Genomic DNA, 144,179 nt, shown 5'->3' with positions numbered 1-144,179 from the left:
ATGCACCAATAGCCAATCCGATTGATAGCGCACGGTACTCACGCTGCATCTGATTAAACATAATGTGTTTCCTGGAGGCATTTTTCGAAAATCAATTTAGCAGTTAAAAAAAAAAATTGCATACATGTTACATGGTACATTCATGTTGTATGTTGTTATTTAGTTCATGAATTACGTTACCTTAAGTTAGCTTTGAGAAATGGTAATGATAATGGTTATATTTCATTTGAACATGCATCAGATTACAATTGAATGCATCACATAATCAGTTCACAGTTCCACATGTCCAAAAGGAGTAGGAAGAAGCAAAGCTTATTAAATCCTACCCCTCCATCTGGTACTTTTACAATCAGTAACTGTTACATTTGTTCACTTCCTGCTTTCCATAATACAGTTTAAGTTTTTTTTTTTTTTTTTTAATAATGTACCTCGTACCGAAGTACTTCGAAGCGTGTGTCGAGTAATCGAGTGGGCACTTCCGCAAAGCGTGTACCGAGGCTTGATTCATTGGGGGGATTCATTCCTGGGGCCCCTGTTGAGTGTGTGTGAGGTTTTCCCTGTTTTTTTTTTTTTTCGCAGAAAAGTGCATTAGCAGCAAGTTGAAAAAAAATGAAAAAACGAAATACGTTACTTTTTAGTCAAAAATTGACGCCCTACAATTTTGCCATTTTTGTGTGCTCCTGGGGCCTTGGTGGAGTGTGTGTGAGGTTTCCCGTTTTTTTTTTTTTTTTTTTTTTTTAGCAGAAAAGTGCATTAGAAGCAAGTTGAAAAAAAAAGAAAAAAAAAACATTACTTTTTTTTGTCAAAAATTGACACCCTAAAATTTTGCCATTTGTTCACTTCCTGCTTTCCTAATATAATTTCAGTTTTTACTTTATTTTATTAATTTTTTATCATTTTTTAATATTTTTATTTTTTTTATATTTAGTCATGTACTGAAGTACGAGGTGATATGACCATACAATTATACAAAAATACTCAAGGCTACGGTAAATATATAAACAACAGTTTGGAAAAGGAGCAAGCCCAGAAGACCCCAAAGAACCAGGGAAAAAATAACAAAAAGTAAGAGCACAAAAAAAAATAGGAAAGTGACCAAAAGACTAGGAAACGAGACTTAGCATAGACGCTACTAGCAAGCAAACAAGGAAGTAGTGGACTCCATAAACAACTCTGGTCAACACGGGGGATCCATGAGGAATAACTCTTGTATCTTCCTGGTCTGAATGCATTGCTTATGAATCATCTTATTGTTAAATGTGAGCTCCGTTTTAATTGAAAGAAGGAAGTGTCCAAATTAAAGAGTTCTGAGATCCTGACACAAGTTGATAACAAGACAAAGTGAGCTCTTTCATGGCTGCCTCTTAAAGATAAGGTGAGAAGTACCGTCATCCAGGAGATACTTGGAGTCCAACCGCTGCTCGTTTGCATTGACAGGCGGAACAAGATGAGGCGCCTCGGGCATCTGTTCAGGATGCCTCCCGCAGGAGGCGTTCAGGGCACATACGACCGGTAGGACTCACCGAGTCTATACTCAATTCTCAAGGCTCAGCTTTACAGCAATAACATTGCATAATAAAGTTTGTCTATGGGAGAGAATGCGGCATTCAGGCAATTCTATTTAGTGGGTGGGGGGCAGGGGAGGGGGGGGGGGTGCAAGCAAATACACAATCAGCCCTTGCAGCTATGTCTTTGGGGCTGTTGTAATTAGCTGCTTAATGTTTATTTTCTGTATCAGTGTTTTCGGCAAGCACCTTTTTGTCAGTAAATGGTGCGGAGAATATTATATATATTTGTTTATGACAGGGGTGGGCAAACTACGGCCCGGGGGCCACATCCGGCCCGCCAAGTGTTTGAATACGGCCCATTGGAAACATAGTCAAGGAAGTGCCTTTTTATTACGGATAAAATCCGATTTACGCATATACCGGATATAAATCCGATATATGCCTAAAACGGACATTTTCCGGTAACGGATTTCGCTTATATCGGACAAAACCAGTGGGAACAATTGAATCCGATATATCCGAGGTTTACTGTACCTCTGGTAAAGTAAGTGTAAACGATAAAAACGGAATTAAATGGAATTTGGGAAGACAATAAAAGATTTCACAGAGCCCTAAATTTGGACCCGTGAAAGACTCGAGATTTGCCCGTCGAAATCCTTTTCTTAGAAATACCATCTGGTCCTACAGTGTCTGCCGAGAAAAAAAATTCTGGCCCTCGGACAAATGTAATTGAGGACCCTTCCGATCAGGAACGCTCATAGTCCACAACACAAAACGACTTAGCAATACATAAGAGTTAATTGTAAGCAATGCATTTTGAACTTTGCATGTTTCCATCTGCCAAATGCTTTTAGATGAGCGAAGGATTTCCCCTGAAGCTACGGGGATAGAATCAGTGCATAACTGTGTGCCAGTCCATGGCAGGCACAGAAGTGATGCTCATGTATGTGTGCAGAGGCCCAACTTGCCTCATCAAGATTCCGAGGAGGCTTCAAGGAGGAATACATTATCAAAGTGTGATAGACTCTAAACCCCTCTTCATACATAATAAATTATTCACAGCTCTGCAAACTCAACTCAAAGTCAATGAGTGTGTCAATGCAGTCACCATAGTGCTTACACACACTTCATTAGGCTGGCGTGAATGCAAGCAAACACACAGAAAATACACAAACAAGGAAATGCAGACATTTAGGAAAAATGGAGGTAATGTCCCCAAAATGTGTCCTATATAGCTTTGTTAGTGATGTCAAGGAAACATTTAGGAGTGATTGTCATCTGACTATCTCAACTTCTCCAAAAGTTTTTTTTTTGTTTTTTTTGCCATTTTAAGTCAATTTACCAGTAGCATGGAGGATACAGTAGATCGCCACTTTTTGGGAGTTTCAATGCAGGACCATCAGGGAACGCCAACAATCCGGGATTGATTGAAATGGCCATGAAAATGTCTATTTTTGCCCCCCCCCCAAAAAAAAAACCCCATCCTGCTAGCTTGACATTGATGTTCTTGTCCGGTTTCAGATCAACATTTGCAATAAAAGTGACTGTTACCATTATTCGATTCGATTCAGCTCTATAACCTTAATTAAAAAAAAAAATAAAAAATGAATGAAAATAAAAAATAAATAAATAAATACAAATACAAAATAATAAAAAAAATATAAAACAATTATATTACAAAGGCAGGAAGTGAACAAATGTAACAGTTATTGATTGTAAAAGTAGTATATTTGCAGTAGCCTTGAGTATTTTTGTATAATTGTATGGTCATATCACCTCGTACTTCAGTACCTGAAAAAAATAAATAATATTAATAAAAAAAAAAAATATATATATAAAATTATAAAAATTAGTAAAATAAAGTTAAAAAGACAAATTATATTAGGAAAGCAGGAAGTGAACAAATGTAACAGTTACTGATTGTAAAAGTAGTATATTTGCCATAGCCTTGAGTATTTTTGTATAATTGTATAGTCATATCACCTCGTACTTCAGTACCTGAAAAAAATAAATAATAATTTAAAAAAATAGATAATAAGAATTAGTAAAATAAAGTTAAAAAGACAAATTATATTAGGAAAGCAGGAAGTGAACAAATGTAACAGTTACTGGTTGTAAAAGTAGTATATTTGCCTTAGCCTTGAGTATTTTTGTATAATTGTATGGTCATATCACCTCATACTTCAGTATGTGAAAAAAAATTATATATAAAAAAATAAGAAAAATTAATAAAACAAAGTTTAAAAAATGAAATTATATTAGGAAAGCAGGAAGCGAACTGATTGTAAAAATACCAGATGGAGGGGTAGGATTTAATAAGCTTTGCTTTTTCCTACTCCTTTTGGATCACCCATTTATTGTTATGTACAGTATTCAATTAAATATTATAATATTTAGATATAACATGGGTGGCTAGACAAATATAAACATAATCCTGCCAGTCAACTTGAAGTCATTAGCATTGCTCGTCTTCTTTCCCAGCTCTTATCGAGTCCTTTTGTCAGACGGAATCAAACTTCCTTGCGTCCAATATGCAGAGAGCCTAACATTTCATTGTTGTAATGCGAGCAAATCCCATCGAAAAAGCAATCAGTAGGAAATTATTCAGGCATTTTAATTGCCTTCCTTGGGGATGTGACACAGTGCAGCCACATGCCTTCTCGGTGTTTCCAAAAATGTGACATTTCCTCACAACCTGCAGGGAAATGTCAGCCCTTGCATGACTGTGCTGCTTCACATACTTTTCAAAGTGACACACTGAGCAGCGTGTTTTAGGCAAATTGCGACAGTGCCATTTCTGACAGAAGGGCCGGTACGAAAAAGTCACAAAAATATGCAACAAAAACAACAACGGGGATACCTGCAGTCAGGGAAAATGTAGGTAAGGATTTTGTGAGATTGCCTTCTTACAAAAGATATGAATACTACAGCATTTTAAGGGTACATTTATTTTAAATGAGACACAATGATTAAATAAGACCCTCAAACAATACAAGCAGTTGATGTTTGCTAAATACAAGGATGAAGAGTCTTGAACCAGTCATGATGTGCTATATATATCACTATATTGACACTTACTATGGTACCCATTATGTCATTGGATGCTCATATCACCTTGTACTTCGGTACAAGACAACCCCCCCCCCCCCCCCCCCAAAAAAAAAAAAAATTAAAACAAAAAACACTTAAACTATATTAGGAAAGCAGGAAGTGAACAAATGTAACAGTTACTGATTGTAAAAGTACCACATGGAGGAGTAGGATTTAATAAGCTTTTGCCAGCAGGTAATTCCCAAATAAATGTATGTGTGTATATGTTGTATGTTATGTATACAGTATACACACAGTAGTGTGAAAAAGTTTTTTGCATGTTTTTCCACAAATATTTTAGATAAAATTTGAAGATTGGTCAATGACAACACAACATGCAGTTTTAAATAAAAAATAAAGTAAAAAAAAAAGAAAAAAATATATTAGGAAAGCAGGAAGTGAACAAATGTAACAGTAGGATTTAATAAGCTTTGCTTCTTCCTACTCCTTTTGGACATGTGGAACTGTGAACTGATTATGTGATGCATTCAATTGTAATCTGACGCATGTTCAAATGAATTAAAACCATTACCATTACAATGTAAATAAATAAAAAGTTATAAATACATTAGTATTTGATTGAGGTACCATAAAAATCACATTCTGTTAATATGTAACAGGGTGAAAGTACAAATTCAGCAGGGGATCAAATACTTATTTCCCCTCTTCTGTATAAGCAGATGCAAATGTGTAACATGTCCTATTATCCAGTTCTGGGCACTAGCTTTGTTGATTTAATGAGTCTAAGCAGTCTGGTTAGCACATGTGACAGTGTTGACAAGGACGAAGGCTGGGGATGCCATCCTGATTGAGTGACAAGAACAGACTGCAAGCTTTAATGGGGGGGGGGGGGGGGGTATATTATGCTCGTTTTTTACCCTTTGTATTGAGTTGTGGACTCCTGTATAGCAGCACACAATATTTCTATCATCCTTTTGGTCATGACTGCCCACGACATTGTACTGTGTGTGTTGAAATCCATAGTCTGCCGTTAACAACACTGCATCGTATCACTGGAGCTATCCATGGTGCTCAATAGACATTGCTGTGTCGTGTTAATTGAGCTATCCTTGGTGCTGACACTGATAACGTTGTACTGTATTGGAGGTGGGTTTCACGGCGCACTAACACTAGTGGTTAGTGTGCAGACCTCACAGCTAGGAGACGAGAGTTCAATTCCACCTCGGCCATCTCTGTGTGGAGTTTGCATGTTCTCCCCGTGTGCGGGTTTTCTCCGGGTACTCCGGTTTCCTCCCACATTCCAAAAACATGCTAGGTTAATTAGCGACTCCAAATTGTCCATAGGTATGAATGTGAGTGTGAATGGTTGTTTGTCTATATGTGCCCTGTGATTGGCTGGCCACCAGTCGAGCAAAAAGACAGCTATGATAGGCTCCAGCACCCCCGCTACCCTTGTGAGGAAAAGCAGTAGAAAACCTTCCAAAAAAGGTGACATCCCAATGAATGAGTTCTCCTCCTATTTTGTGTGGAAGTGGTAACTTTTTGGCTTCTTATTTTGTCTTTCCCCACCCGTTTTCTCCGGGTACTCCGGTTTCCTCCCACATTCCAAAAACATGCTAGGTTAAACGGCGACTCCAAATTGTCCATAGGTATGAATGTGAGTGTGAATGGTTGTTTGTCTATATGTGCCCTGTGATTGGCTGGCCATCAGTCTAGGGTGTACCCCGCCTCTCGCCTGAAGACAGCTGGGATAGGCTCCAGCACCCCTCATGACCTTTGTGAGGATAAGCGGTAGAAAATGAATGAATGAGTTATCCTCCTATTTTGTGTGGAAGTGGTAACTTTTTGGCTTCTTATTTTGTTTTTCCCCACTCTCGGCCATCTCTGTGTGGAGTTTGCATGTTCTCCCCGTGCATGCGTGGGTTTTCTCCGGGTACTCCGGTTTCCTCCCACATTCCAAAAAGCATGCTAGGTTAATTAGCGACTCCAAATTGTCCATAGGTATGAATGTGAGTGTGAATGGTTGTTTGTCTATATGTGCCCTGTGAGGATAAGCAGTAGAAAATTAATGTATGAATGAACCACTAATAATTAACAGCTGGGATAGGCTCCAGCACATCCTCGACCCTCGTGAGGATAAGCGGTAGAAAATGAATGAATGAATGTATTTGAGGTATCCGTGGAACTGTAGCTAAAACTCCTGTAAGTATTACATGATCTGGAGCTATCCAAGGTCCTGAAGCTGACAATACTATTGTAGTACTGGATTTGTTTGCCGTAGCATAGCCTCATCAACGGTAGCAATGGTCCTTTTTTGCTTTTCGTTATTTATCTTTGTTTATTCTTGAGTTTTGTCACACCCGTGTGCACTTTTCACCATAAATTACAAACTCACACTAAGTCTGCAACACTTGCTAACAACCTGCCAAGATTTTCTCCGTTAGTCACAGGTGTTTGACGTGCTCGCAGGTTAAAATTGGAGATAATGACTTATGTTACAACTCCTCTCCAGAGTCTTCAGAAATGACAAAACCCAGGATTGGTGACAAAAATCCTCTCCAGCCAGCAGGTGTTTGAGAACAAAACCCCTTTGTACGCAGATCCTTGACTTGCTGCCATCTGTAGAGGGATGTTTGGCTAAGAGATCAGTCAGAGACGGGGGAAATAAGCCAGTTGATGAAATTTAGCAGGCACGAGGTCTGAAATAATGGCAGCACTTGACTTGAGTGGCACTATCAATCAGTGGGAAAAGATGTGAGTAAAGCACGGAGAAAGCCTGCCAACATGAGGGATGTGTTAGCGGGTTGTGTGTGGATGGTTTATAATACACTCTATTTTTATGTCTGTCTGGCAATGATGAACAATACTACTGTATCTCTCTAGTGAGCATTAACTATATCGTTTTCTAAAATAATAACAATTATAAGCGCAAATAAAAAAAAAAACAGTGTTTATGTAGCAATAATACAATCATTTTTGGGTGCCTCAGTCCGAAAGAACTTGAGCAAAGCACCAATGATGTAGTACCATCGCCGGAAACGGTAATGTGTTTAATTAAGTTAAAACTTAAGTCAGATTTCAATAAATCAGTTAACTACGAAAACGAGCCCATACAGTTACTGAGTCAGTACATACTTTCCACCACGAGATGGCACTGTTTCCCCATTGACGTTTACACCCGTCTACCAAACACAATGGTTAAAAAAGTAAACAGTAAACAGTAAACCTCGGATATATCGGATTCAATTGTTCCCACTGGTTTTGTCCGATATAAGCGAAATCCGTTATATGCGTATACCGGAAAATGTCCGTTTTACGCATATATCGGATTTATATCCGGTATATGCGTAAATCGGATTTTATCCGTTATAAAAAGGCACTTCCTTGACTATGTTTCCAATGTACCTGGACGCGCAGGCAACGCTGCAAATGACGTCGTATAGCGGCCTGTCACGATTCGGCGAATCGGAGCGCCACGATGTGGCCATCCGATATATGCGAGGGAAATTGAATGGAAATGCATTGGAACGGGACTGGAGATTTTGTCCGAAATAGGCGAAATCCGTTATAAAAAAATCCGATATATGCAATGAATTTTTATTGGAAATGCATTACAGAAAAATCGGTTCTTTTTTATCTGTCCGTTGTGAGCGAATTCCCGATATATCCGAGTCCGATATATCCGAGGTTTACTGTAGTACCATCGCCGGAAACGGTAATGTGTTTAATTAAGTTAAAACTTAAGTCAGATTTCAATAAATCAGTTATCTACGAAAACGAGCCCATACAGTTACTGAGGCAGTTCATACTTTCCACCATGAGATGGCACTGTTTCCCCATTGACGTTTACACCCGTTTACCAAACACAATGGTTAAAAAAAACACTCATAAATAAAAGTATATTGCATTTGAAAAGTTATGCATGCGTTTTTTATGATATATTTTGTTACATTTGTTGTTAATTTGTTCTCGATAAAGTTTTGACACACATATTATTGTTTATGTGCCTTGTATTATAGAAAGGTAAGGAAAATTGGTCCCAAATACGCCCATTTGCGGCCATTGTGACACCTCACCCGGCCGACATCTTAAATAAGTAGTACAGAAATACTTGAACCTAAGTTGACATACTGACAAAATATGCCACATGTTGTCTGTGGAAGGGAAAAAAAAAGCAATCCTGGCATGATGAACGTTCCACCTGTTCTTGTCCTTTATTAAAGATTCAACATTCATGACAGCTAATCAGCATTCTTCCAGAAGATTTTCTTCATATGGTGTTTTGATTATGTTATGATGGCAATTCACCAAACGTTACACAAGTGAAGATGGAGCCTCTTAGGTATTCCCGACTGGAAGGTGGCTTACTTACAGGCCGGAACCAGCTGGATGGTAAATAATGAAGAAGTAAGTGAAAGCACTCACTTTATGAAAGTGCTGTTTATCAAGCTGCTGTCCCGTGAGACTGACAGACATGCAGGGTGAATCCTCCTGCTGTCGCTGTGAAATAGCACATTCCAAGTCCTGGATGTCTTTCCGGATTCATTCTCCATTCATTCCACGGATCCTGCTAGATTCCCAATCAAGGTTCGGTTACAGTTCATGCAAAGGGAATTTAAAGAGAGTCCGTTTTATTCAATATTTGGCAAGGTTCTCGCCTCAAGCTCCTCCGTGTGGATTTACAAATTCTAATTTATACAAATCAAAAACCTGCTCAAATGTCGCTCAAAGCAAATCATAGAAGAGTGAGCAAATACAAATCATTTCTATTCTTTTTTATTATTGTTATTTTTAATAATTTATTGTATTCATTTATTATTTTTGTTGTATTATTATTATTATTTATTCTCAATTTATTTTACTTCCCCTGCTTCCGTGGCTGGAGGACGCCAGATTGTTCCATGCCACTAAGTAAGAGTACTGTCTTCCATCATCATCAACCTCCATTAATGTATTTTATCATAGTTTGGTATACTTCATCCTGCGTGTTGAGGTAACGCCTCTTTTTCCTCATCTTCCTGTTGGCCTTGTTGTGGGAGTGGCATGGAGATAATGTAGGTGTAAAAAAAAAAAAATGTAAAAAATATATATACATATATATATAAAAAAGAAAATATATATTTAACAAATCATGCTAATTAACCCTTGCATTATGTTACGGGTCAATTTGACCCGTAACATAATACAAGGGTTAATTATTCATATTAATACTCTGTACGTGAGTCCAGCTGTGTATTTTTATCTCAAAATGTCCTAAAAATATCCCAATAGCATTGAAACTGAAACCAAAAGTTACTGTTTCCCGGTTCCGTTGCCTGTCTATGACATCATCAGCAGTTGGCTATGTAGTTCTTTGCTAACGAACACAGTTATGCCACAAGTCTGTCATTTTTATTATTAATCACGGCTGCCAAGAAAACCAAAATGGAGCCAAAGAAAGTAGCATTTTGATCAAGGAACACGTTTGAATTCCAAAAATAACGAAATAAGGAGAAATAAGTTAAAGTAAATTTACATGAATTTTCCAATTGTTAGCTTTCTGGAACGGATTAATTGGATTAATTATTCGGTCCGAGTCCAACCTTTTCTGTGTAAGTATCCTTGCACAATATGAAAAATGAATTCCAATAAAATGAACAACTATCTAATACACAACATTCACAAGCGATGTCGCCAGTGCACACAAACGTCTTTTAAAACGTTGAATAAATCCAACTGCAATCTTGGACTCGAAGCCTGGTAGATACGAGCAGCTCAAAACGTAGTTTGAGCCCAGCAAGGCCGACGGAATGTTGCTCTCTAAGTGCAAGTATAAGTCTATTTTGATACATTCCACGTCTCCACTGTCCTTCTTGCCTCCCACTCGTTCCGCCTTGTGTTTCCTCTGCAGATTCCCTGTGAGTTTCCAAAGCCAGGACACCCATGCAGCCGCTTGGCAATTAGTGTCATTCTTAAGCACAGCAGCTGCAGCAGGAAGATGGCGGATCGTAAACCGGGTCCTCCCGTGCACCGCCTTGTTCCTGTTGCTCACTTTTACTACCTCCTTTCGACAATATGGTTTGTATTTTGTATTTTTCATCTCAGCCGTCTTATGCAACTTAGCTGATCCTTTTACTTCTTCTTTTTTTTTTTTTTTTTTACCTCTGCTGTGCTGTTAGTCATTCGGTCTTGCCCCGTCGCTTTTTGTTTGGCAAAGCATTACTCTTCTCTTTGTTTATTTGCACTTTGTGTTTGGATGTTGCCGCCGAGTGAGGTATTAATAAAATACTCGCCAGCATCGCCTAGCGATGGGAAATACCACATTTTCTTTTATATGATATGATACCAATTACTTAGTCCTAATAAAACATAACAGCAAATAACTGAAATGTATATTTTTCATAACATATTTGTTCCAGTTAAAATCTCCGTTTAGGCATTTCTTGGGTATTTGGTCAGGAAAAGTACAAATTCAGCGATTTTTGCGTTAAAAAAATGTTAAAAATTATTGTAATAATACATAGAATAAATGTACACTCCCCTGCAGGTGTACCAAAACTTTTGGAGGGTAGCGTATAATACAGTTCAATGGGAATTTGGATTTTTCTTGGTAATGGTAATGGTTTAATTTCATTTGAACATGCATCAGATTACAATTGAATGCATCACATAATCAGTTCACAGTTCCACATGTCCAAAAGGAGTAGGAAGAAGCAAAGCTTATTAAATCCTACCTCTCCATCTGGTACTTTTACAATCAGTAACTGTTACATTTGTTCACTTCCTGCTTTCCTAATATAGTTTACGTTTTTTTATTTTTATTTTTTCAATTTTATTTTTGTCACGTACTGAAGTACGAGGTGATATGAGCATCCAATGACATAGTACACATTTGAACATTTGTTCACTTCCTGCTTTCCATCATACAGTTTAAGGTTTTTTTTTGTATTTTCTTGTATTTTTTTGTATTTTTTTTGTTTGTTTGTTTGTTATTTTTATTTTTTGTTTTTTTTTGGTATTTTTTTTTGTTGTATTTTTTGTTGTATTTTTATTTATTTTTTGTCATGTACCGAAGTACGAGGTGATATGACCATACAATGACATAATGAGTACCATAGTAACTGTCAATATAGTGATATATATAGCACTTCATGACTTTTATTAGCTATTAGTATTTTTTATATTTTATTACTGTACGTCACTGTTGTGTAGTCGACTCCAGCGTAGCGTCCCCGCCCCTCTGGTCAGTTGTCACATGAGATGAATGGATCGTTTCAATTTTACATGACTGTTGTGTTGCAGTACATATTAATAGATAATAATTGGATATTCACATGAGTATTGATATACAGTAGCGACAGCACCAAATCCATATGCACGTTACTTGGCGTCCCTCTGTCTGTGCATCGGAGGTACAAGACAAAAACTGTCACACATTCATGATTTAAACATCATTGAAAGACATTTCTTTAATAATAAAATGCCTCTTATTATTATCTACGCATTTTTTTAAATGTTATTTTTGTATTTCCTGTTTGTTTCAAATAGTGCACATGTGTCAACAGAAGGCCGAAACAGGTTTTCTTTCCAACCAGTTTCTCCAGCAGGTGATTTCATTGACAGCTCCTTCTTTCAAACCAAAGGAGGCCTAATCATTGAAATCACCTGCTTTAGTGAGCGGCTGGAAAAAAAACCCGTAGTGTCGTGACACACGGCCCTCCATTGCATGATTTTGATACCCCTGGCTGGGAGCGCAGCAACGACGCAGGTGAATCCAACCTGCAATTAGTCTGATTCATAAACCCTGCATCCACACTAAGGAGGGGACGGATTATTCAGAGTTACCACTACTTCCTTATGTCCTCGTTCCTTGCCCTGAACGCCCTTCCTATTATTCTTCATGTGTTTTGTATTTGGACGTATTGTATTCCTACAGGAACTGTGCACAGCCGCTAAGTCTTGTATTCAGTTTAAGCCAAATAGAACCATGCGTCCTAAATGCCCTACTATATGCCCTTGTGTGACCTTGGCTGCACCCTGCCACCCTTTATGGGTGTAAAGTGGAAATAATTGGCTTGCTTGTCCGTGAGAGGTCAGTGAAATGGGGAATGAAAATGAGAGAGCGCTATCTGGGAAAGGTCATAGTGAGAAGGGGGGTTGGGGACGGGGGGTTTGGAATGACAGAAAGTGGAATATTTAAGAGCAACGGAGTGTGGCTTGCTCCAGGAGAGGGGTGGGAGACATGGCTGGATGGACAAAGAGGTGAAAGCAATCACTCTCACACCTCCGTCAGGGCCATCATTTGATGTCTTCATCAGGACGTCACTGTCATTGCACATGAAACACCTTTTGAACACCTCCAAACATAATGTAGCATGTTTCATTAATGGGGGCCAGGATTTTTGGAGGTCAAAACGGTCAGTACCGGTTTCTGGGGTCTTATTATGTCTATGATGTACGATAACACGAATTGGGAATATGGCTCTAATATTTGAAAAACATATTTAGGTCGTGAACAGGTTTTCTATGCTCTAAGTAGGAAATATTTCATTTATTACTTATCACGATTGGGTCTGGACTCAATTAACCGTAATAAACGAGGGTAAAAGAGATGTGGGGGGGGGGGGGGGAAATTATTATATTTTTGATCCACGACATATTTCTGTCTTATTTTCTCTTATCGCAATTTTATTGGATGATACAAGTGTAATTGTGACTATAATGGTTTTATTTCATTAATTCATTTATTTTCTACCGCTTATCCTCATGAGGGTCGCGGGGGTGCTGGAGCCTATCCCGGTCCAGGGTATACTCTGGACTGGGCGCCAGCCAATCACAGGGCATACCTGTGGCATTCATACCTATGGACAATTTGGAGTCGCTAATTAACCTAGCATGTTTTTGGAATGTGGGAGGAAACCGGAGTACCCGGAGAAAACCCACGCATGCACGGGGAGAACATGCAAACTCCACACAGAGATGGCCGAGGGTGGAATTGAACTCGGGTCTCCTAGCTGTGAGGCCTGCGTGCAGTTTTTATCACTCTCCTAATAATCTTAAACATTAGAAGGTCATAAAAGGTTTTCTATTCTCTAGCTATGAAAATAATCTATTTACAAATAAGAAATCCTACTTCATAAAAATTCACTTATCACTGTCAGGTCTGGCAGTCATTAATTGTGATAAATGAGGGATTATCAAGTATGTATGAATATGTGGGGGAAAAAAGGCCTATTTTTGTAGAAGAAAAGAATGATGCCGCTTAGTAGGGTCGCAGGTATGCTGGAGCCTATCCCAAGATGTGGGGTACACCCTGGCCTGCTCATAACTAATCACATTCATACCTATGGATGATTTTGGATAGGATGGAGTGACTCTTTATTAAATTTCATTCATTCATTTTCTGCTGCTTTTTCCTCAAGTGTCGGGGGGGGGGGGGGGGTGCTGGGGGAGAACACGGGGAGAACATGCAAACTCCACACAGAGATGGCCGAGGGTGGGGAAAGACAAAATAAGAAGCCAAAAAGTTACCACTTCCACACAAAATAGGAGGAGAACTCATTCATTCATTCATTTTCTACCGCTTATCCTCATGAGGGTCGCAGGGGTGCTGGAGCCTATCCTAGCTGTCTTCGGGCAAGAGGCGGGGTACACCCTGGACTGGTCGCCAGCCAATCACAGGGCACATATAGACAAACAACCATTCACACTCACATTCATACCTATGGACAATTTGGAGTCGCTAATTAACCTAGCATGTTTTTGGAATGTGGGAGGAAACCGGAGTACCCGGAGAAAACCCACGCATGCACGGGGAGAACATGCAAACTCCACACAGAGATGGGTGGAATTGAACCCTGGTCTCCTAGCTGTGAGGTCTGCGCGCTAACCACTAGACCGCCCACTTTATTAAATATATGAACCAAATATGCAGATTTTTGTAGAAGTGTAGGGATGTTATTTCATGTCTTGATGGCTATAATAATGTTAAAAGATAGAATATTAGAAGATCATAAACATGTTTTGTATGCTCTAATGTTGAAAAGATTCCATTCATAAATGAGGAATCCTACTTCACTAATTCACTTATCACAGACGAAAAAAAAACAAAAAAACGAGGAAGTTCATTTTGTAAAATTGACACAGACCTGCACAAGCTTGTCGTAAATATATAAACATAAACTATTTTAACAACACAACAGGAAGTGGTCCATGACCCACTTTTTGGTCGTAGCCTCCCAGTTAAGAATGACCGCTGTCGACCATAACAAAGGCTTCAAAAAGGGGGGGGATTATATGCTATTTAGTAAAAAGCTCCTTGATGTCCTGGGTCATTGGCTGTATTTGCTCTTCCTCACTGGGTGCTGAAAGCAGTTGTAGCAGTCACTTTCCTCCGCTGCACCAGCCTCATATTAGCATGAAAACAATCAGAATGGAAATTTCCTGTTGCTTTGTTCGGTGTGAAAGAGTTTAATCTAACATGCCCATAGGGCCTTTACACTAATAGAACAATGAAAGGGCGCCGATGTGGCTGTCGAGGTCTGAGGGGACGCGTACATTTATCATCAACCTCCACGCTGTTGACCTTGGCCGTGGCGGGAAGCTTTTTCTATCGCGAGGAAAGGAAGGAAATCAATCAATCAAGCAGCGGTCATTAGCAATAATGCCGATAAAAGACATCTAAGTAAGCATATGATTGGCAGCTTTTGATATTCATTCATTCATTCATTTTCTACCGCTTTTCCCTCACGAGGGTCGCGGGGGTGCTGGAGCCTATCCCAGCTGTCTTCGGGCGAGAGGCGGGGTACACCCTGGACTGGTCGCCAGCCAATCACAGGGCACATATAGACAAACAACCATTCACACTCACATTCATACCTATGGACAATTTGGAGTCGCTAATTAACCTAGCATGTTTTTGGAATGTGGGAGGAAACCGGAGTACCCGGAGAAAACCCACGCATGCACGGGGAGAACATGCAAACTCCACACAGAGATGGCCGAGGGTGGGGAAAGACAAAATAAGAAGCCAAAAAGTTACCACTTCCACAAAAAATAGGAGGAGAACTCATTCATTCATTCATTTTCTACCGCTTATCCTCATGAGGGTCGCCGAGGGTGGAATTGAACCCTGGTCTCCTAGCTGTGAGGTCTGTGCGCTAACCACTAGACCGCCGTGCCGCCCGTAGCTTTTGATATGTACTACAAAATAACACAATTCCAAACTAAAAAAAAAGCGCACCCGCTGAGACTGCTGTGTTGTCTGTGTTGCTATGGTAACTGTTCATTAACACAATATCACATGAAAGTTACCCATAACTGATTTTTTTTTTACAGAAACAGAAGACAATTCAAATCACTTAAAGGCGCTTCTCGGTTCCAAATGATACTTTTTCCACCTCCAAAGTTTCAGAAAACCACCAGCAGATAGTAGTACTATATGTTACCAATAGTGCTTGAACAGATGGTACACAACGTGCCTACAGTATTCTGTCTAGGGAATACCTGCTGTTGGTACCAAAATAGATAAGAGAGTTCTTTGGTAGAATTTCTTCAAATTTACATGCATGGACACAAATCAATAAAACCCGAAGAGACAGCTTCTAGAAAAATTAATGCTAAAATATTGATATAGGACAGTGGTTATCAATTGTTTTGCACCCCCCCACTATTTATCTGGGCTGTACAGGCTGAACTTGAAACCGACGGAATGCAGCATAATGGAAGGCAGTGAAGCATACGCGCGTATTCAAGAGTCAAATTGCATGCATGTCGAGTGGAACAGATTCATACGTGTTGGCAGCTCTGCAATAATATTGAAAATCCCCCCCTGCCTCTCACGCCCCACCCAGGGAGGGGGCTGCCCAACTATTTGAGAAGCACTGATATAGGTTGATATCTTCCTCTGGTGAGAAACAGATACGATGAGGGTCTAACCCACATGCGAAAATACCAAATTTGAATCAGGTGATAAGCATGTGGAGGACTTGTTTTGGAACCTCTATTCAGAAGTACGTTTGTATATTAGTGCACAAAACATTTTTATAAATACTTAAACTTGCTGATAAAGTTAATCTTGCTGATAGTTAGTATAGTTAATCTTCAAACAGCTAAAATAATGCATAAGGCTAAAAATAACCAATTAGCTAAAAATGTCATCCAATACTTCTCTACAAGAGAGGAGAAATATGATCTCAGGGAAGAAGTACATTTGAAACACTTCTATGCTAGGACTACGTTAAAAAGCCATAGCATTTCAGTATGTGGAATCAAACTATGGAATGGATTGAGTAAGGACCTCAAACAATGCACAACGATGAGCCAATTCAAGAAACAATACAAGCAGTTGATGTTTGCTAAATACAAGGATGAAGAGTCTTGAACCAGTCATGATGTGCTATATATATCACTATATTGACACTTACTATGGTACCCATTATGTCATTGGATGATTTTGGATAGGATGGAGTGACTCTTTATTAAATTTCATTCATTCATTTTCTGCTGCTTTTTCCTCAAGTGTCGGGGGGGGGGGGGGGGGTGCTGGGGGAGAACACGGGGAGAACATGCAAACTCCACACAGAGATGGCCGAGGGTGGGGAAAGACAAAATAAGAAGCCAAAAGGATGAAGAGTCTTGAACCAGTCATGATGTGCTATATATATCACTATATTGACACTTACTATGGTACCCATTATGTCATTGAACCCTTAAACTGTATTATAGAAAGCAGGAAGTGAACAAATGTAACAGTTACTGATTGTAAAAGTACCAAATGGACGGGTAGGATTTAATAAGCTTTGCTTCTTCCGACTCCTTTTGGACATGTGGAACTGTGAACTGATTATGTGATGCATTCAATTGTAATCTGATGCATGTTCAAATGAAATCAAACCATTACCATAACCATAAATGTAATAACAATTTTCCTGACCTCATCACAATTCCGAGCTACACGAAATCGGCTTGAAAATGGGGGATGGCAGTCCCTGCGGTCTCTTGAATACACACATGCCTGTTGCATGGACACATATATACATATATATCATATTTTCCGGACTGTAAGTCCCATTTTTTTCATAGGTTGGCTGTTCCTGTGACTTATACTCCAGAGCGACTTATAAATGAAAAAAGTGTTTATGTTACATAAACAGTGGACACCTTTTCTGTTCATGTTTATTTTTTGTGTAGCTGAATAAGCATTGTGTTAGCATATCTTACACCTATTCAGCCTGTTCTCTATTCTTTTATTGTTACAACTTGCCTTCCAAGAGGATGTAATTTCGGTTTTGGTCAAGTAGTTAAAAATGGAAATGGAAAATAAATTACCCGCAAAAAAATGCAACCTATACTCCAGTGCGACTTATGTATGTTTTTTTTTTTTGACCTAATTATACATTTTTTACCTTGTGCGACTACGGAGCGACTCATAGTCCAGAAAATACGGTATATATTCTTAGAGAAAATATCATCGTATTCTCATCGTATGGGGCGCCAAGAAAAAGTGTTCATGAGAAGGCAGTCAACAAAAAAAAGTGCATTTTGGTTTTTGCAGTTTATCAGCCAAGACTCACTGAACAAGCAGCTCAGCGTTGCCAGATGGGAAATGACAAATTATTGTACCAGAAATTTTATATTTCTCATACTATGAGGAAAATCATCATACATAATCAATTTTACGATACTCTGGGCCGTATTCCACAGTAAAAAAAAATACCACAAAACATTTATAGTATCGTTTTAAAACCCAATTTTACCTTTTTAAATACACAAACAAACAACACAAAAGTTGGCACAACAGTACCCCCCACCTGTAGGTAAAGAGTCACATGAAACGATGCACAACATCAGGATGCATCCTGTTTTATTTGCTAATAGCCATGTATTAAAGTGCTCAATTTATTATACCTTATAGCATTTTTGAAATTATTAATCATGCAGGGGATGAAATTATGGTACACATCCAATAATTATTGGACACTGATGCAGTTTGACTTGCTCTTATACTTGGATAATGGCTCAGGGTTTAAGAGGTGAAAAGTAATGTTACCCAAGACTGACAATCAAACAACAATTATGTGAAAAATATCTGTATATGTACGTATATGTGTGTATATCCCTTGTATTATGTTATGGGTCAATTTGACCCATTTCAGTTTTTGTGTTGACCAAAGTACTGGTTATCCTTTCTTTTTCTTCATGAAATTTTGTGACTTTTCCTCATCTAGGGTCATTAACACAAATACTGAAACGGGTCAAATTGACCCATAACATAATACAAGGTTAACTAGCATGATTTGTTGACAAATCATGCTAGTTAGCCTTGTATTATGTTACGGGTCAATTTGATTTGATTTGTTAACAAGGGTTAACAAATCATGCTAGTTAACCTTGTATTATGTTACGGGTCAATTTGACCCGTTTCAGTTTTTGTGTTTTTGGTTAACTAGCATGATTTGTTAACCCTTGTATTATGTTACGGGTCAATTTGACCCGTTTCAGTTTTTGTGTTAATGACCCTAGATGAGGAAAAGTCACAAAAACTGAAACGGGTCAAATTGACTCGTAACATAATACAAGGTTAACTAGCATGATTTGTTAACCCTTGTATTATGTTACGGGTCAATTTGACCCGTTTCAGTTTTTGTGTTGACCAAAGTACTGGTTATCCTTTCTTTTTCTTCATGAAATTTTGTGACTTTTCCTCATCCAGGGTCATTAACACAAAAACTGAAACGGGTCAAATTGACCCGTGACATAATACAAGGTTAACTAGCATGATTTGTTGACCCGTAACATAATGCAAGGTTAACTAGCATGATTTGTTGACCCGTAACATAATACAAGGTTAACTAGCATGATTTGTTAACCCTTGTATTATGTTACGGGTCAATTTGACCCGTTTCAGTTTTTGTGTTGACCAAAGTACTGGTTATCCTTTCTTTTTCTTCATGAAATTTTGTGACTTTTCCTCATCCAGGGTCATTAACACAAAAACTGAAACGGGTCAAATTGACCCGTGACATAATACAAGGTTAACTAGCATGATTTGTTGACCCGTAACATAATGCAAGGTTAACTAGCATGATTTGTTGACCCGTAACATAATACAAGGTTAACTAGCATGATTTGTTAACCCTTGTATTATGTTACGGGTCAATTTGACCCGTTTCAGTTTTTGTGTTGACCAAAGTACTGGTTATCCTTTCTTTTTCTTCATGAAATTTTGTGACTTTTCCTCATCTAGGGTCATTAACACAAAAACTGAAACGGGTCAAATTGACCCGTAACATAATACAAGGTTAACTAGCATGATTTGTTAACCCTTGTATTATGTTACGGGTCAAATTGACCCGTAACATAATGCAAGGGTTAATATTGTCAAAACCGTATCCTTAACCCGTAGACCTCATCCTGAATCCCCAATACCAACCCCTAACCCTTTCAACAGGAGTCCAACAAGTTGAACCACCATTAGGTGGTCACACAAGACTATCTCACAGATGTCCACACAGGGTTTTTATGGCAAAAGGATTTACTTAGCCTTGCTCCTTCATGTATTTTTTAATCTTTCCTTGCATTAGCATATGGTGAGCAGCTCCGAGTGATTTCAAATTGAGGCTTTTAAAGGATAGATGCGCTCGCGTTTCCTCTTAACAGGAGCAAAAATCTTCATTGCACGTGTCGTCCTCCTCCCTTTGCAAATCCAAGCTCAAATATGAGTGATTTTCAGCAACGGAAGGTCATACTGTTTCACTTCCCTGACACAATTAAATAAGAACGGACGAGTTACCATGAAAAGAAATAACCCACGTACCAATTTCCGTAAGATAAAATCACCTCCTGCTTCTTTTCAAGTATACTGAACTAAATGGCAAACTTAATATGGAGTAAAACGGTTAAGACAACGATATCTTCAAGAGGAGAACGTTATGGAAGTAAGAGTGCAAGGAAGAGGAATCCTTTGCCCTAAATGATCATGAACTCACTAATCCGTTCATTTTTGGATGAGACAGGATTTATGCAGGCTCATTTGAAGCAGTGGCTTTATAGAGACTCTTGCATAAATTATGAATAAATGCACAATGGAGGTAGATGTGGCATAGAAATGCTAGCTGATGAATGAACAAATGAATATTATTCTATTATATTATTAAGTTACCACTTCCACACAAAATAGGAGGAGAACTCATTCATTCATTCATTTTCTACCGCTTATCCTCATGAGGTTCGCGGGGGTGCTGGAGCCTATCCCAGCTGTCTTCGGGCAAGAGGCGGGGTACACCCTGGACTGGTCGCCAGCCAATCACAGGGCGCATATAGACAAACAACCATTCACACTCACATTCATACCTATGGACAATTTGGAGTCGCTAATTAACCTAGCATGTTTTTGGAATGTGGGAGGAAACCGGAGTACCCGGAGAAAACCCACGCATGCACGGGGAGAACATGCAAACTCCACACAGAGATGCCCGAGGGTGGGGAAAGACAAAATAAGAAGCCAAAAAGTTACCACTTCCACACAAAATAGGAGGAGAACTCATTAATTCATTCATTTTCTACCGCTTATCCTCATGAGGGTCGCGGGGGGGGGTGCTGGAGCCTATCCCAGCTGTCTTCGGGCATGAGGCGGGGTACACCCTGGACTGGTCGTCAGCCAATCACAGGGCACATATAGACAAACAACCATTCACACTCACATTCATACCTACGTATGGACAATTTGGAGTCGCCAATTAACCTAGCATGTTTTTTGGAATGTGGGAGGAAACCGGAGTACCCGGAGAAAACCCACGCATGCACGGGGAGAGCATGCAAACTCCACACAAAGATGGCCGAGGGTGGGGAAAGACAAAATAAGAAGCCAAAAAGTTACCACTTCCACACAAAATAGGAGGAGAACTCATTAATTCATTCATTTTCTACCGCTTATCCTCATGAGGGTCGCGCGGGGGGGTGCTGGAGCCTATCCCAGCTGTCTTCGGGCATGAGGCGGGGTACACCCTGGACTGGTCGTCAGCCAATCACAGGGCACATATAGACAAACAACCATTCACACTCACATTCATACCTACGTATGGACAATTTGGAGTCGCCAATTAACCTAGCATGTTTTTTGGAATGTGGGAGGAAACCGGAGTACCCGGAGAAAACCCACGCATGCACGGGGAGAGCATGCAAACTCCACACAAAGATGGCCGAGGGTGGGGAAAGACAAAATAAGAAGCCAAAAAGTTACCACTTCCACACAAAATAGGAGGAGAACTCATTCATTCATTCATTCATTTTCTATTCATTCACATTCATACCTATGGACAATTTGGCCGAGGGTGGGATTGAACCCTGCTCTCCTAGCTGTGAGGTCTGTGCACTAACCACTAGACCGCCGTGCCGCCTATTTATTATTATATATTGTATAATTATTATATAATAATGAATATTATTATAAGTACATCCTTTCTGCTCGACATGCTAGTGTAATACCAGTTATTGTTAAATATGGTACATGCTAGAAATGAAAACAAATTAAACTAATAAAAAAGATATAAGTGGACAAAAAGAGTTTTTAATTTAACCGTGTCACATATATACTTTTTATGTTTTTTTCTAACTTTACATACACGACTTAAACACTACATTTTCAGCAATCCCTGCACGTTATTTCCATTTTCCCCGTCACGGCACCCTACACTGACGGCAAGGGAAAGTAGCGAAGGGGTGATGGTGAAGGACGTGAGAAGTATTGGTGCTGAAAAGCATTTTCGATACTCCTGAATGTCATCAGCACAACTCAACGATTTAGTTTGCCACCCAGCCCCGCTTATTTCTGCACTATGGGAGTCGCTAGTCAACACTGCAAAAGAAGATGGCTGCAGATCGCTGTCACATTAAAATCGGCCAAGCTGTGTCCAAATTCCAAATACAAACACATGTATTTGTTATGCCACCAGTTAAGCAGTACAGATATTATTTATTATTTTGTAGCTTTTGTAGCTTAAATGGGTTTCTATTTTTGTTCTAAATGATGAACCCTAACACTAAACCATGCATCAATTTGGGTCACAGAGCAGCACCGCCACCTCCGGTATTTATCACCCATCAATCTCAGGGTTAAAAAAAAAAAAAGCATACTTTTTTGGGAAATAGACAGAAGTAAACGGGAACAGTGAAGTGCTCTGCGGAATGATGGGAATGCACCATGAAGTGTTTGAGGATCTGCAGCTTTATCGGGATCTTCACTATAATTCAATGGGCTCTTCCTTCACACAAAGGAAAGATTTATATTGCAATCATGCCAACAAACAAACAAATGGTAAGTAAGATTTAAAAAAAAACAAAAAAAGTAAATCCCCACATGCAACTAAGACTTTGGCATCAGTTGGTGAAAGAAACTAGGGCTGTTTTCATAGTCGAATCTGATTCATTCAATTTTGTCCATTTTTTTTGCAATTGCTTATTACAGACTGTCTTCAAGTGCAAGCGAGGATCGAACCATCAACATTGGACCCGCTCTACCCCCTGAGGCACTGCCGCCCCTATGGCTACTATAGTTTATATATCTACTATTGTAGTTTTATTAATTATTAATTAATTACTCTAACAGTGGATAGCCTGTGCTCCATCCATTTCCTATGCTGCTTATCCTCACTAGGGTCTGGACTGGTCGCCAGCCAATCGCAAACAACCATTCACACTCATACCTATGGACAATTGTTGCCAATTAAGCTAACATGCATATTTTTGGAATGTGGGAGGAAACCGGAGTACTCAGAGAAAAACTGCCAACATGTTAACCACTTTCCAACGTGAGGCTGCTACTGGCTGGCTCACCATATTTTATGTGAGTCATACTGTGGTATATAGCACATTTTCATTTGTTGTTGACATGGACACTTTCCACCGTGAGGCTGCTCCTGGCTGGCTCACCATATTTTATGTGAGTCATACTGTGGTATATGGCACATTTTGAAGTGTTGGTGACATGGACACTTTCCACCGTGAGGCTGCTCCTGGCTGGCTCACCATATTTTATGTGAGTCATACTGTGGTATATAGCACATTTCTATGTGTTGGTGACATGGAAATTTTCCACGGTGTGGCTGCTCCTGGCTGGCTCACCATATTTTATGTGAGTCATACTGTGGTATATAGCACATTTTTATGTGTTGGTGACATGGACACTTTCCACCGTGAGGCAGCTCCTGGCTGGCTCACCATATTTTATGTGATTCATATTGTGGTATATGGCACATTTTTATGTGTTGGTGACATGGACACTTTCCACCATGGGGCTGCTCCTGGCTGGCTCACCATATTTTATGTCAGTCATACTGTGGTATATGGCACATTTTTATGTGTTGGTGAGATGGACACTTTCCACTGTGAAGCAGCTCCTGGCTGGCTCACCATATTTTATGTGAGTCATACTGTGGTATATAGCACATTTTTATGTGTTGGTGACATGGACACTTTCCACCGTGAGGCTGCTCCTGGCTGGCTCACCATATTTTATGTGAGTCATACTCTGGTATATAGCACATTTTCATGTGTTGGTGACATGGACACTTTCCACCGTGCGGCTGCTCCTGGCTGGTTCACCATATTTTATGAGTCATATTGTGGTATATAGCACATTTTCAAGTGTTGGTGACATGGATTATTATGTGTTCATTCCAAAGAGAGATCAAAATATGGGATTTCCTTGTCGGGTCATTCTGTAGGCTTCCTCTGACATGATCAGCAGTGGACAGAATCAAACATGTTTAGTATACCGAGCCACTGCTGACCCACACAACATTGTGCAGCGCCTCTGCAGGGCCTGGCAGATGCAAGCGTCGCCCATTTGGCATGGCACATATGTTGTGTCTCTCTAAGGCCATCTGGACATCAACATTTACAGTCTGCTCTTTCTGTTCCATCACTTTCCCCCCCACTGCCTGCCCCCCTCCCCCCGCCTACTTCCTCCTTTCATCCCTCAGACTAACACATTCTTACGTTTCCTCCTTGTCACACAATGTGTACTCTCCCCGTGCCTCTTTAGTACATGACACAAACAATACAAGGGACCGTGACAGAGAGAGAGCACGAGAGAAAGAGAGGGGGAGGGGGAAGCTGATGTTAAACTCCGGCTCATCCGTGACCCTGAAAAACAAAGGCGTACAATTTTTTGGACTATAATCTTGGAGAATAGTATTCTAATAATAATCGTATTTAAATTGATAAATAAATCCAAGATAATGGGCAGCACGGCGGTCTGGTGGTTAGTGCGCAGACATCACAGCTAGGAGACCAGGGTTCGGTCCCCGCCCTCGGCCATCTCTGTGTGGAGTTTGCATGTTCTCCCCGTGCATGCGTGGGTTTTCTCCGGGTACTCCGGTTTCCTCCCACATTCCAAAAACATGCTAGGTTAATTGGCCACTCCAAATTGTCCATAGGTATGAATGTGAGTGTGAATGGTTGTTTGTCTATATGTGCCCTGTGATTGGCTGGCGACCAGTCCAGGGTGTACCCCGCCTCTCGCCCGAAGACAGCTGGGATAGGCTCCAGCACCCCCCGTGACCCTCGTGAGGAAAAAGCGGTAGAAAATGAATGAATGAAATCCAAGATAACAGTCAATCACCCTCGCTTTGGAGCACCATACAAGATTTCACTTGGTGGTGTAAGGACGATTGCAACAAATGGGAGGGAACGGTCCTCTAGACCAGTGTTTTTCAACCTTTTTTGAGCCACGGCACGTTTTTTTTTTACATTGGAAAAATCTTGTGGCACACCACTAACCAAAAATGTTCCAAAATGTCACCACGACCTCACACGTGCATCAATAAGTCTATGGGAGGAACAAGGTAGGTGTTGCCACACGGACCAATATTACATTGCTCTGCCAGTCTTTACACCACAGACACTCCACAGTAGCCACGTTTTTACATCACCACTTTTTCTCTTTCCGAATGACCTTTCGGGAAACAATGGTATCCATAGAAAGGAATATTCCAATCTCTTGTCTACATGCGCCGTGAAAATCCAACAGAATAGTCAATAAGGCATGCCCAGTAAAACGTAAACACCAACATCACGTGATATCGGCTTCCCAAAGTTTTTCTTTCACTTGTTGGAATAACTCCGTATTGACAGTTTTTCGTCTGTCCAGTCTTGAAATTTAGTTTGAATCAAAAACAAACTTTGCTTAGTCCAATGCCGATTGCTGGCCTCCATTTTTAAAAGTGAAGAACGTCTGGATCTGCGTGTTACGTCATATCTCATCATGCGCTGAAAGAACGCACCCGGGATAAATTTAAATTTAAACAGGAAAAGATCAAATTCAATCTTGCTAATATTTTATAATTAAACTCAGGACATGTTTTATATAGATATATATTTTCTTTTTTAATAAAACTACACTTGTGAATGGCGTATAGAAGGGTTTAGATTCTGTTCCGCAGATGGCGCTAATGCACACGAAAGCTGCTTGCCAACCGCCAATAAACAACAACAGAAGAAGAAAAACACAACGAAGAAGAAATTTCCATTTGAGCGGGTACAAGATACCTGAATCGGATTGGTTAAAGGAATATTCCAATATTCCTGTTCAATTCTTTCCGTTTGGGTCCATATATTCATGGCTATTGACATAATATTTGCAAATGATGATTAATAAATGTTAATTATAAAAAGTGATATTGGATAATTCCTCAAGGTTTCTCAAGGTACACTAGTGTGCCGCGGCACAGTGGTTGAAAATCACTGCTCTAGACCTCCTTAGACGTGTGCAACCTAGTCTATGGGAACAGACTGGGGAACATCTTTTTTTTGTTCTAGCAATGAATGGATAAACATGTACACACAAAAGACAAAGGACCTCCTAAACCTTCCCATTATTACAGCAGAATTGTCTTCTATTTTCACTTCTCATGGGTATAATTACCAGATTTTGCAATACCGAAGAATAGCTTTATGCATATTTGATGTGCTATTCTATATGTCTTAATTATCAAAAGACATCTAATGTAGGTTAGGGTTTAACATTGCTGCCAGGTCCAAATATCAAAACACCAGGGAAAGAAGTGGAATCCATCCTGCGGCACTGCACTGCATCTGCCAACGAGTCCCTGGTGGTTGACTTTAAGGCTGCATATTACACAATACAACACATTTAATACTCAATGATATCACTGCATATTATATGATATAACAGGTTTAATAAGTGAAAAAAACAATGTTCCAGCATAATACACAATATTACAGGTTTAAAAAAAATGAAAAAAGTTGAATAGCCCATCTATCCATTTTATTTCGTTTATTGAGTGTTGGTTTGCCAGAAGCTCAGACTTCCATCTCCCTAGCTACTTCATCCAGTTCCTCCCGGGGAATCCTGAGGCATTCCCAGGCTGGTTGAGAGACATAGTCTCTCCGATTTGTCCTGGATCTCTCCTGAGGCCTCTTTCCATTCAGAGGAGCCCTGAACACCTCCCCAGGGGAGGCATCCGGTGGCCTGAGCCACTTCATCTGGCTTCTCTAAATATGGAAGAGTAGCTGTACTCCGATCTCCGAAGAAGAGCCCGGCCACCCGACGGAGGAAACTCATTTTTACCTACAATCTTTCCTATTGTAAACGCCACACCTGTTGATCTTGCAATCCAATTTTTCACTCACAAAGGAAGAAGTCCTCCATCCAAAGATGCGGGCAGCATCTAACCCTGACCTGGACCTGACCGTCAACCTAGCGAGCTCGCTATCTGCCGCCAGTGAGGTAGAGTGACAGCCAGGCAAGGTGTGTAAACAAAGATGCCAGAAAGTGGAAATGCAATGAAACTGAAAGGCGAATCATCACACAGGCTGGCATGGATTGGTTTAGCCCAGGGGTGGGCAAACTACGGCCCGGGGGCCACATGCGGCCCACCAAATGTTTGAATCCGGCCCGCCAATTGTTTTTTAGTATTTCAACTTTTAACATACCAGCTGGCAACATGACTTTCAAGTCGGATGTCTTATTCAGTAAAAAAAAAAAAAAAAAATCGTAGTTTGATGTATCTGATGTTTAAAGTGCTCCTGAAAAAAGGAGAAATGAAAACATATAGCTGATATTATATAAAATTAGACAATTAATTCAAGGCGTAAAATTATAAGCGTAAAAATTCTTAAAATTCTTAAAATTCTTAAAATTCTTAAAATTCTTAAAATTCTTAAAATTCTTAAAATTCTTAAAATTCTTAAAATTCTTAAAATTCTTAAAATTATAAGCGTAAAATCATCTGTGTTAAATATATGTTCTGGCCCCCCACACAATTTTGTTAACTCAATGCGGCCCATGAGTCAAAAAGTTTGCCCACCCCTGGTTTAGCCTGTGATAAGTCATCGTTTGACTCCGCATTTTACAGACTATTTTCCATTCTCATGGTAATAAGGGACAAAGTGTATCTGTTGTCAACCCAATATGCATGACTATATTAAAATAAATACTACAATGTCTTCAATTTTAGTCACAATATACGACAGTCTGTGATTGGATTGTGCCCTTTTTTTGCAGCCATACTACTCATCGAGTTGTCGCAGGGGGATGCTGGAGCCTATGCCACTGTTTTGCACCCATTGCAAAAATAAATGTGTCGCACAGGAAATGAGTTGACACATCATTCTCTGCCGTGTCACATGAATAAGAATTGTTTTGTGTGATAATAATACGCAGTGAACACAGTTGGACTCACGCTGTGTATTCAAAACATAACAAGACTTGAAGCAAACTTTTGGCAGAAATATTCGATAGAAACTAAAAAAAAAACACGCTCACTGGGGTGTACGCGACAAAGGAGACACAAGATATTTATCTCGACCATGTGTGATACCAATTATCATGTTGCTTTAAACCTTAGTTTCTGTGTTCTTTTACATTAAATTACATTGCAAGTCCACTGCAAGTGTTTTTTTTTTTTTTTTAACAAATCATGCTAGTTAACCCTTGCATTATGTTACCGGTCAATTCTCCTACTCGTAACATAATACAAGGGTTAACAAATCATGCTAGTTAACCTTGTTAACCTTAACTGAAACGGGTCAAATTGACCCGTAACATAAAACAAGGGTTAACAAATCATGCTAGTTAACCTTGTATTATGTTACGGGTCAAATTGACCCGTTTCAGTTTTTGTGTTAATGACCCTAGATGAGAAAAAGTCACAAAATTTCATGAAGAAAAAGAAAGGATAACCAGTACTTTGGTCAACACAAAAACTGAAACGGGTCAAATTGACCCGTAACATAATACAAGGGTTAACAAATCATGCTAGTTAACCTTGTTAACCTTAACTGAAATGGGTCAAATTGACCCGCAACATAATACAAGGTTAACTAGCATGATTTGTTAACTAGCATGATTTGTTAACCCTTGTATTATGTTACGGGTCAAATTGACCCGTAACATAATGCAAGGGTTAACTAGCATGATTTGTTAAATGGAAAAAAAAGTGTTTGTGAAGAGGGAAAAACTTTACCTAAATAGTTCTTAACTCTTATATTATGTTGCGGGTCAATTTGACCCGTTTCAGTTAAGGTTAACAAGGTTAACTAGCATGATTTGTTAACCCTTGTATTATGTTGCAGGTCAAATTGACCCGTAACATAATGCAAGGGTTAACTAGCATGATTTGTTAACAAATCATGCTAGTTAACCTTGTATTATGTTACGGGTCAATTTGACCCGTTTCAGTGTTTGTGTTGACCAAAGTACTGGTTATCCTTTCTTTTTCTTCATGAAATTTTGTGACTTTTCCTCATCTAGGGTCATGAACACAAAAACTGAAACGGGTCAAATTGACCCGTAACATAATGCAAGGGTTAACTAGCATGATTTGTTAAATGGAAAAAAAAAGTGTTTGTGAAGAGGGAAAAACTTTAACTAAATAGTTCTTAACCCTTGTATTATGTTGCGGGTCAATTTGACCCGTTTCAGTTAAGGTTAACAAGGTTAACTAGCATGATTTGTTAACCCTTGTATTGTATTATGTTACGGGTCAAATTGACCCGTAACATAATACAAGGTTAACTAGCATGGTTTGTTAACCCTTGTATTATGTTACGGGTCAATTTGACCCGTTTCAGTTTTTGTGTTGACCAAAGTACTGGTTATCCTTTTTTTTTTCTTCATGAAATTTTGTGACTTTTCCTCATCTAGGGTCATTAACACAAAAACTGAAACGGATCAAATTGACCCGTAACATAATGCAAGGGTTAACTAGCATGAGCATGATTTGTTAACCCTTGTATTATGCTGCGGGTCAATTTGACCCGTTTCAGTTAAGGTTAACAAGGTTAACTAGCATGATTTGTTAACCCTTGTATAATGTTGCGGGTCAAATTGACCCGTAACATAATGCAAGGGTTAACTAGCATGATTTGTTAAATCATGCTAGCAAGGGTTAACTAGCATGATTTGTTAAATCATGCTAGTTAACCCTTGCATTATGTTACGGGTCAATTTGACCTGTTTCAGTTTTTGTGTTAATGACCCTAGATGAGGAAAAGTCACAAAATTTTATGAAGAAAAAGAAAGGATAACCAGTACTTTGGTCAACACAAAAACTGAAATGGGTCTAATTGACCCGTAACATAATACAAGGGTTAACTAGCATGATTTGTTAATTTGTATGCCTCCCTGACACACCTTGCCTTTCATCCAGACCGGATGGATGACAAATTGAAAACTCCAATTTTTTTTTATTATTATTGTGTATCCATTTATTGTATCTTTTCCTTTCATGTGCCCTGGCGACTATCCACATGCCATGAGGGGCTTTACGCCATAGTTGTTTTAGCAAACTGTCATCTAATCCACATAATCCTTGTTGCTTGTTGTGCCTTCTGACAGCAGGACCAGAAAAGGCATTTGCTTCTTAAAACAAAGGGCCTGATTACAGATTGTCATCTTAGAAAAAAATGACAAATCCACGTCTTATAAAGTGAGTGACAGTAAAAAAAAAATGGAAGCAGTAGCCAGGATATGAAGCTAATTTCAGAGTGGCAAACTAATCCTGTTTTCCTTTTCCTTCTATCTGTGGTGCCACACAACTGACACTTCACAGCTGTGCAAACAAAGTGAAGAGGACAGCTGAGGTGAGACCTGGACCAGGATTGTCTGTCTGCTCCTTTGACAAAACTCTACGTATCGAGGTAAGGGATTACTCCTTCGACACTTTTTCCTATTTCCACTTGTTATATTATTACATATTTTTTTCTGCTCCCGGAGGCGAAACCTCCACTCCAAACCTCATACAAGCAAGGATGCTTAGCGTTGATAAGACAACCAATGCCTTATCAGGAGAGATAAGAGCTAAAAGTATGGGGGGGAAGATTGGACCATTAATTACAACATTGATTCCACTAAACTCAGCTCCAGAGACCTGGGTCAACACTCCCTTGTCTGGGATTAACCCCTTCTTATTCTGATTTTTTGGTGGCTAAAACGGCTACAAATGTTGTATCCAACGTAAGCGGTGCCTTTGGAGTAGAGGCGTGGCCTTGGGTTCTTTTGAAAGATAACAACTTGGATGTTTATCACCAACAGTCAAAATGTGTCTAAGGTGTACTGACATTGACGAATAGGAGTTTTAATACACTGAAAAGAAGGTTAGTCTGTGTTTTTTCATCGTAACTGGTTTGGTGCTATCAACTGGAAAACACAATGGGAATTTTTGGAATGTGGGAGGAAACGTGAGTACCCGGAGAAAACCCACGAATGCACGGGGAGAACATGCAAACTCCATACAAAGATGGCCGAGGGTGGGGAAAGACAAAATAAGAAGCCAAAAAGTTACCACTTCCACACAAAATAGGAGGAGACCGCTTATCCTCACAAGTATTGCGGGGGTGCTGGAGCCTATCCCAGAGAGGCGGGGTACACCCTGGACTGGTGGCCAGCCAATCACAGTGCACATATAGACAAACAACCATTCACACTCACATTCATACCTATGGACAATTTGGAGTCGCTAATTAACCTAGCATGTTTTTGGAATGTGGGAAGAAACCGGAATACCCGGAGAAAACCCACGCATGCACGGGGAGAACATGCAAACTCCATACAAAGATGGCCAAGGGTGGGAAAAGACAAAATAAGAAGCCAAAAAGTTACCACTTCCACACAAAATATGAGGAGAACTCATTCATTCATTCATTTTCTACCGCTTATCCCCATGAGGGTCGCGGGGGGTGCTGGAGCCTATCCCAGCTGTCTTCGGGCAAGAGGTGGGGTACACCCTGGACTGGTGGCCAGCCAATCACAGGGCACATATAGACAAACAACCATTCACACTCACATTAATACCTATGGACAATTTGGAGTCGCTAATTAACCTAGCATGTTTTTGGAATGTGGGAGGAAACCGGAGTACCACTTCCACACATAGTAACATGCGAACCACTTTTCCATCGTGTGGCTGCTCCTGGCTGGCTCACCATATTTTATGTGAGTCATACTGTGGTATATAGCACATTTTCAAGTGTTGGTGGGATTGAACCCTGGTCTCCTAGCTGTGGGTCTGCGTGCTAACCACTCGACCTCCGTGCAGCCAAGATGCAACATGTTATAGTTAATTCAAATGCACAGGCACAGAGCAACCCTCCGCTCTGAGCATCAACGATACCATCTGACATGTGGTATTACCTATTCTTAAACAGATCATAGCGATGCTAAGCGGTATTGATGGAAATCAATTCGGTGTGCCCACCCTTGACCCCCGCATTCCCTCATGATTTTGTGTGTCCTCAGCCCTGTTTTACGGCGTGGTTCTTCTGTCATCACTCTTAAAAAGGTGGCAGGTACAACTGCAGCCGCCACTGTGCCGTTCTCAGCTTTCAATGTGTGAAATGTGTCCAATGTCAAAGTCCCTTTTGGAGATGATTGCTTTGTTTATGAAGCCCGCTGTAGTGGTTAGCATTCTAGACGCCCGAGTTTTGAATCTAGTAAGCACCATCGGTATTCGTCACGGCAAAAAGCCAAAACAAAGTTGCTTCATGATGAAGGACTCAAATTTCTGAGCTGTTAAAACGGTTTAAAATTTGACACAGCCTATTTGGCAACAAGGTTTACAATTCTATTATTGTGTTCGTGGGGCTGAGGGGTGGAAAAAAACAGACCATTTTGGAAATCCAAGGATATACAGATGGAATAGGTGCAGATTCCGGAAGATCTACAAAGCTTTCTGTCCGGATTATTGTGGCCAGAAATATTTCAATATTGAACAAAGTAAAATTTGTTGTCAATCAGAAATCACTCCAAACTCTTTATTGCTCTCTGGTTCTACCATATCTTACTTATTGTGTGGAAATATGGGGTAATAACTCGCTAAATGTACTGCAAAAAAGGTCAGTAAGGATAATTCAAAATGCCACCTACAGAGGACATACTAACTCCTTATTTCTAAAATCACAAATACTTCAACTTGCTGATATAGTTCATCTTCAAACAGCTAAAATAATGCATAAGGCTAAAAATAACCAATTAGCTAAAAATGTAATCCACGCATATCCACACTTATATGCGAGGACTACGTTAAAAAGCCATAGCATTTCAGTATGTGGACTCAAACTATGTACAAATTAAAATTAAAATTAAAATTAAAATTAAAATTAAAATTAAAATTAAAATTAAAATTAAAATTAAAATTAAAATTAAAATTAAAATTAAAATTAAAATTAAAATTAAAATTAAAATTAAAATTCATTCATTCATTCATTTTCTACCGCTTTTCCTCACGAGGGTCGCGGGGGGTGCTGGAGCCTATCCCAGCTGTCTTCGGGCGAGAGGCGGGGTACACCCTGGACTGGTCGCCAGCCAATCACAGGGCTAAAATTAAAATTAAAATTAAAATTAAAATTAAAATTAAAATTAAAATTAAAATTAAAATTAAAATTAAAATTAAAATTAAAATTAAAATTAAAATTAAAATTAAATTAAAATTAAAATTAAAATTAAAATTAAAATTAAAATTAAAATTAAAATTAAAATTTAATTTAATTTAATTTAATTTAATTTAATTTAATTTAATTTAATTTTAATTTTAATTTTAATTAAATTAAAATTAAAATTAAAATTAAAATTAAAATTAAAATTAAAATTAAAATTAAAATTAAAATTAAAATTTAATTTAATTTAATTTAATTTAATTTAATTTAATTTAATTTAATTTTAATTTTAATTTTAATTTTAATTTTAATTTTAATTTTAATTTTAATTTTAATTTTAATTTTAAATTAAATTAAATTAAATTAAATTAAATTAAAAAAACAAACTTAAATTATATTAGGAAAGCAGGAAGTGAACAAATGTAACAGTTACTGATTGTAAAAGTACCAGATGGAGGGGTAGGATTTAATAAGCTTTGCTTCTTCCTACTCCTTTTGGACATGTGGAACTGTGAACTGATTATATAATCTGATCATTACCATATATACACACCTACACCTGTTCCATCTCCCGCGCGACCTGCGAGTCAAAAACTTCGCCCGACACTCGCTTACATCCTTTGGCGCTAAAGTCATTTCTTTCAAAAGCGATACAAGAGAAGCAATTGAAGGACAAAGTACCTGCTTTGGTTTCTAAAATAGCACAAAAGCAGCACAAACATATTTCTTCTCCGTGTATGTCACATTCATTAGCGTCAGCAATGTTTATCAGTTATCAGCTACTTTTAATTGGTCCTTGGCTGACAGCCATCCACTCGGTGTTTCATGTTCAACATTTCACCTGGAATCTTTTTAAAACATGGCTTAGTTTAACATTAGTTAAGTGTCTTCACTGAGTTGCCACCAGTAGACAGCTTTTATGAATGTCTCCTGAAGGACATAAGGAAAACAAGTTGGCACGCAGAAATGAAACCCAGCCAGTTCTTGAGTGCTGGGAGGATCTCGGTGTCGTTCTCGTGGGAAGAGAATTATAGGACATGATAATATAGCGGGCATCATCCAGGTGAGAGTTATACTTAGAAGAACCCTTTAATTCTTCATCCAATTCCACTTAAGTGACCATATTTTGTTGTTAGAATGTTGTATTTTTGTGTTAAACCAGGGGTGGGCAAACTTTTTGACTCGCGGGCCGCATTGATATAACAAAATTTCCGGGGGGGGCAGACTATATATTTTACACGTAACAGTCCACCTGGTATTATTGTATCTGTAAAATTGTCATGCAATATGCTATTATTATTTATTATTTTATATTTATATTTAAATATTTTAAAAATAATAAAATATTATAATAATTAAAATAAAATAAAAAATAATTATTATTATATTATTATTACGTAAAATATGCAAATATAACAATATTATTATATATAATTAATACAATAATTAGCATTAATATAATAAATATAATAATCATAATAGTTATAATAATAATATAATAATTATTATTTTATTTTTTATTATTTAATTTATTATTATTTAATTATTATGTGCTTGTGTCTCTTTTTTCAGGAGCACTTTGTAAACAACAGACCATGTCAAACAACGAAATTGATACAACCATCAAAAGGTTGGCTCAGGCCATGATGCCAGGTTGTATGTTGAGTTTAAATTAAATACTTTTGAAAGATTGGGCGGGCCGTATTCAAACACTTGGCGGGCCGGATGTGGACCCCCGGGCCGTAGTTTGCCCACCCCTGTGTTAAACTATGTTATTTCAGTTTCAGATAATAAGGTTTGCAGATTAGGAAGTGAGCCCTGAAAGAACTTTGGATGTCTCTGAGAGCTTTTGTGATGTCACAGTGAGTCTTATGAGTCAGACTAACTTCCTGTAAAGCAGTAAATAAAGTTCATCACGTTCATGTCACGACCGATTTGGCCGACCTGAATGACTTTTCTACGACTCCACCTTGACGTTCACTCAGGAAAGTCTTCAGTCAGAACTCTCACTTCCAAAAAAAAAACAAAAAAAAACAGCCCAGGCGATTCAAAAGACCATATTCCAAAAAAAAAGAGGACGGTTTTCCAGAACGCTGCTGTGTGGCTGCATCATCGATGCTCAAAGCAGCGTGTCAGAAGGGAATTAAAATTTGGAAATGCACTCTCATCCTTTTCCCGTGCGTCCATCGCTACCAACCTGAAGGCTTCCTTTTTCATCCATTCAAGCTCCTCCAGTGATGGTCCGCAGCAAATGTCCTCATTCTGTCACTGACGGAGAAGGGAGGTGGAAGGGGATGAAAACATGGAAAGATGGAACATTACACTTCATCTTAAAGGAGACACCTGTGCATTTGGACTGGATAATAAAAATACAAACCACGTGAAGGATTTTGTCACATCTGCATGGGATGCTGTGTTTGCTATGAAACCGTCAGTTGGGTTCAGAGCTGTACTGATATCCCACATGGTACACATGGTACACATTCAAAGTGTGGAATAGGAAGTGTTTTTGGCGTCTCCTTGGTAAACAACAGTGCAGTGCAGCCTTTGGCTGGCAATAGTGCCAAAGAGAAGCGAGAATCTTTGGTTAGTCTCCTGTTTGGGAACAGTTGGCCTTCTTTTATTGTCTAAATGTATGGTGCATTATATGTTGCAAATGCAAATTCATTGTGTGGTCATATCTCGTACTTCGGTAGGTGACAATATATATATATATATATATATATATATATATATATATATATATATATATATATATATATATATATATATATATATATATAAAATAACAGTCCATAAAAAAATAACAATAAAATAAATTTAAAAAACTTAAATTGTATTAGGAAAAATACAAAAAAAATTACAAAAAATTACAAAAAACAACTAAAATTATATTAGAAAGACAGGAAGTGAACAAATGTAACAGTTACTGATTGTAAAAGTACCAAATGTATGGTGCATTATATGGTGCAAATGCAGTATGTCATTGTATGGTCATATCATCTCGTACTTCGGTAAGTGACAATATATATATAATAAAAAATAACAGTTCATAAAAAATAACAATAAAATAAATTTAAAAAACTTAAATTATATTAGGAAAAATACAAAAAAAAATTACAAAAAATTACAAAAAACAACTAAAATTATATTAGAAAGGCAGGAAGTGAACAAATGTAACGGTTACTGATTGTAAAAGTACCAAATGTATGGTGCATTATATGGTGCAAATGCATTATGTCATTGTATGGTCATATCATCTCGTACTTTGGTAAGTGACAATATATAATATGACAATATATGTGACAATATATATAATAAAAAATAACAGTTCATAAAAAATAACAATAAAATAAATTTTAAAAACTTAAATTATATTAGGAAAAATACAAAAAAAAATTAAAAACAATTACAAAAAACAACTAAAATTATATTAGAAAGGCAGGAAGTGAACAAATGCAACAGTTACTGATTGTAAAAGTACCAAATGTATGGTGCATTATATGGTGCAAATGCAGTATGTCATTGTATGGTCATATCATCTCGTACTTCGGTAAGTGACAATATATATATAATAAAAAATAACAGTTCATAAAAAATAACAATAAAATAAATTAAAAAAACTTTTAAAAAATTATATTAGGAAAAATACAAAAAATTACAAAAAACAACTAAAATTATATTAGGAAAGCAGGAAGTGAACAAATGTAACAGTTACTGATTGTAAAAGTACCAGATGGAGGGGTAGGATTTAATAAGCTTTGCTTCTTCCTACTCCTTTTGGACATGTGGAACTGTGAACTGATTATGTGATGCATTCAATTGTAATCTGATGCATGTTCAAATGAAATTAAACCATTACCATTACCATAACCCTCCACTTCTCTCTTCAATTGCCATTGTTCACTCGCCACACAATACAGTTTTAAGCTCTAAATATGCACATTTAATGATTTTAATAAACACGTTTAATGTATCAAATGTGAAACTACTCAATTGCTAACGAATATTAATGAATGATGATCCATGAAAACATGGAAACAACTGATTATGTGATGCATTCAATTGTAATCTGATGCATGTTCAAATGAAAAAAAAAAACTGTGTATCAACAACCTGAAAACCAAGGTACGCACTGAACCGTGACGATGGCATACCATGACACACATACTTCATACACAAGCTACATTGTAGAGTGTATACAGTAGTCCCTACGGATGATCGCTGTTTTGTGGTTTACTATGGCCCATTATTAGTTAACTAAAAAACATTGAAAGACAAGTTATGTGTCGGTAATGACACAAAACATTGATGAGACATGACATTACATCATACTACAAACAAAGTCCTCCACTTATGTGTGGAAGTGGTACGTTTTGAACTTCTTATGGTGTCTTTCTTCTTTACTCCATGTGAAACCCTTTCTGAAGTTTCGAATTAATACATTGGAGGCTAACTAGTCAACTCATTACTACAATGATTCCTGTAGTCTGGGCTTTCATGTCGACATGGCTCCAATGATGGAAAGTTCTGAAAACATGTTTTCTATGATAATATTCAATTTCATAACATTGAATTCTTTAAGAGACCAGAGCACACAGACTGAAAATGCAGCTGTAGAAATCGTATTTTTAAGCACCAATTAGTCCTGATTAATAAATAATCTAATTAGTGCAATAGAATTATGTATCACCATGCACATGAAGTCATATTTTTCCCAATGACTATACAAAAAAAAATGACATGATGATGTATGAGTACAATATTTGTTTTGCTTTTGTAGCACTGCCGTCTCAACAGCTACTCCTCATATAATACCAACTGTGTGTGTGTGTGTGTGTGTGTGTGTGTGTGTGGTTAGGATTGTTTCTGACTGTAATGTTTGCTGAATATAGATCGCGTTAAAGGTCTACATATCATAAATCTATCCCGTGCGCCCCTACTGCACACAAACGAGCCACCTGTACCCTCGATGGAAAACACACAAACAGTGTCGATATTTGTACTTCAGTACTACACAAACAGTTACTGCGCACACTGACTACAGATACTATCAGTACTGAAGTGTACGCACGCATGACACTTGACTACTATTGGTTACTGTAGTTAGTGCATTAATAGGCTGTGTACTATGTGTACTGACATGCTGCCTCTATGACTCATTCATGGCAGCGTTGCAGGTCCAGTGAGTAGAACATGATGAATGGTTATGATGACTCCGCTGTAGGAGACCTTTAATTAATCCTGGGAGAATCGGTACGTCTGGTAGTTCCTTTTGGCAAAGCACAGTCAGGTTTTTCTCTTGGTTCTGCAGTGGCGACCTCACTCTTTTGTTTCTGTTGTGACACTGGAAGACATGACGGCAGCAAAACAGCAGCCATTTCAGTACAAAAAATATTACTACAATTGTTGTGAGTGTGGGAATGTAATATAAATGCATGCACACGTGTGCACACACACATTCTGTTGAATGTTTATTGATTCATTCATTCCGTTTTTTCCTCACGGGGAGAACATGCAAACTCCACACAGAGATAGCCGAGGGTGGGGAAAGACAAAATAAGAAGCCAAAAAGTTACCACTTCCACACAAAATAGGAGGAGAACTCATTCATTCATTCATTTTCTACCGCTTTTTCTCCCGAGTGTCGCGGGGGGTGCTGGAGCCTATCCCAGCTGTCTTTGGGCGAGAGGCGGAGTACACCCTGGACTGGTGGCCAGCCAATCACAGGGCACATATAGACAAACAACCATTCACACTCACATTCATATCTATGGACAATTTGGAGTTCGCTAATTAACCTAGCATGTTTTTGGAATGTGGGAGGAAATCGGAGTACCCGGAGAAAACCCACGCATACACGGGGAGAACATGCAAACTCCACACAGAGATGGCCGAGGGTGGGGAAAGACAAAATAAGAAGCCAAAAAGTTACCACTTCCACACAAAATAGGAGGAGAACTCATTCATTCATTCATTTTCTACCGCTTATCCTCATGAGGGTCGCGGGGGTGCTGGAGCCTATCCCAGCTGTCTTCGGGCAAGAGGCGGGGTACACCCTGGACTGGTGGCCAGCCAATCACAGGGCACATATAGACAAACAACCATTCACACTCACATTCATACCTATGGACAATTTGGAGTCGCCAATTAACCTAGCATGGTTTTGGAATGGGGCGGCACGGCGGTCGAGTGGTTAGCGCACAGACCTCACAGCTAGGAGACCAGGGTTCAATTCCACCCTCGGCCATCTCTGTGTAGAGTTTGCATGTTCTCCCCGTGCATGCGTGGGTTTTCTCCGGGTACTCCGGTTTCCTACCACATTCCAAAAACATGCTAGGTTAATTAGCGACTCCAAATTGTCCATAGGTATGAATGTGAGTGTGAATGGTTGTTTGTCTATATGTGCCCTGTGATTGGCTGGCCACCAGTCCAGGGTGTACCCCGCCTCTTGCCCGAAGACAGCTGGGATAGGCTCCAGCACCCCCGCGACCCTCATGAGGATAAGCGGTAGAAAATGAATGAATGAATGAGTTCTCCTCCTATTTTGTGTGGAAGTGGTAACTTTTTGGCTTCTTATTTTGTCTTTCCCCACCCTCGGCCATCTCTGTGTGGAGTTTGCATGTTCTCCCCGTGTATGCGTGGGTTTTCTCCGGGTACTCCGATTTCCTCCCACATTCCAAAAACATGCTAGGTTAATTAGCGAACTCCAAATTGTCCATAGATATGAATGTGAGTGTGAATGGTTGTTTGTCTATATATGCCCTGTGATTGGCTGGCGACCAGGAAGAACATGCAAACTCCACACAGTGATGGCCGAGGATGGAATTGAACCCTTGTTGTGAGGTCTGCACGCTAACCACTCGACCACCGTGCAGCCTGTTGCAAATGTGCAAACTGAAAATAGATAATTGTGGTATTTTTGCAAAGTAATGTTTATTTTCAATTTAAACAACCATTTAGATGTTTTTTAAAGAGACCTGAGCCGGACCGTCAAAGAAGCTCACTTCAGGGTCGATTTATGTTCCCGCCCACACCTGAGCTTTGGGTCAACCCAAAATTGCGTACATTGGCAGGTTTGAAATCCCAACATAAAAATCCATTTCCATGTTGAGTATGTTATTCTGTCGACTACTCCATGGTGTAGAATCGCTATTCGCATACGTTCAAGCAGTCTTTGTTATTCCGCAGGCCATCTTTCATTGCCTCTCAGTGACCCATTCTTCTCACTTGCAACCATCAACTGGGGATTGATTTCTTCTATATTCTCCAGCTACTGCTTTAATGCCCATGATGTATACTCATTTAAGCCAAGCCTTCAAGAAGTAGCTTTTTAATCTTCTCTCTGGGCAAGCCCAAATGGCTCACAAAGCAAAGGTTTTTATCAGGCTATTTCTGGAATCTTTGCAGGGAATGGACAACAATTAGCATCTAAACAGGAACATTATGCAGCAAAATACAGAGTGCCCATTAAGCTGGCCTTTTTTGAGGATGAGTTGTTTTCCTGCATGTTTGAAGTAAACATTTAAACTTAATGACTATGCAAGTAAAGGTTCAAACTCTGGACATTATTATGAAAATATTGTGTCAATGGTTTGTCTATATGTGCTCTACCATTGGCTGGAAACCAGTTCAGGGTGTACTCTACCTGTCGCTCAGAGTCAGCTGGGGTAGGCTCCAGTATCCCCCAATGATTGAATGAATGTATTTATTACAGTTATTAATAATAATAATAATAATATGTCAAAAATAATCATTTTAGGTCCGTATCAAAGTCTTTTTGTCATTGGTTGGTGGGTAACCCATCTACTATAACTGTTCGTTCATTTTCTACCGCTTCTCCTCACTAGGGTCACGGGGGTATGCTGGAGCCTATCCCAGGACTGGACTGGTCGCCAGCCAACCACAGGGCAGAGAAACGCCACACAGAGATGGCCGAGGGTGGGGAAAGACAAAATAAGAAGCCAAAAAGTTACCACTTCCACACAAAATAGGAGGAGAACTCATTCATTCATTCATTTTCTCCCGCTTATCCTGGGTGCCTATCCCAGCTGTCTTCGAGCAAGAGTAGTCGCCAGCCAATCACAGGGCACATATAGACAAACAACCATTCACACTCACATTCATACCTATGGACAATTTGGAGTCACCAATTAACCTAGCATGTTTTTGGAATGTGGGAGGAAACCGGAGTACCCGGAGAAAACCCACGCCTGCACGGGGAGAACATGCAAACTCCACACAGAGATAGCTGAGGGTGGGGAAAAACAAAATAAGAAGCCAAAAAGTTACCACTTCCACACAAAATAGGAGAACTCATTCATTCATTCATTCATTCATTTTCTACCGCTTATCCTCACAAGGGTCGCTGGGGTGCTGGAGCCTATCCCAGCTGTCTTTAGGCGAGAGGCGGGGTCCACCCTGGAGTTGTCACCAGCCAATCACAGGACACATATAGACAAACAACCATTCACACTCACATTCATACCTATGGACAATTTGGAGTCGCCAATTAACCTAGCATGTTTTTGGAATGTGGGAGGAAACCCTCGTATGCACGAGGAGAACATGCAAACAGGAATTGAACCCTGGTCTCTGAGCTGTGAGGTCTTCACGCTAACCACTCGTACACCGTGCAGCCTCTACTATAACTGAATTATTATTATTGTTTGTCTTGTCTCGAAGACAATATGGACCTTAAATGTGGCCTATAAATATATGAAGGACAACAATGTTGTAATGCAATATTTTCTATTGGGAAAAAAAAACAAAAAAAAAAAACACAACCCCCAAATGACAGTATCTCTCCATAAGCTAAAAGTAAAAGTGGCAGCAGCACTATGCTGACCAAGTTAAAATGAGTTTTGCCAAGAGGACATGTCAGCCAAGACTCCTTTGAAGACTGAGAGCTGTGATTTAGTGGTGAACTTTCAAAGGACTGCTACTCTTCCAGGCGGCACTGGTAATAAGGATGATATGAAGGAGCACTGCAGGGAGGAGCAGAGGCCACTGTCTGGGCACCGGACCTCTGTGCTCACCGTTATATGACAGACGAGGAAATAGCATTACATATGTCCCCTGGAACAGCCGCACTTTCTGGGGACGTCTCCAGTGAATGGAACACACATGGAACAAACATGGTGGTATACTTTCAGAGGATATTGCTCAAATTTTATGATGAGTTGAACCGTCTTGTTTTTATAAAATAGTATGTGTGTATTGCAGTCAGACATTGACTCCTTTGGAATTTTTCATCTGTTATCTGTTAAGAATAATTCAGTTTTGTTTTTTTTTAGTAAGTGAAAAACATTTCACTTACTATTTTTTTGTATATGAAGTAATGCACCCTATTGTTCTCCAGTGAATGTTCTAATACTATTGTTCTAAATCGCTTTCTGGCAAGCCTACAGTATAATTGTATGTCTTGGCAGTAAAATTAATTTATTCATTCAGTAGAACATCTTTAATTACTTGTTGCTCTCCAGCTGTTGCTGCTGAAAAACAAACAAAAAACCTAAACAAACAGGCTGGCTTTTTCTGTCTATGAAGTACCCTCCCCTTAAGTACTGCAGCACCACCTATATGATATTTCTGTGTACACAACGGAATACATTATACAGGTCGTAGAAAGTCACAAGGCTCTATTTTTGTAGACCAGACTTTGAAATTTTCCTGAGCAGCGCAGTCTGGCGCAGCACGGCGCACCCACGCCCCCATCTCTACCATCGGCGCAAATGGCAAAGAGCAAACCACCCTGTGCACCTTGCAATGTGCTATGAAATTAGAGTCCATGGTGTATCATAAATGTTTCTGCGTTTATGTATGATTCCACTCGGTGCGTTCGCTGAGTACACTGAGGGTGGGTATTGTGTTTCGTCCGTAAATGTGGAAATTCAGCACATCGAAAATGTTGATAAACCAATAGTACCCAATGACATACCCATTATGTCATTGTATGGTCATATCACCTAAAAATACAAAAAACAAAAAATAAATAACAATAAAAAAACTTACTATTTGGAAAGCAGGAAGTGAACAAATGTAACAGTTACTGATTGTAAAAGTACCAGATGGAGGGGTAGGATTTAATAAGCTTTGCTTCTTCCTACTCCTTTTGGACATGTGGAACTGTGAACTGATTATGTGATGCATTCAATTGTAATCTGATGCATGTTCAAATGAAATAAAACCATTACCATTACCATAGGAATGGAACATAACATTTATAATGCAGTTCAATGGACAAATAACATTATCATCATTATCATCATTATCATCTTTACATCATTATCATCATTATCATCATTATTATCATTATTATCATTATTATCATTATCATCTTTACATCATTATCATTATCATCATTATCATCATTATCATCATTATCATCATTATCATCTTTACATCATTATCATTATCATCATTATCATCATTATCATCATTATCATCATTATCATCATTATCATCATTATATCAATATCATCATTATCATCATTATCATCATTATCATCATTATCATCATTATATCAATATCATCATTATCATCATTATCATCTTTATATCATTATCATCATTATCATCATTATCATCATTATCATCTTTATTATCATTATCATCATTATCATCATTATCATCTTTATATCATTATCATCATTATCATCATTATCATCATTATCATCTTTATTATCATTATCATCATTATCATCATTATCATCATTATCATCTTTATATCATTATCATCATTATCATCATTATCATCATTATCATCATTATCATCTTTATCATCATTATCATCATCATCATCAAGCAGGCCCTGTGATTGGCTGGCCACCAGTCCAGGGTGTACCCCGCCTCTCGCCCGAAGACAGCTGGGATAGGCTCCAGCACCCCCGCGACCGTCGTATCATCATTATCATCATTATCATCATTATCATCATTAGCATCATTAGCATCATTAGCATCATTATCATCTTTATATCATTATCATCATTATCATCATTATCATCTTTATCATCATTATCATCATTATCATCATTATCATCATTATCATCATTATCATCATTATCATCTTTATCATCATTATCATCATTATTATCAATATCATCTGCTACATTACCCCTAGTCAGCTGGGATAGGCTCCAGCATCCCCCTATTTGGGAAATTAAATGCAGAATTGGCCCACCAGTTCTTTGTATTCATTGAGTTTTCGTGATGAAGAAACTGAAGAAACAAGGTTTGGCTCATTAAATTTTTCCATGAATGTGCGTCATGAATGAGCTGAACATTTTGATGTTGGAATGGTTTGCAGCCGTTCAAATATGTATATGGGAGCAATTAGCGAAGAAAAATAAGAAGTTGAGGAATACATTTTAGATATGTGAATGTTTCTCAATAAAAGTAAGTTTCCCAACACGGTTCAAAAATACATAAACCATGACCAACTGAATGCCCTTTGATTTGTTACAAATCAGAAATAACTCTCAGGCTTCTCTGGTTTGACAAAGAAAAAAAAACAGATGAAAAAGAAAGAAATAAAGAAAGAAGGATACATTTTTGTTCACTCAGGTACAACACATCCCCATCTCACATTTTCAACCAATGACTGTTCAAGGCTATAAACAAACCTTTCAACTGAGCTTCCTTCCTTTAAACATCTAAATCCTTCAATAATAAAGATAGAGCTGCAAGGCATTTGTTGTCCTCAAAGGCCTGCCTCGCCCTGAGCCCCTTCCGAGCATCACAGCTCCTCGAGTCAATCTCTGCTTTCAGCACCAGACACTCTGACTGTTCCCAAAACCTGAAGCAAATCTGTTCCCAAAGGAGTTGCATTTTGAAATATGTATACAGGCACAATGCATATTTTGCATATTGCATATTTTCTTGTTGAGTAGAAATGGTTAATGTAGGACACACCCATTCAGTGAACTCGTATTTTTCTGTACTACAGAAATGGAACATCCCAGTTTCTTATCAAAGGGCTGCTGACACTCTTCAGAGAAACCAATACCATGAAGATCTGTAGACATGTTTTTCGCTTTTTCCGAATGGAATTTTTCCGAAAACAATGGTATACATGGAAAGGAATATTCCAATCTCTTGTCTACATGCGCCGCTATAATCCAACAGAATAGTGAATGGGGCATTAGCAGTACTGTCCTGGAACTGGTTCAGGTTACCACACAGGTATTTGAACCCCTGCGTTGAACAGTCCTGATTTGTATGGTATATGTATGGTATATGTATGGTATATTTATGGTATATGTATGGTATATGTATGGTATATATATGGTATATGTATGGTATATTTATGGTATATGTATGGTATATGTATGGTATATTTATGGTATATGTATGGTATATTTATGGTATATGTATGGTATATGTATGGTATATTTATGGTATATGTATGGTATATGTATGGTATATTTATGGTATATGTATGGTATATGTATGGTATATTTATGGTATATGTATGGTATATGTATGGTATATGTATGGTATATTTATGGTATATGTATGGTATATTTATGGTATATGTATGGTATATGTATGGTATATTTATGGTATATATATGGTATATGTATGGTATATGTATGGCATATGTATGGCATATGTATGGCATATGTATGGTACATTTATGGTACATGTCTGGTACATGTATGGTACATGTATGGTATATGTATGGTATATTTATGGTATATGTATGGTATATGTATGGCATATGTATGCCATATGTATGATATATGTATGGTACATTTATGGTACATGTATGGTACATGTATGGTATATGTATGGTATATTTATGGTACATGTATGGTACATGTATGGTATATGTATGTTATATGTATGGTATATGTATGGTATATGTACGGTATATGTATGGTATATTTATGGTATATGTATGGCATATGTATGGCATATGTATGGTTTATGTATGGCACATGTATGGTGCATTTATGGTACATTTATGGTACATGTATGGTACTTGTATGGTACATGTCTGGTATATTTATGGTACATGTATGGTATATGTATGGTATATGTATGGTATATGTATGGTATATGTATGGTATATTTATGGTATATGTATGGTATATATGTATGGTATATGTATGGTATATGGTTGAGTAGTTCACATGTTTCACCTGGGTTGCACACATCTCAGGAGGGATGTTGAGCGGAATATAAAATATCCCTAAAGCAAAATGATTCCACCTCCATGTTTGACAGTAGAGCTCCTGGTGTTGGACTCATATTGATTTCTCTTCCTCCAAACACGTTGGGTCCACTTGATGCATGACTTCAACTTAGGAGTCATGTGACCACATCTCCCAAGCCTTGTATGAATCTTTTATTTGTTTTCATGTGAAACGTTGAAACGGGGTCTCTGCATGTGTCTAATTGTGGAGTTGGGACATTCCAGGCACTGCAGGATCTGAAGTCCTTACATCAAAGTGTCTTACGGTTGCTTTGCTGGCTGACCGTGCTCCCGACTCCCTTGACATCATCAACCAGCTCCTCTATTGTCATTGTAGACTCGACTTTATCACAATTATACTTCATCAATGATTGCACCAATAGTGGTCTCTTTCTCTTGTAGTCCATCCCAGTCTTGTGCAGGTCTACAATCTTGTTAATACTCTTGTAGTCCATTCCAGCGTTGCGCTTTTAGTCCAGTCCAATCTTGTGCAGGTCTACAATCCTGTTGATTGTCTTGTAGTCCATTCCAGTCTTGTGCAGGTCTACAATATTTTTGATTCTCTTGTAGTCCATTCCAGTCTTGTGCAGGTCTACAATCTTGTTAATACTCTTGTAGTCCATTCCAGCTTTGCGCTTTTAGTCCATTCCAATCTTGTGCAGGTCTACAATATTTTTAATGGTCATGTAGTCCATTCCAGTCCTGTGCAGGTCTACAATCTTGTGGATTTTCCCGTAGTCCATTCCAGTCTTGTGCAGGTCTACAGTCTTGTTAATACTCTTATAGTCCATTCCAGCTTTGCACTTTTAGTCCATTCCAATCTTGTGCAGGTCTACAATATTTTTGATGGTCATGTAGTCCATTCCAGTCTTGTATAGGTATACAAACATTTTGATGATATCGTAGTCCATTTCAGGTTTATGCAGGTCTACAATCATGTTGATGGTCTTGCAGTCCATTCCAGTTTTATGCATGTCTACAATCATAATGATGACCTTGTAGTCCAGTCCAGTCAGGGGCCAGCTCTTTGGTCTTGCCCATGGTGATGAAGTTGAAGAATGGAAGACAATGTTTGTGTGACAGGTGTTTTTTGTCCGCATAATGAGCTGAGATTAAGAGTATTTTCTTAAAGGTACAGGACCCTTTCAGTGTTTTCCGTGTTTGGTAAGGGGTCAAATACTTTCAAATACTTCCATCAGCTGTACATTAAATTTAAACTTACATTTAAACTGCATATGAGTATTAAAATGCTGTTCATCAGACTAATGATCTAAGTATTAACCATGATTTGTTTGAATCGCCGCTGTGATTCTCATTTGCCTTTTTTTGTTCCATTTTGTCACGTGCAGAGAGTCACTGTAATTAATAGTCACAATGTTTTATGAACTGGTTTTAGTCCAAGATTTATGAGTGGAGTACTTATTCTCAGCATGAACTTCTGCATAAATCCAAATCAGTAGCCGAAGAAATGAAAGCAATCATCTTTAAGTTTATGAGTTATGAGTTTCAGCATTCATCTACACCCCGGTCTTCAATCCATGCCTGCAGAAAAGAACCAAGGCAACCCAAATGGAGTTTTAATGTTTGCGCTATAATTAGATTAAATCAAGTCGAAGTGTAGCGTCTTGCCTTAGGTGACTCGTTAATGTGTGCAGAATTATATTTTAAAGCAATTACCAGCTCTGCCATTTAATCTGGAGCAGGATTTGCATAATGTTCTCTTTTTAAATATGTATATTAATGAATATCGTATGACTACAGAGGAAAGTGCATTAGTATACATTTAACCATCACCCACAGGCCCCTGCTCTCCTGCCATCACTACCACACACACGTGCACACACACAGACATGTTTGACGCATCCATTGTCCTTTGTTGTCCCAGTTAACTAAATAACAGGACCCAACAATACAATGCATATGAAGGAACATAATATATTACACATGATAAGAGAAAATAAGTTATAATAATAAGTAATGGTTCTGCCTTCATGTACATCAGTGAGTACATCCCCCTGTTGTTGCCTGTCCTGCCAAAGCCAACAGTGACCCCCCCGGGGGTTCATGTGTCACCGCTGTCCAGCATCTCCCCAGGCCTCCAACTTCCACAGAGCAGAGACTTCCCTTCCCCGGACAGCTCGGCAGGCAACAGGTTGCCAGCACCTGCAAAGGCAGCTGGTTGTCCGAGCCGCCATCTGCCAGGCGGTCCACACACAGGCCTGAGACAACACCACTGTTGATCAGGTACCGTATCAAACACATTAGTTCTACAGCCTTCACAGCACCTTTTTACATAAGGCGGAGATTATGTGGAAACATGCAACATATTGTATTATTTGTTCATTCATTCATTCATTTTATACCGCTTATCCTCACGAGGGTCACGGCGGGTGCTGGAGCCTATCCCAACTGTCTTCGGGGGAGAGGCGGGGGACACCCTGGACTGGTCGCCAGCCAATCACAAGGCACATATAGACAAATAACCATTCACACTCACATTCATACCTATGGACAATTTGGAGTCGCTAATTAACCTAGCATGTTTTTGGAATATGGGAGGAAACCCACGTATTGTAGAAATCCCCCCCCTGAGGACTCTAAATGGGTTTCAAACGGAGGATAAGTGAATCTTAAAGAACCAAATCATAAAACAAGAACCTGACAACAATACCTAATACAGACATCCGGGCTTATCTGCAGTCCCTGTATGCCTACAAGTAAGCGGGTCTTTTTATCGCGCAGCTGCAAAAAAGCACCCTTCCTTTCCCTACCCGGCCTTTTATACACTCAAGATTGTGTAAGAGGCTGGAGTCCTGGACCAATCAGCTTTCGCCTTGCTTGAACCGCTTCTTTCATGGTGTTTCTGCTTTCGTTTGTTCGCAGGGGCATCAAGGCATCTGGAAAATTCTGCTTTCCCTTTGTTGCAAAGCAAGCTGTCATATGTGTACCCGATGTTTCCACCTTAACTGTTAGTTGTCACCGGAGTACCCGGAGAAAACCCACGCATGCACGGGGGAAAACATGCAAATTTCTCCCAGAGATGGCCGAGGGTGGGATTGAACTCGGGTCTCCTAGCTGCGTGCTAACCACTATACTGCCGTGCAGCTCTTGTGGAAATTCAGCACATTGAAAATGTTGATAAACCAATAGGAATGGAACATAATATTTATAACACAGTTCAATGCAGAATGGATGGCTGAGGGTGGGATTGAACTGCACGCTAACCACTCGTCCACCGTGCAGCCAGGTTGAGAAACAAATAAAAAGTCAAGGTATTCAAGTAACCTGAGCCAATTGTTAAAGGGGAACTGCGTTTTTTTTAAAATTATTAATTCTGTGCATTCTAGCATAAGAAAATGAGTTAATATAAGCTAACAATGTACATATTTTGATGCTAAAGCCCTCAAAAAACGCCAACAATGCCCTCATTTACATACCAGATTTATTCATTAACCAAGCCAGTTGTATTGTTATTTTCGATTTTCAGTCAAATTATGTTCGTTACTTCAATTCAAAGTACATTTGCGCTACACAATGAAGTTTCAAGAATACACGTACCACGAAGAATGTGACACTATGTCTAATATTTACTATCACTTTACTTCTTATGGGTTAACATAAAATGTCAGAGGTTGTATTCGGTCATGCGGCAATTAGAGAAATATGTCCCCTCCACTTAATTGATGGAACACGTAATGTGTGTTTGATTTATTTAGCTACTGACCTCTTACAGAGTCACACTCTCTGTTTTAATGATCTTAATTGATCCTGAAGATGTCACAATTCCGTTCCCTCCGCTGTCGCTGCAGGTTTAATAACTTTATGCACTGACATTTACATCGGTGAAGCCATTGTTTCAATAACTGGTCCCTATAGCATTGAAATGTTACACATCAATGGCTTTATTCCGTTTGATTACACTCTAAAGCGTCTAAAGTCAAGCAGCTTGACGATATAAAAGTGCTTCCAGTGCTCGGTGACAACAGTATGAGACTAAAGTAAGCGTGAAGAGAAGCATTTCACACCAAGTCAAATGACTGAGGCTCCCGATTATAGGATGTTTTTTGCGAGGTAAAACGGGACTGCTTTGAATAGCTGTACGACATGGAAAAGCATCATTTCTATTGTTTCCACATCTGTGTGATATGCCAGTGGAATTCCTTGATTATCATCGCATAACATATGCATGAATGTGAATATGTAAGACGAGAGAAATGGGCCAGTTGTAATGAGGCCATTTCATTTTCTGTTGTCTACACGTCTTTGTGATTTGCCACCAAAATGCTTTAGATTATCATCACATTAAGTATGCATGCGCGTGAGCATGTGTGAGAAGAGAAATTGGCCGGCTGGAACGAGGCAAACTGGGTCGAGACATAAAAACGAGCAAACGGGGAAATAATGCAGCAAAGTCTCCAAATTGATAGCATGTTCACGGGTTATGAAAATGAAAAATACATGAAAGCAAATAACGTGCTCTGTTTTGCATTTTCTTAGGACAAGCCAGAGATATTATGAGCAACATTTGGATAGAATGTCAACACTGGGGAAAGACAAAGATATGTATATATATATATGTGTGTGTGTGTATATTTTTATTTTTATTTTTACTTATTTTTTTATTTTTACTTATTTTTTCATTTTTATTTTATTTTTATGTATTTTTTTATTTCTTTTTATGTATATATAAAGATATATACAAAGACTACATGAAATGCCTAAAAGTACTATTTTTATTTTTATTTTTATTTTTATTTTTATTTTTATTTTTATTTTTATTTTTATTTTTATTTTTATTTTTATTTTTATTTTTATTTTTATTTATTTTTACTTATTTTTTAATTTTAATTTTAATTTTAATTTTAATTTTAATCATTTATGTATTTTTTATTTATTTTTATGTATATATAAAGATATATACAAAGACTACATGAAATGCCTAAAAGTACTATTTTTATTTTTATTTTTATTTGTACTTAATTTTAATTTTAATTTTAATTTTAATTTTAATTTTAATTTTAATTTTAATTTTAATTTTAATTTTAATTTTAATTTTAATTTTAATTTTAATTTTAATTTTAATTTTAATTTTTATTTTTTATGTATTTTTTATTTATTTTATGTATATATAAAGATATATACAAAGACTACATGAAATGCCTAAAAGTACTGTTTTTCGCAGTACAATATCATACTGTAGATACTGATGTATGACCTTAAGTGATTTGGTTATTATTACCAAGAAAACTATGTAAACGTCCAGATATACGTGCTTAAATCAAAATTAATTACTGGGCCTTTTTAACATTGTAAAATTAATCTCAAAATTAATCCACATTGTCACTGTTATTAATCTGATTAAAACATTTAATCGTTTAACTGGTTTTTAACAGGTTTTTTTCCAGTTGTAAATGACCTAGAAACAAAACAAGACCTACAAACAACAAATTGTCGACAAGTCCAGAAGACCAGAAGCTAATGTGGGTCTTTTCAGGGAAATTCACACAACACTGTTTGTGTCTTTATTTGAGGGACTAAAGTTGAATCATTGTGGTGATTACCATTTCATAGACTCCTTTGAAAGTGTTTTTTTTTTATCCTTTGATAGGTTCCCAGGGCTGCCGTGTGGCCCTAATTGAACTGTCTGCAGATTCGAGCTGAGCAATATTAGCTTTGAAGAGATCCCACTCTGCATCTTTTTGATGTTTCGTTTCATCAAGCCGTACAGGGACGATCCTTAAATGCTGGGAATGACAAGATTCAAACTTCACTTCAACCTGCTGCTTTATTTCTATGGTAAATGACTGCAACAATTGTGGAAGGTGGAACATCGCCCAAAGGGTGTTTTGACAAAGTACCCCCTGCTGTGTCATTTGACATAACATGTATAGTGTGCTGTCATACGTGGCGTTCACTACATTTCCAGGTTGAATGCTTTTATTTTCTTGAAGACAACATGCTATCTTTGTAGCGGCTGGTGGTCCCCTTCAGTGGGGACTTGATCGACCAGAATTGTTACAAAAATAATGATAATAATAACATATAATGTGAATTACCTTAGCGTGCAGAACTCACAGATAGGAGACCCGAGTTCAATCCCACCCGCAGCCATCTCTGTGTGGAGTTTGCATGTTCTCCCTGTGCATAATGAAGCTAAATTTTGCTAGCTAAAGATAAAAGCTAAAACAAACACATAGTCTCACAAATACAGACAAAATATACTTATACACGCACCCACACAAAAAAGGACTAACAATTAAGGTGGAAACATCGGGTACGCAACAAAGGAAAAGCAGAATGTTCCAGATGCCTTGATGCCCCTGCGAAAAAACGAAATCATAAACACCATGAAAGAAGCGGTTCAAGCAAGGGCAGTTGGCAAAAGCTGATTGGTCCAGGACTCCAGTCTCTTACACAATCTTGAGTGTATAAAAGGCCGGGCAGGGAAAGGAAGGGTGCTTTTTTTGCAGCTGTGCTGTAATAAGACCCGCTTACTTGTAGGCATACAGGGACTGCAGATAAGCCCAGACGTCTGTATTAGGTATTGTTGTCAGGTTCTCATTTTATGATTTGGTTCTTTAAGATTCCCTTATCCTCTGTTCGAAACCCACTTAGAGTACTCAGGGGGAGGATTTCTACAATACATGGGTATTGTAGGGTATCTGGGTACTCCGGTTTCCTCCCACATTCCAAAAACATGCTAGGTTAATTGATGACTCCAAATTGTCCATAGGTACGAATGTGAGTGTGAATGGTTGTTTGTCTATATGTGCCCTGTGATTCGCTGGCGACCAGTCCAGGGTGTACCCCGCCTCTCGTCTGAAGACAGCTGGGATAGGCTCCAGCACCCCTGCGACTCTCGTGAGGATAAGCGGTAGAAAATAAATGAATGAATGAGTTCTCCTTTTTTGTGTGGAAGTGGTAACTTTTTGGTTTTATTTTGTCTTTCCCCACCCTCGGCCATCTCTGGAGTTTGCATGTCCGGGTACTCTGGTTTCCTCCCACATTCCAAAAACATGCTAGGTTAATTGGCGACTCCAAATTGTCCATAGGTATGAATGTGAGTGTGAATGGTTGTTTGTCTATATGTGCCCTGTGATTGGCTGGCGACCAGTCCAGGGTGTACCCCGCCTCTCGCCCGAAGACAGCTGGGATAGGCTCCAGCACCCTGCGACCCTCGTGAGGATAAACAGTAGAATATGAATGAATGAATTAAATACCTTGTGTACAAATGGTGTACGAATGGTGCATTATATATAATACATGACAAAAAACCTAAAAACTTCCAATAAAACACATGGACTCATTAGATATTTTAGCAGCCCCAAAACGTAACTATTCGGAAAGGAACTCTTCACCGCCAGTAAACAAACTATTGGTGTTGATTGGCAAAAAGTTGTATTTTTGTTTCAAATGTCCACACAACATTATAGTTTATTCAGGTGCTCCCTGGCAAAGATCAGTGGTTCCTTTTTTTTTGTCTTTTTTCAGCAATGGGGTCGCCCATAGAGTCCAGCTTACTTTAGTGTCTGGCACAACGTGTGAGTTGAAACCATTAGCCTAGATTGTTCCAGGTCAGCTTGCAGGCCTTTGGATGTTTTAAGTGGTGTTTTTTTCCACAGTTCGCAACAAACTTCAAAGACCTCTGTCATTGATTTTCTTTCTTCCATGCTTTTGAAAACTTCTTCATAACATTACGCACTGTTGAAACAGGGATACCAAGACCCTTGGAGATGGCCTTATATACTTTAGATGTCTGGGTTTGCTAATAATAGCGCCTGTGAGGTCTTGAGACAAGCTCTTTGGTCTTTTTTCCATTGACAAAGGAACAGAGAATGACACGACGGGCACCATTGAGTCAAAATAGGGTTTTCAATACCACATTATGTACTTTTTCTACAATTGGTTTATTTGAAATTGTTATTTTATCACTTACTGTTCTGTATCAAACCTCAGTTGTCTACAGCCCAAATTACTTTCAGTAGATTCATTCTTTTCAGCAGATATTCTACGTTATATAGTTACATTTCATGGGAAATGGTGACCAGGACTGTATTATAATTTATGGTTGATTATAATAATAATAATAATAATACATTTTATTTGTATAGCGCTTTTCAAAATACAGTAAACCTCGGATATATCGGATTCAATTGTTCCCACTGGTTTTGTCCGATATAAGCGAAATCTGTTATATGCGTATACCGGAAAATGTCAGTTTTACGCATATATCGGATTTATATCCGGTATATTAAATCGGATTTTATCCGTTATAAAAAGGCACTTCCTTGACTATGTTTCCAATGTACCTGGACTGGGCAATGAAAAGAGACGTAAGGTAATGAGAATTTAACTTTATTGGACTCTGAGCATAACAAATTGTTAATTAAGCTAGGCCCTGTTACGCCCGTCAGGCCTACGTTATTTCCAATAGTGAGGTTAAGATCTCATTCACTGCTGTGCTAGTATTATTGACGTCACTCACTTTTAGCCGTCCGATATATGCGAGGGAAATTTAATGGAAATGCATTGGAACGGGACTGGAGATTTTGTCCGAAATAGGCGAAATCCGTTATAAAAAATCCGATATATGCAATGAATTTTTATTGGAAATGCATTACAGAAAAATCTGTCCGTTGTGAGCGAATTTCCGATATATCCGAGTCCGATATATCCGAGGTTTACTGTAGTAGTCCAAATGTATGCATATTTTCTGCTTTTTCAATTATAAAAATGTCTAAATGAACTAAAATGCAACTATAAGGCATTCAGAAGATGCATTCAAAGACATTGTGATGATATGTGCAATTCTACATGGTTCACTAGGTGTCTTTAATGATACAATGATAAGGCAAAAGTGACCCCAGCCTGATAGACGTTCAATATTGTACAATAAATTCCCAGTGAAGCAGCCTCAAACATTCCCATATTTAACCTTCGCATGAGAAAGTAGCGATGACGGCCAGTAGGCGCAGGTGGATTCAGTCACTCATACCGACGCTTGCACAACAGCTTCACCAGCCTGGACTCAGGAAGCTCCTCATTTGGCCAGAATGTTCTGTCTAGCTTCGACATTCATAGCTTGGGCCTGCCTGCGGCATCTGTCCTTGTGCCATTGGGCAGTTACATTCCCATGGTGCTGGACAGATGGTGCAGACAAATACAAGACACGACAGCCAACACCAGGAGACTACATTGGATGGTGGGGATAGTCTGGAATCTAAGATGGAGATTGTGAAGGGCAAACAAAGAAAGGAATGGTCTGAGTCGCAACTGTACAAAGCGAGGCAACAAGAGGAATAGAAGGGATACAAAATTTCAGTCATTTGCCTGCCAGGTGAGTCTCTTTTTTTCCCCATTTCAAACAGAATTGCACCACTTGAAAATAACTGGATTTGTTATGTTTTTTTGGCCCGTTGACATGTTTCAGGGTTTCTTCTTTCTCCATTTTTACTACATGGCCATGAAACACAACTTGACAATCATTCCGACTGGGAGGACTCAAATGCACAACACAAGTCTAAGGGATGATGTAAAAAATAGCACTTGTAAAAGACCAAGGCTGAAAATTTTGCAAATGCATGAAAGGAAAATTTCCAAATACACAAAAAGATCAGATACACAGAGAACACGACCGTACCAGAACACGAGGACAGTGGTTTTTAGTTGGTTTGGCTCCGAGACCCACCATCACCCCAAACCAGTAGAAGTGCAAATTGCAGACATTATTCAATTACATTATTCAATTATTCAATTACAATACAGGTGTATGCTGGAGCCTATCCCAGCTGACTTCGGGTGAGAGGCGGGCTACACCCTGGATTGGTTGCCAGCCAATCACAGGGCACATATAGAAAAACAACCATTCACACTCACATTCATACCTATGTGCAATTTGGAGTCGCCAATTAACCTAGCATGTTTTTGGAATGTGGGAGGAAACCGGAGTACCCGGAGAAAAAAACACACGCATGCATGGGGAGAACATGCAAACTCCACACAAAGATGGCCGAGGGTGGGGAAAGACAAAATAAGGAACCAAAAAGTTACCACTTCCACACAAAATAGGATAACTCATTAATTCATTCATTTTCTACCCGCACGGGGAGAACATGCAAACTCCACACAAAGATGGCCGAGGGTGGGGAAAGACAAAATAAGGAACCAAAAAGTTACCACTTCCACACAAAATAGGAGGAGAACTCATTCATTCATTCATTTTCTACCCGCACGGGGAGAACATGCAAACTCCACACAAAGATGGCCGAGGGTGGGGAAAGACAAAATAAGGAACCAAAAAGTTACCACTTCCACACAAAATAGGAGGAGAACTCATTCATTCATTTTCTACCCGCACGGGGAGAACATGCAAACTCCACACAAAGATGGCCGAGGGTGGGGAAAGGCAAAATAAGGAACCAAAAAGTTACCACTTCCACACAAAATAGGAGGAGAACTCATTCATTCATTCATTTTCTACCCGCACGGGGAGAACATGCAAACTCCACACAAAGATGGCCGAGGGTGGGGAAAGACAAAATAAGGAACCAAAAAGTTACCACTTCCACACAAAATAGGAGAACTCATTCATTCATTCATTTTCTACCCGCACGGGGAGAACATGCAAACTCCACACAAAGATGGCCGAGGGTGGGGAAAGACAAAATAAGGAACCAAAAAGTTACCACTTTCACACAAAATAGGAGGAGAACTCATTCATTCATTTTCTACCCGCACGGGGAGAACATGCAAACTCCACACAAAGATGGCCGAGGGTGGGGAAAGACAAAATAAGGAACCAAAAAGTTACCACTTCCACACAAAATAAGAGAACTCATTCATTCATTCATTTTCTACCCGCACGGGGAGAACATGCAAACTCCACACAAAGATGGCCGAGGGTGGGGAAAGACAAACTAAGGAGCCAAAAAGTTACCACTTCCACACAAAATAGGAGGAGAACTCATTCATTCATTCATTTTCTACCCGCACGGGGAGAACATGCAAATTCCACACAAAGATGGCCGAGGGTGGGGAAAGACAGAATAAGGAACCAAAAAGTTACCACTTCCACACAAAATAGGAGAACTCATTAATTCATTAATTTTCTACCCGCACGGGGAGAACATGCAAATTCCACACAGAGATGGCCGAAGGTGGAATTAAACCCTGGTCTCCTAGCTGTGAGGTCTGCGTGCTAACCACTCGACCGCCGTGCAGCCCAATAATAATAATAATAATAATCATTCACATTGCAAGCAAATAGCACAGATAAGACAAGTGCAAGGTGCATTCACGTACATCGGGTCATTACAGTAGTTTCCAAGATGCACTGAAAATGTTTCTGTGACCCAAAACCAATCACTGCACTCGGTCAAAGTCATGAACCTCAAAAGAAATTGCACAAGTAGGAGAGAGGGAACACATAGAGAAGCAGAAACATAGAAGTAGCATTATGAAGGGCCAGCGGTCATCCCAATGAAAGCTACGGAAGTGGATGACCTACTGGAGAAGCAGCTTAGCCATCTTTGACAGATGGCAGCTTTGAAAGGGTGATGAAGTGGACAAATGTCAAGAGGCAGTCGATGACATTGAGAAAAAGGAGCCTTATCTTATAGCACGGGAGGGGGGGGGGGGTTCTGAAATGTAAAACAAAGAAAAGCTCTGCACAAATTCATACGAATATTTCACTTCAATCCAAAATGACAGAACAACAAACTTCTCACAATTTGCATGCATCAGAGTTACAAATACACATCTTAATCAACTGTTGTTTGTTGTAGTCATAGTTATTTTCATAACTATGATATAAATCAAATTTGTAACATTATTATAATGCCTAAACAACCTGGAGCTCAATGCCCTAAAAACTGGAAATGGTTGTAGACAACAGGTCCCGCTTCCTGGGTACCATCATCTCCCAGGACCTCAAGTGGGAGCCGAACATCAGCTCCCTCATCAAGAAGGCTCAGCAGAGGATGCACTGAAGAAATTCAGCCTGCCAAAGACAATGATGGTGCACTTCTACACCTCCATCATTGAGTCCATCCTAACCTCCTCCATCACCATGTGGTACGCTGCTGCCACTGCTAAGGACAAAGGCAGGCTGCAGCGTGTCATTCGGTCTGCAGAGAAGGTGATTGGCTGCAATCTCCCGTCCCTCCAGGATCTGTACGCCTCGAGGCGTGCAGAAAGGATTGTGGCCGATCCCTCTCACCCCGGACATAGACTCTTTGAGACGCTCCCCTCTGGCAGGAGGCTGCAGACCATCAGGACCAGAACCTCACGCCACAAGAACAGTTTCTTCCCGTCGGCTGTCAGCCTCATCAACAAGGCCCGGAACCCCACCTGACCTTCACACCCGACCTCTGCCTCATCCTGCCACTTTCACTATATGCATTACATTAACGCCCAGTTTGGAATTTTAGGAAAAACAATCAGACTGCACTTCCGGAATAACAAACAAAAAAAGAATGTGTACATATATTTATACTGTTTATTTTGTATATTTCGTATTTTCATTCTTTTTTAATAGATGTGTCTGCACCTACTATACCAAAACAAATTACTAGTATGTGTTTGATCATACCTGGCAATAAACCTTTTCTGATTCTGATTCTGATTCTGATTCTGCGTTATAGCAAATTGTTGGCCTGACTGGTTGGCAAAACATCTACAATTTTAGAACTGAAGAATATTTTTTTAAATCGGGCTTGTATATTCGGCTCTAAACCTTTACAATACTTCGACGCCTACGCATCTTGCCGTATTGAACATCCCCCCCCCCAGCTAAACGGACTCCCTTGAGTTTACATATTTGCAACCCAGCAAGAGTATGAGGTATGTCCATATTGAGTATGGACATGGACAAAATATGGGCAGTGGACAGGTGTCCTGTAGGTGTCACAGATTCAGTTTTTCAGGTGGAGGTTGGACTCCATCGAGGTTGCCAGGTGAGGACACCAACCAACCAAAGTACCACAGTCATAAGACGATACATCAGTTCTCCCTTTTTCCCCCCTCAAAAGTTGAACTTTAACAGTAAGACTGCTGTGTAGAAGTACCAAAAACACAGTTGGCTCCTACTGAAGTTCTTACCTTACCGATAGAGTGGGATGAGAAGTGAAGATGAGAGGAAGTGGGACGATGAGGGGCAGGCAGGATGGGGAGGAGAAGTGTGGGAGGAGGTGGCCTCTGGCTGTGATTTACAAGGAGAATCTAACATTGTATTGATTTGTTCCTTTCTCATTCCGTACTTTTCGTGCTAGTGTTTGACGCAGTGTAAAAAGTTGATGGAAGCTGCTGTGGACTGGAAGGAATACAGTTTGTACGCCATTTGAATACCCACATATAATGTTGACAAAACCATTAACATCACCCAGACCTGACTGGATATGTTTATGAAAACATATCCATTATGAATTAATTATTTTTAATTAATTATTTATGCAATTTTTAACTGGTATCATTTTTGCTAGCATTTAATAAGCATTTAATAATAAAAACACTAATACTGGATTCGATTTTATAAAGGTACCCAAAGCGCTACAAAAATATTTTTTTTTCAGTATGGAACCTTTAGTGTACACAGTTCTCGTAAGGTACACATTAAAAGTGACACACATTCATTCATTCATTCATTTTCTACCGCTTTTCCTCACAAGGGTCGCGGGGGTGCTGGAGCCTATCCCAGCTGTCTTCAGGCGTGAGGCGGGGTACACCCTGGACTCGTCGCCAGCCAATCACAGGCTAGCATTTAATAAGTAATAATAAAAACAGTAATACTGGATTCGATTTTATAAAGGTACCCAAAGCGCTACACAAATATTTTTTTTTTCAGTATGCAACCTTTAGCGTACACAATTCTCACAAGGTACACATTAAAAGTGACACACATTCATTCATTTTCTACCGCTTTTCCTCACAAGGGTCGCGGGGGGTGCTGGAGCCTATCCCAGCTGTCTTCAGGCGTGAGGCGGGGTGCACCCTGGACTGGTCGCCAGCCAATCACAGGCTAGCATTTAATAATTAATAATAAAAAACAGTAATACTGGATTCGATTTTATAAAGGTACCCAAAGCGCTACAAAAATAATTTTTTTCAGTATGGAACCTTTAGTGTACACAGTTCTCACAAAGTACACATTAAAAGTGACACACATTCATTCATTTTCTACCGCTTTTCCTCACAAGGGTCGCGGGGGTGCTGGAGCCTATCCCAGCTGTCTTCGGGCGTGAGGCGGGGTACACCCTGGACTGTTCACCAGCCAATCACAAGCTAGCATTTAATAAGTAATAATAAAAACAGTAATACTGGATTCGATTTTATAAAGGTACCCAAAGCACTACAAAAATATTTTTTTTCAGTATGGAACCTTTAGTGTACACAGTTCTCGTAAGGTACACATTAAAAGTGACACACATTCATTCATTCTCTACCGCTTTTCCTCACAAGGGTCGCGGGGGTGCTGGAGCCTATCCCAGCTGTCTTCAGGCGTGAGGCGGGGTGCACCCTGGACTGGTCGCCAGCCAATCACAGGCTAGCATTTAATAATTAATAATAAAAAACAGTAATACTGGATTCGATTTTATAAAGGTACCCAAAGCGCTACAAAAATAATTTTTTTCAGTATGGAACCTTTAGTGTACACAGTTCTCACAAAGTACACATTAAAAGTGACACACATTCATTCATTTTCTACCGCTTTTCCTCACAGGGGTCTCAGGGGGTGCTGGAGCCTATCCCAGCTGTCTTCAGGTGTGAGGCGGGGTACACCCTGGACTCGTCGCCAGCCAATCACAGGCTAGCATTTAAGTAATAATAAAAACAGTAATACTGGATTTGATTTTATAAAGGTACACAAAGCGCTACAAAAATATTTTTATTCAGTATGGAACCTTTAGCATACACAGTTCTCACAAGGTACACATTAAAAGTGACACACATCTGCTCGGTAAACAAATACAGGTACCAAAATCCTACTGAACACACAACAAAAGGGTTCAAATAAGTCACTGGATCACTGTTGATGCCTGATTCTGATACACGAGTTTGAAATCTGTCAAAGCAACTTGACGTTACAAGTACAGGCAGGGGTCATAATCTTACATGAAGTAAATGTGCTTTGAAATTCAACTTTGTGCAGTACGGTTAGGAAACCTGAAAACAGGATTATATCTGCTTCTTGGCTACAGGGAGAACCGGCATCCACGTTTGTCAGGATTAGTTCTCTTTCATCATTTACTGTGCTACTGACTGTAATTATCTGTGATTACAGTGACAACCACAAGCAAGAACATCATTACACCAAATCTCATCATTTTCAATGTTGACAATTTTTGAGGGGAGGTCTACTATAAATAGCTAATGGACAGTATGGTTTCATATATGATATATCGATGATCAAATACAGGGATGAAACCTAAGGTGATGCCACCTCTATTGTGGATTCCTGGCTTGGTGCCCTAACGTCTGAGTTCACACTGAGTTGTCTTACGGCGCCTGCCAGTTTCAGCATGTTGTCAATAATAGAAAGTTACAGAAACATTTATCATACACCATGAGTGTCTTGTAGAAATCCTCCCCTTGAGGACTCTAAGTGGGTTTCAATAGTGGATAAGTGAATCTTAAAGAACCAAATCATAGAATGAGAACCAGATTGTTTATTCCTGACAACAATACCTATGCAGTCCCTGTATGCCTACAAGTAAGCGGGTCTAATTACAGCGCAGCTGCAAAAAAGCACCCTTCCTTTCCCTGCCCGGCCTTTTATGCACTCAAGATTGTGTAAGAGGATGGAGTCCTGGACCAATCAACGTTAGTCCTTTTTTGTGTGGGTGCGTGTATAAGTATCTTACTTTTGTCTGTAATTGTGAGACTATGAGTTTGATTTAGCTTTTATCTTTAGCTAGCAAAATTGAGCAAATACCTTCAGTCTATAGCCTGTGTATTGTTTGTAATGTGAATGTTCATTCATACCGATGGACAAATAACCTAGCGTCCATGTTTTTGTTTTTCCATTTAATATACCATATCCTGACAACAATACCTAATACAGATGTCCGGGCTGATCTGCAGTCCCTGTATGCCTACAAGTAAACGGGTCTTATTACAGCGCAGCTGCAAAAAAGCACCCTTCCTTTCCCTGTCCGGCCTTTTATACACTCAAGATTGTGTAAGAGGCTGGAGTCCTGGACCAATCAGCTTTCGCTACCGCCCATTCTTGAACCACTTCTTTCATGGTGTTTCTGCTTTCTGCGTTTTGCGGCTGCTAACATATCTACTGAGTCGATGTGTTTTATTGGAAGTTTTTAGGTTTTTTGTCATGTATTATATATAATGCACCATTCGTACACAAGGTATTTCCTTCATTCATTCATATTCTACTGTTTATCCTCACAAGGGTCGCGGGGTGCTGGAGCCTATCCCAGCTGTCTTCAGACGAGAGGCGGGGTACAACCTGGACTGGTCGCCAGCCAATCACAGGGCACATATAGACAAACAACCATTCACACTCACTCATTCATACCAATGGACAATTTGGAGTCGCCAATTAACCTAGCATGTTTTTGGAATGTGGGAGGAAACCGGAGTTCCCGGACATGCAAACTCCACACAGAGATGGGGTGGGGAAAGACAAAATAAGAAACCAAAAAGTTACGACTTCCACACAAAATAGGAGGAGAACTCATTCATTCATTCATTTTCTACCCCTTATCCTCACGAGCGTCGCAAGGGTGCTGGAGCCTATTCCAGCTGTCTTCAGACGAGAGACGGGGTACAACCTGGACTGGTTGCCAGCCAATCACAGGGCACATATAGACAAACAACCATTCACACTCACATTCATACCTATGGACAATTTGGAGTCGTCAATTAACCTAGCATGTTTTTGGAATGTGGGAGGAAACCGGAGTACCCGGAGAAAACCCATGTATTGTAGAAATCCTCCCCCTGAGGACTCTAAGTGGGTTTCGAACAGAGGATAAGGGAATCTTAATCTTACAAATTTCCCCACTGAGGGACGAATAAAGGCATATCTTAAAGAACCAAATCATAGAATGAGTACCAGATTCACACTCAAGATTGTGTAAGAGGCTGGAGTCCTGGACCAATCAGCTTTCGCTACTGCCCTTGCTTGAACCGCTTTTTTCATGGTGTTTCTGCTTTCGTTTGTTTGCAGGGGCATCAAGGCATCCGGAAAATTCTGCTTTCCCTTTGTTGCAAAGCAAGCTGTCATATGCGTACCCGATGTTTCCACCTTAACTGTTAGTTGTCACCGGAGTACCCGGAGAAAACCCACGCATGCACGGGGAAAACATGCAAATTTCCCCCAGAGATAGCCGAGGGTGGGATTGAACTCGGGTCTCCTAGCTGCGCACTAACCACTAGACTGCCGTGCAGCCCTTGTGGAAATTCAGCACATTGAAAATGTTGATAAACCAATAGGAATGGAACATAATATTTATAATACAATTCAATGGAGAATGGATGGCTGAGGGTGGGATTGAACTGCACGCTAACCACTCGACCGCCGTGCAGCCAGGTTGAGGAACATTCAAATAAAAAGTCAAGATATTCAAGTAACCTAAGCCAATTGTTAAAGGGGAACTGCGTTTTTTTTTTAATTAATTCTGTGCATTCTAGCATGAGAAAATGAGTTAACATAAGCTAGCTAACAATGTACAACATGGGAAGTACATATTTTGACGCCAAAGCCCTCAAAAAACGCCGACAATGCCCTCATTTACATACCAAGCCACAGTTGTATTGTTATTTTTGATTTTCAGTCAAATTATGTTTTTTACTTCAATTGCGCTACACAATGAAGTTTCAAGAATTTTTTTTTGACCTTATACTCCAGAGCGACTTATAGTCCAGAAAATACGGTATATACTATATTACATGTATCTAGTATTTCCAGACTATATGCACACCCCGTTTTGTAGCACACGCTGTACAAGTGTTGCAGGTAGAACAATTAGCATGCGGCAACAGCTAATCGGTGGGCCTCTTGCGATAATTGTTGTAATTTCCATATTAATATGGCTTAAGTTCGTCTGCAGAAGAGCACCCAGCCTGCGCCTTTTTGCATGCAGATGTCATCAAAGTGAAAAAATAAAGATCAAAGACAAGAGAAATCCCATTTGTTCCGCTCACCGTGTAATGCCAAGGTTTTAGGAGAGTCTGCCCGCATGATTTGGAGGCTGCGAAAGAAGAAGAGCTGAATGTTGAGATGCGTCTGGCACAGATGGCAGCAGCTGATATCAAGCCAGTTAGATTGGGAACACACTCTTTACTGGCTTGCCGTTACTGCTGGCAACGTCTTTATATTCTCCATTTTATCTTCTTTATCCGTTATTTTATCTGCTATAGAAATACCAACGGCATCCAATTACTCAGAAATAATCACACAGACCGAGGTAGTACATCACCAATGGTGACAGGATACCATACTTTTCCATACTCTAAGCATTTCACAAGTAAATAATATACACTGAGTATACATACACCCTGGACTGGTCGCAAGCCAATCACAGGGCACATGTAGTCAAACAACCATTCACACTCAGCCCCACTGGTGGACATATCCTCTCCATAAGATAAAGCGGAGAATGTGTAAACAGCTTCTTGAACCCAGAGCCTCACAGATGACATCTGTTTATTAATAAAATGCGGAGGAAATGAGTGCCGTGCATTGTTTCCTTTCACCCCCCCACTGTCACTATCAAAGAGGAAATTGGGAAAGTAAAGTGTCAAATCTTTTTGTGGAGTCGGATGCAAATGAGACGTCAACGATTCAGAAAGTTAATGAGATTTTGAGTAACTCCTACTTACAACTTGCATGTTTGTAGGGCAGATGTGTGGACTTTGGGTTACGCGACTCGACACATTCACAATTTTGATGACTTGACTTGACTTTATCATTAAAGACTCTCAACTTCCCTTGAACTTTGAAATAAATGATTCAGGAATTTACTTGACTTGGATTTTTGTATTGTCACAAAAAAATCTATCCGCAAAAATCTATACTCAAGATTCAAGACTTGAGGCTAGCAAAACACTTGACTTGCTCCCACCTCTGGTGTATAGTAATACCTCATTTATCGTGGTTAATTGGTTCCAGAGGGCTGCACGGTGGACGAGTGGTTAGCACGCAGGTCTCACAGCTAGGAGACCGCAGTTCAATTCCACTCTCAGCTATCTCTGTGTGGAGTCTGCATTTTCTCCAGGTACTCCGGTTTCCTCCCACATTCCAAAAACATGCTAGGTTAATTAGTGACTCCAAATTGTCCATAGGTATGAATGTGAGTGTGAATGGTTGTTTGTCTATATGTGCCCTGTGATTGGCTGGCGACCAGTCCAGGGTGTACCCCGCCTCACACCCGAAGACAGCTGGGATAGGCTCCAGCATCCCCCTTCGACCCTCATGAGGAGAAGCGGTAGAAAATGAATGAATGAGTTCTCCTCTTATTTTGTGTGGAAGTGGTAACTTTTTGGCTTCTTATTTTGTCTTTCCCCACCCTCGGCCATCTCTGTGTGGAGTTTGCATGTTCTCCCCGTGCATGCGTGGGTTTTCTCCGGGTACTCCGGTTTCCTCCCACATTCTAAAAAAACATGCTAGGTTAATTAGCGACTCCAAATTGTCCATAGGTATGATTGTGAGTGTGAATGGTTGTTTGTCTATATGTGCCCTGTGATTGGCTGGCGACCAGTCCAGGGTGTACCCGCCTCTTGCCCGAAGACAGCTGGGATAGGCTCCAGCATCCCTCTTCGACCCTTGTGAGAAGTGGTAGAAAATGAATTAATGAGTTGTCCTCCTATTTTGTGTGGAAGTGGTAACTTTTTGGCTTCTTATTTTGTCTTTCCCCACCCTCGGCCATCTCTGTGTGGAGTTTGCATGTTCTCCCCGTGCATGCGTGGGTTTTCTCCGGGTACTCCGGTTTCCTCCCACATTCCAAAAACATGCTAGGTTAATTAGCGACTCCAAATTGTCCATAGGTATGAATGTGAGTGTGAATGGTTGTTTGTCTATATGTGCCCTGTGATTGGCTGGCGACCAGTCCAGGGTGTACCCCGCCTCTCGCCCGAAAATGAATGAATGAATGTTATTATAATTGTGCCTGTCATTCAAATAAATTTTATATTTTTGGGGTATGTGGTTTAATGTTCCACATAGAACGATTACCAATCTCTACAGGTGTGTTTGCGTAATACTCAGCTGTTGAATCCAGGGACCCAACTAGACGTGGCAGGGACATGACTTTATAAGAGCGCCTCTGCTCGCCCGGACCCTGGAGTTGAGCATGCTGTTTTGTGCATGGCCTGGAGCTTTGCAATCTGTTCTACTGTTTAATATATCAATAAAAAATCAGTGTTTTTGCCCCCCCCCACTGTGCACGACTCTGGCGTGCCAAGCACAGAGCAAACCTCTCCCGTCCCTCAGAGAGGCCAGTGATTCAAATAGCAACGAGGTGTAGACATTCAGCGCTCTTGATATTTACACGCTAATCAGTTCATTCGTCTCGTTGAGTGGCGGGCTGTAAAAGCAGACGGCAAGTAATTCTCCCAAGTGAATAATCAATGATATGAAAGGGAACATCAGTATTGCTGTTGGCAATGATCACTCTTTCTTGTGATGCTTCTCCAAAATGAATTACCGCACAAAAACAGTCAAGTGATGCCAAAGCAGCTTTGTGAAATTAGGCAGGAACACTGAATGTTTCTCACAGTTTTCCCAGCATGTGAGCTTCAGATTTCACATCATTGAATTGAAATTAGTCCCAAGTAATAAATTCCAAGCTATTAAATACAATAGCTCTTGTTTTAATAATATTAATAATAAATTAAATACCTTTTTATGTAATGCTTGTCATCAGAAACTGAACAGACGCAAACAAACGCAGTGGCTGACTTTGAACCTCATTAATTAAATAAACTGAACATTTTACAGCACAAAAAACCTGTTTATGACTTTCTAAATGCAATTTATTATTATTATTATTCATTCATTCATTTTCTACCTAAGCTAAAAAGTTACCACTTCCACACAAAATAGGAGGAGAATTCATTCATTTTTCATTTTCTACTGCTTTTCCTCACGAGGGTCACAACGGTGCTGGAGCCTATCCCAGCTGTCTTCGGGCGAGAGGCGGGGTACACCCTGAACTGGTCGCCTGCCAATCACAGGGCACATATAGACAAACAACCATTCACACTCACATTCACACCTATGGACAATTTGGAGTCGCCAATTAACCTAGCATGTTTTTGGAATGTGGGAGGAAACCGGAGTACCCGGAGAAAACCCACGCATGCACGGGGAGAACATGCAAACTCCACACAGAGATGGCCGAGGGTGGAATTGAACCCTGGTCTCCTAGCTGTGAGGTCTGCGTGCTAATTATTTGTCCATATCACACTGTGCAACATCAATGTGCAAGCTATGAAATTGCTGCAAGGACATAATACATACATAGCGCATACAAACTTACTAAGAAAGTGTTTCAAACAGAGTGGGAAAGAAGGACAAAGAAGCAAAAACCTACCACTTCCACATGGAAAGGGAGGGATGCTGTTTTTAAACTCAATCCTGTCAGACATGCTATGGATGACTCCATGCAGTGTTCAGGTAATGGAATCCAAGGCAGTGGTTCGCAAACTTTTTACAGTCGTGTACCCCATCAGGCATTTGTAACCCCCCGTTTTTTATGCTAAAAAACATTTTTTTCTTAATTAACTTGAGGTAGACAACATGATTAATTGGTTAAATAACTCTACAGTCATTCTGGGTCAAAAATCTGCATTATGCATGGTTACTGCATTTTGTCCTTTACATCAAAATCAACATATTTCCTAATGAATCATTTAGCAAACCCCATATTGACCTGGAATTGGATCGGTCCAGCAAAATGAAATCAACCTGGAGAACCTCATTGTTAAAATGTCAAACGTTGGAAATACTACAGAATACTTTCCCGACAATGGAAAAGAAGTGTTCCAAACAGAGTGGGAAAGAAGCAAAAAACCAAAAACCTACCACTTCCACATGGAAAGGGAGGAATGCTGTTTTTAAACTCAACCCTGTCAGACATGCTATGCATGACTCCATGCAGTGTTCAGGTAATGGAATACAAGGCAGTGGTTCGCAAACTTTTTACAGTCGTGTACCCCGTCAGGCATTTGTAACCCCCCCGTTTTTTATCCTAAAAAACTGAATTTTTTTTCTCAATTAACTTGAGGTAAACAACATGATTAATTGGTTAAATAACTCTACAGTCATTCTGGGTCAAAAATCTGCATTATGCATGGTTACTGCATTTTGTCCTTTACATCAAAATCAACATAATCCCTAATGAATCATTTAGCAACCCCATATTGACCTCGAATTGGATCGGTCCAGCAAAATGAAATCAACCTGGAGAACCTCATTGTTAAAATGTCAAACGTTGGAAATACCGCGGAATACTTTCCCGACAATGACTGATTATGTGTGCTTGTGGCCTACTTTCAAGGCATCGTGCGTTGGTGTTCATCATCCCAAATGTGGAGAGAGTCCTTGGGGAAAAAACAGTCTCTCTGTGGGAAGATGAAAACATTGGAATCCTTATGGATCCTGAACAGAAAAGTCTCTGAGAGGCATGCATGGACAGATCAAGAGGTGAGACGTTTACAAACATCCTGGACAAGAGTGTCATATTCATTTTGCGTCCTTAATGGTTTATTTGAACCGTTATTTTTCTCCTAAAATAATATTTTTGATAATCAGGACAATTGGGAAGTCCATGGAAGAAGATTTACTGATGTTGGGGTACTTTTGGAAACTTCTAAACTTTGGCTGGTTGGCATACAAGTGGGGATATACCGCATAGTTCAGGGGTGGGCAAACTACGGCCCGGGGGCCACATCCGGCCCGCCAAGTGTTTGAATACGGCCCGCCCAATCTTTCCAAAGTATTTCATTTAAACTCAACATACAACCTGGCATCATGGCCTGAGCCAACCTTTTGATGGTTTTATCAATTTCGTTTTTTGACATGGTCTGTTGTTTACAAAGTGCTCCTGAAAAAAGGGACACAAGCACATAATAATAATAATAATTATTATTATTATTTAGATTATTAGATTATTATAATTATTATAATTATTATAATTATTATAATTATTATAATTATTATAATTATTATAATTATTATAATTATTATATTAATGCTAATTATTATATTAATTATATATAATATTATTGTTATATTTGCATATTTTACATAATAATAATATAATAATTATTATTTAAATTTTATTGTAATTATTATAATATTTTATTATTTTTAAAATATTTAAATATAAATAAAAATAATAAATAATAATAGCAGATTGCATGACAATTTTACAGATACAATAATACCAGGTGGACTGTTACGTGTAAAATATATAGTCTGCCCCCCCCCCCCCCCCCCCGTAAATTTTGTCATATCAATGCGGCCCGCGAGTCAAAAAGTTTGCCCACCCCTGGCATAGTTAGTTAACTTAGTTCTCAGTTTTATATAATACATTATACATATTATTCCCTCCAACCCAAAGGTTACTGTGTTTTTTCGAGGTAGGGCCACTTTGTGCATATAACTCCACAATGCTTCTCTCACATTATTTACAAGTTAGTGTTGGGAAAATGCCAAATCTCTGCAAATATTTGAGGACACGGAGCACAGCTCACCCAAAATGCTATTTTCGGTGACAGGCAAGTTAAAACCATAAGCAGTTGTGTGCTTGATCTCTGTCATTTTTCAAGACCGGGCATAAAGATTTTAGTTTGTAGCTGAATATTTCATGTAAGGGTGGCGAGGAGCTTGGGCCATCTGGCTCATTCGGTGCCTTTCTTCCATTTACTGAGGGAAGAGGTGGCGTGCTGGGACAGAAGAAGAATGTTGAGTCCAGAGTTTTCCATACGAGAATGCCTCACCGTAACGCACCCATAGGTGAATATTTTATGTCCAACCTCAATCACAGCAACAAGAGACCTGAAGGTTTGTTTACACATCTGTTCACATTGCTTCTATCCAGGTTGATCTTAATACTGACTTTCAGTTCAAAGAGAATACAAAGACTTCCCACTGGTCGACTGTACAGCCTGCTCGGAAAAAGTCATATTTTCCCCTTTTTTTGCTTGCAAGAAAATTGCCTTGAAAAGCAAGCCAAATGCATGAAAGATTTGTATGCTCTTCTGAATGATGAATGAATGAATAGATTTACATTTATTTATTTCCAAGCTCACCAGAAGGTGATCAGACTTTTACAACAAAGTATCAGAATGTTTCCTGGTGAAGAGGTGAAGGTGAACTGAATTGAAAAAGAATTTTGAGTGACATTTATTACATTTATTGAGATCTGTTTAGCATGGGCACTTAGATCAACAATACTATCTACACCAAAGGCTGGACGGGACACACAAAAAAATTAAAAAATTAAAAAATTAAAAAATTAAAAAATTAAAAAATTAAAAAATTAAAAAATTAAAAAATTAAAAAAATAAAAAAAATTAAATTTTTAAAATTTTAAAATTTTAAAATTAAAAAATTAAAAAATTAAAAAATTTAAAAATTTAAAAATTTAAAAATTTAAAAATTTAAAAATTTAAAAATTTAAAATTGAATAAATAATAAAAAGACCCCCCCTCCCAGGTAAGTTGTAGCTTACACCTTTCCTGACAGAGCAAATCTGTTTAGCATGAAAGGGCATTTAGATCAACAATACTATCTGCTCCTATAGTGGCTAGAGAGAAATGTGAGAAAATGTCTGAAAAAAGGGTAGAAAGTGTATGTGGAGGGGTTTTACTGTGTGAAAACATAATTTCAGATATGGAGGTGCTGAGTCTCATCCCATATGCTTCAAACATTGAACGGCAAAGGTCACCCAAAGACCACCAAACTGGACCCACTAGAAAATCTGTCTATAAAAATAATGACCTGAAGCAGTCACTCCAGTGAATAAGTCAAAGAAAACATGATGCAACGAATTGAAATGATCCACGTGAGATAGCGAAGACCTTTGTGTAGGCCTGAACCAGGAGAGAAGACTGGAAGTAGAATAAAAGAGGACATGCTGGCCTCCATTGTATCCATATTCTGAATTGGAGTCAGTCCAGCTCTGTGGGGACCAGAAGACACCATTTATGTCGGAGGAAATCAGTGATTTCTCCTGACAGAAAAAAGAATAAAAGGCTTTCTTTGTGTGTGAATATAGAAATAGGGCAATACAGTGCTCAGGTCCTCGGAGACACTTTAATTATGAATAGAAAATGAGAGCCAAAGAGCACAGAGGATGCCTTTTTTTTTGGTCTGTTCCTCTCACTGAAGTCTGTGACACAAGGTTTTGATTGGAAATGAAAGTGACATCCTTTGCGATGTCTGAATGAAGTGGAGGACGCAATGTTTCCAGCAAGCAAAGACCACCTGCTGAATGTGACGTTTTATACTCACTCAGGGCAAATCAAGTCTTTGTTGCAGGTCACTAGATGGAATGTCACTGGGAGAACTCATTTATGTTCACTGTTGGATATTTTTGTAAGAGAGTACAACACAGCAGGATGCAATTGAAGAGTTTTTTTTTATGTTGTTGTTTTGCTTTTAGTTGCAGAAGCAACAACAAAAACATTGAGCTATTGGACAGCTAATTATGGGACAACAAATGTTACGTGTAGACGAGCCAAAGATAAGACTCCATTAAAATGCAGTGCCAATGTTACCCCTGCCATTATATTGGTGGTGGGGGGTCTTTTTATTTTTTATATATTTTTTTATTTTATTTTTTATTTTTAAAAATGTAAAAATGTAAAAATTAAAAATTTAAAAATTTAAAAATTTAAAAATTTAAAAATTTAAAAATTTAAAAATTTAAAAATTTTTTAATTTTTAAATTTTTAATTAAAAAAAATAATGAAGTGACAAACACATAGTTGAAGCTTCTTTGTCGACCTGACGCTGTTCAAATGTACTGCAGCGTTTTTGTATCCTTGTTAAAACATATTGCTCCTGTTGTTGTATTTTCCCATATTTGTCTATGTAGTGGCAATGTGGCAAAGTGGCTGCGACATCAACATAGACATCATGTTTTGCTATGGGTTATTTCTTGAATTAAATATTTGTCAGCTAAAATCTCTGCTTTCTTTTGGAAGTGCCAGTATTTTGATAAAGCAGGCGAGACTCACTGCAACATGCCAGAATCACCACAGAGTCAAACCGCTGATTGACAGGCGACGGAGCTGACAATTACATGAAATAGGAAGTTAATAGGATCGTAACATTTTGTCATAAATATACATTAAGAACAGGCTGCACGGCGATCGAGTGGTTAGTGCGCAGACCTCACAGCTAGGAGACCCGAGTTCAATCCCACTTTCGGCCATCTCTGTGTGGATTATTCATTCTTCATAGCGCGCAGACCTCACAGCTCGGAGACGCGAGACAAATTGAGTTCTCCTCCTATTTTGTGTGGAAGTGGTAACTTTTTTGCTGCTTATTTTGTCTTTCCCCAGCCTTGGCCATCTCTGTGTGGAGTTGGCATGTTCTCCCCGTGCGACCCTCGTAAGGATAAGCTTTAGAAAATGAATTAATTAGTTCTCCTCCTATTTTGTGTGGAAGTGGTAACTTTTTTGCTGCTTATTTTGTCTTTCCCCACCCTCTGCCATCTCTGTGTGGAGTTGGCATGTTCTGCCCGTGCGAACCTCGTAAGGATAAGCGTTAGAAAATGAATGAATGAGTTCTCCTCCTATTTTGTGTGGAAGTGGTAACTTTTTGACTTGTTATTTTGTCTTTCCCCACTCTTGGCCATCTCTGTGTGGAGTTTGCATGTTCTCCCCATGCATGCGTGGGTTTTCTCCAGGTACTCCAGTTTCCTCCCACATTCCAAAAACATGCTAGGTTAATTAGCGACTCCAAATTGTCCATAGGTATGAATGTGAGTGTGAATGGTTGTTTGTCTATATGTGCCCTGTGATTGGCTGGCGGCCAGTCCAGGGTGTGCCTCTTGCCCGAAGACAGCTGGGATAGGCTCCAGCACCCCCTGCGACCCTCTGACTTGACAAGACACACATTATATTATCTGCTAACCATAAAATGGACAGAAATTGAGGCAAAATTTGGTCATAAATTTTGAACGTAAACCGAAAGAAACGCGCTAACCACGGTTCCACTGTTACTTGCCATACTGGTATTAGAAAAAATTGCAAAAATCATAGGCAAACTGTGGTGGTTTGACTATTTGTTGTGTATTATGTTGTATAGGCTCACGCAAATAGGTTACAAAGCACAGCCAATTCCAACATGTTTTCTTGCAAAACCCAAATGATTCATACAGACATAAATCAATGGACTTTTCATTGCATCGGACAGATTATGAAACATAATGATGGTATTGAAAGTGGAGAACTGATCGGGGGGAAAGTGAATGTGAAGTTATTAGGGGAGAATGCAGAAGTAAATATTGTGTCGCAGCAGGAATAGGAGATGATTCATTCTATAAACCGGAACTTCATCTTCTTTCCGCCATATCGGCTTTCATTATGCATGCTTGTCCCTGAAGACCTCACACACACACGCGCACGCACACACCAGTTGACTGATGCGCACTGTAATAAAATGTTGCAGCTGTGTAAAATGTCAGGCTGGCCTTTTCTCAGTTATGCTGTTTGAATCAATCCAAATGTTATACCCTTTCTCCGCTCACCACAAAGAAAAGGAGAGTAGGAATAAACGGGGAACACGCAGGAAGGACACGACTGAAGTCAGGGGAGGAAAAAAAAAAGGTGGGCCAGTCTTTGGCAGAATTTGTTAGAGGGACACCAGAAGGCACAATGATTGACCTTTGGTTTGGACGGCGAATCAGATTAGAGTGAAGCTATCAAACCCAATAAATAATTAGAAAAATATTATATTTCATTATAAGGTTGTGGGGGGTGCTGGAGCCTATCCCAGCTGTCTTCGGGCGAGAGGCGGGGTACACCCTGGACTGGTCGCCAGCCAATCACAGGGCACATATAGACAAACAACCATTCACACTCACATTCATACCTACGGACAATTTGGAGTCGCTAATTAACCTAGCATGTTTTTGGAATGTGGGAGGAAACCGGAGTACCCGGAGAAAACCCACGCCTGCACGGGGAGAACATGCAAACTCCACACAGAGATGGCCGAGGGTGGGGAAAGACAAAATGAGAAGCCAAAAAGTTACCACTTCCACACAAAATAGGAGGAGAACTCATTAATTTATTAATTTTCTACTGCTTATCCTCATGAGGGTCGCAGGGGTGCTGGAGCCTATCCCAGCTGTCTTCTGTCGAGAGGTGGGGTAACCCTGGACTGGTCGCCAGCCAATCACAGGGCACATATAGACAAACAACCATTCACACTCACATTCATACCTATGGACAATTTGGAGTCGCCAATTAACCTAGCATGTTTTTGGAATGTGGGAGGAAACGGGGAGAACATGCAAACTCCACACAGAGATAGCTGAGGGTGGAATTGAACTCAGGTCTCCTAGCTGTGAGGCCTGTGCGCTAACCACTCATCCACCGTGCAGCCCTGAATGAGAGTTTTCATTGTGTGAAACGTATAAATGCAATTCAAGTACCTTTCAGTAGTTGGGAAAAAGTTTAAAAAAGGTTTATTGAGGTGGGGCTTCTAAAATGTAAAATTGTTGAGATGAGCTGGTTGATGATGTCAAGGGAGTTGGGAGAACAGTCGGCAACAAGGGAGCTGGGAAGTGTTGAAGCATTTGTGTACTGCAAAAACCCTTCTTATTTTGAAATATATATTTTTAAGCTTTTGTGGCAATATATCAATTTAAAAGACATTATCAGAACATTTCTGGGGTGGAGTGGACCACCCAGGGCGTCACTCAATTCCAGCCAGAACCGCCACTGCACGTGAGCTTACTTGTGGTTGTTTTTTTTTTTTTTTGGTATTGAAGAAAGCAGTTGTTGGAGTGACTTAAGAAAATAAAAATATGCATTCCAAAAGGGCAAAACATTTGCATCACAAAACCGTCACAAAAAGTCAGACCTCAGAATCGCTCAGCATTATATCCTCTCCCGTTGTGGATGTCTTTCACCGTGTTTACATGCGGGGGTGACAACCGCTGCGACGTGTGGGAGTTTAAGTAAGAATTTTCCACTTTTTTTTTTTTTTTTTACTGAATAGAACACATAGAATGTACATGAATAAAGACTGTGTGAAATACAATACGAACTTTGACAGATAAACCATTGACTATTCAAGAGGAACGTATACATCCCTCCTTTTTTTTTTTAACTTCCCAGACAGTGCAGTGGGAAAGTTAAATTGCGAGTCACATACTTGATTTGTGTTTGTTTGCCACCACGGCGAGGTAGTTGTCTGCATGTGGAAAAGCCACTTAAACCACCGAAATGTTGTCTCAGATTTACTGACTGAATACTTGCAATTCATTTTGTATGAGTCTGATACATTCATTAATGAACATCATCAGTATATGATACATTGTACAATAAATTAAAGGGGACATATTATGCTCATCGTTTGGTATTGAGTTGTGGACTCCTCTAGAGCAGCTACACACAATAACCCACAAAGAAAGCTTTCTAGATCTTCCAGATTTTGCACCTCTTTCTGCAGTGTTTCCATGGACTTCCTGCTTGTGGACTCCTCTAGAGCAGCTACACACAATAACCCACACGGAAAGCTTTCTAGATCTTCCACATTTTGCACCTCTTTCTGCAGTGTTTCCATGGACTTCCTGCTTGTGGACTCGTCTAGAGCAGCTACACACAATAACCCACATATAAAGCTTTCTAGATCTTCCAGATTTTGCACCTCTTTCTGCAGTGTTTCCATGGATGTCCTGCTTGTGGACTCCTCTAGAGCAGCTACACACAATAACCCACATAGAAAGCTTTCTAGATCTTCCAGTTTTTGCACCTCTTTCTACAGTGTATTCATGGACTTCCTGCTTGTGGACTCCTCTAGAGCAGCTACACACAATAACCCACACAGAAAGCTTTCTAGATCTTCCAGATTATATACCTCTTTCTGCAGTGTTTCCATGGACTTCCTGCTTGTGGACTCTTCTGAAGCAGCTACACACAATAACCCATACAGAAAGCTTTCTAGATCATCCAGATTTTGCACCTCTTTCTGCAGTGTTTCCATGGACTTCCCGCTTGTGGACTCCTCTAGAGCAGCTACACACAATAACCCACACAGAAAGCTTTCTAGATCTTCCAGATTTTGCACCTCTTTCTACAGTGTTTCCATGGACTTACTGCTTGTGGACTTGTCGAGAGCAGCTACACACAATAACCCACACAGGAAGCTTTCTAGATCTTCCAGATTATATACCTCTTTCTGCAGTGTTTCCATGGACTTCCTGCTTGTGGACTCTTCTGAAGCAGCTACACACAATAACCCATACAGAAAGCTTTCTAGATCTTCCACATTTTGCACCTCTTTCTGCAGCGTTTCCATGGACTTCCTGCTTGTGGACTCGTCTAGAGCAGCTACACACAATAACCCACACAGAAAGCTTTCTAGATCTTCCAGATTTTGTACTTCTTTCTGCAGTGTTTCCATGGACTTCCTGCTTGTGGACTACTCTAGAGCAGCTACAATCAATAACCCACACAGAAAGCTTTCTAGATCTTCCAGATTTTGCACCTCTTTCTGCAGTGTATTCATGGACTTCCTGCTTGTGGACTCCTCTAGAGCAGCTACACACAATAACCCACACAGAAAGCTTTCTAGATCTTCCAGATTTTGCACCTCTTTCTGCAGTGTTTCCATGGACTTCCTGCTTGTGGACTCGTCTAGAGCAGCTACACACAATAACCCACACAGAAAGCTTACTCGATCTTCCAGATTTTGCACCTCTTTCTACAGTGTTTCCATGGACGTCCTGCTTGTGGAGTCCTCTAGAGCAGCTACACACAATAACCCACACAAAAAGCTTTCTAGATCTTCCAGATTTTGCACCTCTTCCTGGAGTGTTTCCATGGACGTCCTGCTTGTGGACTCCTCTAGAGCAGCTACGCACAATAACCCACATAGAAAGCTTTCTAGATCTTCCAGTTTTTGCACCTCTTTCTACAGTGTATTCATGGACTTCCTGCTTGTGGACTCCTCTAGAGCAGCTACACACAATAACCCACACAGAAAGCTTTCTAGATCTTCCACATTTTGCACCTCTTTCTGCAGTGTTTCCATGGACTTCCTACTTGTGGACTCCTCTAGAGCAGCTACACACAATAACCCACATGTAAAGCTTTCTAGATCTTCCAGATTTTGCACCTCTTTCTGCAGTGTTTCCATGGACTTCCTGCTTGTGGAGTCTTCTAGAGCAGCTACACACAATAACCCACACAGAAAGCTGTCTAGATCTTCCAGATTTTGCACCTCTTTCTGCAGTGTTTCCATGGACTTCCTGCTTGTGGACTCCTCTAGAGCAGCTACACACAATAACCCACACAGAAAGCTTTCTAGATCTTCCAGATTTTGCACCTCTTTCTGCAGTGTTTCCATGGACCCAACCATCTGTTTAAATGACTCCACCTCTGCCCCTTCACCCACTCCACTGTGATTGGTCACACTCCCAATCTGCAGCCCATATAAGGACGTCCTGTAAAAACAAGCGTGCAGAGCCAACATTTATAGGTCAGAAAAGAGAGCCCCTTTTAATACATCAACTCAATTATTCAATAATACATTAATACATGAAAATGGGCATATGTCAGACAGAGTTGCAAATGCTGATTAATTATCATTCATGAATTTGACAGCTGTAATTCATATGGGAACATAATTATTCTGCTCTCACTGTTAGACCAGAACAAAGTGACAGGTGTATCATCTTTTCACGGCGATGCTTACTTAACAGAGTGGAACTGCAAAAGATAACAACACACACGTTTTAGACAGTGATAGCGGTGCACACGTTTATTAAAATGTCTGCATCAGCATGATAAGTAAAGACAAAGATGCAGACTGTGAAATGGTAAGTAAATATGTGATTCTAGACTAACTAGACTAACAATAGCAAAATGAACACACACATCAGATTTGACTTTGGTTCCGGACCAAATTACTACCTGTTTGTGTTTGATTCATATTGATAAACAAGATGAACAAGTAATTCATTTTAGTACTAATACCTGCAGTCCAAAGAAGAATTGTTCCTGAAGTGAAAAAGAGGTTATAATTAGTGCAGGAACATCACTGTAGAATCCACTTTAAATATCTATGGCATCATTTCTATTTCTTTTTTTTTAAATTTTCTATTTGACTTGTCCTGCTGTCAGTGTTGCCCTTTTCCACCATCTTGGCATTCTCTTCTTTGCACCACATTAATTAGTCTGCATGAATTCTACAGCCTCTTTTCGTCCACATCAGTGTTGTTTTTGGCAGCCATTTTAGTTTTAGTCTTTTGGATGACAATACATGGTTTTAGTCATATTCTAGTAATTTCTATAAGTGATAGTTTTGTTCCATTTCAGTTTCAACAAAAATTCAAAAAGGTTTATGTATAAGAATCTTGGGTTAAATTCAACACATAGGGCTTTATTCTTGTAGATCAGGTGCAGGGAGGGTGGTCAGCTCACTTTGCGATTTTCGTGGGCGGCGCAGTCCGGCGCACCACGGCACACCCACCCCTCCATCACTCCTAGGAATGAGAGGGTTTAACACAGCCGCGTGTAATCTTAACAAATCAAATGAATGCCACTCATTGCCTTTAAATGTGCAGAACTGATGCACAGTCCAGTGGGCCCACAGTGCACGTCACCATTTAGACCATCTCTGTTCCTGACAGGGGCGGCACGGTGGTCTAGGGGTTAGCGCGCAGACCTCACAGCTAGGAGACCAGGGTTCAATTCCACCCTCGGCCATCTCTGTGTGGAGTTTGCATGTTCTCCCCGTGCATGCGTGGGTTTTCTCCGGGTACTCCGGTTTCCTCCCACATTCCAAAAACATGCTAGGTTAATTGGCGACTCCAAATTGTCCATAGGTATGAATGTGAGTGTGAATGGTTGTTTGTCTATATGTGCCCTGTGATTGGCTGGCCACCAGTCCAGGGTGTACCCCGCCTTACGCCCGAGGACAGCTGGGATAGGCTCCAGCACCCCCCGCGAAGCGGTAGAAAATGAATGAATGAATGTTCCTGACAGTCACATTAAATACAGCAGCAGGCTAATCCAAGCACCGTGCTTGTGATCCACCTACATTCATGCTCTGTCGTGGCATGTACTCCATCTTTTCAGATCACATTAAGAATAAAGATTGGAACCGGCTCTACGCTAGGGCAAGCTATAAATAAATGGCTTGTTTTTTGACACATGAAAGGTGCGCCACCTTGCACCACAAAATTATGTTGACAAAATATGACCATTCTACAAAAATACCACAGCATTAACTATAAAAAAAAAACATCATTGGTTACAGTGCTGGTGTCTGCATCGACAAACAATTACACATAGCTACAAATAGTTGGAGTTGCCGCCCCTATATACCAGAAGGTGAAAATTAAGTTTGTGTAAAGTGAGAGTTGAGCTTTTGTAACTGAGAACAAAGCATCATATCAATTCAAACATTAACATCACATATCATAACCTTTGTGCACTTTTTTTTACATATACGTACGTACTTTGACAAAAAAAGAAAGTCATAATGGAGTTGCCGTAATAGTGTGCACAGTGAAGGTGCTAATAACTCTTGACCCTGTTAAATTAATTACACTTAGACATATCGTTAAGGAGGTATGGAAAGGTGAAATTACAAGCAGTGGAAGCAGTAGCAGTCCCTTGGAAAGCTTCCTCTCCTGATTAGGCTGGAGGCAAGGAGCATCGAACAAATCAAGCACTTATTAAATTAGTGTTGGTCTCCACGGGATGTACAATAATTGTCATCCATGTCGCCAAATCCAGCCTGCTTGAGGGGGCGACAGTAGCAAGGAACATGCAGGAATACACAGTCTTCTACCTCGTGTGTGTATGGAAATTCTGATATTACATAAAGGATGACGTCGCCAGATTGTTGCCATCATGTGACTTCTCAACAAGCCTACATAATATCTAGAATATTTTGACTATTTTGACTCACCGCAGTCTTCTTCACCCAAATCTTGCGTAACATTTTTACCCAAACGTTGATGGTGTCAGAGATAATAGAGAAAAAGTTTGCTCTTTTATAAGTGACACCTCCGAATTGATGCTCAAAAGCATCGATTTAATGCTGCATGGTGTTATAGCGGTATAGAAGACACAATTTCCACAACTACACACTTATTATGGGTGTTGACAAGCAAAGAAACACATTCTAGTTCGGGAACACCTTCTATGACACTCTGCTGTAAACCTGGAATTTCCCTTTGTGGGACTAATAAAGGCATATTTTATATAAAAAAACCAGTAATAACTACAGAGAAAGTAAATGATGAAATGAGACCGTTGATAGTATTTACATTAAGTTTTAACTCTTTGCCCCATTCACTCCGTGCTTGCCCTGACCTTCCCACCTTCAAAAAACAACTCAAAACCCACCTCTTTAAATCTGTTTTTAATGTCTAACCTTCTATATCTGACTGCTGTGCCCCGCCCCGCTTTTTTAACTGTGTACTAGCCAATGAATGTTGTATTTTGGTGTGTCTTTTATTCTGTTTACTTGCGCTATTCAACTTCATTCTTTTGGAAAGTGTCTTTGAGTATCTTGAAAAGCGCTATACAAATAAAATGTATTATTATTATTATTATTATTATAAGTATTTCTATTTTTTAACATGTGACCAGTTCATCACTTTACTGTAATTTTAATGTAACAGAGACAAAACATTTACATCACTTAAAACCTTTACATCATAAAAGGTTTTAAGTGAATTAGTAAATAATATGAATGTGATTCCCAATCAAACAGTAAGCATCGTGTCTCCATGAAACACACAAATGAGTCCTGTCCCTTTAAGTACTGCTAATCTAATAGACACCTGTCACACAAACACTAGCAACATTGTAGACCTGAACACAGCTGGAATGGACTCCAAGACCATCAACATCAACAAGACTGTCAAGACGCAGTTTTTGGAATTACCGCAGTCTTGAAAGCTGCAGTACCGGGGGGGGGGAAGCGATATATAAAAATATAATATTTCAGATTGAAGGACCTAAAATCGGGAAGAAAGTGGGTCAAGCAGGCATGTTGTCTGTTTTGCTACACTAACACGTTCCGTAAGACTATCAAAGGATACTTCGTCAAAACAGGAGAAGCTAGCAGGATGAAGAATAGAAGTAATACCGACTGTAGTCTTGGTTTAAGTCAAGTCCTTAATTCCGTTCCTAATGAGCTCAATTTTATCTGTAAAATGGTTGAGATGAGCTACTTAATGATGTCAAGGGAGTTGGGAGCAAAAACATTAGTACAGTAAACCTCGGATATATCGGATTCAATTGTTCCCACTGGTTTTGTCCGATATAAGCGAAATCCGTTATATGCGTATACCAGAAAATGTCCGTTTTACGCATATATCGGATTTATATCCGGTATATGCGTAAATCGGATTTTATCCGTTATAAAAAGGCACTTCCTTGACTATGTTTCCAATGTACCTGGACGCGCAGGCAACGCTGCAAACGCTGCAAATGACGTCGTATAGCGGCCTGTCACGATTCGGCGAATCGGAGCGCCACGATGCGGCCATCCGATATATGCGAGGGAAATTTAATGGAAATGCATTGGAACGGGACTGGAGATTTTGTCCGAAATAGGCGAAATCCGTTATAAAAAATCCGATATATGCAATGAATTTTTATTGGAAATGCATTACAGAAAAATTGGTTCTTTTTTATCTGTCCGTTGTGAGCGAATTTCCGATATATCCAAGTCCGATATATCCGAGGTTTACTGTAATACCAACTGTAGTCTTGGTTTAAGTCAAGTCCTTAATTCCGTTCCTAATGAGCTCAATTTTATCTGTAAAATGGTTGAGATGAGCTACTTAATGATGTCAAGGGAGTTGGGAGCACAGTCGGCAACAAAAACATTAGTAAAAACACTTTTCTGTAATGTACTGAGATTCCGTAGTGCCTCCTGTTCAGCAAGAAATTAATTTCTAAACTTTATTTAATGTTTTTTTTTTTTTAACATTCTATCTCATTTAAAATAAATTTACCAGAAGAATGATGGCCTGGTTCATACCTTTTGTAAGTGGGTAGACTTACAAAACCAGCAGGCGATCCAACTGTATAAATAATGAAGAGATTTGTCTATAATATATTCAGAAGAGCAAAATGACAACCGAATAAGCACATATGAGTGAGGGATACGGAAAATTAAATCCTGGAGATGTGTGGGAAGCCAATAATGAGGACTCATCATAAACAAGCATTGGAACAAATGAATTTGATCCATGACACTCAAGGGGTGTGGGGGTTGTCACGTTGTGTTAATTAGCATGGATAATTAGCAGCAATGCTGCATTAATTAATTTTCTAATGATTAATCATTTCAATTAGGTATTTAAATAAATTATTGACTTTAATTAATTAAAACTATGGCGGTAAGACAATGTGTGTGTGGGGGGGTTCATTAAGATACATATTAAGTGAGTTAATTACATTGACTTGGGAGGAATGAAAATGATGTCAAGAAAGAAAGGTTCGGGTGTCAGGAGTATTACTACTAGTACTATTAACTAGGGCTGTAGCGATACTCCATAATCGATGAGTAGTATTGGTCAGGGGTGCCGTAAGGGGGCGAGGGGAATTTAGGAGAGTTTCTGGATCCCCTGACTCCCAGGGGCCCAAAAGGTTGACCATCATGGTGGGTGTTCTGCTTCATGATGGTGTACTAGACTCCGCTCCATCCATTCAGTGTGCTTGGTTTTGGCTGCCTTTGACTCATGCGCCATCAAACGTTCAAATGTCGTATTAAATTAAAACTTTTTAATGTGCTACCACTGCAAGATATTTTTTAAATACTTTACGCCACTCCCACAAATGGCATACACATATGACCAAAAATTTTAATAAATGCAAGTCATTAAAACTATTAAATGTGATGAATAAAATGTAGAACCAAAAGGAAGAACAAAAATCTTATGCTAGGAGTCCATTGGGCCGGCACCAGTTGGTGCCAGTTCGCGCCACAGCGAGCCACTACGTGCCACTGCATGCCACTATGTGCCGCTACGTGCCAATCACATAATCTTTGGCGCCAACTGGCACCAACTGGCCCAGTGGACCTCTAGCATCATTGGCGCAACTTGGCTCGCACCATTACATTCCAGTGTATTCCAATAGGTGGATTGTTTGCCACATTTGGTTCCACTTGGTGGACACTTTGCGCCGATTGCCTGATGCAAGTGGCGTGACAAAGATTATTATTATTTTAATTTTTGAATTTTTGAATTTTTGAATTTTTGAATTTTGAATTTTTGAATTTGTTTATTTTTTTATTTTTTTATTTTTTTTATTTTTTTATTTTTTTATTTTTTTATTTTTTTATTTTTTTATTTTTTACAAAGATTTTAATGATTTTTTAAAATTTTCTTGATGGCAAACTACATTTTTTCCGCTGTTATGAGCCACCACGAGTCAGTTGGGAGGCAGTTTGAGCCACTGCACGCCACTAAGCACCTTATTGGTGACAGTAGACGCCACAGCAAATTGCATTGGTATGAACTGGCACCAACTGGCACCAACTGGCACCGCCCCAGTAGACTCTTAGCATTACATGGCTTAAGACAGTGGTTCTCAGTTATTGTATGAGTGTTTTAACAATGTGGTGCGTTTGCTGCTTGCTAATAAAGCGGTTTAAATTGCATAGAGACTATGTCTTCCTGAACCATAAGCACAGGCATTACAGTGGTAGATTTTGCAGCAAGAGGCTGGCATCCCATTAGAAAAGTTAGCCAAGCAATATCCATTTCTATTTCTGGCTGTCTTTGTTATTAACTAAGGTTTCGATACGCCTAACTTAAATAAAAATAAAAAAAAAATCAGCAAAGAGATGCTTCTACTCCAAATATTTCCATCACTTTGGTTAAGGCTTCTTTGGGCCTTGGAATTAGAAGTTGTTACCAAGATGAAAATAATGTTCTGCTGATGAAAAGTGAGCCCTTTCTCTGTGAAAATGAAGACTCCAGGAGGCAGCTTCACCTTCACATCTGCTGACATACCCAAATGATTATGTTAAAGCGTGAGGCATGATGGCAGAGATTGCGTGATCAGATTGGGTCTGGTGGGAATAGGGGAAGAGAACATGGAAGGTAACTCAATTAAAGGAGGACATTTCTACCCTCCCTTCTTGCCCTGAAAGAACTAGAGAAAGTGAAGCCACCCGCAATCCCATCAGAGGACAAATGGGACAGGAGAAAAACCATTGAGCGTTTTAGGAGATAGCAAGCAGAACACTCAATTGTCGAACATTCAAGGAATATTTAGTTCACCAGTGGATTTTGTGTTATTAATATACAATTGAACGTCTTTGTTTTGAAAATGTTTCCCTCGTTTCTCGAACAATATTACGCTTAACAAACTGTTGTATTTGGACTCTTAGCCCCGAGCATCATGGAGAACGATGAAAGAAAGATCTAGAATGAAAGTACACAAAGACTATTCAGGGATAGCAGTTGCTTCACTCCTCAAAGTGAAACTTAAGCTTGTGTGCCTGGAGATTCGAATAATGGAAATTGATTATGTGTCTCCCAGCAATTTAGCCCCGAGCATCATGGAGAACGATGAAAGAAAGATCCAGAATGAAAGTACAGAAAGACTATTCAGGGATAGCAGTTGTTTTACTCCTTAAGTGAAACTTAAGCTTGTGTGCCTGGAAATTCGAATAATGGAAATCGATTGTGTGTCTCCCAGTAATTTAGCCCCGAGCATCATGGAGAACGATGGAAGAAAGATCCAGAATGAAAGTACACAAAGAATATTCAGGGATAGCAGTTGTTTTACCCCTTAAGTGAAACTTAAGCTTGTGTGCCTGGAAATTCGAAGAATGGAAATCGATTTTGTGTCTCCCAGTAATTTTCCATGAGTGCTAGGTGTGTGTATTCTAAATGCTTCTCTGAAAAGCAGACTGAGCTATAAGACAGGATATACTTTATTAATATATGCTCTTAATAGAGATTATTATCTCATAAAAATTGCTTTGGTTTTCCTATGTTTCAGTTTTTGGTGAGAATCAATAATAAAAACCGAGGTACCACGGTACTGAAGCCTTGCCGGCAGATGGCGAGGAGGACTTCCGTGGCTTGCACCTTGTTAAAAAAAAATGTATAGGCTACTCTAAAAGTAATAATGACAATATAAATTATGACAAATAATAATAATAATACACCTCTCAATGTTAGAGTTTACTATCTACTTTACCTTAAAAAGCATATCTGCTTCCAGTCATCATCAATATCGCCGCTTCTAAATTTGACTGCAAGGAGATGAATTTAACTTTTAACCTCAAAAATATTCTTTATGATGGAAATGAAGGATTCTCTGCTGAAAACATACCCATAAATTATTTTAAGAGGAACAGCATGCACACCTGTCGACATTTACATTTGAAAATAAGGGAAAATAACCGGGTTGCAGCTTGTGAAAGAAAATGTTTTGATGGATGGATGGATGGGTGGATGAAGGGATGGATGGGAAAATGTCCATTATCATTGCTGATTGCTGTCGCTCAAGCGTGTGTAAAGGGTATTTACGCCTTTTTCGCCTTTCTTCCTGGTTCTTTCACATCATTTAAAAGGTTTCAAATTGTGGTAAAACTAGAGGAATGTATTGGACAAGCAAGATGGACGAACTGTGCCGAATGGAAGTACACAAACTATATATAAGCAGTCGCTGTGCGCCTCTAGGAAGTGGAACTTAGGTCAAAAGTGAAGGTCAAACTGGTTCTAACTATACTGACAGTGTGGCTGTTGTGGTTCTTTTCCCGGGATGTTTCCTTGTCTTATCTGTGAGTGGTGTGCACCGACACCGATACAATAGATGGAATAAAATACTGAGCCATTCTTATAGTATTAGTAAAGTATTACTATGCTTAAAATATCACTGACAAAATCAAACTATAATAAAACTAAAATGTCCGCTCTCGCTGGGCGACTATGCAGGTCATGTAATGTTAGCCTGTTAGCTGTTAGCATTTGGAGGTTTTTTTTAGGCCTTTATAGTAGTTGAATTTGAAGGCAAAGATTTTATGTATGTTGTAACATTTTAAACCAGGGGTGGGCAAACTATGGCCCGGAGGCCACATCCGGCCCGCTAAGTGTTTAAATACGGCCCGCCCGTTTCATTCCAAAGTATAGAATTCAAACTTAACATACAACCGGTGGCGAGTGGTTAGCGCGCAGGCCTCACAGCTAGGAGACCCGAGTTCAATGCCACCCTCGGCCGTTTCTGTGTGGAGTTTGCATGTTCTCCCCGTGCATGCGTGGGTTTTCTCCGGGTACTCCGGTTTCCTCCCACATTCCAAAAACATGCTAGGTTAATTAGCGACTCCAAATTGTCCATAGGTATGAATGTGAGTGTGAATGGTTGTTTGTCTATATGTGCCCTGTGATTGGCTGGCCACCAGTCCAGGGTGTACCCCGCCTCTCGCCTGAAGACAGCTGGGATAGGCTCCAGCAACCCCCGCGACCCTCATGAGGAAAAGCGGTAGAAAACGAATGAATGAATGAATACAACCGGTGGCGAGTGGTTAGCGCGCAGGCCTCACAGCTAGGAGACCCAAGTTCAATGACACCCGCTGCCATTTCTGTGTGGAGTTTGCATGTTCTCCCCGTGCATGCGTGGGTTTTCTCCGGGTACTCCGGTTTCCTCCCACATTCCAAAAACATGCTAGGTTAATTAGCGACTCCAAATTGAATGAATGAATGAATGAACATTTTAAACCAGGGGTGGGCAAACTACGGCCCGGGGGCCACATCTGGCCCGCCAATTTTTTGAATACGGCCCGCCCGTTCTTTCGAAAGTATTTAATTTAAACTTAATGATGCCATACCACCTGGCATCATGGCTTGAGCCAACCTTTTGATGGTTTCAGTAGCTGTTTTATCAATTTCGTTATTTGATGTGGTCTGTTGTTTACAAAGTGCACCTGAAAAAAAGGGACACGACACACACACTTTTACAGATACAATACTTCCATGTAAAATATATTGTCTGGCCCCGCATAAATTTTGTTAAAGCAATGTGGGCCGTGAGTCAAAACATTAGCCCCTAATTCACAAGGAAACAAAAACGCAAGACAAAAAAGTTGTTTCTCTATTCAACTCCATCATACCGTCAGTCGATGGTATGACTTTTTGCAGCAAATTAGCATCCATGAGAAACGTAGCTGCTGTGAACTACTATGTTTTACTCTACTTATTACTTACCTTGAAGAGGTGAGAGAACTGTATATTTTGGTTGCCTCATGCAGACTGTGAAATAGGATTGGCGGCATGGCTTTTAAGCATTTTGGCACAGACTTGACAGCACATTGACTGGATGAGGCAATGTTCCACTTTTAAAGAATGATTGCAATTTACGTTTCTTTTGTATTTGCTTTAGTATGAAAACATATTCAGCGGAAAAAAATAAATACGGTTGTCTCTGATTTACTATATTTGGTTCCTGATCTGACTACTAGGAGTGTCAGAGCATCTCATATCTCTCAAGATGAAAAGGTGAAAATAGTTCTCTGGCACTAGGCCAGAGTCAATAATGAATTAATTCATCACACAACAACTGAACATGAACCGGCCTCAAGATACTGTCTGTGTCAGTTTTCCTCGTCTGCCACCTCCAAATAGGCATTGGCATTGGTCTTGGTGGGTGGAGGCGGGGCGGGTAGTATACACACAGAGTGCAGTACAAATTAATTAGTGGATTAAAATACAGTTTCATGTATTTTTTTACTGTACTTTTTGTAAAAATAATGTTCAAATCTTGTCTTGAGTATCTTGTGACATCTCTACCAACCATGACGGGTGACTTTCCGCCAAGTAGGATTCAATATTAATGAATGGAATATTTTCATATAACATAAACAAAAAAAACATAAACAAAGAAAGCTATTATTATCATGCAATATACCATGAAACTATTCATTCATTCATTCATTCATTTTCTACCGCTTTTCCTCACAAGGGTCGCGGGGGTGCTGGAGCCTATCCCAGCTGTCTTCGGGCGTGAGGGGGGGTACACCACGGACTGGTCGCTAGCCAATCACAGGGCACAAAGAGACAAACAACCATTGACACTCACATTCATACCTATGGACAATTTGGAGTCGCTAATTAACCTAGCATGTTTTTAGAATGTGGGAGGAAACCGGAGTACCTGGAGAAAACCCACGCATGCACGGGGAGAGCATGCAAACTCCACACAGAGATGGCCGAGGGGCGGGAAAAGACAAAATAAGAAGCCAAAAAGTTACCACTTCCACACAAAATAGGAGGAGAACTCGTTCATTAATTCATTCATTTTCTACCCTTATCCTCACGAGGGTGCTGGAGCCTATCCCAGCTGTCTTCGGGCGTGAGGGGGGTACACCCTGGACTGGTCGCTAGCCAATCACAGGGCACAAAGAGACACACAACCATTCACACTCACATTCATACCTATGGACAATTTGGAGTCGCTAATTAACCTAGCATGTTTTTGGAATGTGGGAGGAAACCGGAGTACCCGGAGAAAACCCACGCATGCACGGGGAGAACATGCAAACTCCACACAGAGATGGCCCGAGGGTGGAATTGAACCCTGGTCTCCTAGCTGTGAGGTCTGCGCGCTAACCACTAGACCGTCGTGCCGCCCTGAAACTATTATTATTAGGATTAATTCTGTCATGTGTTGCTCTTTTTAAAGAAATTAAAACATGGCAAGCTTCAATTTAGTTCTCCCTGTAAACCCACTTGATGGATGACGTGGTGGACACTGCAGACAATCTTTGCTCCATCCTGGCCTCCGCCATCTCTGCAGATTCACTTCCTGTCTTAGGATGACTCATAACTCTCACTTTCCCTTTTTTTTTTTTTTTATTGGCTGGGTCCAGAGGTTCTGCAGTGCCGGCACTCGGCCCTGGTATGTCCTCATGGGAGACGGAGGCGGTTTGTACCAGAAGGGCAGCCTCTGCCCCATGCAGCCATTTTCTAAAGCGCCTGTCCTCATTATGGTTACAGGTGAGCTTTGGGTACTAGATTGTGTCCCAAAGAGAATATGTTTCCCAAAACCTACACGGATAGAAAATTGCTAATTGCTGATTGTGTCCATTCATTGCTCCAACGCAGCCATAAGACAAAGCTGCCTGCAAAACACAGAACGCAGGTGGAAACAAGAAATACAACAATAAAAGTCCTCCAGGAGACATATGTGTGAAATTGATTTAGAGAAATCAATGATTGTGTTTATATTGTGTGTATATAATGTAATACAGTATATACTGTATATAAAATATTGTTTCTTTGTGGAGTTCGACTGAGACTTCATAGCAAACGTCCTCAAAATATTTGTCCTCCGGTGATTTGTATTGTGCAGGGACATGCGCTGTCAATCACAATCTTGTGTATGTGAATGGACAGCCTGCTGACACTGTCAATCATAGGAGTGATTGACAGGATTTTACTCAAATATGTCAATGTCTGGACATTGCAGATGAGAATGAAAGATACAATACTCGAAGTCCACAGGCGGGGGAGCCCCATACTCATCCCACAGCCTAGGCAGCAATGCCCCGAACCCCCCAAATATTACAAAAAGGCCCCCCAAGAACACAGGACTGCCGAGCGGCCGCAGAACCCCCAAACCACAAAATGGCAGAAACCACACCCTGGCAGTCCAAGAGGCCACACCGACATATTCTAACATCAGCATCTTCAGCTCCTTCAAAAATTCCATGATAATTCCCATTGAAATTGAATATGAACATTTTTACAATTACCAAAATACAATTCCCAACCATTCCAACATGAAAATATTGAGCTCATTCTAGTCATTGTGGCTATTTTCTACATCCAAAAATTCCCACTTTTCCCAGAATTTGACATTTTCTAAGAATTCTCACGACTCCACATTCTTTTCAATTAAAACTATTAAAAAAATCCAAAAATTACATTATTTACCTGCCTTTTTTTCAACGCTAATTTCCATTTCCATTATTTTTCACATTCTAAAATTCCACATTTTAACCCAGAATTCTTCATTTTCAGACCCAATAAATTCCATTAAAATTCCAATTCTATTACAAAATTACTAAATTCCCACTTTTCCCAGAATTTGACATTTTCTAAGAATTCTCACGACTCCACATTCTTTTCAATTAAAACTATTAAAAAAATTCCAAAAATTACATTATTTAACTGCCTTTTTTTACGCTAATTTCTATTTCCATTATTTTTCACATTCTAAAATTCCACATTTTTACCCACAATTCTTCATTTTCAGACCCAATAAATTCCATTAAAATTCCAATTCTATTACTAAATTACTAAGATTGTCCACAACCTCAAAATTCCCACTTCCACTCTCCTAAGTTCCACATTTGAGTTCAGCTTCATCTCTTCCCAATTTCTATACTAATGAGCTCCTATAATGATATGTGATGTAGTGCTGTCGACGTTCGCTAGGGGGAGCACTTGGTCCGGCTGGAGTCTGGACTTTATATTGAGCTCATGCTGGCAAATTAAAGCAATGGATACTCAGTGGTTTCTTTCTTATTTTGAAAATGTATGATAATGTGAAGATTGAAGTGGTGGATTTGCTGCTTATGATTTTAAAATGTATGGAAATAAATACAAATGCATGTTAAAAGGGACTAGGGGACTAGCATTCCCACTGCATTTTATAAGCATCCATATGAACTACATAGATAGATGAAAACATGGAGTCCCACAAGTCTAGACACAAAGCCCCCTTTTTGCATCATTTATACTATATAGTCATATTAAAATAATAATACTGAAACATATTGGTCTATGTGTAAATATTATATACTGCTGATACTATTTTACTGATAAAAGTACTGTAATTCTCAGGATTTCAACTGCTTTTAACATAATAAAAATATAAATTATGTATGTATTATTGTTATAACTTATTATGTGGTCATTATTAGGTGGTCATCATTCCATATAATTCTGGAATGTTCAAACTTTTTCCAACATAAGCCGCCATACTTGTAAAAGCAGTTTAATATAGATTGTGTTTAATGTATTAAAATAAAACAGTACTTAATGCCAATATTTGAGCTTTTTAATTGGAAATTTTATTTTTACATTGTGAGGACAGCTAATAAAAACAAGCTCTGGTCCACAAATGGCCCCTGGGACACACTTTGAACACCACTGGTTGATAGTGTATTTCCAAAATCAAAAGTAAAAACACTAAAATGTGTACATGCGTACATGGTTTTTATTGATAAAGCATAAATACAGCTGGGCGACTGAAGTGGGCGGGGCTGACACGGACATGTCAACACAGCTAGCCAATCAGAAGGGCTGTGTGTGTGTGTGTGTGTGTGTGTGTGTATGAGCATCATCCGTGCAGAATGTATCGGAGGAGACCGCAGTGAGAGAGCAGGCTGTCAAGGAGGACACTTTGGAGACATGCCCCAACCATCGCACCATTGTGGGACATAATCATTGCACTTTTGACTGGATTATGAGCCTTTTTTAAAAAAAAAATTGATGAAAATGTCCTGGCTGTGACACTTCCGGGGCGCATCAGAAAAGAGAGTTTGTGATGGATTTTTTTTCCGCTTAGAAAGGATTTGAAGGTTTCTTATATTATTATGATTGTGTTCCTGATTGTGTTGTGCGTCACGGATGGAGTCCTGGCTCAGATCCGGTACTCCGTACCGGAGGAGGCGGACCACGGTACCTTAGTGGGAAACATCGCCGAGGACCTGGGACTGGATCTGACCAAACTGGCGTCTCGCCACTTCCAAGTCGTACCCAGCTCTCGAACGTCGTACTTGGAAGTAAACTTAGAGAATGGAGTCCTGTTCGTTAACGAGAAGATCGACAGGGAACAGATCTGCAAACAGAGCGCCAGCTGCCAACTCAATATGGAGGTGTTCCTGGAGAACCCTCTTGAGCTCTTCCGCGTGGAGATCGAAGTGGCGGACATTAACGACAACCCGCCTAGCTTCCCGGAGGCGGACATCACAGTGGAGATCTCCGAGAGCGCTACGCCGGGGACGCGTTTCCCGCTGGAGAGCGCCTTCGACCCGGACGTGGGCAGCAACTCTTTACGCACGTACGACATCACCACCAACAACTACTTCCACCTGGACGTGCACAGCCAAGCGGACGGAACCAAGTTCGCCGAACTAGTACTGGAGAAGCCGCTTGACCGGGAGCAGCAGGCGGCTCACAGGTACGTTCTGACGGCAGTGGACGGCGGCCAGCCTCCGCGTACAGGAACCGCGCTCCTGGTAGTCAAAGTTCTGGACTCCAACGACAACGTGCCTGTATTTCAGCAGCCTGTTTACGCAGTGGCGCTTGCCGAGAACGCGCCCGCGGGCACGTTGGTCATCCAGCTGAACGCCACAGATATGGACGAGGGTCTGAACGGAGATATAGTTTACTCCTTCAGCAATCACATCTCTAATCGAGTCAAGGACTTGTTCAGCATAGACCCACGCACGGGTCGAGTGGAAGTTCGCGGCGAGGTGGATTTCGAGGAGAGCGGTCTTTACCAGATCTTCGTTCAAGCAAAGGACATGGGACCAAATGCAGTTCCCGCACACTGTAAAGTCCTGGTCACCGTCACAGACTTGAACGACAACGCACCAGAGATCACATTCAGCACCGTGACCGAGTCTGTGAGTGAAAAGGCACCACCCGGAACCGTCATCGCTTTGTTGAGTGTGACGGACTTGGATGCAGAAGACAACGGGCAGATCAGCGTCGAGATCCTTGGCGACGTTCCATTCAAGCTGAAATCATCGTTTCGGAATTATTTCACTATTGTGACGGATGGGCCGTTAGACCGGGAACAGGCGGACTCCTATTCGGTGACGGTGGTCGCCCGGGACAAAGGCTCGCCCTCGCTGGCCACCAGCAAGTCTATCAGAGTCCAAGTCTCAGACGAAAACGACAACGCCCCGACATTCTCACAAAGCATATACGACGTCTATGTAACGGAGAACAATGTCCCAGGCGCGTACATTCACGCCGTGACAGCCATTGATCCGGACGTAGGGCAGAATTCGCTCATTAGTTATTCCATACTTGAATGTGACATTCAAGGCATGTCCGTCAAAACCTACGTGTCAATCAATGAGGAGACAGGCTACCTCTATGCTCTCAGGTCATTTGATTATGAACAACTGAAGGATTTCACATTTATGGTTCAGGCTAAAGATGCGGGCACCCCAGAACTGTCCACCAACGCCACCGTTAAAGTCATTATTGTGGATCAGAACGACAACGCCCCCTTAGTGTTGGCCCCGGTGGGGAAGAACGGCACCGCTGAGGAGCCTCTACCCCGCTCGGCCGAGCCGGGTTACTTGGTAACACGCGTGGTAGCGATGGACGCGGACGACGGAGAAAATGCCAGGCTCTCCTACAGCATACGGCGTGGTAACGAAAACGGGATGTTCAGGATGGACTGGAGAACCGGGGAACTCCGCACGGCGAGGCGTGTGTCAGCGAAGCGAGACCCTCACCGGTTGTACGACCTTCTCGTTGAGGTTCGAGACCACGGTCAGCCGCCGTTGTCATCCAGCACCGGTGTATTGGTAGTGTTGGTGGACACCGTAGCGGAGGGTCGAGGCGTGGGCGTGCGAGGAAGTGGAACCAAGGCCAAAGAAAGCAGCCTGGACTTGACACTCATACTCATCATCGCCTTGGGTTCGGTTTCCTTCATTTTCCTTCTCGTCATGATCGTGCTGGCGGTGCGATGTCAGAAGGAGAAAAAACTCAACATCTACACCTGCATGACCAGCGACTGCTGCTTAGGGTCATGCTGCTCACGTCAGGGCCGGGCCCGTAAAAAAAAGCTCAGCAAATCTGACATCATGCTGGTGCAAAGCGCTGTGAACGTCAGCGGGGCGGGGACGGTCCAAGTCCCCGTGGAGGAATCAGGGAGCTTTGGCTCCAGCCATCTAAACCAGAACTATTGTTATCAGGTATGTCTGACTCCTGAGTCTGCCAAAACAGACCTCATGTTCCTAAAGCCGTGTAGTCCGTCTAGGAGCACAGGCCCCGACCACAGCCCATGTGGGGCCTTGGTGAGCGAATACACGGACCAGCAACCTGACATTATATCCAACGGCAGCATATTATCAAACGAGGTAAGATTCCCTTCTTCTGTTCCTTTTTTTAAATGAATGAATGGAGTATAAATGAAAATAATTCAGAATATTAACTATAAAAACTGAAAAAAAACACACAAAAAAAACAGCAACCTGATATTATATCCAAACAAGGTAAGATTCCCTCTTTCCATACTGATTTAAATAAATGAATGGAGTATACATGAAAATAATCAAGAATATTAACTATAAAAACTAAAAAAAAACTAAAAAAAATATAAATAAATATTTAATATAAATAAATATAAATAATATAATAATGTTATTAATATAATAATAATATAAATATAAATTTAAATATAAATAATACATAAACTGAGTAAAAAAACATGCATAAAAGCAGCATATATAAAGAAAGCACAAATTTTAATAATAAACAAAATCAGATATTAAAAACTGTAAATACCATATATTTATTGTACTACTAATTGTACTGCTCTTGACTGTTTGATACCTTAACTCAATCCATTCCATATCGCACACAAATGTATTAGATTAGGTCTTACTGTTCTCTTTCTATTATATATAATTCTATTAAATACACATCACAATGCCAGGGAGTTATAAGTGTTGCTCATGGGCTGTTTGTAATATTAGCATTTAAGAATTTATTATTTTTTTAATCTAAATCACAGTTTCAGACAACTTTTCGGTATTCAGCATTGAACGTTGTCGCCGTTGGCATAACGTAATGCTCAAGTTGTGGGTAACCGATGTAGAGATGTGTTTTAAGGCAAGGCAACAAGTTGAGTGGATTCAGCACAACAAACGCATAACGTAGAACCCGGAAGCAAAACTTATTATTTAACCTTGTTTTGTTTTTATTTAATTTAACACAAAACTTTAAGATGTTAACAAGACAACCCATGTAGAAAATGTAATATCTGCCAGAAAAATACTTTTCTTCATCCTAAATTCATTGATGGTTGAATGATGCATTTCATACCTATCAACACAATGCTTTGTTGTTGTTTTTTTAAGATCACACTGAACTTTGACCTCTTTTTCAGACCAGACACCAACGAGCAGAGCTCAGCTACCTGGTTGACAGACCAAGACGAGTTAACAGGTAAAGATGGAACCACACATACTGCTTACTCCGTCAAATCCACCTGTAATCAACCTCAATCTTAACCATATAAGAGCTAGTGTAGCGTTGCTATGGTAACTGCTATTGCATCAATATACACATGCTACACATCTATAACTTGAGAGAACGGCAGCTCAACCGAACAAATTTTTGAAGAATAGAAAAGAGTTATGGATTTCCCATACATTCATTCAGAGCTGATTAACAAGATAATCAACGATTAATCAACAACTATATTGGTATTTTTGGTAAATAAGACTTATTAACTTTGTGTTTTAGGCAAAACAAGATGTTCATGCACACTTTCTGACCAAACCACGTGTTTGTGTTTATTGATTTGGTCCATTGAAAGCCTGACCGATTAATCGAAACATGTTTCAGATTAACTAACTGCCACTTAAACACATTATAATGGGACTGTGTTTTGCTTGTGACGTTAAAATGCTACATGCTACACATCTATAACTTGAGAGAACGGCAGCTCAACCAAATCAATTTTTGAAGAACAGAAGAGAGTTATGGGTTTCCCATACATTCATTCAGAGCTGATTAACTAGATAATCAACGATTAATCAACAACTATATTGGTATTTTTGGTAAATAAGACCTATTAACTTTGTGTATTAGGCAAAACAAGATGTTCATGCACACTTTCTGACCAAACCACGTGTTTGTGTTTATTGATTTGGTCCATCGAAAGCCTGACCGATTAATCGAAACAACATGTTTCAGATTAACTACCTGCCACTTAAACACATTATAATGGGACCGTGTTTTGCTTGTGACGTTAAAATGCTACATGCTACACATCTATAACTTGAGAGAACGGCAGCTCAACCGAACAAATTTTTGAAGAACAGAAGAGAGTTATGGGTTTCCCATACATTCATTCAGAGCTGATTAACTAGATAATCAACGATTAATCAACAACTATATTGGTATTTTTGGTAAATAAGACTTATTAAATTTGTGTTTTAGGCAAAACAAGATGTTCATGCACACTTTCTGACCAAACCACGTGTTTGTGTTTATTGATTTGGTCCATCGAAAGCCTGACCGATTAATCGAAACAACATGCTTCAGATTAACTACCTGCCACTTAAACACATTATAATGGGACTGTGTTTTGCTTGTGACGTTAAAATGCTACATGCTACACATCTATAACTTGAGAGAACGGCAGCTCAACCGAACCAATTTTTTGAAGAACAGAAGAGAGTTATGGGTTTCCCATACATTCATTCAGAGCTGATTAACTAGATAATCAACGATTAATCAACAACTATATTGGTATTTTTGGTAAATAAGACTTATTAAATTTGTGTTTTAGGCAAAACAAGATGTTCATGCACACTTTTTGACCAAACCACGTGTTTGTGTTTATTGATTTGGTCCATCGAAAGCCTGACCGATTAATCGAAACAACATGTTTCAGATTAACTACCTGCCACTTAAACACATTATAATGGGACTGTGTTTTGCTTGTGACGTTAAAACACGGTAACACTTCCTTTTTCCTACATTCTGTTTGGTTGTAGCTCGGCATTCCAGGAGGCGGACCTGGTCAGCTCCAAAGACAGCGGCCATGGTGACAGCGAGCAGGGAGACAGTGACCACGACGCCACCCATCGAGGCATTTCCACTGGTAAGAAGTGATTTTTTTTTTTGTTATTGTTTTCTATGGCGTGACATTTTTCTGGTGCGCATGTGACGCCCGGGGCATATTGTGTTTGAAGTTTCTTGTAATCAGACGAGCATCATGTGGTACGTGGACACAACAAACAGCTTTTGTTGGCGGGTTGACTGTTGGAGACATTCCCATCGCTCCATGGTGCTGGCCCCTGTGGATATCCTCCACTTTGTCATTCTTGCATGGAACATTGATTATGTTCTTAGTAGGTCATGTTTCCTGTTTATCTAAAACAGTGATTCTCAATTATTTTCTGTCATGCCCCCCAGGGAACAGAAATATATTCACACTTTGCTAATTTAAAATACTATTGAGAAACTGATTACATTTACAGTATTTATTTTTCTGTACTGTATAGATTTAAGGCTGCACGGCAGTCAAGTGGCTCACAGCTCGGAGACCAGCGTTCAATTGCACCCTCGGTCATCTCTGTGTGGAGTTTGCACGTTCTTACCGTGCATGCGTGGGTTTTCTCCGGATACTCCGGTTTCTTCCTACATTCCAAAAACATGCTAGGTTAATTGGCGACCCCAAATTGTCCATAGCTATGAATGTGAGTGTGAATGGTTGTTTGTCTATATGTGCCCTGTGATTGGCTGGCGACCAGTCCAGGGTGTACCCCGCCTCTCGCCTGAAGACAGCTGGGATAGGCTCCAGCACCCCTGCGACCCTCGTGAGGATAAGAAAATTAATGAATGAGTTCTCCTCCTATTTGGTGTGGAAGTGGTAACTTTTTGGCTTCTTATTTTGTCTTTCCCCACCCTCGGCCATCTCTGTGTGGAGTTTGCATGTTCTCCCCGTGCATGTGTGGGTTTTCTTTGGGTACTCCGGTTTCCTCCCACATTCCAAAAACATGCTAGGTTAATTGGCGACTCCAAATTGTCCATAGGTATGAATGTGAGTGTGAATGGTTGTTTGTCTATATATGCCCTGTGATTGGCTGGCTGGCGACCAGTCCAGATTGTACCCCGCCTCTCGCGCTAAGACAGCTGGGATAGGCTTCAGCACCCGCCGCGACCCTCGTGAGGAAAAAGCGGTAGAAAATGAATGAATGAATGCATAGATTTAACTACAAACTGAAACCAGGAAAATGCAACAAAATGGACAACTGTGAAGCATTCAAGCGTATTCAAGAGTCAAATTGCATGTTGGGTACCATAAATTAGTACCTGCTGGCAGGTCTGCACTAACATTGAAAGTGCACCCTGCCTCTAATGCCCCCCCGACAGTTACAGACGCATCCAAGCCACCAACCCATTCCTGGGGTTATTTGCTTTTAAACGCATAAAATATATCACAGTGGCCCTACATCCTGAAGTATTTCGGCATGTCGGGGATGACTTGTTGATGAATTTCTGTTCCCCGTGCATCCTAATGGCAAATGTCCAACACACACAGGAGGCGAGCAACTGTCCACTTGTTTCTTATTCTAATTAGGAGTGTACGGCTGAAGGCATGTTTCTTTGACTGTTGCTTGTTGGTAAATATGTGGCAAAGGTAATGAGGAGCCTGCTGCCTGTGTGAGCTCAGTCACTCGCTGCTGTTGACGATTCCACAGGATGTGACGAGCCTCCTAATGAGGCCGCACTAACACGACTGTGTTGCGAAGAGCACAGAGTAGGTGGAAAACAGGGGCTTCGTTCGTTAACTTCATGTGGTAGCTTTGGAGGGCCGCATTCTGAAAAATCAAAGGATGTTTTTTTGCATGTAACAATCCAATGTAGATATGCTGAAAAGTTATATGTAGTATATGGAACCATCTCTAAACCTGCAGATAGAGGTCTTCTATTGATAGAAATATGGTGGTTTTATTGAATGGATCTGATATTTAATGTAATTGCAGTGGAAGTCATTCATTCATTCATTTTCTATTGCTTATCCTCATGATGGTCTGGCAGGGGGTGCTGGAGCCTATCCCAACTGTCTCCAAGCGAGAGGCGGGGTACACCCCGGACTGGTGGCCAGCCATTCACAGTGCACATATAGACAAACAACCATTCACACTCACATTCATACCTATGGACAATTTGGAGTCGCCAATTAACATAGCATGTTTTTGGAATGTGGGAGGAAACCGGAGTACCCGGAGAAAAAAACACACGCATGCACGGGGAGAACATGCAAACTCCACACAAAGATGGCCGAGGGTGGGGAAAGACAAAATAAGGAACCAAAAAGTTACCACTTCCACACAAAATAGGAGGAGAACTCATTCATTCATTCATTTTCTACCGCTTATCCTCACAAGTGTCGCGGGGGTTGCTGGAGCCTATCCCAGCTGTCTTTGGGCTAAAGGCGGGCGGGGTACACCCTGGACTGGTGGCCAGCCAATCACAGGGCACATATAGACAAACAACCATTCACACTCACATTCATACCTATAGACAATTTGGAGTAGCTAATTAACCTAGCATGTTTTTGGAATGTGGGAGGAAACCGGACTACCCGGAGAAAACCCACGCATGCATGGGGAGAACATGCAAACTCCACACAGAGATAGCCGAGGGTGGGGAAAGACAAAATAAGAAACTAAAAAGTTACCACTTCCACACAAAATAGGAGGAGAACTCATTAATTCATTCATTTTCTACTGTTTATCCTAACAAGTGTCACAGGGGTTGCTGGAGCCTATCCCAGCTGTCTTCGGGCTAAAGGCGGGCGGGGTACACCCTGGACTGGTGGCCAGCCAATCACAGGGCACATATAGACAAACAACCATTCACACTCACATTCATACCTATGGACAATTTGGAGACGCTAATTAACCTAGCATGTTTTTGGAATGTGGGAGGAAACCGGAGTACCCGGAGAAAACCCACGCATGCATGGGGAGAACATGCAAACTCCACACAGAGATAGCCGAGGGTGGGGAAAGACAAAATAAGAAGCCAAAAAGTTACCACTTCCACACAAAATAGGAGAACTCATTCATTCATTCATTTTCTACCGTTTATCAACAAGTGTCGCGGGGGTTGCTGGAGCCTATCCCAGCTGTCACCCACGGTGGAAGTCATTATTGATAATTTTACCAAATACAGGAACTTCGGAAATCCAATAACGATATATGTTCTGTTTTGTTTCCGACACATACATACTAGCTTTAAAGCAAAAAGCTACATTATAGTTATTGGACCCCACATGAATGAAACCTTCCATGCGTCCGTCTTTTATGCCGTTTATTTAGAGTCCTGGGGGTGTGCTAGAGCCTATCCTAGGTGATTCCTGACTGGTTTCCAGTCAATGGCAGGCTACAAACACACAACCAACCATTCACACTCACATTCATACCTGTGGACAATAAAGACTTGCTCATAAGGAGGAACTAATGAAGGTCAATCCATGGAAACCCAAAGACGTAATTCACCAAGCTCAGGGTTCAGGAGGTGAAGACCGTTTGAATAAAACCACAGCTTTTTTTTTTCTTTGCAGTTATTTTTCCCTCTCTAAAATGGCACAAACATTTATGTTTTATGTAAGCAACAGCAGTTGTTGCTTGTCGCTCCACTTGTCCTGTTTCCTTGTGTATACGAGGGTTTCAAATGCCAGCCCTTCTGTTTGACAAAAGAGGCTCTCAAAACGCTTACATATGTATAAACATGCACATCAGTACAATAACATGAATAAACACACTCAGTGTGTTTGTCTGCTCCAAACCTTGTCATCAAATACTTGGAAAAATGTATTTAAGCTCAAAAAAAGCTGGCATTAAGCTTGGAAAAAATACATTTTTTAAATAGAAGTGGTGCTATGTGGTGTTATGACAATTCGTAATTCGGGTGGTGTGACGAAGGTTTTATATCACGCAGTTTTGTCGTTTTTTGTGTTATTGCGTCTTTCATATTATGGTGTTTGGTATCGCAAAAAGACAGTAGAGAAAGGCAGCTAAGTTTATCACATTAGTGTTTCGTTTTATTTTATTTTTTGTGTTGAAATGATACATACAGTAAACCTCGGATATATCGGATTCAATTGTTCCCACTGGTTTTGTCCGATATAAGCGAAATCCGTTATATGCGTATACCGGAAAATGTCTGTTTTACGCATATATCGGATTTATATCCGGTATATGCGTAAATCGGATTTTATCTGTTATAAAAAGGCACTTCCTTGACTATGTTTCCAATGTACCTGGACGCGCAGGCAATGCTGCAAATGACGTCGTATAGCGGCCTGTCACGATTCGGCGAATCGGAGCGCCACGATGCGGCCATCCGATATATGCGAGGGAAATTTAATGGAAATGCATTGGAACGGGACTGGAGATTTTGTCCGAAATAGGCGAAATCCGTTATAAAAAATCCGATATATGCAATGAATTTTTATTGGAAATGCATTACAGAAAAATCGGTTCTTTTTTATCTGTCCGTTGTGAGCGAATTTCCGATATATCCGAGTCCGATATATCCGAGGTTTACTGTAATAAAGTCGATATTGTTTGTGGTTTGTATTTTCAAGCGTTGCATAGCACAGCAACACACAACACACAAAACTGGCCGTGCAATTAGTCCAGAACCTTTGAAGCAAATAGACGTTAAAACATTTAAATATAAATACACTTTATTTATTTATACTTTATTAAATGCAATGCATCTCTTTGAATACCCTTTGCGTGTAAAATAGGATACAGTTACTTTGTTGTCGAGTTATAAGTCAGCTTAGTGCCTTTAAAGAGATTATTTTCAGTGCTCTAAGTCTTTGTTTGATGAGGATAATTGATAGCCTCGTTAAGCAGGCCGCAGTTGTGCTTGAAAAACAAACAGACTGCGATCATAAGGAATCATGTGGCAGTCATGGAACTATCCCAGGATATGGCTTCCCCAAAATAGCAGTGTGAAAATTCCGTTTTCCGTCTGGCTTTTGGAGTAGCATTAATAATAAGACAGTCATTTATGTACTAATTATTTTTTAATCTTTTTCTTTGACCGTGTGACCAATCACAGCGGAAAAATATTGTATATGCCAAGGTCCATACCCCCTAACCCCCCTAGTTCAATGATAATTATCAACCATTCGATACCTTCAGTTGCTGATCTGACTGTTTCAACTATATGACTAATAGAAAACATACTGCAGCATCTGTCAGACGAGAGAATGTGCTCAATCAAGAAAATGCTTTATTGAACAAAACAGGCTGCTGACGGCCGCCGCCGTTCCGCAAGGATGAGTAAGAAACTAAGAGAAAAATGTCACTCTTCCCCATCCTGCCCACACATTTACAGCAACAGTTGGACTCAACAGAAGTCTGAGCATCACACTTAAGTCCAGGGTCGCTATAACAAGTCAAGTCAAAACAGTGTTTTATGGTTTTTCCATGCATTTTATTCGTTTTTTTTTTTTTTTATTTTCTCTTTGATTTTGACCTTTCGGGAAACAATGGTATCCATAGAAAGGAATATTCCAATCTCTTGTCTACATGCATGTGAAAATCAACCACAATAGTTAATAGGGCATGCCCAGTAAAACGTAAACACCAACATCACGTGATACCGGCTTCCCCAAGTTTTTCTTTCACTTGTTGGAATAACTCCGTATTGACAGTTTTTCGTCTGTCCAGTCTTGAAATTTAGTTTGAATCAAAAACAAACTTTGCTTAGTCCAATGCCGATTGCTGGCCTCCATTTTTAAAACTGAAGAACGTCTGGATCTGCGTGTTACGTCATATCTGAGCATGCCCTGAAAGAACGCACCCGGGATAAATTTAAATTTAAACAGGAAAAGATCAAATTCAGTCTTGCTAATATTTTATAATTAAACTCAGGACATATTTTATATAGATATATATTTTCTTTTTTAATAAAACTACACTTGTGAATAAAGTATAGAAGGGTTTAGATTCTGTTTCACAGATGGCGCTAATGCACACGAAAGCTGCTTGCCAACCGCCAATAAACAACAGAAGAAGAAAAACACCACGAAAAAGAAATTTCCATTTGAGCGGGTACAAGATACCTGAATCGGATTGGTTAAAGGAATATTCCATCCCTGTTCAATTCTTTTTCCGTTTGAGCAAATAAACCAAATGCAATTGGAATATTTGGGTCCATGTATACTATTGACATAAATGATGATTAATAAATGTTAATTATAAAAAGTGATATTGGATAATTCCTCACGGCACACCTGACGGTTTCTCAAGGTACACTAGTGTGCCGCGGCACAGTGGTTGAAAATCACTGGCATAGAGGGCGTGTCAAGAGTGTGGAAGTGGGGGATTCTAATCAGGGAAGCGTACTTAGCGAAAACGAGAGAATATGCTCCTGAGTCCTTAGAACCTCTCAGTTCGAGTCGAGAGCTGCTCTGTAAATAAAGTAGAGTTTAAATGTTGCCAGTCATATAAATAAAACGCAAATAGGTAGGAAAAGCAGTAGCATTGTTTTTTTTTTTTACTATAGCTGTTTGTAATCTGCTTAAATTATGCTGCAAGATACAAACAATGGCATTTATTTAAATTTGTTTTTATTTCACCGTGTTGCCGTATGGAGATATTATTGTATCCTATCGCAAGGCACCCTAAAATTCCCAAGCCGACTTTCCTCCCAGTGTTAAGAATCCACATTAAAACGTAATGTGATGTTGTATTTGTGGCATGTTGTTTAATATTTAATAAGGAAGCCTTCTTGTTAGGAGTGCGGGCACTTTTCCAAGCAGTTAGTGACGGCAAGCCAAATTAATCCGCTTTGTAACAAAGAAAAATCCTCCTATGCTGACACACGTAAGACAACACACACACACACACACTGACTGGGATAGCAGCGGTCTGAGCTTAATCAGACTGTATTCATGGGGATTATCTGCAGATAGTTTGAACTGGACAGCAGAGATTTTAGCCATAAACACAGACTCAGACACAAATACACAACAAGCGGATTTAGGTTTAAAAAAAAAAAAAAATGCTAACGCAGGATCTAGAACCCAAAACATATGGAGCAATGAAAACACATTTTGCCTGCAGGGGGGTCCCATAGGCATATACACTAATCTTTCCATATTTCAAATTTTCTGGATTTTTTTTGTGTTTTAGCTGTTGTTATAAGACGTTTTGACACTTTGGTGTTAGCATTCAGTTTTGGGTGTAAGCAGTTGGTAAAAACGGTCAAATATTCAGTGGGTCTATGTGCTTGCTGCACCGCCATGGCGTGCGTGCTATGCTTATGGGTGACTTTGGTTTTGTTGTGCTTGTCCAACACACAGCTGCAGATATACACTACCGTTCAAAAGTTTGGGATCACTTGCAAATTTCATTGTTTTCCAAAGAAAAAACAAATTTTCATGCATTTCACAAACAATTTTTTCCATTTCACAAACAATCATATGATTTTGAAAGAAGGATATACATTTTTGCATAGAGGCCTACTATCAACAACTGTCAGTCCTCTGCATCAATCTCCTGGTATGGCTGCTAATCCAAGTTCATCATTTTATAAGGCTAATAGATTATTAGAAAAGCCATCTAAAAATCTAAACTAAAACTAAAATCTCTTACCATGCTGTTAACTACTCCCTTCAGAGAGCAGCACAAACTGGGTCTAACAAGGACAGAAAAACGATGCACAGGAAAAAGCCAGATCTCAGACTGGCCCAAAAAAAATTCCAAGTGATCCCACACTTTGACCTGGGAATAGAAGTTTTTTTTTTATCACTGAATGAATGAAAATTAAGATGTTTATTTTTCATTATGCTATGTTGTTAACATTACCACTATGTTGCTTCTGTTTTTTTTTTTTTGTGACTTGACTTATGTATTTAAAATACATATGTTCTACTTCCATTGTGTTCAATGATCTGGTTTAAACATGACTCTTTGGACTTGACTTGACAAGGTTATCATAAAGTCATAATCGCATACCATGCCTAAAGTGTAGAAAGTGTTTAGAGTTTGGACAAATTAGCTATTTTGATTATCTGTTTTTTTTTTACTTTTGAATGTTTCAGCAAAAGACTTCTGAGGTTAGGGTCAAAGTGATTGTAAAAAACTGTAATTACCATTTCCATGTAAAAATATCCAAGGTCAACCCAGTGGATAATTTCCATTTTTAGTCCCTGAGGGCAGCTTGCTGTTAAGTACAGTAACAACACCATTTGTCATAAAGAAGAAAGAGTACCTAAAAGAGGCATATACTAAAACCCTTTACACTTCACATAATGTGCTTGAGTGTCTACGTGGTAAAGTGGTAAAGTGCGATTGTATCATAATCCGCTGATGTTGCAGCCAGATATAAAGTATATGAATCATGGGACTATAAATTTTCGTTGAGTAATTTTAGAATGTTGTTGATTATAATAACTTCATTCATTCATTCATTTTCTACCGCTTTTTCCTCACAAGGGTCGAGGGGGTGCTGGAGCCTATCCCAGCTGTCCTCGGGCGAGAGGCGGGGTACACCCCGGACCGGTCGCCAGCCAATCACAGGGCACATATAGACAAACAACCATTCACACTCACATTCATACCGATGGACAATTTGGAGTTGCCAATTAACCTAGCATGTTTTTGGAATGTGGGAGGAAACCGGAGTACCCGGAAAAAACCCACGCATGCACGGGGAGAACATGCAAACTCCACACAGAGATGGCCGAGGGCGGGGAAAGACAAAATAAGAAGCCAAAAAGTTACCACTTCCACACAAAATAGGAGGAAAACTCATTCATTCATTCATTTTCTACCGCTTATCCTCACAAGTGTCACGGGGGTTGCTGGAGCCTATCCCAGCTGTCTTCGGGCTAAAGGCGGGGTACACCCTGCACTGGTGGCCAGCCAATCACAGGGCACGTATAGACAAACAACCATTCACACTCACATTCATACCTATGGACAATTTGGAGTCGCTAATTAACCTAGCATGTTTTTGGAATGTGGGAGGAAACCGGAGTACCCGGAAAAAACCCATGCTAACATGTTAGCATGTTAGCTGTGAGGTCTGCGCGCTAACTATGCGAGAAAACCCACGCATGCACGGGGAGAACATGCAAACTCCACACAGAGATGGCCAAGGGTGGAATTGAACCCTGGTCTCCTAGCTGTGAGGTCTGCGCGCTAACCACTCGACCGGCGTGCCGCATTATAATAACTTGATAATGGCTAATAATCATTGTTGGCAACTATGATGCTGTTTAAAAAAAAAAAAAAGTCTATTTGTTTTGAAGTCGAAAACCCCTGAACCTCATTACCCCAACATGATACATGACAGGAAAGGAATGTGTGGGTGTTGTCTCTGGGGGTGGGCGGTGGGACGGGTTCCATTGATCATGCGGGTGGATTTGATGGCACTGACGCACAAATAGAAAATCTTAATGTGAGGAATACGATTGCAGTACAATTGATGGTTAGGTTTTGGACCGTGACACAAACACAAGTTGTCAAAATGTTGTACAACATAATTAATGAGAAAGATATACAAAAATCTGGTGATGGCTTCTATCCTGGATAAATGGGAGGGCTGCATCAGGCAGGGCATCCGGTGTCAAAACCCGGCCACACAAATCGATTTGTTGGTAACCCTTGAAGGAAAAAGCGGAAATATAACATTGTGCTACTAAAACCCTTAAAAGATACTCCTCTCATATTTTTCTTCTCCGTTTTTATCCACTCTCCGTTCCGACAGGCGCTGATATGTTCTCCAACTGCACAGAGGAGTGCAAGGCTCTGGGCCACTCTGATCGCTGCTGGATGCCGAGCTTCATGCCCACTGATGGCCGGCAGGGCCCGGACTACCGTAGCAACCTCCACGTGCCGGGTATGGACTCGGTACCGGACACAGAGGTATTTCAAAGCTCTGAACAAATGGCCGATAAGTCATTCTCCACTTTTGGCAAGGAGACACCTCTCAGTCATCTTCACCACCATCATTTCCACAACCATCACCTCAACCACCACCACGGCACGCAAGGGAGAAAAGACTTGGAAGCCTTTCTACCTAAATCACCTTATACCTCAGCTTATTTTAGTGAGTATCCTGTTTTTTTTTCTGATCTACCGATCCTTTTAGGCTAAAAAGAAAATCATTCCGATTCAATTTTCCCCATGGATTGGCTGGTGGAAGGAAGCGTGAAATTAATTTCACGTCTGACCCTTGTTCTCTTTGCTTCTTGTCAGAGTGTTTAACTAACTCTTCCCCCTGGAAGTATCTCTCACGGCGTTGTACACGCACTAAAACAACACATTTTTACATGAATGCAGTTGAAAGGCATAAGACATATCTGTTGTATGTACAGACTTTGATGGATGGATGGTCAGAGTCCTTCTATGCATGCACTAGAACAGGGGTGGGCAAACTTTTGGACTCGTGGGCCGCACTGCGTTAACAAAACTGTCCGGGGGGCCAGAATATATATTTTTTATAACACACACACTATTTTACGCTTATAATTCTAACAGTCCACCTTGAATTATTTGTCTAATTTCATTTATTTATGATATATTTAATATATATATATAATATTATTAGCAATTATTAATTATATTATATCTATTATATTTAATATATTATATTATATTTGTATATATTTGTATTTGCTTATAATTCTAACAGTCCACCTTGAATTATTTGTCTAATTTTATTTATTTATTACATTACATATTATATTTAATCTCTATATATTATAATTATATTATTATTAATTATTAATTATATTATATATACCAATTATATTATATTTAATATATTATATATTTTTTATTTAATTAATTTACTTATTTGTATAATTTTATCTGTAAAAGTGTCAGACTATTAGATATATGTTTTAAATATGTTCCATATATCCCTTTTTTCCGGAGCATTTTAAACATCAGACCACATCAAACTAGAAACTTGAATTTTACATTAAAAAAAAACATTTTTTTTTAATTATTTACATTTTTATTATTATTTATTTTTTTACTGAATAAGGCATCTGACTTGTAAGTCATGTTGCCAGCATGTATGTTAAAAGTTAGAAAGCAACTGGCGGGCCGGATTCAAACGCTTAGTGGGCCGCATGTGGCCCCCGGGCCGTAGTTTGCCCACCCCTGCACTAGAAGGACTCAGCTGGCATCCATGACATACGTAAACATCGCCCCTGGTATTGCTATCGCCCGTTGTATAGCGAGTACATTACTACGTAAATGCAGTACCGAGTGGCTGCAAGGCCTTTTCAAAACAAATAAACAAATAAACATAAACTAGAAAGAGGTGGGCAAATGACATTTCTATAGACTTTCTAAACACTCATTTAAAGGCTACAGAGAATAATCTTTAATCATTGCAATTTGGTGATAAAGCTTAATTATAATTCTGTCAAGCATCGCCTGAAGAGTCGCCGTCTCTCGTCAGCAGACGCAGCTAGCTAGAATTATCTACTGTCAAAGCACCGCTGCTTCCGCGGCGCCATCATTAAAACCACAGCGTGTCTGTTTACAACAGCGGGAAAAATGTTTTCGTCTTCCCTTTTAATGAACAACGTGGCGGCGTTCTGTACCTTTTCTTGACATTTTTCATTCTGGATCACAACCAGTTTGGAAAACAAGCCACTGGTTGTATGAAGTTGTTTTCTTTATGTGAGCTTTCCCTTGGTTTACAGCAAGGGGAGACGTGGCTTATGAATACTGACACAATCGCGCGGTTAAGCAACTGCAGTGCAATTGAGTCGATACTTTTTATATGAAGTAAAAAAGTAAAAATAAAACAAATCGGTATTTTACAGAATCGGGACAGAATCAACTCTCCTTTCCGACTCCATCACAGGTACTCGACGAAGACTCAATTTTCACTGACTAAAAAACTCAACTTTACAAACTCACTCGATTAAGACTTGACTTTCACTGACTCAAATATGCTCAACAATGACTTGTCTCTGACTCACTCAAAGATGCTCAACAATGACTTGACTTTCACTGACTCAAAGATGCTCAACAATGACTTGTCTTTCACTGACTCAAAGATGCTCAACAATGACTTGACTTTCACTGACTCAAAGATGCCCAACAATGACTTGACTTTCACTGACTGAAAGATGCTCAACAATGACTTGACTTTCACTGACTCAAAGATGCTCAACAATGACTGACTTTCACTGACTCAAATATGCTCAACAATGTCTTGTCTTTCACTGACTCAAAGATGCTCAACAATGACTTGTCTTTCACTGACTCAAAGATGCTCAACAATGACTTGACTTTCACTGACTCAAAGATGCTCAACAATGACATGACTTTCACTGACTCAAAGATGCTCAACAATGACTTGACTTTCACTGACTCAAAGATGCCCAACAATGACGTGACTTTCACTGACTCAAAGATGCTCAACAATGACTTGTCTTTGACTGACTCAAAGATGCTCAACAATGACTTGACTTTCACAGACTCAAAGTTGCTCAACAATGATTTGACTTTCACTGAGTCAAAGATGCTCAACAATGACTTGACTTTCACTGACTGAAAGATGCTCAACAATGACTTGACTTTCACTGACTCAAAGATGCTCAACAATGACTTGTCTTTCACTGACTGAAAGATGCTCAACAATGACGTGACTTTCACTGACTCAAAGATGCTCAACAATGACATGACTTTCACTGACTGAAAGATGCGCAACAGTGACTTGACTTTCAGTGACTGAAAGATGCTCAACAATGATTTGACTTTCACTGACTCAAAGATGCTCAACAATGACTTGTCTTTCACTGACTCAAAGATGCTCAACAATGACTTGACTTTCACTGACTCAAAGATGTTCAACAATGATTTGACTTTCACTGACTCAAAGATGCTCAACAATGACTTGTCTTTCACTGACTCAAAGAGGCTCAACAATGACTTGGCTTTCACTGACTCAAAGATGCTCAACAATGAGTTGACTTTCACTGACCCAAAGATGCTCAACAATGACTTGTCTTTCACTGACTGAAAGATGCTCAACAATGACGTGACTTTCACTGACTGAAAGATGCTCAACAATGACATGACTTTCACTGACTGAAAGATGCGCAACAATGACTTGACTTTCACTGACTGAAAGATGCTCAACAATGACTTGACTTTCACTGACTCAAAGATGCTCAACAATGACTTGTCTTTCACTGACTCAAAGATGCTCAACAATGACTTGATTTTCACTGACTCAAATATGCTCAACAATGACTTGAATTTCACAGACTCAAAGTTGCTCAACAATGATTTGACTTTCACTGAGTCAAAGATGCTCAACAATGATTTGACTTTCACTGACTGAAAGATGCTCAACAATGACTTGACTTTCACTGACTCAAAGATGCTCAACAATGACTTGTCTTTCACTGACTGAAAGATGCTCAACAATGACTTGAATTTCACAGACTCAAAGTTGCTCAACACTGACTTGTCTTTCACTGACTCAAAGATGCTCAACAATGACTTGTCTTTCACTGACTCAAAGATGCTCAACAATGACTTGGCTTTCACTGACTCAAAGATGCTCAACAATGACTTGGCTTTCACTGATTCAAAGATGCTCAACAATGACTTGACTTTCACTGACTCAAAGATGCTCAACAAAGACTTGATTTTCACCGACTCAAAGATGCTCAACAATGACCTGACTTTCACTGACTCAGAGATGCTCAACAATGAATTGACTTTCACTGACTCAAAGATGCTCAACAATGACGGGTGACCCCAGTGCATTGCATATCTGATTCCCCGACTCAGTTCAGTGATTAATTCATTAATGCTAGGAGTCCACTGGGCTGGCGCCAGTTGGTGCCAGTTTGCGCCAAAGATTATGTGATTGATGCAAGTGATTGATGCGCTGATTGCTTGATGCAAGTGGCGCTACGAAAATTTTTAACATTTTGAAATTTTCTTGCCGCCAAAGTAAATTTTTTTGCCAACATTACAGGCCACCACGAGCCAGTTGGGAGGCGGTTTGAGCCACTGCACGCCACTAGGCACCTTATTGGTGACACTAGGTTCCACAGCAAATTGCATTGGCGTGAACTGGCACCAACTGGCGTGCCAAATTAATGTTCGCTCTGCATGTTCCCATGTTGCCGTTAATAAAATACCTCTAGCATCATTGTCGCAACTTGGCTCACGCCATTACATTCCACTTGATTCCAATAGGCGGATTATTTGCGACATTTGGTTCCACTTAGTGGACACTTGGCGCTGATTGCTTGCGAGTGACGCGACGAAAATTTTAAACATTTTGAAACATTTGAAAAAGTAAATTTTTTGCCAACATTACGGGCCACCACGATCCAGTTGGGAGGCACTTTGAGCCACTGCACGCCACTACGCACCTTAGTGGTGACACTAGGCACCACAGAAAATTGCATTGCCGTGAACTGGCACCAACTGGCGCCGGCCTAGTGGACTCTTAGCATAAAAGGAATCAGGTTAATGCTGGAGAAACATCAAAGTCCTGATGAGAATGAGATGATCAGTGGGAACAGGATACAAAGGCAAAAGGCGGTGAATCCCTTTTTTTAGTTTTTAATACATTTTCAAAAGTCTACAAATCTTAATCCTCATCACATAGTGATGATGGCGTATGGTGTGGAGAACTTTGAGGAGAAAAAAAAATGACCTGAATCCATCCGGGAATAGGCTTGTAACATAAAATGTGGAACAAGTACTTTTGGAATGCACTGAAGCTCGCCTTTATCGCCACTTTCCCACGAACACGACCACGCATTCTCCTCTTTAACTAGATCACTGAAGCCCTTATGCAAATGCGTGTGGGGGTGGGCGGTGTGGTAAAGAGGGACCAGTTGAGTGGGGTGGGGGCGGGCGGAAGGCAGTCGAGAGGAGAGAATGACGATAACAAGGGAGCTGATCCCTCTAATCTGATCAAGTCAGCGATACACAGACTCTTTTGTCCTGGGGGGGGTCAGGGTGGGGTAAGCAACGTGAGGCTAGCCAGAGCCTGGTGATTACCAGCAGGAATCTCAGACAACATGGAGGCGGGGGGTGAGGAATGAGTTGAAGGAGATAAAACTTGTTTCTCTTTTGGCTCAGATCAGTCGAGGCGCACTCTTTTGTTGGCGGCCCCACTGAATTTACCATGCCGTATCCACCATAACCCCCCCCCCACCACCACCACCCCTCCGACACCACTCCCATACCGTTCATATCACATACTGCATACTTAGCATTGTTTCACTTAGCTTTACAGCTTCCACGTAGCAGACTGTGACATACTTCCATCATAGAACACCCCCCCCCAGTGGGGGTACTTTTCATTACCCATGAAGCATTCCAAAATAATGGGAACATTCCTATAGTCACATGGAATGTGACTTAAAATCAGCAATTATTTGGAGATGGTGTTAGCATTTATTTACGATCTACAATGTTCTCGCATTCCCTGATAATACAGTAAACCTCGGATATATCGGATTCAATTGTTCCCACTGGTTTTGTCCGATATAAGCGAAATCCGTTATATGCGTATACCGGAAAATGTCCGTTTTACGCATATATCGGATTTATATCCGGTATATGCGTAAATCGGATTTTATCCGTTATAAAAAGGCACTTCCTTGACTATGTTTCCAATGTACCTGGACGCGCAGGCAACGCTGCAAATGACGTCGTATAGCGGCCTGTCATGATTCGGCGAATCGGAGCGCCACGATGCGGCCATCCGATATATGCGAGGGAAATTTAATGGAAATGCATTGGAACGGGACTGGAGATTTTGTCCGAAATAGGCGAAATCCGTTATAAAAAATCCGATATATGCAATGATTTTTTATTGGAAATGCATTACAGAAAAATCGGTTCTTTTTTATCTGTCCGTTGTGAGCGAATTTCCGATATATCCGAGTCCGATATATCCGAGGTTTACTGTATTATCCATCTTTAAGGGAGATAAGGTTTCATAGTTCAGATTCACACCTGCACCAGGAATAAAATGCAACATGAAAAAATAATAATTTGGCAAGACGAAACATTAGCAGACAAAAAGGTCACAGTAGTCCTTGTGTGAGTACTCACATCAACATTGTCATCTAGTCGTCACAAGGAGGTATTACCAGTGCAAAGATTTAAATAATAAATTTTTGCTCCAATGTATTAGTTTTTTAAATGATAAATGAGTGTGAACCTGCCCATTACATGTTCAGCATTATTCTGTCAACGGTCCTTCCTTGCTCGATTGGCGGCGACAGTGTTGCTTTAAGCAGTCATAATCTTTTAGGAATGACGCTCCAAAATAATTACTTACTCGTTTCTTGTAAAATACACGGGCTGGGATAGCTTAGTTTTCCAGTGGAAGTAGAATAATATGACGTCAAACATGTGAACGCAAACTTAGCACAAAGTCGAAAACCGGACTTGAGAGAGTAAGCTGATAACCGCTATGGTGGGACCATTTATGTCTGATTGCGGATGTCGGGTTTCGTTGAGTTGCATCTCGAGTACAAAGCCTGGATTTGTGGCGCCACTTTCAGCGTATTTTTTCGGGCATTAGCCACGTATACATGGACCCGAATAGTCCGATTGCATTCGGTTTATTTAATAACCTATTATAACCTTGAGCAACCTAAGATTGAATTTGATCTTTTTCTGTTTTAGCGCATTCAGATATGACGTAACATGCAGCTCGAGATGTTCTTCAGTTGTAAAAATGGAGGCGAGCAATCGGCACTGGACTGCTGCGGAAAGTTTGTTTTTAATCCAAAGTAATTCCAAGACTGGACAAAGGAAAAACTGTCAATACGGAGTTATTCCAACAAGTGAAAGAAAAACTCGAGGAAGTCGGTATCACGTGATGTTGATGTTTACGTTTTTCTGGGCATGTCCCATTGACTATTCTGTTGGATTATAGCGACGCATGTAGACAAGAGATTGGAATATTCCTTTCTATGGATACCATTGTTTTCGGAAAAGTCATTCGGAAAGAGGAAAAACGTGGCTACTGTCTGCCATCACACACAAAGCTAACTAGTACATTTTTGTCTCTGCTTCTTCCAGCGAGGAAAAGGGTTTGCTAGCTCTTTTCGTGTCGACATTTCGGACACGGCGTGACTTGCACAATCAGCCCCGCCTCCCCCCAAAATAAAGACTGTCCTCGCCGGCAAGGAGAATAATGAGGACCAAATGACCCCTTCTTCATCTTTATAAACTGCTGGAATTGTGTGGAGAAACTGCTTCGGGGGGGGGGGGGGTTTGGGATGTGGAGACGGTCGGACACGGAGGAGGGGAAGGACGGCTTCAGGCTGCTTGATGAATGGCCTTACTGGGAGGACTTTGTCTCAGCAGGACTGAGAAAGTCCAATAAAACAATGGATGGACGTCAGTGGCAGACAAATGGAATCGTTCACATTTTTTTTCCAATGTTTAGTGTGCCTGTTTACAGCACTGATATACATCTTTATACACACATAAGCCACCACGCAGCCCTTTAGGACAATGTCCTCAGAGACGCCAAACTGTACAGGAGATTCGACGTGCATTTTTAAATGCTTTTCCATTTTTTTTCTATTCTGTTTTGTGCTCGGGTGTTTTCTTTTCATCTGCTTTCAACTTGTGGGAAAAAATTAGAGACAGAATTTGTTTTCATGTTTTGTTTTTTTTTTAACCCATAAGAAACCTATAAGAACATTTAAAATTGAAATGACTGCTTATTCATGTGGAAGATGTGTGATGTCTTATCTGTTACGGTGTTCATGATAAATGGAGTTTTAACTTGACTTGTTTTTGTGGAGCAAAACGGACATGAGGACCATTCCTCCGACTCGGTGCCATTTATTTGTTGTACCTACAGTAAATGTATGTCTTTTTTCAAATATGACAACACACTTATTGAACGACTCAAATTGTGTATTAGACCAACGTTTTTTGGGGGGGGTTTTTTCCACAGCTTTCTTAAGCCAAGATGACGTATTTCAGTAACAGGACAGAAAGCAAGAGGAATGGGTTTTTAGCATAGTATTAGCAAATACAGTCGTCCCTCACAATATTTTGGTTCAAGTTATGAGACATTATCTAACACTGCATAAAGTCATAAAGTCCGACTCTCCTCCCATTCCGGGTGGAAGTCAGATTTTTATTAGCTTTTTAAGTTTAGGGGAAATAAAAAATATTGTGCAGTGAACAGTGAATAACAGGAATGTAAAGGTGACGATACGAGGTGTTATTTTATGTCTACAGGGTTCTAATGTTAAAAACTATACAAAATACCGTATTTTCCGGACTATAAGTTGCACTTTTTTTCATAGGTTGGCTGTTCCTGTGACTTATACTCCAGAGCGACTTATAAATGTAAAAACTGTTTATGTTACATAAACACTGGACACCTTGTTAGCATATTGTGTTAGCATATCTTACATCTATTCAGCCTATTCTCTATTTTGTTGTAATAACTTGCTTTCCAAGAGGACGTAATGTCTGTTTTGGTCAAATAGTTTAAAATAAATTACGCGCAAAAAAAGCGACTTGTACTCCAGAGCAACTTATAAATGAAAAAACTGTTTATGTTACATAAACACTGGCTTGTTAGCATATTGTGTTAGCATATCTTACACTTATTCAGCCTGTTCTCTATTCTTTTGTTGTTATAATTTGCCTTCCAAGAGGACATTATGTCTGTTTTGGTCAAGTGTTTTTTAAAATAAATTTTAAAAAACACTTGACCCGCAAAAAATGCGACTTGTAAATGAAAAAACTGGTTATGTTACATAAACATTGGCTTGTTAGCATATTGTGTTAGCATATCTTACACTGTTTCAGCCTGTTCTCTATTTTTTTATTGTTATAACTTGCCTTCCAAGAGGACGTAATGTCTGTTTTGGTCAGTTTATAAAATAAATAACGCGCAAAAAAAGCGACTTGTATTCCAGAGCGACTTATAAATGAAAAAACTGCTTGTTAGCATATTATGTTAGCATATCTTACACCTATTCAGCCTGTTCTTTATTATTTTATTGTTATAACTTCCCTTCCAAGAGGAAGTAATGTCTATTTCGGTCAAGTGGTTTTTAAAATAAATTACCCGCAAAAAATGCGACTTGTAAATGAAAAATATTGTTTATGTTACATAAACACTGGCTTGTTAGCATATTGTGTTAGCATATCTTTTCTATTCTTTTGTTGTTATAATTTGCCTTCCAAGAGGACGTAATGTCTGTTTTGGGCAAGTAGTTTGTAAAATAAATTACCCGCAAAAAATGCTACTTATACTCCAGTGCGACTTATGTATGTTTTTTTTCTACCTAATTATGCATTTTTAGCCTTGTGCGACTTATAGTCCAGAAAATACGGTAATAAACAGGTTTTCTATGCTCTAACTATGAAAATATTGAATTTATTAACACTGAATCCGATATTGGTAAAATTAATTTATCATGGTCGGGTCTGGAACAAATTTGCCACTATAAACGAGGGACGACTGTACGTGAAATATAGCCACATGAGATTTATGCTACTTGCATGTTGGTACTAAAAATAAAAAAATTAACATCGAAAAATAATTTAGATGACAGGATTTTTATGACTTTTTTTTTTTTTTTTTGGTGATGGCGTACCAGTTTCAGTATCAGTATTATGAACTTGTGTATTTCCTGGGTAGGGAAATGGCATTGATTCAGTGGAATGGTACATACATGGTACAACGGTACAAACATTGAGAGGTACTATGACACATTAGGCTTTTCATTGCAATGTGAACGCCAAAAGCCCATGTTGATATTTTCCTAGCTTGTTTACTATGAAGTCATTGAATAAATATCGGTAAGAGTTGAATTGTGTTTGACACCCGATTAAAAGCACTATAATTTCTTTCATGTTTTTAAAAAAAAAAGACATGGGAAATGCTAGTTTACCTGATACACTGCCATTTTGGGAAGCCATATTCTGGAATAGGTACATGACTGTCACTCCTAAATGTTTCCTATATGCCACTGAGGGACGTGATGAGTTCAAGTGAAGCACAAAGCTGTATAGGATTCATTTTTATCACATTTAAAGTCCTTTTATGGCTTCTTATGGGTTATGTATTTGTTTTTTTTTATGTTTTTTGCGCCATCACATTTGTGGGCTTGAAGCATCAAGTAGTTTCTATCACGTGTGAGAAGTGTTGGTTACTGTACTCTTTTAAAAAAGCTAAATATAAAAGTCTATCTATAAATTTATCTGTATCTACTTGTTATGGAGGTGTGTTATCTGGGTTCCAAATCTGGATTGAGATCGTTTTGAATCGCCCCCCCTCCCACCCCGATGGCGGCTGGTTCTTCTGAAAAACAAAAAAAAAACAAAGTAGATGTGAAACTTCTTCTGGGACATGTTTCATAACTTCTTTTCCACCTTTAGATATGATCAAATATGTATAAATCTGAGACAGCGGTTGAAAATTGATGGTAATTCTGTGTCATTGTAATGAAAATGTTAATAGTTATTAAGTAACAAACACACGACGCAATCGGATTCCAGGATACACACGTCTCGTTTTTCACACAACAGCTATTCCAACAATAAAGTGAAATATGGTTTTAAAAAAATGTGTCATTTTATGATGTATTTATTTAGCACTAAATAACTACACATAAGTTGTAAAAGACAAACATACTGTATGCTGGTTCCAATCCATGCTTCAAATGAACAGTGTTGATTATTAGACCGCAACACAGCAGGCAGCATGACCTGTTAGACTACAAAAATCACGAACATCGATGCTGACACACTTCCTAAATCCTCTCATTCCTTTTCGACAATACTTGAGGATTGAGCGGATCTTTTTATCTGTCTGAAATACATGTAGTGCCAGCAGATTACACTATTAACAGATGGCTAGCAACTAACAGGGCCGGCCGCTTCAGTTGCAAATGTACTGTCAGGGGAGCGAGGCGACAAAAAGGAAGGACGCATTCTGTCTATTAAAGATGAAAAAAAAATGCAATGTATATATTTTTATTTTTAATTATTGATCAAGCTGCACGGCGGTCGAGTGGTTAGCGTGCAGACATGCTAGGTTAATTAGTGACTCCAAATTGTCCATAGGTATGAATGTGAGTGTGAATGGTTGTTTGTCTTTATGTGCCCTGTGATTGGCTGGCCACCAGTCCAGGGTGTACCCCGCCTCTCGCCCGAAGACAGCTGGGATAGGCTCCAGCACCCCCGCGACCCTTGTGAGGATAAGCGATAGAAAATGAATGAATGAATGAGTTCTCCTCCTATTTTGTGTGGAAGTGGTAACTTTTTGGCTTCTTATTTTGTCTTTCCCCACCCTCGGCCATCTCTGTGTGGAGTTTGCATGTTCTCCCCGTGCATGTGTGGGTTTTCTCCGGGTACTCCGGTTTCCTCCCACATTCCAAAAACATGCTAGGTTAATTGGCGACTCCAAATTGTCCATAGGTATGAATGTGAGTGTGAATGGTTGTTTGTCTATATGTGCCCTGTGATAGGCTGAACACCAGTCCAGGATGTACCCTGCCTCTCGCCCGAAGACAGCTGGGATAGGTTCCAGCACCCCCCACAACCCTCGTAAGTATAAGCAGTAGAAAATGAATAAATGAATGAGTTCTCCTATTTTGTGTGGAAGTGGTAACTTTTTGGCTTCTTATTTAGTCTTTGTGAGTGTAAGTGGTAGAAAATTAATGAATGAATTGCTTCCAGAATCAACCGTGGTATCTGAATTCTCGTGAAGTAAAATTTGTAAAAGGAAGACCTTCTAAATATGTTTTTTTTTTTTACATTATTATTCCCCTCAATACCAAAAATAGTAGACATTATGGGAGAAAATAAGTCATTTAAGACCTAAATAAAACCCATGAAGAGACCTCACAGCTAACATGCTAACATGTTAGCATGGGTTTACTCCGGGTACTCCGGTTTCCTCCCACATTCCAAAAACATGCTAGGTTAATTGGCGACTCCAAATTGTCCATAGGTATGAATGTGAGTGTGAATGGTTGTTTGTCTATATGTGCCCTGTGATTGGCTGGCGGACTAGTCCAGGGTGTACCCCGCCTCTCGCCCGAAGACAGCTGGGATAGGCTCCAACACCCCCCACAACCCTTGTGAGGATAAGCAGTAGAAAATGAATAAATGAATGAGTTCTCCTCCTATTTTGTGTGGAAGTGGTAACTTTTTGGCTTCTTATTTTGTCTTTGTGAGTGTAAGTGGTAAAAAATGAATGAATGAATTGCTTCCAGAATCAATCTGAATTCTCGTGAAGTAAAATTGGTAAAAGACCTTCTAAGACCTTCTAAATATGTTTTTTTTTACATTATTATTCCCCTCAATACCAAAAATAGTAGACATTATGGGAGAAAATAAGTCATTTAAGACCTAAATAAAACCCATGAAGGACGGCAGTCGAATGGTTAGCACGGAGACCTCTCAGCTAACATGCTAACATGTTAGCATGGGTTTTCTCCGGGTACTCCGGTTTCTTCCCACATTCCAAAAACATGCTAGGTTAATTAGCGACTCCAAATTGTCCATAGGTATGAATGTGAGTGTGAATGGTTGTTTGTCTATATGTGCCCTATGATTGGCTGGCCACCAGTCTAGGCTGTACCCCACCTTTTGCCCGAAGACAGCTGGGATAGGCTCCAGCACCCCCGCGACCCTTGTGAGGATAAGCAGTAGAAAATGAATAAATTAATGAAATAACATCCCTATAGTCACAATTACACTTGTATCATCCAATAAAATAGCCATAAGAGAAAATAAGACAGAAATATGTTGTGGATCGCCGCACATTTCACGATTCAGCTTTTTTATTTAATTCATTCATTTTCTACCGCTTTTCCTCACGAGGGTCACGGGGGTGCTGGAGCCTATCCCAGCTGTCTTTGGGCGAGAGGCGGGGTACACCCTGGACTGGTGGCCAGCCAATCACAGTTTGGCACATATAGACAAACAACCATTCACACTCACATTCATACCTATGGACAATTTGGAGTCGCTAATTAACCTAGCATGTTTTTGGAATGTGGGAGGAAACCGGAGTACCCGGAGAAAACCCACGCATGCACGGGGAGAACATGCAAACTCCACACAGAGATGGCTGAGGGTGGAATTGAACCCTGGTCTCCTAGCTGTGAGGTCTGCGCGCTAACCACTCGACCACCGTGCTGCCTGCTTTTTTATTTGTTGCTCAAAAATATATTTAAAAAAATTCCCCCACAAAGAAAACGTCTTTTTTACCCTCGTTTATTAAGGTTAATTGATTCCAGACCCAATCGTGATAAGTAATAAATGAAAATATTTCCTACTTGGAGCATGAATGAATGAGTATTGATACTAACCTTGGTATCGATAAACCCGATTTGTCATTGTATTGTGAACAAAATGGCTCGATGGTTGTTTTATCGCTTTGCCACCAAGCAGACGTCATCAGTTCATACTGAATAACAAATAGGATGAGATAGATGAGATGTACTAGATGTATAGCACGGATACAGCGACATGATTATGGATTTAGTTTAAATATAAGAATCCAGGCTATTAGAAGAGGTTAAATATAGTATGACACGTAGCGAGGAGCAGCTGTGTGTTTTGTCGTAATGAGGACAGAAGATATCAGAGCCACGCAGTTGAGAATGAGGACAAAAGTTGAAGAGAGCAAGTGCAGAATAATCATAACAGTATCATATCTTTTTTTTTTTTGTTGTTGTTTTGCCTCGTTAAGCAGGAGCTATTATATCTGACCGCAACTTGACATGAATCTTTTCATTTTGTTTACGGGAGTCTCCAAATTGCACTAAGCATCAACACATCATGCAAGATACTGTAAGACGGGGGTGTCCAAAATAAAGTTTAGGGCCATTTGCGGCCTGCTGATTGTTCTTTAATTTAATTTGTGTGTACTTTTACTACATATTCATTTTGTACAATTAGGAAACCTCACATATTTCTATACACCTTCTTGTGCTTGTGTTTGTTTTTTTGTCACCCCCCCCTCCCCCATCACGTCAGGGAGTAGGTTGGCCCCAAATGATGCACACAGGCAGGAGGTGTTGCATATAATTATTGCTCCTAAAGTAGTAATGGCAACAACAAAAAGCTACAGTGCAGTAGAAAAAGAACAGAAAGGGCACCACAAAAAAGGGCTACCCTTACGAAAAGAAAATATATTTATCAATATATTACATTATATTATAATATATTATTTTTCCATTATATTTTCCAATACATTATATATTATAAATACATGGAATAATATATTTTTGTACATATATTATATATTCATGTAATATATGGCAATATATTGCAGAATATACAAATGATTGCCGCTTTCAAAATATTGAAATATATTAAATCCAAATATATAATATATGAGTTTATATATCCCAAATTATATGCAATTTTATATATGTAAAAATATAGTCCTTTTTTGGTCTTGATCGCAAGATATTTTTTATATGTATTAATATATACACATATATGATCTATGCATATATGGCAATATATTGGAAAATATAAACATAAGATCCCATATATGGTGATGGAAAACACCTGTGGCAGGTCGGGTAGCTCCTCCCATCAGGGCGGGGCAGGGTCTGAGGGCAGAGAGAGAGAGAGCATGAGCAGGGATCAAGTAGCAACCACAGAGAAACCAGTAACCTGCACACCTGGAGTGGAAAAGTGGTACCACGGCAGGGTGTGACACCCCCTTAGAAAAAGAAAATAAGGAAAAAAATAAAAAATAGGTAAATTCAGGTAAGAAACAAATACACAAATAAAATTGGATAAGTAAATAATAATACTAAAAATAACCAATTAGCTAAAAATGTCATCCAATACTTCTCTACAAGAGAGGAGAAATATGATCTCAGGGAAGAAGTACATTTGAAACACTTCTATGCTAGGACTATGTTAAAAAGCCATAGCATTTCAGTATGTGGAATCAAACTATGGAATGGATTGAGTAAGGAAATCAAACAATGCACAACGATGAGCCAATTCAAGAAACAATACAAGCAGTTGATGTTTGCTAAATACAAGGATGAAGAGTCTTGAACCAGTCATGATGTGCTATATATATCACTATATTGACACTTACTATGGTACCCATTATGTCATTGGATGCTCATATCACCTCCTACTTCGGTACGAGGTACATTATTATAAAAAAAACCAAAAAAACCTTATTGTATTGCGTGACAAAAATAAAATTAACAAAAAAAACAACTTGAAATTAATTATTTATTTTTTCTTTTTTTAAATTTTTTTTCATTTTTTTATTTTTTTTAGTATTGTCCCATGAGAAGATATAATCAAATGATTGTGTACTCACGCATACGTACTAGTACTGTTCAATGATGACACTGAAATGCTGTTTTGTCTGTCTCCCTTTAAGAATGAGCTGAGTTTTTAAAATGTTTTTTTAATTAAAAAAAATAAAAATTAAAACAAATTTAATTTAACATATTTTAGAAAATTTAAAAAAGACTAAAAATAAAAAAAACTTAAACTAAGCTTAATACAAGGATGAAGAGTCTTGAACCAGTCATGATGTGCTATATATAAAAAATAAAATAAAATAAAATAAAATAAAATAAAATAAAATAAAATAAAATAAAATAAAATAAAATAAAATAAAATAAAATAAAATAAAATAAAATAAAATAAAATAAAATAAAATAAAATAGGAAAGCAGGAAGTGAACAAATGTAACAGTTACTGACTATAAAAGTACCAGATGGAGGATTTAATAAGCTTTGCTTCTTCCTACTCCTTTTGGACATGTGGAACTGTGAACTGATTATGTGATGCATTCAATTGTAATCTGATGCATGTTCAAATGAAATAAAACCATTACCATTACCATTACAAAATAATATAGTAATACATGGAAAATAATACATAAATAGTTGGTAGAATGCAACCGGTGCAAAAAAGCGTGATGTGTGATAGAAGAGTTGAGAGATGAGGATGCTGAGGTTCTCACTGGGAGTGACCAGGATGGATAGGATCAGGAAGGAGTACATCATAGGGATATTACATGTTAGAGGCCTTGGAGATGAAGTCAAATAGGCCAGACTGAGATGGTTGGGACATGTCCAGGGGAGAGATAGTGAATATATTGGTAGAAGGACCTGCCAGGTAGACCAAAGAGGTTTATGGATGTAGTGAAGGAGGACATGAGGGTTAGTTTGTTGTGAGAGCGAGAGAGACGCAGAAGACAGGTTTGGATGGAGGAGATTGATTTGCTGCGGCGACCCCTGAAGGGGAAAAGTCAAAAGAGAAAGAAGAAGACTGCCGGACATATGATCCGTTATTGCTTTGTCTTTTTTTTTTATGTCTTGTAAATTCACGTCATGGATGGCGGGAACGAGAAAAGATTCACCGTCACACTCCTCTGTCTTTATTCCCGCATTTGTTCAAAGTCAACATTTATTCATCCACATCTGAAGAGTCCGTAATCAACCTTCACGCGTGCGATTCCACTCTTGCCTGCGGTTACTTCCACAGCTGCTGATCAGTGACGAATTCAAGCGCTGATTTTCCACAATTACTTTTTATTCGGTTTGATGTCCAGCAGTATTGGCAGAGGAGCACTACCACATGAAAGTTAACTCCTTTTAATCTGCTTTGCCTCTATGCTGAAAGTGACTTTGAAACTGACGATCACAGTAAGTAACACACACACACACACACACATGCGCCACAACTACCAAATCATCTCAAAGAGCTCAACGTCACACAAATTCCAACCTTATATTTTGTTGCTGTTACACCAGGGGTGTCTAAACGTTTTCAGAATAAAATATGAAGGTTGTGAAGCCAGGTTGATATCAGTTGTCTTCAGATTTAACCACTTTGCATGCCATTCATTTTTGCTAAAACACCTCAAAAAGTCATACACAAAGTACATATAAACCTGTCCTTTAGGAGTAGGGGCTTGGCTTTGGGTTCTGGAAAGCTAAGAAGATTATTTTTTGCTCCCCAACAGTCTGAACCATTATCAGTACCATGGCGGCCAAAGACCGTAATCTCTGATGAGATCTTAGCCACTTTGGTTGAACATGTAGTCGACCATATGAGTACAGTATTATCTGGGACTGTATCTGTATATGTTCAAGTATTTGACTACTTGTAGTGTAGAATGCAAAGATTAGCAACACAAGGTTGTCAGGAACGTCTTCTGTCTCTGAGACTGAAATCATGAACATTGGTCTAGAAAACCATAACATTCATAATACAAAAAATACAAAGAAAATCATAGAAAATGCGAGATTTTGGGAAAAAGGTACAAAAGTTCTGGGCCAATGGTGGAATCCTCTGTTACGCCATACTGGATCCATACACTGCATTGCACCTCCACAATAACATCCTTCAGCAGGATGTCGGAGTTGTCGATTGGGATAGCGTGTACGTCCAAATCAGTCTGCTCTGATTCAACGACCACCTCAAGTTCACTGTCCTTTTTCCGGTATCCCGTTTACTAAATCCAATAGAGGAAATTTCTTCAGCTTGGTCGTGGCGAGTGTATGACGAATTATTCATTCATTCATTCATTTTCTACCGCTTTTTCCTCATGAGGGTCGCGGGGGTGCTGGAGCCTATCCCAGCTGTCTTCGGGCGAGAGGCGGGGTACACCCTGGACCAATCACAGGGCACATATAGACAAACAACCATTCACACTCACATTCATACCTATGGACAATTTGGAGTCGCCAATTAACCTAGCATGTTTTTGGAATGTGGGAGGAAACCGGAGTACCCGGAGAAAACCAACAAATGCACGGGGAGAACATGCAAACTCCACACAGAGATGGCCGAGGGTGGAATCGAACCCTGGTCATGACGAATTATTTATTCAAAATTATTTAAATTATTTGTACAAATTTCTGTTCACGCTGTACATTGTTGTTCATATTTGATGTAATCTATTTATTCTCCAGATTAATTATTAATTATTATTATTAACTATTATTATTATTACTTTTTATTAATTATTATTATTGATCATTAATAATAATAATTATTATTAATAATTATTAATAATTATTTATTAATTAGTAGAAATCCTCCCCCCGAGGACTCTAAGTGGGTTTTGAATAGATGATAAGGGAATGTTAAAGAAGCAAATCATAGAATGGGAACCAGATTGTTTATTCCTGACAACAATACCTAATACAGACGTACGGGCTTATCTGCAGTCCCTGTATGCCTACAAGTAAGTGGGTCTTATTACAGCGCAGCTGCAAAAAAAAAGCACCCTTTCTTTCCCTGCACCAAATCATAGAATGAGAACCTGATTGTTTATTCCTGACAACAATACATAATATAAACGTCCGGGCTTATCTGCAGTCCCTGTATGCCTACAAGTAAGCGGGTCTTATTACAGCGCAGCTGCAAAAAAAAGCACCCTTTCTTTCCCTGCACTAAATCATAGAATGAGAACCAGATTGTTTATTCCTGACAACAATACCTAATATAAGACATCCGGGCTTATCTGCAGTCCCTGTATGCCTACAAGTAAGCGGGTCTTATTACAGCGCAGCTGCAAAAAAAGCACCGTTTCTTACCCTGCTTGGCCTTTTATACACTCAAGATTGTGTAAGAGGCTGGAGTCCTGGACCAATCAGCTTTTGCCGCTGCCCTTGCTTGAACCGCTTTCCTTTGTTCGCAGGGGCATCAAGGCATCTGGAACATTCAAGTATATTTTCTCTGTATTTGGTTTTAGCTATTATCTTTAGCTAGCAAAATTGAGCAAATACCTTCAATACATGTGAGGAGATTTCTCTGGAATTTATCCGGCACAGCTGGATATTTCTAACGCTGCTTGGCAAAAGCAAACATCATGTGTGATGTTGATGAAATACTATGGCCTGACCCTGACCTGGGACCATGCTGATGTTGATGCCGATGCTGTCAGTGCTGATGAAGCATTACACAGTACATGCTGAATATAGAAATACTAAGAATAAACCCTGTCCTGGACATTTTGGTGGCGGTACGTTGAACAAATCCCTTCAGTGTGAGACATTTTCGGCTGGCATGTTGAGATCTGTTATGAGATTTGGTTTGCTAGCTATAACATAAAAGCTATAGATTCAAATATAAGGTATTTGTTGTGTATGTACCGTATTTTCCGGACTATAAGTTGCACTTTTTTTCATAGGTTGGCGGTTCCTGCGACTTATACTCCAGAGCGACTTTATGTTACATAAACACTGGACACCTTTTCTGTTCATATTTATTTTTTGTGTAGCTGAATAACCATACACTAGCTTGTTAGCATATTGTGTTAGCATATCTTACACCGTTTCAGCCTGTTCTCTATTCTTTTATTGTTATAACTTGCCTTCCAAGAGGACGTAATGTCGGTTTTGGTCAAGTCGTTTGGAAAATAAATTACCTGCAAAAAATGCAACTTATAAATGAAAAAAACTGTTTACGTTACATAAACACTGGCTTGTTAGCATATTGTGCTAGCATATCTTATACCTATTCAGCCTGCTCTCTATTCTTTTATTGTTACAAATTGCCTTCCAAGACGACTTAATGTCTGTTTTGGTGGAGTAGTTTATAAAAATGCGACTTATACTCCAGTGCAACTTATAAAAACTTTATGTTACATGAACACTGGACACCTTTTCTGTTCATGTTTATTTTTTGTGTAGCTGAATAACCATACACTAGCTTGTTAGCATATTGTGTTAGCATATCTTACACTGTTTCACCCTGTTCTCTATTCTTTTATTGTTATAATTTGCCTTCCAAGAGGACGTAATGTCTGTTTTGGTCAAGTAGTTTGGAAAATTACCTGCAAAAAATGCAACTTATAAATGAAAAAACTGTTTATGTTACATAAACACTGGCTTGTTAGCATATTGTGTTAGCATAACTTTCACCTATTCAGCCTGTTCTCTATTCTTTTATTGTTACAACTTGCCTTCCAAGACGACTTAATGTCTGTTTTGGTCGAGTAGTTTATAAAAATGCGACTTATACTCCACTTATACTTGACTTATGTATGTTTTCATCTATTCATTTTGACCACCTCCACATTTTCAGCAACACACTCAAGTACAAGTCTTATTTATGCCTTACAGTAAATGTATTTTCTCTTCGGATAGAATCTTCCTTTGTAAAAAGTCCTTTGTCGGGCGGTCATTGTGATCTGCAGCATTGTCCTGTTGAAGAAGCCAGCCATTACCAAACAAATGAAGACCTTCAAGTCATGAAGGATCCCCTCCTGTAACATCTCCACATAGCCAGGCGCTGCTGGACGCCCCCGCGCATCCTGAAACTCCATTGTCTCATGAAAAAAAAAAAAAAAAACTATGGAGCTCCATCCACTGTACTGTGTAGTAAAAAAGATCTCAGGTGGGATGTTCTTGTCATGGCAGTAACGTTGGAAGCCATCACTGCTGTCAAGGCTGCATTTTGTTCATCGGTGAATAAAACTTTCTTTCACCTTTCAATGACTCATGTTTGCTGCTTTCTTAAAATTTCGAAATGAGAAATTTAGTGGCGGCACGGCGGTCGAGTGGTTAGCGCGCAGACCTCACAGCTAGGAGACCAGGGTTCAATTCCACCCGCGGCCATCTCTGTGTGGAGTTTGCATGTTCTCCTCGTGCATGCGTGGGTTTTTTTTCCGGGTACTCCGGTTTCCTCCCACATTCCAAAAACATGCTAGGTTAATTAGCGACTCCAAGTTGTCCATAGGTATGAATGTGAGTGTGAATGGTTGTTTGTCTATATGTGCTCTCTGATTGGCTGGCGACCAGTCCAGGGTGTACCCCGCCTCTCGCCCAATGAGCACCCCCGCGACCCTCGTGAGGAAAAAGCGGTAGAAAATGAATGAATGAATGAATGAAATTTAGTGGCGATGAATGAAATGAGGCCTTTTTAAGACTTTTTTTTTTTTTGCGTAATACGTAAATTCAAATAAGAAATAAATAAATGAATAAAAATGGATAAGGGTCCAGTGCATTGCGTTTTGGGTGGCCAAATCATGGTTGAACCTGAAAACAAGGGATTATTGTACTGTACATTTTTTGCTACAGTAAACCTCGGATATATCGGAAATTCGCTCACAACGGACAGATAAAAAAAGAACCGATTTTTCTGTAATGCATTTCCAATAAAAATTCATTGCATATATCGGATTTTTTATAACGGATTTCGCCTATTTCGGACAAAATCTCCAGTCCCGTTCCAATGCATTTCCATTAAATTTCCCTCGCATATATCGGATGGCCGCATCGTGGTGCTCCGATTCGCCGAATTGTGACAGGCCGCTATACGACGTCATTTGCAGCGTTGCCTGCGCGTCCAGGTACATTGGAAACATAGTCAAGGAAGTGCCTTTTTATAACGGATAAAATCTGATTTACGCATATACCGGATATAAATCCCGATATATGCGTAAAACGGACATTTTCCGGTATACGCATATAACGGATTTTGCTTATATCGGACAAAACCAGTGGGAACAATTGAATCCGATATATCCGAGGTTTACTGTATAAAACAATCTAGTATTTATAAATGAATACCAATGACAATTGCTAACAATTGCCAAATTGTGTTGTATTTTTATTGTTATATATTACTGTTAAACTTTGTCCCGAAACAAAACAGCTCCTCACTCCAAACCCCCGTTCATGTCACAAAGTCTGGCATCCATCAGTCGGTGCTCTATGACTCTGCTCTGCGGCAGATAACACACACAATCTGATCAGTCACTGCAGGAAGCAAACAGCATGCAGGCACCAACTCAAACCTTTGATTCATGAAGACTGGAATTGCTGACAAGGGAACTCGGCATCATTTTTTTTTGCAGCCACAATGTCAACAAGCAACACTCTCTAGTGTATGCTATACCGACCCGCACTCTCATACTCCACTTTTAATGACGAGCAGGAATCCAAAGATGATGTCTGTAATCATTTCACAGGCTATAAACTCTCTGGAGTCATTGCAGCCATTACGGCAAAGAGCAGTGAGAGGAAAGGTCAAGAATAAGATATCTTTCCTCTTCTGCGCTTCATTTAAATCCTACCAAATCAATCTTGTCTCGATAAAATCTCTTCAAATGTATTTCCACGGCAGCGAGTCCATCATTACACCATTAGAGTAACTACCAATAATATGAACTTTATAGTATTTATTCGGTCTGTGAAATTACCAGGACATACTTTGGTTTTCATGAGCTCAATAATCCTTGGGCAGATTAAATATTCCTGGAATTTACAACAAAATGGAAATAGTAGGGATGAGCCGGATACTTCTTGTAGATTTTTTCAGTACTAGCATAAAACAAGCACAGCTCGTCATTATCCATAATCATAATGAAAGAAAATCTTTATTATGTATTCACACTTCATGCTCTGTGATTGGCCAGTCACATACAGACAACCCCTCCCAAAACAAGACTCTTCATCAGTGTCTGTATTGTGGCCGTGCTTCTTGTCCCGCAGCGATCTCATCCTTCAGTCGGGTATTCTGGTCCATGTCATCAATTGTCGTCTTTACTTGCGCAATGATTTTATTTTTTGCTTTGTTATCTTCTTTGGGAGCGGCACTCAAAGGCGGCATTATTATGCTGTAAAACCTTTACCTATTTCGCCAGAATTCCAAATATATATATATATACACCACTGCTCAAAAGTTTGGGATCACTGTTTTCTGTTTTCCAAAGAAAAAGAAATTTTCCTGCATTTCACAAACATTTTTTTCCATTTCAGAAATGTTTTTTTTCATTTCACAAACATTTTTTCCATTTCACAAACAATTTTTTCCATTTCACAATTTTTTTTTTCCATTTCACAAACAAATTTTTCCATTTCACAAACATTTTTTTTTCCATTTCAGATTTTTTTTTTCCATTTCACAAACAAATTTTTCCATTTCACAAACATTTTTTTTCCATTTCACAAACATTTTTTTTCCATTTACCAAGATTTTTTTTCCATTTCACAAACAATTTTTTCCATTTCACAAACATTTTTTTCCATTTCAGAATTTTTTTTTCATTTCAGAATTTTTTTTTCATTTCACAAACATTTTTTTCCATTTCACAATTTTTTTTTCATTTCACAATTTTTTTTCCATTTCACAAACATTTTTTCCATTTCACAAACATTTTTTTCCATTTCAAAATTTTTTTTTTCATTTCAGAATTTTTTTTTTCATTTCACAAACATTTTTTTCCATTTCACAAACATTTTTTCCATTTCACAAACAATTTTTTCCATTTCACATTTTTTTTTCCATTTCATTAACATTTTTTTCCACTTCACAATTTTTTTTTATCATTTCACAATTTTTTTTCCATTTCACAAACATTTTTTTCCATTTCACAAACATTTTTTCCATTTCACAAACAATTTTTTTCCATTTCACAATTTTTTTTTCCATTCCACAATTTTTTTTCCATTTCACAAAAATTTTTTTCCATTTCACAAAAATTTTTTTCCATTTCACAAACATTTTTTTTCCATTTCACAAACATTTTTATCCATTTTACAAACAATTAAAATGAATCAGATGATTTTGAAAGAAGGATGTACATTTTTGCATAGAGGCCTACTATCAACAACTGTCAGTCCTCTGCATCAATCTCCTGGTATGGCTGCTAATCCAACTTCATCATTTTATAAGGATAATAGATTATTAGAAAAGCCATCTAAAAATCTAAACTAAAACTAAAATCTCTTACCATGCTGTTAACTACTCCCTTCAGAGAGCAGCACAAACTGGGTCTAACAAGGACAGAAAAATGCTGCACAACTGTGCAAGAAGACAAATATCTGAGAGTGTGTAGTTTAAGACAAAGACGCCTCACAGGTCGTCACCTGGCAGCTGCACTAAATAGTACCTGTCAATCACCAGTGTCAGTATCAACAGTGAAGCGGCGACTTCAGGATGCTGGACTTCATAGCAGGACTGCCAAGAAAAAGCCATATCTCAAAAAAATTGGCCAAAAAAATTTCCAAGTGATCCCAAACTTTTGAGCGGTAGTGGAGATACTTATTTGAAATAAATGTCATTTTTTAACATTTCTCAAACCATTCCAATATCAAAATACATTCTCGCTAACAATATTCCATATCCCGATCATTTCCATTTTTTTTGTGTCTTCTTCAGCATTCACATTCCATTTCTAAACAAAATTCCTCACCTCGCCATACTTGTTATCGTCCAAAAGTGCTAATTTGAATCAGAATTCTGTTTCCTAAAAGAGCTTTGTTGATAAATGAGACTAATATCGGTCTGCGTTTCAATGTGCGCACACACAGGCAAAACCTAGATTGATGAACTTCAGAGGAAACTATTATGGAAAGAACAATTGACATGTCAGTCCCTCAGCGGGGCTTCATCCATCACTGTTCACTGGCCTTATTAGTGCTTCACGGCAAAGGAAATCCTCGCACACCCTCTGAGTAAAGACACAACTGCTAATTGCTACCTCTTTTTTTTCCGTTTTCATATGGATTTTTTGCTCATTCAGTGGCTCGCTCATGCATGGTATGTAGAAAAAAAAAACAAAAACACACGGATACGTCTATACCAAGTGGTGACAATTGCATACCATCTGCAAGCAAAATGATGGGGGAAAAAAAGCTCATCAACAGCCGGTCCGAGTGCTCATTACACAAGCACAGAGGAAGTGTCAATCATTGACGATCAAAAAATCCGATCCTGCAGACTTAGAAATAATGTGCAAACATCAATTTATGATTCAGTGCACTCGTGCACCAAACTGCTCCAAATAGATCAACCAATAGTCGCCCTTTCCACGTGAACCGTGTCTCTCCAAGACAGGAGGAAATATACTAAAAGTGGCTGATGGTTGCATTTGTGTTACTATGCTAACTGCTATCCATAAACACTAGGGGTGTAACCCTTATGGAAAAAAATATTGCAGTATATTGGCAAATATAATGCAATGTATTAGGAAATATATTTCCATGCATGGGATATTATGTTTATATTTTCCAATATATTGCAATATATGCATAGATCATATATGTGTATATATGAATACATATAAAAAATATCTTGCGATCAAGACCAAAAAATGACTATAATTTTACATATATAAAATTGCATATAATTTGGGATATATAAACTCATATATTATATATTTGGATTTAATATATTTCAATATATTGAAAGCGGCAATCATTTGTATATTCTGCAATATATTGCCATATATTACATGAATATATAATATATTGTATAATATATGTACAAAAATATATTATTCCATGTATTTATAATATATAATGTATTGGAAAATATAATGGAAAAATAATATATTATAATATAATACAATATATTTAAAGTAATATATTGATAAATATATTTTCTTTTCGTAAGGGAAGAAAATATTGTTTCGATGCACTTTGTTCCACGATACTGCATCGATATTAAAAAGTATGATATGGATATTTTTTATTTATCATAGACTGTATATGGTATTTATTCAAGTGCAGACACGGCAAAGGTTCTTTTCGGATTTTAATTTAAACCTCCGATCGTTAGGTGGCAGCACTTACGTAGTCAATCAGGCAAGGACGTTGAACGAGATTCACGAGTGAAATAAAGTATTCGGGAAAAACGACAAAGCGAGACACCATGAGGACCTGACAAGTTCCTTTTGTGTACAACAAAAGTAGTACTATGATATTGCAAGTATTTTGTTTTTCAAATTGATATCACTATTTTATTTTGTTAAATAATGGTTATTTCAAGCATCCTAAAAGTACTTTTCACTGATGTTAGTTACTTTGTTCCACAAAAATACTCTTCTAATGGTGGATAAGTCAGGTACTGTATAGTCGCTATGCATTTTTTTTAGAATGTCAACATTTGAGCAGGATCTTGAAACATAATTTAATTTATTTGTTTTTTATGTTTTTTTTTGTAAATTTAAAGCTGGATGTTAAAGCTTTATTTATCCAATTTTTGTTTTTCCTTTTAATTGTGGAAATTGTTTTAATTCTGTAAAGCACTTTGTGTTGCATGTCTTTGCAGGAAAAGTGCTATACAAATAAAGTTGATTTGATTTGAAATGCTACACTTTTAAGTTTGTTATACAGCATAACATACTGTTATAATGGAATAAAAATGTTTTTAGCAAGTGCATATTGCTGGTTTAATTCACTTTTTCCAGGAAATAATATTTAACTACAAGAAAAACAAAAAAAATATCTCTTTGTTAACAGTATCGTGATATATCGTATCGTATCGCCCTAATAAACACATGAATGTAACATAACCAGTTTAAAATTCTATAAACACAAAAGGCAATTCAAACAACAAATCACTTGTTTTCATTCACGACGCCAATAATTGATTCTAGCAGCCATGTTGTCATTATTTTTAGCGTTATCACAAATGCCAGAAAGGACACATTTGGAGAGCGAGAAGGCCACGCATCATTACTTTGTGATAAAGCACCGCCAGCCAGCCTTTCTGCCATATATTGGCCCCCATTCCGCAGATATGCTTTCTTCCTGTTCTCAAGTCTTCCACTCTCTGCAGGATATCTCAGGTCAAGGGTCATTGCTTGAGGGGAGGGGAGGGTTGGGGTGTACTGATATGGTACTAATAGGTAAAGCTAAAAAGGTCTCCTTTTTTGTATTCCATCAGCCCAAGCCTGAGGGCTCTCGGCATGTGGGGATTGCAGGGCGGGTGACTACTAAAGAGAAGCATTTTTTTTTTTGCTTAAACTTAAAAAAAAACAGAGTCCCCGCGTCTTCTTTTATATGTTAGAAAGGGAATATCATTTAAATGTGGCGTGAGGATACCACCTTGGGTGCCAATCTTCTGGACTTGTGTGCCTCTGAAGCGAGGTACTGAAAGCAAGACCGGTTGGGGATGTCTTGAAAGTAAAGCTGTTACTATCTGAGGGCTACATACAGGATGTCATTAAGGCTGCCTTTCCACTCAAAGAGCATTGACCATCACAGGCTGTGACTGACGTGAGCCACGGGTACTGCATGTCAAATGAATAAAGTTGGCGATGTTGAACCTGTTGGCTTTTCATGTGTTACACGGATCTCTAGAGTGTTAGCAAATGTCAAAGGAGGTACGGGAATAAAAGTTAAAATCAGCGTGTACTCTGGATGAGTCGGATATTTTTTTTTATAAACGAGTATCTGTTACTGATAAGGCTTTTTTGTCAAAAACAAGTATATCTTGTTATTATAAGATAATATAATATAAAGGGGAAAGGGAGATAATATAGTACAAAGCATACAAGAGTGTATAAAGTGCAAAACTAGGGTAATTCAAAATACAAATCAGAAATGATATACACTATATAGTACACTATACACTATACAGTGATGTGATGGAGGAAATTACCACTGCATTGGGTGCGCCACCCTGCGCCTCCCTGCGCCACGGAAATAGAGCTCTATGTCTTTTAGTAAAATTAATTCATTCATTTTCTACCGTTTATCCTCACGAGGGTCGCAGGGGGTATGCTGGAGCCTATCCCAGCTGTCTTGGGCGAGAGGCGGGGTACACCCTGGACTGGTGGCCAGCCAATCACAGGGCACATATAGACAAACAACCATTCACACTCACATTCATACCTATGGACAATTTGGAGTCGCCAATTAACCTAGCATGTTTTTGGAATGTGGGAGGAAACCGGAGTACCCGAAGAAAACCCACGCATGCACATGCAAACTCCACACAGAGATGGCTGAGGGCGGGGATTGAACTCGGGTCTCCTTGCTGTGAGGTTTGCACGCTAACCACTCGACCACCGTGCAGACTTGATTTTACAAATGCTGTTTGCGTGTAGATGTGATCTTTAATAATGTTCTTAGTACTAGTGTGTATTTTTGTTTGGTCTTTAGGTAATTTTATCTGAGTACTTGTGGTGAAAAGATCTAGCCAAAGGCAGAGTTGGGAGTGAGATCTTGGGTAAGTCTTGATACTTGAGCAAAGGTTGGTGCACATTAAGTCAGACCAAATAATGTCCCAAATGTCCCAAAGGGAAGGAAAAGGCTTAGTAAAAAAAAAAAAAACAGGCATGGGTCAATAGCCAGGCAAGGCAAGGAATGGGAATGTTGGGACGTGACATGAACTCCAACAAAGTGGCAACTGACTCTAATTTAATAGTTTTACTCATTTTTATGCCATGTAGTAATTAAATTAAATTAAATTAAATTAAATTAAATTAAATTAAATTAAATTAAATTAAATTAAATTAAATTAAATTAAATTAAATTAAATTAAATTAAATTAAATTAAATTAAATTAAATTAAATTTTATGGAGCACTTTTCAAGGTACCCAAAGTGCTTTACAATGCAGTGAATTTCAGTGATTTTTTTTTTTACCTTTTAGAATATCAATCAGTTAAAATTCAGGAAGGAATTTGCACACAAACAATGTATGCTCGGTTGAGGTGGCTCAGGCATCGAGTCTGGTATCCTCCCGGACGCCCCCCTGGGGAGGTGTTCCGGGCATTCCCAGCCGGGAGAAGGCCCCAGGGCAGACCTAGGTGGGACATGCTGGAGTTATTATGTTTCACAGCTGGTGTGGTAATGCCTTGGTGTCCCCACGGTGGAGCTGGAGGTGGTGGCTGGGGACCTGGAAGTCTGGGCTTCCCTATTGACCTTGCTGCCCCCAGGTATTTGCCACTGGGTATTTAAAGCACTAATGTTTATGCACAGACTTGATGTGCGGAGTAGTATCATGTGGGATGGCGTGACTTAAACTGACATTTGTCGATGTTAAACAAAATGTGAACGCATCAGCCACAAACGTCACATGGAAGGGAACAATCGCTGAGGGAGACGGTAGGTAGGTAGGTATGTAGGTACTTGATTCATCCCTCGCAAATTCGCGTGAAAGCAGAGCGAGCTAACAAATACCAACCATCAACAGCGACTCCAAAATCAGGAAAAAAGCATAAAGAAACAAACTGATATTTAGTTGTCTTATCATCTCCATCATGACCACATGGAGATCTTGAGGGCCTCCACCTTCCGGCTGATGGTCAGAGAATATACAGTATTTCCTGGACTATAAGTCGCTCCAGAGTATAAGTCGCACAATGCCAAAAATGCACAATTAGGTAAAAAAAAAAAACATACATAAGTTGCTCCGGAATATAAGTCACACAAGGCCAAAAATGCACAATTAAGTCAAAAAAAAACATACATAAGTCGCACTGGAGTATAAGTCGCACAAGGCAATGAATCATTTTTAACCAGTATCGTCTCATCCCTATCCTGAAACATTTGAAATCCAGCGGAAATAATTCCAATAGATTCTGAAATTACAGTTTCATTGAAGTTTGATTAAGATTTGGTAACATTTGCACTCAATAAAAAAAAGCACGGGCAAGGCATGGGATCCTTTGTTTTGGGCATTTGTTTCTATGGAATGATATAGGACAGGAAAAATAGATGGGTTTATTTTGCAATAGTGTAGGATAACCGACACTATAAGCGCACTGGAATATAAGTCGCACAAGGCCAAAAATGCATAATTAGGTAGAAAAAAACATACATAAGTCGCACTGGAGTATAAGTCGCACAAGGCCAAAAATGCATAATTAGGTAGAAAAACACATACATAAGTCGCACTGGAGTATAAGTCGCACAAGGCTAAAAATGCATAATTAGGTAGAAAAAAACATACATAAGTCACACAAGGCCAAAAATGCATAATTATGCAGAAAAAACATACATAAGTCACTCTGGAGTATAGGTCGCAGGAACAGCCAACCTATGAAAAAAGTGCAACTTATAGTCCAGAAAATACGGCATATATATTACCGTATTTTCTGGACTATAAGTTGCTCCGGAGTATAAGTCTCACAAGGCCAAAAATGCATAATTATGTAGAAAAAAACATACATAAGTCGCACTGGAGTATAAGTCGCAACAGGCCAAAAATGCATAATTAGGTAGAAAAAAAATCATATATAAGTCGCTCAGAGTATAAGTCGCACAAGGCCAAAAATGCATAATTAGGTAGAAAAAAACATACATAAGTCGCACTGGAGTATAAGTCGCACAAAGCCAAAAATGCATAATTAGGTAGAAAAAACATACATAAGTCACACTGGAGTATAAGTCGCACAATGCCAAAAATGCATAATTAGGTAGAAAAAAACATACATAAGTCACACTGGAGTATAAGTCGCACAATGCCAAAAATGCATAATTAGGTAGAAAAAAACATACATAAGTCACACTGGAATATAAGTCGCACAAGGCCAAAAATGCATAATTAGGTAGAAAAAAAACATACATAAGTCGCACTGGAGTATAAGTTGCACAAGGCCAAAAATGCATAATTAGGTAGAAAAAAACATACATAAGCGCACTGGAATATAAGTCGCACAATGCCAAAAATGCATAATTAGGTAGAAAAAAAAAGTCGCACTGGAATATAAGTCCCATTTTTTGCGGGTAATTTATTTTCCAAACTACTTGACCAAAACAGACATTACGTCCTCTTGGAAGGCAAGTTGTAACAATAAAAGAATAGAGAACAGGCTGAATAGATGTAAGATATGCTAACACAATGCTTATTCAGCTACACAAAAAATAAACATGAACAGAAAAGGTGTCCAGTGTTTATGTAACATAAACACTTTTTCCATTCATAAGTCGCTCTGGAGTATAAGTTGCAGGAACAGCCAACCTATGAAAAATACGGTACTTAAACCATACAAAAATCGAGACCAGTCAAACTGGTTGTTCAGTGCCTTTTAGTGATTCAGGAATGATTCTTGTACCACAGGAATGGTTAAATGTTTTTCCTTTCAAATGCTACTGAGTTTGATAGAGTGCTGTTTTGTTGTATGGAATTATTCATGACATGCCGCTCTCTGACTGCTGACTTTTCCGCATTTGTCCATTAAAGTGCTTGTACTTTGAATTGTCTTCTGCTTTGAGAAAATTGCTTTTGTTGAGCTCTGAGCTGATGTTATTGCGGTGACGTGGACGTATAGCATGTGTACGTATATTGATACAAGCAAAGTAGTTACCATAGCAACAAAAGTGCAACCATTCTGCCCCCCCCCCTGTACTGGGGTTCGGTGCTTTTACAAGGTTAATGCCTAGTCTTTATATAAAGACTACAGCGTCGGTAGGGTGGTTTGACATTACTTCATCCCGAGCCTGACTTCGCCTTTGTTCACACTTTTACTCCGCCTCACATTGCTAACATGCCAAGCAACATCTCTCTCCTCTTGCACAATTACCTTCTAAAAATCCCAGATGAAGCCTCAAAGGACCAGTGAGACCTTGGTCTACATCAGCGTTTGCAGTGTCTTGCGTCAGCTGAAACAGAAGCATGCCTTGTGGAGAAGGGGGAGGGGGGGTCGAGGTGGGGGCTGTTTTGATGCTAGAGGTTGCGTGCAATATTGTTTGTGTAGTGTTTGTCATAAACAATCACTATTACCGTTACATTGAACAATTAATTGAATTAATTACATGTACGTGTCAGGATCAATATAATGCTAACTAACTTGAATCAGTCATGATGTGCTATATATTATATCACTATATTGGCAGTTACCATGGTACCCATTATGTCATTGTATGGTCATATCACCTCATACTTCGGTACGTGACAAAAAATAACAAATTAAAAAAAAAATTAAAACTATATAAGGAAAGCAGGAAGTGAACAAATGTAACAGTTACTGATTGTAAAAGTACCAGATGGAGGGGTAGGATTTAATAAGCTTTGCTTCTTCCTACTCCTTTTGGACATGTGGAACTGTGAACTGATTATGTGACAAAAATAAAATAAAATTAAAAAATAATAAAAAACAAACAAAAAAAATAATAAAAAAATAAACTTTATTAGGAAAACAGGAAGTGAACAAATGTAACAGTGACTGATTATAAAAGTACCAGATGGAGGGGTAGAATTTAATAAGCTCTGCTTCTTCCTACTTCTTTTGGACATGTGGAGCTGTGAACTGATTATGTGACAAAAATAAAATAAAATTAAAAAATAATAATAATAAAAAAATTAAACTATATTAGGAAAGCAGGAAGTGAACAAATGTAACAGTGACTGATTATAAAAGTACCAGATGGAGGAGTAGGATTTAATAAGCTTTGCTTCTTCCTACTCCTTTTGGACATGTGGAACTGTGAACTGATTATGTGACAAAAATAAAATAAAATTAACAAAAAATAATAATAAAAAAAATTAAACTATATTAGGAAAGCAGGAAGTGAACAAATGTAACAGTTACTGATTGTAAAAGTACCAGATGGAGGGGTAGGATTTAGTAAGCTTTGCTTCTTCCTACTCCTTTTGGACATGTGGAACTGTGAACTGATTATGTGATGCATTCAATTGTAATCTGATGCATGTTCAAATGAAATTACACCATTACCATTACAAAATAATATAGTAATACATGGAAAATAATACATAAATAGTTGGTAGAATGCAACCGGTGCAAAAAAGCGTGATGTGTGATAGAAGAGTTGAGAGATGAGGATGCTGAGGTTCTCACTGGGAGTGACCAGGATGGATAGGATCAGGAAGGAGTACATCATAGTGGTATTACATGTTAGAGGCCTTGGAGATAAAGTCATATAGACCAGACTGAGATGGTTCGGACATAGTTTCGGAGAAATAGTGAATATATTGGTAGAAGGAGCTGCCAGGTAGACCAAAGAGGTTTATGGATGTTTATGGAGACTCAGATGCAGAAGACAGGTTTGGATGTTGGAGATTGATTTGCTAATGTTACGCATGTTCAAATGAAATAAAACCATTACCATTACTGTATGGACAGTTGTCTATTCATACTTTAAATGTACTGGAAATATAACTCTTATATTTCATTGCCTGGCCGAGTGTCCTGGTTATGGCTAATCAAAATATGGTCCCCCTATATCCAGGCTTACTGATTTTACGATTGATAATATGTGGAGTTGACGAGCCCTATACCGAGCCTGCAGCTATGAGTGTATCCTGGGATGGTCGCCCATTGGAACGGCTACGTAAACAATTCCAGCCTTTTATGGCTGTGAAAACAAATGCATTGCTGCCTGAGCCGGGGTACCTGCCTCGACTTTCATGGCGCGTCGTTATCACCCATCACCTGTCCCTGCAAATCAACAATCAGAAGCACATAATTACATTTAATCACCGAGGCGCACGCTGAAGAATCTACTCCGCATGAATGATATGAATATATGAAAGCGTTTCTGGGATGACAGTAAGCACTCTTCTGAGAAGCCCAGTCAGACTCATTAGCTCAATGACAGCAAAAACGTGGTGCAGCAAGAGGACGGCTGGCAAAGCGATGAGTCAAAATCATGACACGAATTAAAGTAACACGTGGAACAAAGTCCCTTCGGCGCAAGAACACACACCAACCGCCCACCCACACCCACACACACACACGCACGTAGCAGGTGCATGCTTACAAGTACATGTTGCAAGGTGATGCAAACATGAGTGTGTTTCTCAAGGATACACTCTTAAACTCTATTGATTATGTGTTGCTCTGTGGGAGATTTGCATGACACACCTGGCAGCTCGTGGGACATCTGTTGCACTCAATTACATCACAAAATGCTGTGAGAGAGAACACTCTGTTCCTGTACTCACAGTCCTCTGAGAGTCTGGAACACCTTTTAAGAGCTTGCAAAGAGATGCCACTTCAGCCATTAGCACCTCTGCAGGATCAACTATATAGGTTGGGGCTTTGCACATTTATAAACAGGCACAGTAGGGAAATATAGGGACCTATGAACAATACACAATACACAGGCAGTAAGGATAATTCATAATGGCGCCTACAGAGAACATACTAACTCCTTATTTCTAAAATCACAAATACTTCAACTTCAACAATAGTTCATCTTCAAACAGCTAAAATAATGCATAAAGCTAAAAATAACCAATTCCCTAAAAATGTCATCCAATACTTCTCTACAAGAGAGGAGAAATATGATCTCAGGGAAGAAGTACATTTGAAACACTTCTATGCCAGGACTATGTTAAAAAGCCATAGCATTTCAGTATGTGGAATCAAACTATGGAACTAATGGTACTAATGGTACCCATTATGTTATTGTATGGTCATATCACCTCGTACTTCGGTACGTGGAAAAAAAATGTTTAAAAATATTTTTAAAAATTAAAAAAAAATGTTTTTTAATTCCAATTTTTTTTTAATTCCAATTTTTTTAAATAAAAAAAATTAAACATTTGTAAAAAAATTAAAAATTTAAAAAACTTATATACGAAATAACTATATTACGAAAGCAGGAAGTGAACAAATGTAACAGTTACTGATTGTAAAAGTACCAGATGGAGGGGTAGGATTTAATAAGCTTTGCTTCTTCCTACTCCTTTTGGACATGTGGAACTGTGAACTGATTATGGGATGCATTCAATTGTAATCTGATGCATGTTCAAATGAAATAAAACCATTACCCATGCTGGAAGGTGGGGGTCCACAACCACCAGGCCAAGGGAAACATTCAGGCGCAATAGTAAAAAAAAAAAAAACAAATTGAAAAACTGTTTGTAAACAACTACATCAAATTTCATGTAAAGCAGAGGTGGCAAACTACGGTCAGGGGGCCACATGTGGCCCACCAAATCCGGCCCTCCAGTTGCTTTCGAAGTATTTCAACTTTTAACATACAAACTGGCAACATGACTTGCAAGTCCGATCTCTTATTTAGTAAAAAAACAAAAAAACAAAACAAAACTGTAAAATTAAATTACATAGTTTGATGCCGTCTGATGTTTAAACTGCTCCTGAAAAAAACAGGGACATGAGAACATACAGCATAGTGTAACACTTTTACAGATAAAGGTAGACAAACAATTCAAGGAAAATTATAAACATAAAATATTGTGTGTGTTAAATATATTTTCTGGCCCTCTGGACAATTTTGTTAACTCAATGCAGTCCACAAGTCAAAGGAATATCAACTCTGGGCTATTATTTACATTATTTACATTTAATAAGGGCAATTATTTTATTTTAAAATAAACAACATACAGTTACAAATTCCCCCAAAATTTGCATATTTAATAAGTGTGGGGACGGTTCTTGAACATTTAACTTTCTCAAATATTGGGGCGGGCCCTCCTCGGGGGTTCGCGGTGAATTGTGAGGAGTAAAAACAATGCTAATATGAATAAGCATATTTCTCTCTCAAAAACAAACTCCAGGCTAGTACTGGTGGTTGGTGGGTTGGTTTTCAAATAGTTAATGCTCACATTCATACCTATTTGGAGTCGCTAATTAACCTAGCATGTTTTTCGGAATGTGGGAGGAAACCGGAGTACCCGGAGAAAACCCACACATGCACGGGGAGAACATGCAAACTCCACACAGAGATGGCAGAGGGTGGGGAAAGACAAAATAAGAAGCCAACAAGTTACCACTTCCACACAAAATAGGAGGAGAACTCATTCATTTTGTCATAGATTTACACAATACATACAAATAAGATACATTATATTGCTATAATACATGTCTTTTTGCTGATGTGTTGAAAGTCTTCCCCGGTGACTAGCTGCCACGCTGCTAATGCTAGCTCTGCTAATGTTATTTAGATACATTCTCATTTTCAGTCAAGCTGTATATTTTGTTTTACTGTGAAACAGCATCACTCTGATGAAATCTAATATTTTTTAATGAACATTGATTCAAAATTAATCTCTGAAAATGAAATTGAAGGCAATTCTTCTCCTAGACGATGCCTTCAAAGTACTACTACTAAACTACTTGACTTTTAAGACTGTGACTTTCCTCTTGGGTGTCTCTCTCTGACTTTGCCTGGACATTTCTAAGATAGGACGGTAAGTCGATGGCCTCTGCTGTTGGGCATTTGTTGTTTTTTAACGACCATCTCAGTCCGACTTATCCTATATCCCCCCCCCATCCTCTCCCTTATGTGCTTCTGTCACTTCTGCTTCTGTCATGGTTGCCCTCCATAATAACCCCTGAGGAGCATTTGAAAGCAGTCTAAGGGGAGGTGGTTCTCTGGGTGTATGTGTCCTTGAATGAAGGTATTTGTTTGTGATTTACTTTTACTTGGTGAAATTTGCTGGTGGGCTGCAGATGGAGACTTTTCACCATTCCACATGGTGGAGCCTACAGAGTGGCTCCCATTACAGGACATGACCTTGACTTGCTTCAAAGTCAATTCATTCATTCATTTTCTACCGCTTTTCCTCAAGAGGGTCGCGGAAGGTGCTGGAGCGAGAGGCGGGGTACACCCTGGACTGGTGGCCAGCCAATCACAGGGCACATATAGACAAACAACCATTCACACTCACATTCATACCTATGGACAATTTGGAGTCGCTAATTAACCTAGCATGTTTTTGGAATGTGGGAGGAAACGGAGTACCCGGAGAAAACCCACGCATGCACGGGGAGAACATGCAAACTCCACACAGAGATGGCCTAGGGTGGGGAAAGACAAAATAAGAAGCCAAAAAGTTACCACTTCCACACAAAATAGGAGGAGAACTCATTCATTCATTCATTTTCTACTGTTTATCCTCAAGAGGATAGTGCTGGAGCCTATCCCAGCTGTGTT

The 144,179-nt window shown here is 39.3% G+C and overlaps 1 protein-coding gene across 3 annotated transcripts; it reads left to right on the top strand.

Moving 5' to 3' along the window:
• Positions 1-92,187: 92,187 nt before the first annotated feature.
• pcdh10b (protocadherin 10b) lies at positions 92,188-118,648 on the top strand. Of its 3 annotated transcripts, none has more exons than XM_058063709.1 (5): positions 92,188-94,927; positions 95,959-96,017; positions 97,577-97,683; positions 107,331-107,488; positions 114,662-118,645. In XM_058063709.1, the coding sequence occupies exons 1-5, from the start codon at positions 92,420-92,422 to the stop codon at positions 114,713-114,715; spliced, it is 2,886 nt and encodes a 961-aa protein (XP_057919692.1). In that variant the 5' UTR covers positions 92,188-92,419; the 3' UTR covers positions 114,716-118,645. The 3 variants fall into 3 exon arrangements, with proteins under 3 accessions (XP_057919692.1, XP_057919691.1, XP_057919693.1); XM_058063708.1 differs by lacking the exon at positions 114,662-118,645 and adding an exon at positions 114,263-114,653 and having other exon boundaries at positions 107,331-107,672; XM_058063710.1 differs by having other exon boundaries at positions 92,392-94,927; positions 107,331-107,672; positions 114,662-118,648.
• The last annotated feature ends 25,531 nt before the right edge of the window (positions 118,649-144,179 follow it).

The sequence above is a fragment of the Doryrhamphus excisus genome, chromosome 23 (genome assembly GCF_030265055.1).
Source record: "Doryrhamphus excisus isolate RoL2022-K1 chromosome 23, RoL_Dexc_1.0, whole genome shotgun sequence".
Classification (NCBI taxonomy): Eukaryota; Metazoa; Chordata; class Actinopteri; order Syngnathiformes; family Syngnathidae; genus Doryrhamphus; species Doryrhamphus excisus.
The sequence above is the reverse complement of the archived record's forward strand: the minus strand, read 5'-3'. Positions and strand labels throughout refer to the sequence as shown.

Bases quoted from the DNA above. Each gene is read 5' to 3' on its own strand.
- pcdh10b (XM_058063710.1), top strand. From the start codon at position 92,420: ATGATTGTGTTCCTGATTGTGTTGTGCGTCACGGATGGAGTCCTGGCT. The intron at 94,928-95,958 runs GTAAGATTCCCT...CCTCTTTTTCAG, and splicing joins GCAGCATATTATCAAACGAG to ACCAGACACCAACGAGCAGA. The intron at 96,018-97,576 runs GTAAAGATGGAA...GTTTGGTTGTAG, and splicing joins AGACCAAGACGAGTTAACAG to CTCGGCATTCCAGGAGGCGG.